At 39.8% G+C, this 144,179-nt stretch overlaps 4 protein-coding genes across 6 annotated transcripts in view; 2 read left to right on the plus strand and 2 right to left on the minus strand.

Annotated features, from left to right (window-relative positions):
• Positions 1-16,515: 16,515 nt before the first annotated feature.
• On the minus strand, positions 16,516-48,231 carry Usp39 (ubiquitin specific protease 39). Of its 3 annotated transcripts, none has more exons than XM_071684394.1 (12): positions 48,147-48,231; positions 36,625-36,762; positions 35,832-35,945; positions 34,178-34,353; positions 33,487-33,675; positions 32,195-32,365; positions 27,920-28,078; positions 24,658-24,786; positions 23,735-23,830; positions 23,193-23,294; positions 19,433-19,519; positions 16,516-18,653 (listed from the first exon to the last, which is right to left on the minus strand). In XM_071684394.1, exons 2-12 carry the CDS (start codon positions 36,713-36,715, stop codon positions 18,597-18,599), a joined length of 1,371 nt encoding a protein of 456 aa, XP_071540495.1. In that variant the 5' UTR covers positions 36,716-36,762; positions 48,147-48,231; the 3' UTR covers positions 16,516-18,596. The 3 variants fall into 3 exon arrangements, with proteins under 3 accessions (XP_071540495.1, XP_071540494.1, XP_071540496.1); XM_071684393.1 differs by lacking the exon at positions 48,147-48,231 and adding an exon at positions 38,636-38,855; XM_071684395.1 differs by lacking the exons at positions 36,625-36,762; positions 48,147-48,231 and adding an exon at positions 38,636-38,857.
• On the plus strand, positions 46,071-79,602 carry LOC139760790 (uncharacterized). The gene is made up of 3 exons (XM_071684392.1): positions 46,071-46,222; positions 58,550-58,707; positions 64,103-79,602. The coding sequence occupies exons 2-3, from the start codon at positions 58,697-58,699 to the stop codon at positions 65,961-65,963; spliced, it is 1,872 nt and encodes a 623-aa protein (XP_071540493.1). The 5' UTR covers positions 46,071-46,222; positions 58,550-58,696; the 3' UTR covers positions 65,964-79,602.
• Positions 79,603-81,750: 2,148 nt separating this feature from the next.
• Positions 81,751-94,191, minus strand: LOC139760792 (carboxypeptidase B-like). The gene is made up of 9 exons (XM_071684396.1): positions 94,059-94,191; positions 93,428-93,876; positions 91,361-91,514; positions 89,772-89,918; positions 89,321-89,455; positions 88,305-88,531; positions 87,077-87,222; positions 84,937-85,052; positions 81,751-82,570 (listed from the first exon to the last, which is right to left on the minus strand). Exons 2-9 carry the CDS (start codon positions 93,719-93,721, stop codon positions 82,404-82,406), a joined length of 1,386 nt encoding a protein of 461 aa, XP_071540497.1. The 5' UTR covers positions 93,722-93,876; positions 94,059-94,191; the 3' UTR covers positions 81,751-82,403.
• Positions 94,192-140,914: 46,723 nt separating this feature from the next.
• LOC139760793 (uncharacterized) overlaps positions 140,915-144,179 on the plus strand; it is a 5,548-nt gene continuing 2,283 nt past the window's right edge. The window contains exons 1-2 of the mRNA XM_071684397.1: positions 140,915-141,077; positions 142,694-142,772. Coding sequence (XP_071540498.1) covers positions 142,708-142,772 — 65 coding nt within the window. The 5' untranslated portion in view covers positions 140,915-141,077; positions 142,694-142,707. The remainder of the gene's footprint in view (positions 141,078-142,693; positions 142,773-144,179) is intronic.

Raw genomic sequence — 144,179 nt, forward strand, 5'->3', positions numbered from 1 at the left:
GCAATAAATGAGAGGAGGTAATGGGACAAATGATAGAGTAATGATAGTGAACTTTGCTATGATAATACCTGATAGAGTAATGTTAGTGAGAAACAGAGCAGGGGTAGTGGGTGTTGGAGCAGTGATCAGTGAATGTGTTGTAGTAGTGGGTTAATGGTGGGTGGTGAGGCAATGGTACATAGTGGAACAGTGGGTGAGGGTGAGTTTGGAGGAAGAAATAGGCTAGTTTGTAAATGATTTTATTAACAAAATAAATGGAGTCCATTTCAGATAACAGGAAGCGACAGTCACTACTACAAGTCTCAAAAGAATCACATGTCACATAACAAAACATTTGTGAAAGCACATCAGAGACAGCCTCCAATCACAAGATAACAAAAAGTGTGGTGAGAGTTTACACAGGATTTTACCATGTTAGTGAGTTATAGTGTCCCATGATGCCAAAGAAAGGTTAGTAGCAAGACATTTACAATATATTAAAAAGGGCAATCTACAGCCTTAACAGACAAGAATGTAATATTGTCAATATGATGTACAGCAATGCATTAAGTTTCAGTACAGTGCAACCAAAATTAAAAGTCACAAGCTATACTCAATGCAACTTTTATAATCAGTTTAGAATCTGGGTATTCTATACATCATTTTTTATTTACGTAAAAGGTGTGCATATGTAGTCACTATGCACAAAGATAAACAATAAGCCATTCTATTGTGAATTTGAATAAAGGTACATAAGAAACTGAGACAGAAGCCATGTAAGGACTATTACTTAATAATATATACCTAGCTTTAAGTCATTTAATTTCTTGTTTGATAAATATAAAGGATATAATCATAAAACCCAAGGCCTCCTTTTTGGAACTCTTGTAGCTTCAAGGTAGTGCTTCAAAAAGGAGATGGGAAATGGCAAACTCCTTTGGAGCTAAAAGACTCTTGATGAGACTAACCCTCTTGTACTTTGATGATGAATAAGTTCACCTGCATGAGGGTTGAGTCTGGTAATTGATGTAATATTTACCCAAATCAAATTTGTCAGTGCTAAATGATTCCTGATCAGAAATGTAACCAAAAATTGAACCTTTCCATAATCCAATGATCATCAATTTACCTTCAGGGAATATCCTCATAAACCTTGGTTCAGTCCACTGATAGCACATCACTCCATGCATACCATAACTGTCCCTTGCTGTATGATTCCTTCTGAGAAATACAAAAAACAGTTGAACCTTTCCATGATCTACTGATCATCATATGCCTTCATATGAAAAGATGAAGAAGAAATCAATGGTCATTCTGCATCTGTCTGTATCAGAAATTACCAATGAAAGAGATTTAATAAAAGGATGAGAAGAGGACATTGAAAGTAAATGATAATGGAAAAGAAGCTTGTGTAAAGAGATACCAGGAGATTGTGTGTAGAATGGCAAAAGGTGAAAGAAAATGAAGCAAGTGGAGTGACTGAGGAGTGAAAGGTATTTAGGAAAGCAATACTGACATGTGCAAGAGAAGTGTGTGACATATGCAAGGTGTGAAGTAAAAGTGAGAAAGGGTAGTGAGTATTGGAATGACAAAGTTAAATTGCCAGTAAAAAATAAAAGAGAAGTGTATGAGTCGTACTTACAGGGATGTAGTGTGAGTGACTGGGAGATGTTCAAGAAGAAGAGGCAGGAAGTCAAGGGATAGGTACAGGGGCCAATAAAGAGGCCAAATGAGAGTTGGGGTGAATGGGTATCACCAAACTTCAGGGAAAATAATGAAATGACTTCAAAGGAGGAGAAAAAAACAAGTCTAAGTGCAACAAGAAAACAAATGGAAACATCAGTGAAGAGCACAAATGGAGCAGTGGTAATGGGCAGAGATGAGGTGAAGAGATGAGATGAGTACTTTGAAATATTGTTGAATGTATTTGTTAAAAGAGTGGCTGATGTGGGGAATTTGGGTTGGAGAGCTATACAAAGTGAAATCTTAAGGCAAGTCATTCAGTGAAGTGAGATAAGGTGGTGAAAGCCTTATGATAAAATGTGGCAAGGCAGCTGGAAAGGAGTCAGTTGTTTGCTGATAACATGGTGCTAGTGGCAGAATCAAGTCACTAACTGCAAAAGCTCATGTCTGAGTTTAGGAAAGTGAGTAATATTAGAAATTTAAGAGTGATTATGAATGAAAGCAAGGATTTTGGGTTTTGCAATGGAGAGCAACAAGTTAATTGGGGTGTGAGTTTGAATTCAAAAAAATTTGAGGAAGTGCAGAGTTTTAGACATCTGGAAGTGGACATGGCAGCAAAATCCACGGAAGCTGGAGAATCGTGGGGTGAAGGTCCTGGGAACATTGAGGAATATTTTGAAAGAAAGATCATTATCTGGGAGAGCAAAGATGAAGATGTTGAAGGTACTGTAGTCCCCACAGTGTTTTCTGGATGTAAGGCATGAGAATGTATGGAAGAGAGTAAATGTGGTGAAAATCAAATGTCTGAAGACAATAAGTGGTATGAGGCAGGTTCATCAAGTAAGAAATGATAGGATGGGAAAGAGTTGTGGTAATAAGAAGAGTATGGTTCACGGAGTTAAAGAAGGTTTGCTGAAATGGTTTGGACATATGGAAAGAATGAGTGAAGAGAGGTTGACAAAGAGGATATTAGTATCTTTCAGAAGTGGAGAGGACAAGGAGAAAGGTGGAGACTGAACTGGAGACAGAAGAATGGAGTGAATTAAGTTTTAAGTACTTAGGGCCTGAGGTTGCAGAAGGATGTAAAGCATGCAAGGGAAATGGAACTCCAAACTTCAGTATAGATGATTTCTCATCCTTAAATCATACTATTTCACACTTAATTAACATCTTTAACCAAAGCAGTGAAAAAGCACATACCACAAAAACATAGGAAGAAATATAACCCAAATTTCTCCACACAAGTTACACTCTTCATTAAACAAAGAAATCAGTCCAGAAAGAACCACTCATCATCAACAGAAATCAGACAAAAAATCCACACTCTAAATAATACCATCACCAACCCAATCACAAAAATACAAGCTACAAGTTGGCACTCTCTTCAATACAGGGAACCACAAGACATACACTGACCAAATCTGGCACACATTAAAGACGATCCACACTTACTAGACTAATCCAGCCCCAGTTTGTGAAGCACTCCTAACTCGTTCCTATGAAATCCCTTCTCTCAAACAGCACACAAATGTACTCATGAGACCTACTCAAAAATCAGCCACAAACCAACCTCACACCTAACAAGCAAAAGTCATGAAAAACCATCACAAAATCCATCTAGAAACAACTGCCACCAACCTTTCACTTTCACTGATACAAGCAATGCAATTAAAACCTCTAAGAACTCTCCTGCAACAAGCCCTGACAGTATATCAAAATTTCACATGAAATAATATGGTCACTCTCCTGAAACAAGCACTGACAGCATATCAAAATTTCACAGGAAATAATAAGGTCATCTTGCAATCCAAGCACTTACAGATATCATCAACTACTCCTGGGTACAAAACAAAATTTCTAACATCTGGAAACATAATACATAATAACAATCCTAAATCCCTGCAAACCATCCAACTTCCCCTCCTCCTACTCCTATATATCACTTTTATCCTCAATATCCAAATTCTGTGAAAAATGATCCACAACAGATTCAAACAAAACATACTACTTGCACCTAAATAGCTTGATATTAGCCCCAAACATTACCACCACACTAAACACTGAGCTCATACAACACATTCTAGATGGATTCAGCCAAGCACATCCCCCTTCTGCACATTATTAATGGCAACAGACATCAACAAAGCACCTGACACTGCACCCTGACACATCCTCACACAAAAAATACTTGACACCACCTTCCACAACAAAGACAAGAAATGGTTGGCCAATTTCATGCTGGCAGCCATGCCTCAGTCACTCACAATGGCCTCACTTCTGAAACACTAAAACTTTACACCAGACTTCCCTAAGAAGTAGGTTTTTCCCAACACTTCTATCTCTTCCAGCACAACTTCCCATTCCTCAGGCAAACCTCAATATGAAGGTCCTCTTGTATGCAGATGACCTCACAAAACATCACTGTTAACATCCTGAACCGTAACATGAAACATGCAGCATTACACCCTACAATGGAACAATGGATCACCCAGAACAAAAGTGTTTGCATCTCCTCAGAAGTCTTCAATCATTCATTTAACCCCAGACACACTAGACTTCAGCTAATACCTTCCAGTCACCTTGAATGGACAGTCTCTCCCAGTGAATAAATCATACCCATCATTCCAGGCATCACGTATGATACACACATGACATTTAGTCCCCACACCAGTAACAATAACATAGAAATAACACACAAACTATATGACCACAAAACTCTAACTGGCACCAGATCTGGACAAAAAAAGAATCCCTCAACATCTTATAGAAAACAATTAATCTACCCCACCTTAAGCTTTGTCTCACCTGCCTGATCTTCCACCCTCTCCAAAGCAAATATAACAAAGCTGGAAACCACACAAAACAGTGCATTCAAAACAATCACTGGCTGCCTAATAACTACAAACACTCAACAGCTTCATAATGGAACAAAGATCCTCCCAGTACAGACCCATCTCAACATGCTCAACATCCAATTCTATGCAACAGCACTAGATCCCTCACACCCAAACCACTCTATAACTAATGAGCAATCCCCAAGTAGAATTAAAAAGCTTAACCTTACCTCACAGCTTAGTAACCTATAATCAGAGATCTCCCCACCCCTAATAAACACAACTACGGCAAAACACATACACACTGAAATAATCTGACAAGCATTAAACAAACGACTTCCTAAATCAGTCTTAACCTCCAACCCACCAGAAATACACCCATCAGAAACCACACTCCCCAGACAAGCATGAGTCATACTCTCACTTATGCTCTGCTCACTATCCATCACTACGACACTACAAACACCATTTCAATATATCCCAAGACCCCTGATGCCCACAATGCAACTACCACAAACGAGACACCACGTACATATTACTCAACTGCCCTACACTCTCTGCACACAGATTCATACACAACTTTACAACTTTATGATGCCATGGTCCCAATTGGTGGACATGGCTAGCTTCCTGAAGGCTGCAGAAGCCTCATAAGGATAGAAGGGACTCCTGGGGCAAGAAATAATTACTAAATATATTATATTTCTATTATTTTTATCATACTTAATCGCTATTTCCTGCGTCAGTGAGGTAGTGCCAGGAAACAGACGAAGAATGGCCCACCCACTCATATACACATATATATACATAAATGCCCAGACACAGACATATACATATATATACATACCAACATATACATACATATACATACCAACATATACATACATATACATACACATATATATACACATGTACATAGTCATACTTGGTTGCCTTCATTCATTCCAGGTGCTACCCTACCTCACAAGAAACAGCAGTGCTACCCCTTGCTTCAGCAAGGTAGTGTCAAGAAAACAGACGGAAAAGACCACATTCGTTCACACGCAGTCTCTAGCTGTCACGTATAATGCACCAAAACCACAGCTCCCTATCCACATCCAGGCCCCATAGACCTTTCCATGGTTTACCCCAGATGTTTCACATGCCCTGGTTCAATCCACTGACAGCATGTCGACCCTGGTACACCACATCGTTCCAATTCACTCTAATCCTTACACACCTCTCACCCTCCAGTATGTTTAGGCCCCAATTGCTCAAAATCTTTTTCAATCCATTCTTCCACCTCCAATTTGGTCTCCCACTTCTCCTTGTTCCTCCACCTCTGACACATATATCCTCTTTGTCAATCTTTCCTCACTCATTCTCTCCATATGTCCAAACCATTTCAACACACTCTCTTCTGCTTTCTCAGCCACACTCTTTTTTATTTCCACACATCTTTCTTATGCGTTCATTACTTACTCAATCAAACCACCTCATTTCATTTCCAACACATCCACCCTCCTCTGTACAACCTTATTTACAGCCCATACCTCACAACCATATAACATTGTTGGAACTGTTATTCCTTTAAACATATCCATTTTTGCTCCCCGAGATAACATTCTCTCCTTCCACACATTCTTCATCATTTCCAGAACTTCACCCACTCGCCCACCCTGTGACTCACTTCTGCGTCCATGGTTTCACTGCTAAGTCCACTCCCAGATACCTAAAACACTTCACTTCCTCCAGTTTTTCTCCATTCAAACTTAAATCCCAATTAACCTGTCCCTCAATCCTACTGAACCTAATAGCCTTGCTGTTATTCACATTTACTTTCAACTTTCTCCTTTCACACACTTTCCCAAACTCAGTCACCAACTTCTGCAGTTTCTCAGTTGAATCAGCCACTAGAGCTGTATTATCGGCAAACAACAACTGACACTTCCCAGGCCCTCTCATCCCCAACATACTGCATACACGCCCCTCACCAAAACTCTTGTATTTACCTCCCTAACCATCCCATCCATAAACAAAATAAACAAACATGGAGACATCACACATCCTGCCGCAGACCAACATTCACTGGGAACCAATCACTTTCCTCTCTTCCTACTCGTATGCAAGCCTTACAACCTTGGTAAAAGCTTTTCACTGCTTCTAGCAACTCAACATCCACACCATATACTCTTAAGACTTTCCATAAAGCATCTTTATCAATCCTATAATATGCCTTCTCCAGATCCATAAATGCCAAATACAATTCCATCTGCTTTTCTAATATTTCTCACACACACTCTTCAAAGCAAACACCTGATCCACACATCCTCTACCACTTCTGAAACCACACTGCTCTTCCTCAGCCTGATGCTCTGTACATGCCTTCACCCTCTCAAATCAGTACCCTCCCATACAATTTCCCAGGAATACTCAACAAACTTATGCCTCTGTAGTTTGAACACTGACCTTTATCCCCTTTGCCTCTGTACAATGGCACTATGCATGCATTCTGCCAATCCTCAGGCACTTCACCATGATCCATACATACACTAAATATCTTTACCAACCAATCAACAACACAGTCACCCCATTTTTCAATAGATTCTACTGCAATACTATCCAAACCCACCACCTTGCTGGATTTCATCTTCTGCAAAGCTTTCACTATCTCTTCTCTCTTAACAAAACCATTCTCCCTGACCCTCTCACTTTGCACACTACTGCAACCAAAACACCCTACATCTGCCACTCTATCATCAAACACTTTCAACAAACTTTCAAAATACTCACTCCATCTCCTTCTCACTTCATCACTACCTGTTATTACTTACCCACTTGCCCCCTTCACTGATGTTCCCATTTGTTCTCTTGTCTTACATATGTTATTTACCTCCTTCCAAAATGTCCTTTTATTCTCCTTAAAGTTAAATGATACTATCTTGCCCCAACTCTTGCACCTTTCTCTTGACCTCCTGCCTCTTTCTTTTATATATCTCCCAGTCATTTGCACTCCTTTCTTGCATGTATCATCAAAATGCCTCTCTTTTCTCTTTCACTAACTTTACTTCATCCCACCACTTACTACCCTTTCTAATCTGCCCACCTCCCACCTTTCTCATGCCACATGCATCTTTTGCACAAGCCATCACTGCCTCCCTTAATACACCCCATTCCTCATCCACTCCCCTCATATCACTTGCTCTCACATTTTGCCATTCAACACTCAATCTCCTGGTACTTCCTCACACAAGTCTCCTTTCGAAGCTCACTTACTCCCACCACTTCTTCTCCCCAACATTCTCTCTTCCTCATCTGTTTCTTTCCTGGTGCTACCTCGATGACCCTGGAAATGGCGATCAAGTATGATAATAAATAATAATAATAATAATAATAATATAATAATAATAATAATAATAAATAAATAAAATAAAAAATAAAAATAATAATAATAATAATAATAATATTCCTTGCCCTCCTTTCACCCTCCTGCAAGTTCAGGCCCCGATCACACAAAATCTTTTTCACTCCATCTTTCCACCTCCAATTTGGTCTCCCTCTTCTCCTCGTTCCCTCCACCTCCGACACATATATCCTCTTGGTCAATCTTTCCTCACTCATTCTCTCCATGTGCCCAAACCATTTTAAAACACCCTCTTCTGCTCTCTCAACCACGCTCTTTTTATTTCCACACATCTCTCTTACCCTTACGTTACTTACTCGATCAAACCACCTCACACCACACATTGTCCTCAAACATCTCATTTCCAGCACATCCATCCTCCTGCGCACAACTCTATCCATAGCCCACGCCTCGCAACCATACAACATTGTTGGAACTACTATTCCTTCAAACATACCCATTTTTGCTTTCCGGGATAATGTTCTCGACTTCCACACATTTTTCAAGGCTCCCAAAATTTTCGCCCCCTCCCCCACCCTATGATCCACTTCCGCTTCCATGGTTCCATCCGCTGACAGATAATAAAATACAATAATAATAATACTCTTTCTTTTTTTCTTTCGTACTATTCGCCATTTCCCGCGATAGCAAGGTAGCGTTAAGAACAGAGGACTGGGCCTTTGAGGGAATATCCTCACTTATCACATACTCCCTGCATGTTGTAAAAGGCAACTAGAAGGGGAGGGTGCAGGTGGGTTGGAAATCGTCCCCTCCAGTTTTCACTTTAACAAAAGAAGGAACATTTCCTGTTTTTCTGTCTTAATTTCCTTTCCCACTTTAGCAAGGTAGTACCAAGAATAAACAAAGGCCTCCATCCAACACACCTAATCTCTAGCTACCATGTATAATATACTGAAACCGGAATCTACCATCCACGACCAAGCCCCGCAGACTAGACAATGGTTAATCTTGACTCCTTCATATGCTCTAGTTCAGCCCACTGATGGCATGTTTCCCCATCATATCACATACCTTCACTTCATTCTCTCAAATTCATGCCTTGCCTCTCTGAATGTTTGAGCCCTGTTACCCAAAAGCCTCCTTCATTCCATCCCTACATCTCCTTTACAATGTCCCACTCCTCCTTATTCCTAACACTTCTGACATGTTGATTCTCTTAGTCAGTCTTTCTCCATTTATCCTCTCTATGTGCCCGAGTCATTTCAGCACAAGGAAATTGGCCCTCTCGATCAGACTGTGCTCATTACCACAGCTCTCTCCATGCTGTCCCCAAGCATTTCATTTCCAACATCTCCATCCTCTTTCTTTTGTATCCAAGGCCCAAGGACTTGCATCTGTACAACACTGTCAGGACTACTATATCTTCAAACATTGCCACCTTTAACCTTACAGAATTTTTCTAACATATAAAATCTGGCTGTATAACAGTTTGATATATTGTTGGTTGGTGAGAATGGTGCCTTCTGATAATTCCAAATGGTTGGCATAGATGGGTCCACATAGCATGACATATGATTGATGTATTATAACTAAACATTATTAGATTTCTTGATTGTATCTCTTATAAACAGCTTATGGCTACTGGTGTCCATCACATCTATGTAATGATGTTTTGTATGAATGGTCAGATATAATAACTTGTCTACCTTTACAAATACAAGAAATGGATTTTGAAACTTCCCATGAGGTGCTATAATGGTTTTCAGATTGGAAGAATGGCTCTACATGTTTCTTTTCTAAATGACTGTGGTATTTTGTGAGCAAAGAGAAAGATGCTAACTTACATTTCATGATGAAAGTGATGTCACCCTTTATCAGATCTCTACACAAATTTCCACAGAAGACATTTCTTTTTTTAGACAACTTGAAGTTAGCTAGTCCAATCCTTTTCATGCAAGCATGATCATCTCTTTAACCATCTGAGCTTATTATGATGAGCAGCACTGCCAACTCTGCCCTGTATTTTGGGCCGAATCTTGGTCATTTTGTAAAAAGTGCATAACCCCATGTGCATTAGCATTATGTAGACTAATACGAAATGAACAAAAAATGTAAGTTTATTAAAATGCTTGAGCATAATTTGCAGTTTATGTGCTCTCAACATACAAACTGGCAGTGGATATTCCACCAATTTGAAGTTCAAGGATCATTGTTATTTTTATCTGGGTATGTTCAAAATGGGCTACTTGATTTTGTAGGTTGTAGAATGTATCATACTACTACCATTAAACAAATAAGTTGCTTCATGCTGATAAAAATGTGCATGTTTGTGTCGTAGTAGATGCCAATTTTATAATGGTCCTCATAATTACAGTATAAGTTGTTAGTTTACTGATGTAACAGTTTCCAAGTCTTGATGTATGGTATAAATGGAGGCTACAGTTGTCACATCATTGCATTATGTCACATTACTGCAGCTATTACTATTAAGTCACAGAATACCACTGCTGTGGTGTTCAGGAAGACTACGGGTGAAGTTTCAAATACATAGATAAATCCTTATGAAACATTTTAGGTGTACTCTTCTGACCATTTTATGTTGTGTCATGGAACTTATCATGTGCTAGATTATGAATCCTTTCCGTCAATTACCATGAATGGGATTCATGAGATCCTTCAGGTGATGTGTCAAGCTAGATAGTATGTCAGGTTGACCATCAGATTTGTAGTGTTGGGAGGAAATTACAGAATAAAGCTTCTTAAAGCCTGGGTGTGGATTAAAGAACAACAAAATTGTTGTCATGGGACACTATGGGTCACTAGATGACCCAAACTCTCCCCACTCCCACTGCTGGGTTATCAACATTGTACTGTAGGCGTACAATCAAATACTCCCTGCATATCAGCCTTTGTTATGGATGATGTTCTAAGTGAGTGAATGAGATGCTTCAGCATCTGTAGGTCTTGGAGAATCCTAATAAGTGAGAATCAACAGGGTGCTTCAGCTGCTGCATTTTTCAACAGATGTGTTTAACTTACTTCTGGAACACCAAGCTGAGTGCACCCTTCCTGATGGCTTTGTGGAATCCTACAATATTTATGTCATTATTAGAATCCCTGCTCTGCAATTTTGTCTTGTATAGGGTTCATCTTTAACATATTTTATAATTCAGGACTTTCCCTGAATATTATGTGCACATTTCAATCTGTGAAAATGAATACTGCAATCTTTGGCCTTTCATATGTTCCAGAATGTAGCTTTATAAAAAACAATATCAAAATGGGTTTTATTCACCCTTTTCTTGTTTTGCGAATGAAAATGTTTTAGGAAAAAACTGCTATATCAGACAAATTTTCTCTGCTTCAAGCACTGTAAGGATACTTCCCACCTTCTGATAACCTATTCTGTGGAATGAGATCATAATTCCAGAAGATAATTGTTACCATTTTAAGTTGCAATAAAGTTTCCTGTTCTGGGTACCTAGAAGAACTGAAGCAGTTATGTATTCAAACTACAGGCAAAATGAGCAATTACCTTGCTTGCTACTTCAAAATTTCTTACCTCAGCAAGTGATACCTAAATTTAGGCTAGTAAGTTGACAACTTGCTCCAGTCAGACCACCTCACAGTGACAATAAGCCTGAAAAGAAAACAGGGTGAGAAAGGGAAGGAATCTTATTGAAGAGAATATAAAATCCTGGAAAAATCAATGATTTACCCCCCTAAAGTTTCCTCCTACCTTAGTGTGGTATCATGTATATTTAAATATATATGTACATATTCATACTTACTTGCCTTCATCCATTCCTGGCACTACCCCACCCCCTCAGAGAACAGCATTGTTACCCCTTGCTTCAGCAAGGTAGCGCCAGGAAAACAGACAAAACAGGCCACATTCGTTCACACTCAGTCTCTAGCTGTCACATGTAATGCACCAAAATCATAGCTCCCTAACCACATCCAGGCCCCACAGACCTTCCCAATTAGTCAAAAACTTTTTCACTCCATCCTTACCATACAATTAGAAAGCAAATGATAAAAACTGTTATGATATTTCATCACAGTCAATTTTGAGACCAAACATTCTACCTTGAATGAAAAAATCAATCAATTTGTTGATTTTAATATATTCTAAACTACAAAATCTATTTTGCAAGTGCACTAATGGAAAAAAAGCTATTAGTAATTTTTATGATATTTCAGACTATGAATAAGAGCAAAGAAATACAGATGAACAAGTAAACTTGAACTCTTGTCAATCATCTTGAGAACAAGAGATCTTCGTTCCTGACTTTATTTTCATTTGGCCTGCCAGTGATAAGCAACTTGATATCCATGCAAATAATCCTATTCTTACTTGGATTTACTTGAAGTGCCTTATGCTTGTGCTTAACTTTCATTCTGCAGAAAATTGTCTTCCCCAATTATGCCCACTGCTGCTGTGGCTGGTGATAAATCAAGCTGGAGGTGGCCCAAAGGTGCAATGTGTTGTGAGACTTAAGGGTTGAAGGAACACTTGTCCAAGCACCTCTTGAAGGGTCAACAGACATACCTATACAGTTCCTGATGAGCTCTGATAGACAGATGAAGAGCTATTGCCTCCAGGAGCATAAACTAGTTCCCTCTAGTATCTACATGTTTTCCTGAGCAGTAGAGGACCTAAGCATGCAGAATCCATCTGATCTAGGGTTCTTGTGGCACTGATTCTTCCCTCCTTTGGCAAGGCTTGATTTGGTATTGAGTTCTTGAGTATGTTCCATGTGTACATATCCATAACCCTACACAACCCTAAATCTTTGCATTTCCGCAGAACACATGGAGAAAATGATGACTGAATAAGCCTCTAGATACAAAGGTTGAAGTACTGTAGCTCAAGTATATAGAATGGATATGGGAGGAGTGATGCTGATATTGTCTTTAAGTTGGGTGAGCAGGAGATATCTGGGAAGCCTGAGGCTTACAAAGATAATCTACTATAATCTTTTCAAAGGATATCTTATTTCATATTAGATCTACTTTTGAAATATAGCCCTTATATATATAACAGGTTAGGCTGGATTTGGGAATGGCACATGTACTTAAAATTTGAATTACCACAAATGTTACAAAGACTATAATCTGCATAAGTATTACGGAACTAATAAATTCAGTAGGTAAAATAGTATGATGGAAACTGCTAGCATCCCTTAAAGATAATTTTGAAGTCCAAACAAGGGTTACCTGGAACAGAGAGGGGGTTAGGAATGTCCTGTTGAGACAATCAAGTAAATCATCCTCTCCCTTGATCATAGTAGGTTTTCTTTTAACACTTTCACTACTTTGGCAATCTCCTTAAGATAAGATAAAAGGTCAATGATATGAAAGGAGTACAATTAGGAAAAGATCTACATAGTTCTCAGCTAGCTTCAGATACTGAAAATTCAAAAAGGAGTAATCAAAACTATGGCATCTTTATCAACTGAAAACATACTAATGGAAACTGAAACATACTACAGAGGTGCTGCAGGGATAAAAATACAATCTATTAAACTTTGTTCCCATTTATATGAAGTAAATCAACTGCATACAGCCTAACAGATCACATATACAAATGTCCTCAATTACGTCCAGTATGTTAAACTGACATAGGCTTTCAAACTGATATAATAACATAATTTTTCTCTTTTCCCATTTAGCTTATTCAATAAGTTTTGAGCCTCCAATCACACATGTCACTATGCACATCAAAAAACTATTCCTCTCATCTTCAGCTTTATATAATACTTCTAATACTATTCAATTCACTCATTGCATTTGTCCAAATTCACTATAGTCTGTCTTTTTTTCCTTGTATCTTCAATTATGCCAATGATATTTTATTTTCAATGTTAGCTAAGATGGCAGAGGCAGCTAAGGCCCTCATCAAGGCCATCCCATTAATGCTATATATCATCTATATTCATTTCATCATACTTGATTGCTGTTTCCCCATATCAATGAGATAGCACCAGGAAACAGACAAAGAATGGCCCACCCACTCACATACACATATAAGTACATAAACGCTCATACACGTACATATACATACATATACATATGAATGTATACACATACACATACATATACACGTTATATTTATCTATTTTGCTTTGTCGCTGTCTCCCGCGTTTGCGAGGTAGCGCAAGGAAACAGATGAAAGAAATGGCCCAACCCACCCCCATACACAATGTATATACATACACGTCCACACATGCAAATATACATACCTATACATCTCAATGTACACATATATATACACACAGAGACACATACATATATACCCATACACACAATTCACACTGTCTGCCTTTATTCATTCCCATCGCCACCTCGCCACACATGGAATACCATCCCCTCATGTGTGTGAGGTAGCACTAGGAAAAGACAACAAAGGCCCCATTCGTTCACACTCAGTCTCTGTCATACAATAATGCCCGAAACCACAGCTCCCTTTCCACATCCAGGCCCCACACAACTTTCCATGGTTTACCCCAGACGCTTCACATTCCCTGATTCAATCCACTGACAGCACATCAACCCCGGTATACCACATCGATCCAATTCACTCTATTCCTTGCCCTCCTTTCACCCTCCTGCATGTTCAGGCCCCGATCGCACAAAATCTTTTTCACTCCATCTTTCCACCTCCAATTTGGTCTCCCACTTCTCGTTTCCTCCACCTCTGACACATATATCCTCTTGGTCAATCTTTCCTCACTCATTCTCTCCATGTGCCCAAACCATTTCAAAACACCCTCTTCTGCTCTCTCAACCATGCTCTTTTTATTTCCACACATCTCTCTTACCCTTACATTACTTACTCAAACCACCTCACACCACACATTGTCCTCAAACATCTCATTTCCAACACATCCACCCTCCTGCGCACAACTCTATCCATAGCCCACGCATACACAGACATATACATATATACACATGTACATATTCATATTTGCCTGCCTTCATCCATACTTGGCGCTACCCCGCCCCACAGAAAACAGCATTGCTACCCACCGATTCAGTGAGGTAGCACTAGAAAAACAAACAAAACAGGCCAGATTCATTTACACTGTCTTTGGGCTGTCATGTTGTAGTGCACCAAAGTCACAGCTCCCTACTTGCATCCAGGCCCCATAGACCTTCCTATGGTTTACCAGAGATGTTTCACATGCCCTGGTTTAGTCCATTGACACTATGTCAACCCCGGTATACCAAATTGTTCCAATTCACTCTATTCCTTGCATGCCTCTCACCCTCCTGTATATTCAGGCCCTGATCACTCAAAATCTTTTAAACTCCATCCGTCCACCTCCAATTTGGTTTCCCCTTTCTCCTTGTTCCCTCCAACTGGCACATATATACTTTTTGTCAACCTCTCCTTGTTCATTCTCTCCATATGTCCAAACCATTTCAACACACCCTTTTCTGTTTTCCTGACACAACCTTGCCAGGTACCCATTTTATTGACCAACCCCTAGGGGTGGAAGAACTGGGTTCACTGTGGGCCGACGGCCACAATCAGAATTTGAAACCATGCATTCAACCCTGGATGGGGAACGCTAACTGCTACACATCGGTCTTATTATTCACTAATCTGAGCCTTGGAAAACTAAGGTCTTATATCCATATACTAGAGGCTGCTCTTATTATTCACTAATCTGAGCCTTAGAAAACTATGGTCTCATATCCATATACTAGATGCTGCTCTCATTGTCCACTAATCTGAGCCATGGAAAACTAAGGTCTCATATCTATATACTGCAATCTCAAAGACTTACATTCTTTCCACTTGCCAAATCTCCCTTGCACCTTTAATAAATTTTTGTTGCCTGACTCTACTTTTCCACCTTCCCACACTACCAATCTTACAGAGCATAAGTGGAAATTCTCACAAAAATCAAATTGTGATAAGTAAAAATGAAACACAGTAAGTTCCCAAGTGCACTTTCATGTAATAATCACATACAAGATACAAGAAAGAAATATAAGTCAGCTGATATACAACAAAGAGATGTTTTAGCTAGGATGCCATTTGGTAAACAAGTGATTGTCGACAATCACTTGTTTACCAAATGGCGTCCAAGGTATGTCTCATCTGCATGTTGTAAAAGGTCTGAATACAGAATTGATATAGGACCTCAATGTTAATTTTATCCATTAGTTATGTAAATGTCATGTGTGTGTCCAATGTGATAACAAGAATGGTCGGGTATTTACTATGTGGTTGACCTCCAAATAACGCATACATTCAATTCGTTCTGTTCCATGAATGTCAAGATCGACATACCCGAAAGCTTTCATTCCATCCTTCCGCCTCCTTGGTCTTCCCCTCTCCCTTGCTTACTCCATTTCTGATACACAGATCCTCTTTATCAGCCTTCCTTCACTCATGCTATCAATATGTCAGAACCATTTCGGCGAAGCCTGGTCAGCTCGCTCAATCAAATTGTGCTTACTGCCATGCCTCTCTCATAAAGTGTCACAACATACAAGATAAATCCACCTTAAACTACATAGTGTCCACAGACATTCATTTCCAACATGTCCACCCCCTTCCTTTCTCTTTCATTCAAGGTTGTTACCAGTGATTATATTTTTCTCTATGGAGATGAATCTTCATGTTTAACCATTGAATGTTTTATAGAAATAAAAAAGAAATTCTCTTTGTATTCAAAATTCTTTATTTCATTTAAATATATTACAAATAATTTTGTATTAATATTGTATTTTGTTGTTTGATTGAACATAATTATATTCTTAAGAAGTTCTTATAATGTTGCAGTAAAAGCAAAATAAAGACAACATTAAAACGAAGATATACCATAAGGAATTTACCATTTGTAAAGAGTAACTTGGGAATTTCTGCAAAACAAAATTCCCATCCCAAACTGCAGAAAACTTAAGCAAGGCAATTTAAGTGTATGGAACTTTCTGTATGTTGCAAAACAAAATTACAATTCTTCACCAAATCTAATCACATAACATGCCATGTTCATAAGCAAAAATTCCCAGGATCTTCTGTGAATAAAAGCGGCTCCAATCAACTACTTTCACAAAGGTCACAAAAGGTATGCAACTTCTGTTCTCACATTTCCTGTTTTGAGTTTTGAGTTTCCAAATTCTGTTTTCTAAATAATCATGTTTTTTCAACAATCTTAAATCAAAGAAAACCTCTCAGTATTACAACCCATATGGTGATGCAATGACTGTGTTCATTAGACAATTCGGCAGTTGTTGAATAGACTGTGTTGCAAGGTGATTGTGTATGTATTAGCACATGGTGGCATTGTTTTGCAAAGGATATATGCTGTTGAGACTGCAAGAGCAGTGTTGTGTAGCTGTACATTTTCTATCTTTTGAAGCTGGGTGAGATTAACCATGTAGAGTTCGGATGTGTTTATGAGACGAATACCTTTAATGTACATGGTGCTCTTGTATTGGGAGACAGCCATAGATATGAACATCCCCAAGAAAAAATCTGGTCCCATATCCTAGATCTGATTGAATTTTGTTTACTTATCATTAGAAAAACCGGAGGAAGTGAAGTGTTTTAGATATCTGGGAGTGGATTTGGCAGCGGATGGAACCATGGAAGCAGAAGTGAATCACAGGGTGGGGGAGGAGGTGAAAATTCTGGGAGCCTTGAAGAATGTGTGGAAGTCGAGAACATTATCTCAGAAAGCAAAAATGGGTATGTTTGAAGGAATAGTGGTTCCAACAATGTTATATGGTTGTGAGACATGAACTATGGATAGAGTTGTGCGGAGGAGGGTGGATGTGCTGGAAATGAGATGTTTGAGGACAATATGTGGTGTGAGGTGGTTTGGTCGAGTGAGTAATGATAGGGTAAGAGAGATGTGTGGTAATAAAAAGAGTGTGGTTGAGAGAGCAGAGGAGGATGTTTTGAAATGGTTTGGTCACATGGAGAGAATGAGTGAGGAAAGATTGACCAAGACGATATATGTGTCAGAGGTAGAGGGAACGAGGAGAAGTGGGAGACCAAATTGGAGGTGGAAAGATGAAGTGAAAAAGATTTTGAGTGATCGGGGCCTGAACATGCAGGAGGGTGAAAGGCATGCAAGGAATAGAGTGAATTCGAACGATGTGGCATACTGGGGTCGATGTGCTGTCAATGGATTGAACCAGGGCATGTGAATCGTCTGGGGTAAACCATGGAAAGTTCTGTGGGGTCTGGATGTGGAACGGGAGCTGTGGTTTCGGTGCATTATTACATGACAGCTAGATACTGAGGGTGAATGAATGTGGCCTTTGTTGTCCTTTCCTAGCGCTACATGAGGGAGGAGGGGGTTGTTATTTCATGTGTGGCGAGGTGGCGATGGGAATGAATAAAGGCAGACAGTATGAATTATGTACATGTGTATATATGTATATGACTGTGTGTGTATATATATGTATACGTTGAGATGTATAGGTATGTATATTTGCATGTGTGGACGTGTATGTATATATATGTGTATGTGGGTGGGTTGGGCCATTCTTTCGTCTGTTTCCTTGCGCTACCTTGCTAACGCAGGAGACAGCGACAAAGCAAAATAATAAAATAATAAAAAAAATAATCATTAGAAAATAAACACAATTTTTGCAATAACTAGAACATGACAATGTTAGTTTTCCAATCAATTTCTGATGCAACCAAATGTTTAGAGTAATGAGAATGTGACTATCACCGTTAAATCATCATTCTGATAAAATGTATAAAAAACTTATCTGAAAATTTCTCAAAAGTTCTTCTTGCCATCTTGTGATCTTACAAAACAGTTCTGCATTTCGAATATCTGTAAAGGGAGAATTTTTCTATTAGTAATCTGTACAAACTAACTAGAAAAACTAAAAAATAAGTGCTGAATATTAATCAAAATATCTACAGAATTCCCAAACTATCAACATATTTCATTATTTCCCTAATATAAAATATTCCCTTAACCTTGAGTTCTTCAGTCCTCAAAAGTGTCCCTAAAACTAACTAAACGATCACAGTTCAATATATCAGCTTCCATTCAGCTAAGCTCATATGAGATTAATATAGAGCAAAATAACAAAGCCGGCTGAAATCTCATAATAACAAAGTTGTATGAGGTGCTGCTGTGATTATGTTCAGTATATAAAGTATATACAAATGTACAGTGATGTCAATGCTCAAAAGAAAATGTAGTAGGTGTACTGTACCAAAACAAAATAAAATAAAGTGATATGAAATGCAGCAAGGACAAGCACTGCACAGAATGAAATACTACACATCACTTAATTATGGTTATAAAATTTATAATTTAAATCCAAAATCAAATACATGCAAATTCTAGCTTTCTAAGAAGAAACTGGTTTCCTATTTCTTTTTTTTTTTCATATTATTCATCATTTCCCGCATTAGCGAGGTAGAATTAAGAACAGAAGACTGAGCCTTTGAAGGAATAACCTCACTTGGCCCCCCTCCTCTATCATCATTAGTCCATTCCCTAGTTCACTGGATGGATCATGTACATACAGCCTATGAACTCACTCATGCACATCCTTATCCTACTTAAGGTAACTCATGAAAAAGCAATACCCTCAGTACCTGCACATATGATTCAGTAAGAGTCAACATCTGTGGCTCTATCTCTTTGACATGCAAATCTTGCAGTTCATACCACTTCCCTGTTCCCTGTAATACAAAATATAAATTTGTTGCACATCTACATGAAATGCTACATATTTTTACAAAGACAGTCCAGTAATGTAAATGTTGAAGAGATTATAAAGTATCACTATCAGAAAATCTATTTACATTCACTACATGGTAACTCTATTATACAAACTGAAACATGCAGAATGTTCTTCACATACCATGAGCACAACTCATCTTAAAGAATATTCAAAATGTATTTCCTTCCCACACTAACTTCCATTTTGTATGTCCCTTATTCTCACTTTTGGTCCTTTTTCATACCTTCTTTATTTTTTCATAGAGCACACAGAACAAAACTAGCAAAAGATGAGCCATTTACGAGTAGTAAAGTTATCTGTTAAAAGTAATAAGCAACTTTTTTCAATTTTTTTAATTGGAAATACTTCAATCTTTTCATGAAAACTTAACTGTTTTGGAATTCATGACATTAATAAGCAGTTTATTCCATCTTTTAGTAAAAAATTCATGTGAAACCTTTATTTTCTACTATCTATTTTGATTTGTCACTGTCTCCCGCGTTAGCGAGGTAGCGCAAGGAAACAGACGAAAGAATGGCCCAACCCACCCACATACACATGTATTTACATACATGTCCACACACGCAAATATACATACCTATACATCTCAATGTATACATATATATACACACACAGACATGTACATATATACACATGTACATAATTCATACTGTCTGCCTTTATTTATTCCCATCGCCACCTCGCCACACATGTAATAACAACCCCCTTCCCCCTCATGTGTGCGTGGTAGCGCTAGGAAAGACAACAAAGGCCACATTTGTTCACACTCAGTCTATAGCTGTCATGTAATAATGCACCGAAACCACAGCTCCCTTTCCACATCCAGGCCCCACAGAACTTTCCATGGTTTACCCCAGACGCTTCACATGCCCTGGTTCAATCCACTGACAGCACGTCGACCCCGGTATACCACATCATTCCAATTCACTCTATTCCTTGCACGCCTTTCACCCTCCTGCATGTTCAGGCCCCGATCACTCAAAATCTTTTTCACTCCATCTTTCCACCTCCAATTTGGTCTCCCACTTCTCCTCGTTCCCTCCATCTCTGACACATATATCCTCTTGGTCAATCTTTCCTCACTCATTCTCTCCATGTGCCCAAACCATTTCAAAACACCCTCTTCTGCTCTCTCAACCACACTCTTTTTATTTCCACACATCTCTCTTATCCTTACATTACTTACTCGATCAAACCACCTCACACCACATATTGTCCTCAAACATCTCATTTCCAGCACATCCACCCTCCTGCGCACAACTCTATCCATAGCCCACGCCTCGCAACCATACAATATTGTTGGAACCACTATTCCTTCAAACATACCCATTTTTGCTTTCAGAGATAATGTTCTCGACTTCCAAAGATTCTTCAAGGCTCCCAGAATTTTTGTCCCCTCCCCCACCCTATGATTCACTTCTGCTTCCGTGTTCCCATCTGCTGCCAGATCCACTCCCAGATATCTAAAACACTTTACTTCCTCCAGTTTTTCTCCATTCAAACTTACCTCCCAATTGACTTGACCCTCAACCCTACTGTACCTAATAACCTTGCTCTTATTCACATTTACTCTCAACTTTCTTCTTTCACACACTTTACCAAACTCAGTCACCAGGTTCTGCAGTTTCTCACATGAATCAGTCACCAGCGCTGTATCATCAGTGAACAACAAACCTTTATCCCCAAATATTTTAATCTACTGTTTCTGGTTCTCAGAGTTTTATCCCCTATATCTTAGCCCACTGTTCCTGGGTATCAGATTAATGTTTATTTCATAAAATAAATCTATACCACAACCTATTTTTTTCCAATATTCAAAAACTTTCATCAAATCATTACACTCTTTCCACTTGTAGAGAAAATTACTTAAATTCTTTTTAAACCTTTCCCCAAATAGCTTATTTCTTGGTCTTGATATCAATCTTGCTGCCCTTTTCTAGACTCTCTCAAGCCAATCTTGGTCCTTAAGATAATTTGGAGAAGAGATACAAACTGCATACTCATGATGTAGTCTTACCAACAAACTACAGAGTAATCACTAAGGTGAATGATGATTTGTGAAGAAAATTTCCTGCAAGGAATCCACAGAGTCTGTTTGTTTTTGAGAAGTATATAAAATTTGTATCGTTGATTTCAAATTGCTACTGGAACATTAGGTAGATACACTAGGTAAAAGTAGTTGGTAGGAACATTAGGTAAGATTAGACTTTGAAAACTCAGTGCTACAGTTGCCCTCTGCCAGTGGCCTGTTGAGGACAAGAAACTAAAGGCTAGTGTGTATATTCAATGTTCCAACCTACTACTTCTACATAATGCTCCCACCTAATGTTCCTACCTACTACTTCTACCTAATGCTCCTCTCCAATGTTCTTACCTACTGCTTCTACATACTGCTCCCACCATTTAGCCAAAAGGTAAGGCTAGTGTATAACACTCACCACAGGAAAGGCTAGAGTAACGAATAACAAGTTGTGCGAGTCAAGCGTTATGTGTGACAAGGAGGGATTGTATTTTTGTGGAAACAATGCCAGCAGTTCACATGTGGAAGTGACAGAAAAAGACACTTACTTGGGTCAAAGAAGTGAAACTTAACAACCACTGAAGTACCGGCACATTACACAGTCATCATTAACCCGATACCCAGAAAGATAGTAATGATAATAAATCTCCCTGTTCTGAGGCTGCTTATCAACTACTACTGATGCCAGTAGTAAGAGCACTTAACCTTTTTGGTGCTGATGCAAGTGTGATTAGGTACCATGCCTTCAATCTAGCTACATATTAACTTATGTTCAAAAACACTGTAAAATCTATTGATTGGACATGACTAGCAACCCAAACAAAAGATGAGTCACTGAAACGGTTATCCCTCACTATTCAGCAAGCAGAAATGGTCACACACCTTTTACTGGGACTCCCATTTGATGTGCACGCACAACACTTGGTGCATCCACATGCTACATCTGCTCACCCTACAGGGAAGACACAGTGTGAAATGGGAATGTACTGTATTTGTAAGAATGAGAAAGATGCATTTGTGAGAATGGAAGGCAGGTCCTATGCAAGACCAGCAAGATCAAAGGTAGGTTCTAAAATGCTTGTGTGGTTAAAAGGCATCTTAACTGAAAAGAAAAAATAATGGTTTTGATATTTTTTGTGTATCTCTTAATGAATCAGAAAAAAGGCATTTTGCTGTATTTTGTGGCACTAAGGGTAAGCTCCCCCCCCCCCCCCCCCTAAAAAACCACACCAAAAATCAATGTCCTCCAAGTTACAAAGGGAGTTCGAAACATATTGAATATGTTAATGCCTTCAGAAACCCAGAAGCAATTGCTAAAACTTGTTCTAGAAGATTCTGCAAGCTGTAGTTATATCTGACACAGTTGCCTATTAGATGCATTGTAAAATGAGTAAAGAATGAATGAAGGTGACCTTATAATAAGCCACTATCTAGAGAGATCATTTGAAATTGTGCAAGAGATCTAGCAAGAAAGGTTATTGATGAAATAACCAATAGTAAGAAAGGCTATTGATATAATAATAGCAATTTATGTACAATTTTCATTATGATTTACCTTCACACATTAGTCTGTAAGTATATCTGACTGTACCTTATGCAGAATGTGGCACCGATATGTGCCGGTACTGGGTTCTCCATCATGCACAATATTGGCAACCAAGTCATATATGGGTTCACTGTGTTTCTGCTTCACCTGCAAAATATGGTACAGTTAATGATGATATAAGTACTCTCCTGTTTATATATCTCACAACTGGAAGAAACAAACTTGGATAAAAAAAATAGATTTTTCAAAACATCATTAAAGTCTTTTCTAAACGTTAGATTGCAAATTAAGTGGTAGTCCAATGAATGCATGATGGAATCCACATCAAAAAGGATATCAAACAGAAATAACACAGAGAAGTTCTCTTGTTCAAAAGTTAAGATGTCCTCCAATGCTTACACCTAAAAACAAATTCACATGAATGAGAAAAACATTTACTTATACAGCATGCAATCTTATTCCATCTCCAACACCTATCCTCCATTATGCTTACACATCCACTTTTTATGGCCCAACCCTGAAAACAATTACAGCTCAACACTTAAAGCACGAACATTTTGCTACTTAATAAAATGATAAACACTTACCTCTTCAGTCAAATACTCTGAAACATCAATATTTTTCACTGGAAAATTAACGATTGTTGGGTTCTTCTCAACGTAGAATGTGTTCTTGGTAAACCTCTGCAACAAACTTTAATCAATAAGCATAAGAACAGAAATGTTAATACTGAGGTATATAACTAAATATCAGAAACCCTTCCCTGCATCAACTAATCATATACTTCAATTCAAACTGGATTTTTTTTTTAAAACTGTAAACCTAGCTACAACCCAAATGAATCATGACTTTAAGCTCTACTTCTCACGTGCTCTCACCTTTCTTCTGAATCTCTTGTGAGCTGCTGGGTAGTAATACTATGGATTTAAGCTCTTTTCCTCAGTCATTATATGATGCATATGCAACGTATTCCAAACCTCTCGTGTGAATTTCATAATTAATAATTTTGAGTTGACACACTTGCAGTCAATTATTTTTAAAATGATTCACTCAACCCTCATTTACACTTTTCTCTTGCGTAACCATCCATATCTTCTTGGAAGCATGATCTATCATCCTTCACTCCACTCAAAGGTCCCATTGTCTCTCAACCATATCCTATACACGCCTGTCTAGTTTGCCTTTTATATAGATGTCTATAATTTCCATCGTCTTACAACCATTTATTCAAACCAAAGAAGATAAATAATTTAAACTGTATTTTGACCAAGACTTTTAAACAAAGCACTCCAGTCTTGAAGTTAGGAATGATACATAAATCTTTTCAGTGTTATAATTCCCATGTCTGCATTTTCATAAAAATAAGATGTATCTCTACCTGTTCAAAGAATAATAAGATTAACTTTTGGTGCACCTTTTACATTCGCTACAGGGCCTTAAAATCTATAACACTTTAGATTGAAAAAGGAAATCACAATATAATTATGTATGTATAAAGTCTGCAACTCACTTTATGGTACAGGATAAGATATGGAGGAAGTCCTGTGAGTTGGAACCTCTTGAGAATATTCTCCTTGTAGGTCTGGTATTCCTTCCCAGTCTTCCCATCAAACTTACTCAGCAGTACATACAAGCTCACCTAAATAGCAATAAATTTGTGCATAACTCAGATGAAAACTTCTTTATCCCTTTTAATAGGCAATATATATTTTCAAGTATAATGCTCTGATGATAACACAAACATGCAAAAAATATGTATACAAAGCATCATTTGTCTACTACACCACATGTGTTGTTTCCTTGATAAACATGGTACTCCCATAGAATCTTGCATTATGTAACTAAATCAGTATACATAAACTTAACAACATACATACATACCAGACACCATAGAAAATTCAAGTCAACTTGTGCTCTGATAATATCATATTCTGTCACTGTCCTTGGACCTCACTTTTGGTCTCTTCCTCTTTCTGATATATGATAAGACTTCTATTAATTCTTCCTGCATAAGTTTCCTTTGCATATTCATACTGCCCAAAAAGAGTAATTTTTCTTTAACACCCTTGATGGCCAAAGAATTATCAGTAAGGAAATGTGTTGCCCTAAAATTTGTTTATCCCATCTCTGATATTTCCCAGGTTTACATAATGTTTAAATATCTCCTTTCTTTATCCCTGGGAATGGGGGAGCAAGAATACTTCCCACGTATTCCCTGCGTGTCGTAGAAGGCAACTAAAAGGGGAGGGAGTGGGGGGCTGGAAATCCTCCCCTCTCGTTTTTTTTTTAATTTTCCAAAAGAAGGAACAGAGAATTGGGCCAGGTGAGGGTAGTCCCTCAAAGGCCCAGTCCTCTGTTCTTGGCGCTACCTCGCTAATGCGGGAAATGGCGAATAGTTTGAAAGAAAAAAGAAGATCTCCTTTCTTGTTTACATATATCCTGGATTCTACTGAGTATTGCTCTGTACCCTATATACCTCTCTACTGGCACATATATACCTATTAAGGATCTATCAGCAACAAACTCCTAATTCTTGGATTTATTGAAATTTTCATTTAGTGATCTTCTTCATAGTGGCATCTGCTCCTTCCACCACAGAGCTCCTGCACTATGAAAGGCTCTCTGTACCTCAGGCAATTATCACATATAATATTCTGAATAAGTACTTATGGGAAACTGGATCTTTCATCCAGGGATTGCACCTCCACATAGGATTTTCTTTGGACATATCAATCTACACATTTACTCTAATAATGTTTCAAGTTTCTAATATAATCCTAAATATAATATGAGGTATATCAAAATAACATCACTACCTCGCAAATGCGGGAGACAGTGACAAAGTAAAAAAAAAAAAAAATCAACATAATATAATTACTCCTTATTTCTTCATGAGCTGTGACTGTAAATGAAAGTACAATTAAAATGCTTTATGAATTACAGCACGCTACAGTTTAACACACTTTATTACACTTTCCTCAAATGGTAATTCCATTCAGTGACACTGTTAATGGTAGTAATACAAGTGCTTCTCTGCTGTATTATATTTTGTGGTGAAAAATCACATTACATTCACCTATCTTTTCATACTAGTCAGATGTGTGTCACTGAATTACAAAAAAATTTGTATTTATGCATCATACCATGTCATTATCACTTTTAATATACTTTGGATTTTGTGTGGACAATAGTAGCTAGTTGTTAGTAGGCAGCCATCAACCAGAAAGGTATATCACCGAGATCCTCCTCAACATACAATGGTGTTACGTTCCAATAAACCCATTGTAACTTGAAAATATCATGTCAAAAATACATCTAATACTATACACCTAAGCTACCAAACATCATAGCTTAGCCTACCCTTCCTCAAATGTTCTCAGAACACTTACATTATCCTACAGTTGGACAAAAATCATCTAACACAAAGCCTATTTAATAATAGTGTTGAATATCTCACCATTGTAAAGTCGAAAAATCATAAGTTGAACCATCATAAGTCAGGGGTCATCCGTACTACCCACCTGGATTTCAGAAGGGTGAGCAATGGCTGCGTAGTGAGCCAACACTTCAGGGACTGTCAAGTTGCACCCTCCTGACCTAGGTGGCTCTCTTTTCTTTCTGCTTCACTCTCACATGGACTGCTGGCATTCTGTTCACAAACATACAATCTTTCCTTCACACTCATCACACTTGAAAACACTTAGCTCACACAACTCATTCTTCATATTTCTAGATTTTCCTCCAATGAACACTATGAACTAACACTGCCTTTGGGCAAAATGGAAGTAACAATAGATAGAAATAGTAAATAAGAAAATTGGGCAGGAGCATTAGGTAAAAACAGTAGGTAGGATCAAGGTGGGGGCTATTCATTTATCTATCTATCTACCTATGCCTCTGACACCTGTCCCCTTTGGGAATTTCCTTAAGGGGTAGCCACGGCAAAAGTCTCCATAAGTAGTGAACTCCAGTGCCGCTTTTAAGCCTTTTAGCACTTCACCCTTAACAGGCCACTGGCAGAGTGCAATCTAACACAATGTTTCCAGAAGCTTCTCCCCACTGCTCTTGCCAACTACTTCTATCTAATATTCCAACCCACAACTTCTAGTTAACGCTCACACCTAAAAGTTCCTACCCACTCCCTCTACCTAACACTTCTGTCTAATGTTCCTGGCTACTACTTCTACCTACTGCTCCTACTATTTTGCCAAAAGGCTGGGCTAGCACAAAGCACTTACCATTGGAAAATCTAGTTATGAAAAATGAGTTGTTTGAGTCAAGTATTGTCAAGTGCTATGCGTGACAAGTAAAGACAGTATGCTTGCGAGCAGAATGCCAGCAGTCCACATGTGGGTAAGGCAAAAAGGAAAGACAGCTACCTGGTTCAGAGGAGTGCAACCTGACAACCACTGAAGTGCTGGCTTACTATGCAGATGTCACTAACCCTCCTGATACCAAAGGCAAGTAGTACCAGTAATATACCTCCCTAGTTGGTGGCTGCCTATGTGGGTGCAATTTCTATAAACTTCTTGCCATCTTTATGAACCTCTATTACCCAACACCAACATTCCATCTGAATATATGTTAGAAAGATGGAAATAAAGGATAATACAATTACTGTTGAATGACAAATCCAGGACATCCACTAAATAACTACTCAAATCAATTGGCATTCTGAAAAAGTTTTCTACAATTAGTCAGATTCTTAAAACACATTAAAAAAATACACATGCTTGCATTCTCACTCATTTTACTGTCACACTCTTGCTTACCTGTGGAATGATATTTTCTTTCTTTTCATCTTTAAATAAAGGGGGCTGTGGCAAGTCACAGGTAAGATACAGAAATGGGCTCTCTTCCATCTTCTCTTGATATTCTTCAGACTTTAACAGTCGATCTCGTTCCTTATCATCTATATCCACAGGCAAGATCTAATGTTAAGAAATAGCATTATTAGGAATAATTATCTCAAAATCCCTTTATGACTGATTCTGCTGAACAAATTGGATAACGGTAACATATATTTCAGTGAATTATAAATGTGAAGTAAATCATGCATGAATATACATTTGTATATTTCGCTACCTCGCAAACGCGAGAGACAGCGACAAAGTATAGAAAAAAAAAAAAATATTCATGTAAGTCTGGTTGTGGATGAGGTCTGTGGTTTTGGTGACTGAACATGAAAAATAGAAAATAGATGAGAGTGAGTGAGGCATTTTCATCTGCTCTTGGTGGTCTTTGCCAAAATGGGATATAGCAAATAAGTATGAAAGAAAGATAATTCAGGCATCAAATACAACATACACACGCACGCCATTCACTCGCCTACACCAATAATGTCAACATAAAATCAACACGCAAACTAAATACCCTCAGAAAAATAAGAGGCAGTTGATGTAGAGAAGGAAAAGAATCCCAAAGCATCCTCTAAAAACAATTCATATGTTCCACTCCAAGCCACATATCAACTAACTGGTCTCACATCCTCTTAAATGCAAGTACAACAAAGCTGCTAACCACACAAAATAGAGCACTCAAGCACTCACGAAATAGGCGGTTGCTTATAAACTATAAATACTCAATACCTACACAATGAACAAAGAGCCTCCCAGTATAATTCCACCAAAACTTCTCCATAACTAACCACCAACCCCCAAAACAAAATAAAAAGCCTACACACCTGCCTCACAATTCTGCAAACTCTACTCACACATCATCTCACCTCCACTAAACAAAACAATCACAAAACACATACTAACTGCTATGACCTAACAAGCACTAAACATCCACCCTCCAACTCAGTCTTAAAAACCAACACAATGGACATACACCCAACTGAAACTACACTTCCTAGACAAACACAACTTACAGTTTTCCATTCATACTCTGGACATCTGGCTGTGAAAATGAGTTATCTAAAGAAAGCATGTGGTATGATGAGATGTAGTGAAGAAAGTGATGAGGTGTATGAGAGGTCTGGTATAGCAGGGAATGCAAAGGGAATGAAGTGTGGAGCGAAATAGCAAGTGAAACATAATACTATGAGATAGTTTGGGCATTAGATTAGTATGGGTTTTCAGAAAAGAGGAGTGAATGTTGGGGTGAAGAAGGTGGTGAGAGTAAGTGAGCTTGGGAAGGAGACCTGTGTGGGGAAGTACCAGGAGAGAATGTGTACAGAATGGAAAAAGGTGAGAACAATGGAAGTAAGGGGAGTGGGGGAGGAATGGGATGTATTTAGGGAATCAGTGATGGATTGCGCAAAAGATGCTTGTGGCATGAGAAGAGTGGGAGGTGGGCTGTTTAGAAAGGGTAGTGAGTGGTGGGATGAAGAAGTAAGAGTATTAGTGAAAGAGAAGAGAGAGGCATTTGGACGATTTTTGCAGGGAAAAAATGCAATTGAGTGGGAGAAGTATAAAAGAAAGAGACAGGAGGTCAAGAGAAAGGTGCAAGAGGTGAAAAAAAGGGCAAATGAGAGTTGGGGTGAGAGACTATCAGTAAATTTTAGGGAGAATAAAAAGATGTTCTGGAAGGAGGTAAATAGGGTGCGTAAGACAAGGGAGCAAATGGGAACTTCAGTGAAGGGCGTAAATGGGGAGGTGATAACAAGTAGTGGTGATGTGAGAAGGAGATGGAATGAGTATTTTGAAGGTTTGTTGAATGTGTCTGATGACAGAGTGGCAGATATAGGGTGTTTTGGTCGAGGTGGTGTGCAAAGTGAGAGGGTTAGGGAAAATGATTTGGTAAACAGAGAAGAGGTAGTAAAAGCTTTGCGGAAGATGAAAGCCGGCAAGGCAGCAGGTTTGGATGGTATTGCAGTGGAATTTATTAAAAAAGGGGGTGACTGTATTGTTGACTGGTTGGTAAGGTTATTTAATGTATGTATGACTCATGGTGAGGTGCCTGAGGATTGGCGGAATGCGTGCATAGTGCCATTGTACAAAGGCAAAGGGGATAAGAGTGAGTGCTCAAATTACAGAGGTATAAGTTTGTTGAGTATTCCTGGTAAATTATATGGGAGGGTATTGATTGAGAGGGTGAAGGCATGTACAGAGCATCAGATTGGGGAAGAGCAGTGCGGTTTCAGAAGTGGTAGAGGATGTGTGGATCAGGTGTTTGCTTTGAAGAATGTATGTGAGAAATACTTAGAAAAGCAAATGGATTTGTATGTAGCATTTATGGATCTGGAGAAGGCATATGATAGAGTTGATAGAGATGCTCTGTGGAAGGTATTAAGAATATATGGTGTGGGAGGCAAGTTGTTAGAAGCAGTGAAAAGTTTTTATCGAGGATGTAAGGCATGTGTACGTGTAGGAAGAGAGGAAAGTGATTGGTTCTCAGTGAATGTAGGTTTGCGGCAGGGGTGTGTGATGTCTCCATGGTTGTTTAATTTGTTTATGGATGGGGTTGTTAGGGAGGTAAATGCAAGAGTCCTGGAAAGAGGGGCAAGTATGAAGTCTGTTGGGGATGAGAGAGATTGGGAAGTGAGTCAGTTGTTGTTCGCTGATGATACAGCGCTGGTGGCTGATTCATGTGAGAAACTGCAGAAGCTGGTGACTGAGTTTGGTAAAGTGTGTGGAAGAAGAAAGTTAAGAGTAAATGTGAATAAGAGCAAGGTTATTAGGTACAGTAGGGTTGAGGGTCAAGTCAATTGGGAGGTGAGTTTGAATGGAGAAAAACTGGAGGAAGTGAAGTGTTTTAGATATCTGGGAGTGGATCTGTCAGCGGATGGAACCATGGAAGCGGAAGTGGATCATAGGGTGGGGGAGGGGGCGAAAATTTTGGGAGCCTTGAAAAATGTGTGGAAGTCGAGAACATTATCTCGGAAAGCAAAAATGGGTATGTTTGAAGGAATAGTGGTTCCAACAATGTTGTATGGTTGCGAGGCGTGGGCTATGGATAGAGTTGTGCGCAGGAGGATGGATGTGCTGGAAATGAGATGTTTGAGGACAATGTGTGGTGTGAGGTGGTTTGATCGAGTAAGTAACGTAAGGGTAAGAGAGATGTGTGGAAATAAAAAGAGCGTGGTTGAGAGAGCAGAAGAGGGTGTTTTGAAATGGTTTGGGCACATGGAGAGAATGAGTGAGGAAAGATTGACCAAGAGGATATATGTGTCGGAGGTGGAGGGAACGAGGAGAAGAGGGAGACCAAATTGGAGGTGGAAAGATGGAGTGAAAAAGATTTTGTATGATCGGGGCCTGAACATGCAGGAGGGTGAAAGGAGGGCAAGGAATAGAGTGAATTGGAGCGATGTGGTATACAGGGGTTGACGTGCTGTCAGTGGATTGAATCAAGGCATGTGAAGCGTCTGGGGTAAACCATGGAAAGCTGTGTAGGTATGTATATTTTGCGTGTGTGGATGTGTGTATGTACATGTGTATGGGGGGGGGGTTGGGCCATTTCTTTCGTCTGTTTCCTTGCGCTACCTCGCAAACGCGGGAGACAGCGACAAAGTATAAAAAAAAAAAAAAAAAAAAAAAGTTTGGGCATGTGGAAAGAATGCAAGATGAGGAGTTTACTACAAGGAAAATGTATGACAGTACGATTAAAGAGGTTGATGTGGGTGGAAGACCAGCTTTGACACAGGGAAAGAGTGGAAGAGCACTGGTGAGATAGAAAGTGTGGAGGAATGCATTGAATGGTGTACACGAGGGAGGCATGTAAAGATAGGGATAAATGGAGACTATCACAATGGCTGCTCCCTTTGATAGGAGTTCCCAGAGGGAATGGATGTCAGAGATATAAATAGATATAAACATCATCCATCCCTAAATTACTGCAAACGCCAATTAAACATATCCCATGACCCTTCATGCTCACAATGCAACAACAACAATGAAGACTTGTTGGTCAAATACTCAACTCTTTCCCCAAATCGATAAACACACATCATTACTGACCAGCATCCTGACTACTGTGGGAGTTTCTTAACGACAGAAAGGATTCTTGGGGCAGAAAGTAAGCATATACATATAAATATATAAGACTAGCCTAAGTACTGCAAAACGTATTTGTAATGACAAACAAAGAAAATAGAAATGTACTACCTTTTCAGAGTAGATATTCATGGTTCCTCGGAAGCAGCGATTGATGATGGTATTTTTCCTTTTTGGTGTCTTCAGTCCTAAATGCATTGCATTTAATATCCATGACAAAAATTGGATGGCATCTCCCTGAACTGTGAACTGGAATTTCTTCTTACTGCATGATACTACTGCCTAAAATAAAGAAAAAATGCAAAAAAAATTTCAACATGGCATCAGTGTTACATATTAAAGAGTCAAAGAAGATTCCTTGAAATACAACAAGGCATATATGTCACATAAGCTATAAACTTTCTCAAGTACAAGTACAATGAAAATGAACATACTACCTTTCTTCAGTCCTACTTATGTGAATTCTTTTGTGCTGATAAATACTGAGCTCAAAGGATGGGACTAAGCTCTTTCTTTCCTGAAAGGTAGTAATGTTAATTTTCAGTAATTCCTATGATGTCTGTCATTTCACCATTTGGATGAACACCCCATAGTTGTAATTACCTTTTTGCTGTTCCTTATCTCTGATTGCAAGAAACCAAAAAACTCTACAACTTCATCTTATCTATATCCATCAATGCCCTGAGCTCACCCATATCTTCTGATGAAGCTTCACTGCATGCTAGCGTATTTCAGTTCTTCCATTCTCATATTCATCATTCTACTATTCTTACCAGTTCTTTTATTAGCATCTTCCACATTTCACTTCATCTCATCTTCTACAAGCTTAAAATAACTGTTCTTTTCTCATACTGGATCACTGTCTCCCACATTAGGAAGGTAGCGCCAGGAACAGCCAAGAAAGGCTCACATCCGCTCCCATCTATTCTCTAACTGTTATGTGTAATACACTGAAACCACAGCATCCTATCCACAACCATGCCTCACAGACTTTTCTATGGTTTACCACAGACACTTCACATGCCCTGGTCCAGTCCACTGACACAACATCAACCCCAGTATACCACATCCTTTTAATTCACTCTATCCCTTACACGATTTCACCCTCCTGAATGTTCAGATTCCAATCGCTCAATCTTTTTCACTCCCTCCCTCCATCTCTAATCTAGTCTTCCTGTTCTCCTTGTTCCATCCACTTCTGCCACTTATATATTCTCTCTGTCAACTTTTCCTCACTCATTTTCTCCATTAATCCAAACAAATTCATAAATCTATATAAACATGTAATCCTTTTCTTCCAAACATTATGCCTCTAAACAGAGATTTTGCCTGAAAATTGATATACATAAATCTTGTAATTCACATGGGTTTAATAACTTGAAAAAAAATCATAGGCTACTAACCTGAAGCATTTCATGAGGTGATACATGAGCCTTGAAATTCCTTGGATTCCATAATTTACGCACTAGTTCTCCAAATCTCGTAATGAGTGGGAACATTGCTAACCCTTGGGTGCCAGGTGCATGGTGAATATGGCTGTAATTGCAGGGGTCCAGGAAATAGTTACGTAATGGAGTGATATTTGACAAAGCCTGGAAAAACAATGGTCAACACAGAAATGTTTTTATAGTCAAGAAAATAAAAGTAGAAATCAAGTTTGAAAGTTTTTAATAACTGGAAATCTTAAGATGCAGCTTGATTTCCTTATCAACCTGGTTTGTAAATATGCTTTGCATGCATGCAAAGCACATATACATGGACATTCACGCACATACAGGCATATGTTTACAGAGACCACAAGAATGAGTTACTTTCTTGAGATTATACATTTCCTATAAGTGGAACAACAATCTTCAGCATTACTTAGTAAATAAGGTACAACTCTACCTTTCCAGCAAAAATTCAGTATCAAGAAGATGAATGTTTTTTTTGTTAATGCTTAGCATACACACCACAAGCACCACAAGCATACAACTGTATTTCATCACCTTGTGACCATTTGAAGCTCTGATTTATGTGGTATATCATATGCAATCAAAAAAGAAATCATTATCTCTCCAAGAAAAAAAAGGATTAAAAAATGCATGGCCATACCTGTAAGACAACATTGCAGTAGTCATTGGCCTTGATATTGTTAAGACCAACTATGCCTGGCAAGTATAATGTCCCATCATAAGCTCTACTCATTTTGCTCTGGTTCACCTTATGGGCGATATAATCTCGTGAGAAGGTTGGATTTACCACAAAGATGATATCATTCAGGGAAGAATCTGGTGAAAGGAAGAAAATTAGATATGAAAGACATGAAACACTTATATAGTTACTGTAACTTAGGAACTGACCATCATTTAGTACTTCACCAGTTAAACATGAATCTTTTACACAACAAACTCTGTGGTGTAGCATTAGCATTGCTGTTTGTGACACATTAGCAGGCTCTCTGTTTCCTGGCACTACCTCACTGCTGTGGGAAAGTGATTGTGAAAAAAAAGATAGATAGCATGAATGAGACAGCCTTGATTAGGGCATTCAGATGAACATACTGTCTCAGCTTATACTTCCCACGTATTCCCTGCGTGTCGTAGAAGGCGACTAAAAGGGGAGGGAGTGGGGGGCTGGAAATCCTCCCCTCTCGTTTTTTTTTTTTTTTTTTTCAATTTTCCAAAAAAAAGGAACAGAGAAGGGGGCCAGGTGAGGAAATTCCCTCAAAGGCCCAGTCCTCTATTCTTAACGCTACCTCGCTAACACGGGAAATGGCGAATAGTTTGAAAAAAAAAAAAAAATAAAAGAGAAATAAAGGTTAAGTACATCTACTATGACAAAAAATTGCAAAATCTTTTTCTTAAAGTTTATGGAGTGTTTAACAGTTAATTTCAAAGTTTTGGCTTGTATCTGCAAAAGAATGTGCAAACTGACTATTTACATGCACTAAAGTCCAGACTCTATGATACATCAGTTGGCATATGAATATCATACCTGGGGCACTAGTTCTATCCAGGTACATGTAAGTAATATGCATTGAACATGCTTCATACATTCTGATAACTTGTGTTTCAGTACATCTCTACCTTTAAACCTCCCTATTCAACTTTATTCTCCATGCCTACACAGCCTCATAAGGATTCAAGAGACTCCTGGGTAAGAAGCAAGTATATATATCCAAATAGTTGCACCAAAGTCTGAGCAAACACTTGCAAATTAAATATTCTGCACTGAAAATACAATTCATGAAAGTGTACTTTTGTTTTCTTAACTTTCCATAAAACACATAAAATGATGGAAAGAGGCATACCAAGTTAAAAGACTGGCTGATCATATGTAAAACACAGGCCATGCACAATGGATTATTCATATTTTTTTATCATCAATAATCAATTGTGATTTTTCATGTTCAGTAGCCAGACTTGTGGACATTCATTAACAAGCTAATGAATGACAGTGGAAAAGGATACCATAAATCTATTCATCAATACATTCACCTGAGTAAAACATGGCATATCCATATAATTTTGGTTTCTTGCCACCAGCTAAATCACACATGGTGCCTTAAGCAAAAAAAAAAAAATTAAAAATTAAAAAACTGTAGTAATGTATCACCAGTTACAATGGGAAGCTGATAATGTAAACCCTACAATGCACTGAAAGCAAAAGAAACTGCAACCACCTGTCGACTTGTGGGATGTTCATATAATGTTATACCTGTGGTAGAGCAATCAAGAAGATTCTGCCAGTAGTACAAAACACTTACCAATAATCTCATAGTTATCAGGGAGACAGTAGAACCTGAGTGTCTGCATATTGAGGTACACATGATGACCATCAGATACACTGTGGGTGTATGCATGGGTATTAGGTCCTCGACCTGCAAAAATATATGTATGAGAAAATGGAGCACATTTTCATCATATGACTATTTCACTGCAAAGCACATAAACAGATATTTTAAACACTAACAACACCCCATACAAAGAACTAGGCATCATGCAAGTGAAGATGTCAGAAAATTTTTCTAAGTGAGATTTCTTTCTGTATCATAATCAGTATGAGCTACAAGAGATATATCATATCCCTGAACTTCAAAGATGAGATTCAGTTTGAAAACTATACACAATGGTAATTCCAAAATTAAGTCAAAGTGACCCAATCATCCATTAAAAACTCTTTAGGATTAATACAACTAAGAACCAACATTCCACTGCATATACAGTTTATAATGACAATACTTCACACCACAATGGTGGTGCAACCATACCAACCTCTGCACAGTATGGCATTCCTAAAGAAGTCATCATCAAGCATATGAAACAGAAGTGGGTGGGAGAACAATTCCACTAGTTCTACCTTTCTTCTGCCACAAAACAGAAAAAAGCTTGACTTACTTAAAACCAATCTTATTTATCAGACACTTTAGACCTGTTAGAAAATGGAAACATACTGCTAGTGCTGATGCTTAAATAACTTTAATCAGGCTTCAAACCTGTGAAAATCTTAAATTCTTCTATGTAAGTGATACAGGGAAAACTACTACTATTTCTTCTCACCTTGAAAGTATTTACCACAAACCAGGCAGGCATAGACATTGATTCTGGAGAGTGATACACTGCATAGTTTTTCAAAGTCAAAATCAAGCATATGACGATTAATGGTGTCCAGATATGGGCAGGAGCGAGACTTTTTTGCTGTGAATAACAAATATAGTATGTTAATAATAAAAAAGCAACCTTTTCTTTTATAAACATGATAAATATCAACTTTACAGGCACAGCAATTTGAATGTATGAATATAAGTGAAAATTTCAATATCTATACCTGCAGAATTGACCCTAAAACTTTGAATAAACATTAAGCCATCAATTACCATAAAAATAAACAGGACACTGAAAATGAAGTGTGGCGCTAAATACTGTCAATGCTCCAAAATCGGAATTTAAAAACTCTATACAAACAAAACAAGGGTGTGTCAACATGAAGACTTGCTGAAGAGCATAACATTGGAAACAACAATTTATAATATCAAAAGGCAACATGTCAAGATCATGAAATTCTGTGCTGACAGAAGGGCATGGCCATGCAGAAATCCTTACACAGCAAGTGGTGTGAATGGATCTCTCTCTAAAAAAATTTTTTGTAAAAAGTAATGTACAAGGGGTGCATATTTCCAGCTCTCTTTTGTATGACATCTTTTGTATCACTAAAATAGTTTCTCCATGCAGATGTATACAGTTTTGAGGAATCTGTACACTTCTTGGCATGAAGGTGTTCAAATTTTTGAGGTCTGACTAAGCTAACAAAGAAACTCGCATTTAAAAATGTATAGAACCTACGAAAACCTTACCTAATTTCCCCTAGGGCCTAACATTTACTTTATTTGTTATCTTACAAATACATAATTGCACCACTATGTTCTACTTTCATCCACTGTCTGTGGCTATGTGTTCACATGGAAAGTGCTTTAATCATTTTCATCTGGGAGCTCATGACATTGTTTAATGATTCCAGAAAATATATATATATATATATATATATATATATATATATATATATATATATATATATAATAACATGTTAAAAGAATACTTACTTGAACTTGTAAGTGAAATTGGTAAAAAAAAGTTTTAAATGTACTAATTTACATTAATATCAGAGAAAATGTATGGTTAATTCATATGAAGGGGGCAAAACAAATAAAAAGTGAAGAAAGAAAACAGCCTGTGATAATCTCACCTTACCTCCCTACCAAATGAGGTTTTACAACTTTCAACTGAAAACTGCCCAAACTGACAATCAGCATCAACAAATTAGTAAAACACCAAGAAGACATTAAATTCACCACCTACACTCCATTCCATACAGGCCCCAGAAGATCTATCTTATGTTAGCACACTTCTAAAGTAAATCTAACTATTAAGCAAGATCGGATTAGGTTTTCATGGGGTTCCTTAATCTTTTAGAAGTGTTTATCACACTTTACCATACTTTCCTTGATGTTCATAACCCTCACCAGTTTACTTATTACACAGCAACAAATGCTAAAAACTGTAAACAGTAAAGAAAATGCACTGGATGGCAGCTAGCATCATCAACCAGACTTACTAATAAGAATTCATTCCACAACATCGCAGCATAGAACATTTATACTAGTAAATTTCAATTAAAACTCTCGACTAGTATGGTTAGTTGTTTTTTACGACGTTTAGCAGATCTCTGGAAGAGTTACGTTACTATGTTAACTATGCTTAATCTTCATGGCCCTCCCTAATAGCACATCGTCTTAGATCGTGCGCTGTAAAATAATGACCCACTCACATCGAGACGAAGTGCTTCCTTATTCACTACAATATGCACAGTCGTTCCATAAGAAAACATTAGATTCCACAAATAATAAGATAGCAGGAATGAACTGTAACTTTACCCAGATCAGGTCTAATATAGGGAGGTATAAATTAGATAGGTATCAAGCAGATTCTTCTACCTCCTTCGACTTTTTCAAAACCTTGCCCGGCATATTGGGATGCAATACAGCAGATAACCTGAAACTTCTGAGATACTCACTGACTCTTCTGTCACCAGGATCATCTTCAAGTTCTCTTTTAACTTTCATCGTAGTATTTGTCGTTGAATTTATATCCGGCGTAATCATTGTAGTTTATCTGTACATACTATTCAACCGAGAATCTAACAACAAACTTTCATATAAATGTCAGACCCCTGACGAAGTAAATAAACATTATAAGCACCCGAATATTCCTTGGAAGGTCTTCTGATGCTTTATAAACTGGTTTAGGTTGTGGATATTATCCTTTTTTGTATTGTAACGAATGAAACGTTGTTGTCTTTTAAGGAGAGTAAGTATAATATCATTATGATAACTTGTCATTTTGTATGTTTAAGTACAAATGATTAGATATCCGAAAGAATGGATATGGTGTTTACCGAGGATCAATTAGAATCTTTGCCTTGAAACTAGCAGGGAAATTAGGCACCACAGATTTTAAGGCGAGCTATGGTTAGTGCACAAGATTTATGAAAAGAAATTTTCCTGTACCGAGACGGCGAACGAAAATATCACAAGAACTTGATGACAAGGTTATTGAATTTCATAGGTTAAGTGTGAAATAACAAAAAGGTTTTTATTATCGGTATATTTTTTAGATCTCTGAGTACTATGATACCGTATATGATATGACAAGTTAGCCTGAGCTAAGGACGTCGACACACTACTGAAAGCACGTTGCAAGGTAAGTTAGCGTACTTTAAGTTGGTGAGCTTCATCTGGTGAAGGCACTGCACAGCTTTTCACTATAATTGATATACATTTTACGTTTCCGTTGTTTACTGACAATAATTGGTAGATATTTTTCATGCCTGAAGCTAAAAGTTAATCCTAGCACATCTCATTATGCACCGATTTCAACCTAACGAAACTATTATCCATGTATACGTCAACCCCCAATTTTTTTGCCTGAAAATTTGGTCTTAAATAGTCGAACTATGCACGAATACACGAGTATATATATATGTATATGTGTACAAAAAACAATATATATATATATATATATATATATATATATATATATATATATATATATATATATTATCTTTTTATTATACTTTGTCGCTGTCTCCCGCGTTAGCGAAGTAGCGCAAGGAAACAGACGAAAGGATGGCCCAACCCACCCACATACACATGAATATACATACACTTCCACACACGCACATATACATACCTATACATTTCAACGTATACATATATATACATACACAGACATATACATATATACACATGTACATAATTCATATTTGCTGCCTTGATTCATTCTCGTCGCCACTCCGCCACACATGAAATGACAACCCCCTCCTCCCGCGTGCTCGCGAGGTAGCGCTAGGAAAAGGCAACAAGGGCCACATTCGTTCACACTCAGTCTCTAGCTGTCATGTATAATGTACCGAAACCACATCTTCCTTTCCACATCCAGGTCCCACAAAACTTTCCATGGTTTACCCCAGACGCTTCACATGCCTGGTTCAATCCATTGACAGCACGTCGATGCCGCTATACCACATCGTTCCAATTCACTCTATTCCTTGCACGCCTTTCACCCTCCTACATGTTCAGGCCCCGATCGCTCAAAATCTTTTTCACTCCATCTTTCCACCTCCAATTTGGTCTCCCACTTCTCCTCGTTCCCTCCACCTCTGACACATATATCCTCTTTGTCAATCTTTCCTCACTCATTCTCTCCATGAGACCAAACCATTTCAAAACAGTCTCTTCTGCTCTCTCAGCCACACTCTTTTTATTACCACACATCTCTCCTACTATATATATATATATATATATATATATATATATATATATATATATATATATAAATGTCCCTGGGGATAGGGGAGAAAGAATACTTCCCACGTATTCCCTGCGTGTCGTAGAAGGCGACTAAAAGGGGACGGAGCAGGGGGCTGGAAATCCTCCCCTTTCGTTTTTTTTTTTTTTTTATTTTCCAAAAGAAGGAACAGAGAAGGGGGCCTGGTGAAGATATTCCCTCAAAGGCCCAGTCCTCTGTTCTTAACGCTACCTTGCTAATGTGTGAAGAAGTATCAGGAGAGACTGTGTACAGAATGGAAAAAGGTGAGAACAATGGAAGTAAGGGGAGTGGGGGAGGAATGGGATGTATTTAGGGAATCAGTGATGGATTGCGCAAAAGATGCTTGTGGCATGAGAAGAGTGGGAGGTGGGCTGTTTAGAAAGGGTAGTGAGTGGTGGGATGAAGAAGTAAGAGTATTAGTGAAAGAGAAGAGAGAGGCATTTGGACGATTTTTGCAGGGAAAAAATGCAATTGAGTGGGAGAAGTATAAAAGAAAGAGACAGGAGGTCAAGAGAAAGGTGCAAGAGGTGAAAAAAAGGGCAAATGAGAGTTGGGGTGAGAGACTATCAGTAAATTTTAGGGAGAATAAAAAGATGTTCTGGAAGGAGGTAAATAGGGTGCGTAAGACAAGGGAGCAAATGGGAACTTCAGTGAAGGGCGTAAATGGGGAGGTGATAACAAGTAGTGGTGATGTGAGAAGGAGATGGAATGAGTATTTTGAAGGTTTGTTGAATGTGTCTGATGACAGAGTGGCAGATATAGGGTGTTTGGGTCGAGGTGGTGTGCAAAGTGAGAGGGTTAGGGAAAATGATTTGGTAAACAGAGAAGAGGTAGTAAAAGCTTTGCGGAAGATGAAAGCCGGCAAGGCAGCAGGTTTGGATGGTATTGCAGTGGAATTTATTAAAAAAGGGGGTGACTGTATTGTTGACTGGTTGGTAAGGTTATTTAATGTATGTATGACTCATGGTGAGGTGCCTGAGGATTGGCGGAATGCTTGCATAGTGCCATTGTACAAAGGCAAAGGGGATAAGAGTGAGTGCTCAAATTACAGAGGTATAAGTTTGTTGAGTATTCCTGGTAAATTATATGGGAGGGTATTGATTGAGAGGGTGAAGGCATGTACAGAGCATCAGATTGGGGAAGAGCAGTGTGGTTTCAGAAGTGGTAGAGGATGTGTGGATCAGGTGTTTGCTTTGAAGAATGTATGTGAGAAATACTTAGAAAAGCAAATGGATTTGTATGTAGCATTTATGGATCTGGAGAAGGCATATGATAGAGTTGATAGAGATGCTCTGTGGAAGGTATTAAGAATATATGGTGTGGGAGGAAAGTTGTTAGAAGCAGTGAAAAGTTTTTATCGAGGATGTAAGGCATGTGTACGTGTAGGAAGAGAGGAAAGTGATTGGTTCTCAGTGAATGTAGGTTTGCGGCAGGGGTGTGTGATGTCTCCATGGTTGTTTAATTTGTTTATGGATGGGGTTGTTAGGGAGGTAAATGCAAGAGTTTTGGAAAGAGGGGCAAGTATGAAGTCTGTTGGGGATGAGAGAGCTTGGGAAGTGAGTCAGTTGTTGTTCGCTGATGATACAGCGCTGGTGGCGGATTCATGTGAGAAACTGCAGAAGCTGGTGACGGAGTTTGGTAAAGTGTGTGGAAGAAGAAAGTTAAGAGTAAATGTCAATAAGAGCAAGGTTATTAGGTACAGTAGGGTTGAGGGTCAAGTCAATTGGGAGGTGAGTTTGAATGGTGAGAGGCTGGAGGAAGTGAAGTGTTTTAGATATCTGGGAGTGGATCTGTCAGCGGATGGAACCATGGAAGCGGAAGTGGATCATAGGGTGGGGGAGGGGGCGAAAATTTTGGGAGCCTTGAAAAATGTGTGGAAGTCGAGAACATTATCCCGGAAAGCAAAAATGGGTATGTTTGAAGGAATAGTGGTTCCAGCAATGTTGTATGGTTGCGAGGCGTGGGCTATGGATAGAGTTGTGCGTAGGAGGATGGATGTGCTGGAAATGAGATGTTTGAGGACAATGTGTGGTGTGAGGTGGTTTGATCGAGTAAGTAACGTAAGGGTAAGAGAGATGTGTGGAAATAAAAAGAGCGTGGTTGAGAGAGCAGAAGAGGGTGTTTTGAAGTGGTTTGGGCACATGGAGAGAATGAGTGAGGAAAGATTGACCAAGAGGATATATGTGTCGGAGGTGGAGGGAACGAGGAGAAGAGGGAGACCAAATTGGAGGTGGAAAGATGGAGTGAAAAGGATTTTGTGTGATCGGGGCCTGAACATGCAGGAGGGTGAAAGGAGGGCAAGGAATAGAGTGAATTGGAGCGATGTGGTATACAGGGGTTGACGTGCTGTCAGTGGATTGAATCAAGGCATGTGAAGCGTCTGGGGTAAACCATGGAAAGCTGTGTAGGTATGTATATTTGCGTGTGTGGACGTGTGTATGTACATGTGTATGGGGGGGGTTGGGCCATTTCTTTCGTCTGTTTCCTTGCGCTACCTCGCAAACGCGGGAGACAGCGACAAAGTATAAAAAAAAAAAAAAAAAAAAAAAAAAAATATATATATATATATATATATATATATATATATATATATATATAAACAAATGGTCACCTATTCCTTACTCCCAGTGATACGAGCAATGTAATCAAAACGTAATAGAACTTCCCTGCAACAGGCCCTGATGAAATGTTAAAAGTTTTAGTGGAACGAAGTATTTTGGCCCAGTTATAATCCAAGCACTTCAACCACTCCTGGTTACACAACAAAATCCTAACATCTGGAAACTTGTGAGCATAATACCACTCTTAAAACCTTCCAAACCACTCGACTCCCCCCCTTCTTCCTACCGCCCGACATCACTCTCTCTTCAGTGTCCAAACTCTGTGAAAATTGATCCACATGGTAGTATCTTGCCACTATGCTTATTTTTGTTTTCTTTTTCCCATGGCAGTTGACCCGAAGGGAGAGGTGTATGGGGAGGTGGTTGCTGCTTATCTAATCTGATTCTACCGTTATATTTAGATCTTTTTACAAGTGACCTCTTTATGGACAATCAAACCTGTTACCTGTCCTTCTCATGTACTCCTCAATGAGCCCAGGACCTTAGCCACCTCACCCACTCTATGACTCACTTTACCTTCCATGGTTCCATCTACTGTTTATACCGATTCTCAAGTAATTGAAACACCACTTCTTCCATTTTTTTCATACTTGTTTGACGTTTTCCATATAGCGAGGTATCATCAGGAACAAATGAAACAGCCTCATTTGTTCACATCTGCTCTGTATCTGTTATGGATATTGCACGGAAACCACAGCCCCATATCCACAACCAGGACCCCCTCAAATTTTCCGTTTCCCCTGACTGCTTCCTAACAGTAAGACTTCGTTTATTTACCACATTTCTCCTGTTTTCAGTATCTCACTCATGCCTCATACCTTCCTGCCCCGATAACTCAAAGCATCCTTCACTCCAACTCACCTTTTCGGTTTCCCCTTCTCGTTCCTTTCCCATGTGTACACCGTTTTAGTCAACCTCACCTCACTCATCATCTCTTCCGTACTTTTTGATCAGGGACTCATGCCTCGCATCCACACAACACCGTCAGTACTACTGTACAGTCAGTCATAACCATCTTTGCTCTTAATGACAGTGATCTCTCCACACACTCTTCAGTGCGCCCAGGACCTGAGACTCTCACCCAACCTACGGCTCACTTCAGCTCCCAGGGTTCCATCCACTATCATGTATGTAAAACACTCCAACTTCTCCAGGTTCTCGAAGTTCAAACTCGCAACCCAACCAGACTGTCTTATTTCACAACTAGACTTAATAGCCTTGCTTTTGTTTACAAATTCTCAACTTTCTCCCTTCATACACTCCCAAATACAAAATCCAGCTTCTACAGTTTATCACAGTTGAATCTGCCACTAGAACTGTGTCATCAGGAAACATCAAGTAACTCGCCTCCCACCCCCAACAGACTGCTAACCTGCCCCTCTGTCTTAGACCCTCGCATTCACCTTCCATACCATCTCACCCATAAACAGATTAAACAGCCACTGAGACATTATATATCCAACCCAATAACCTGCCTTCACTTGAAACATTCTCCCTCCTCTTTTCTTACTCGTACATACGCCTTATTTTCTAGATGAAATTCGTCATTGCTTCTAATAGTTTTCCTCCCACACCATATATTCGAAATATTTTCCATATAGCATCTGTCAGCCTTAACGTGCACTTTCTACAGATCCATAAATGCATCTAGGGACCCTCATTTCAACTCTTTCTTTGCTGATATACTAACAGTTGCAGCTCTCCCATAAGCTCCCCTTCCATTTGCTAATTTAGCTCTCGTATGTTACTCGTGTTTCTGTATCCTCTCTTCCGTTCTCACATTACTGAAGAAATATAGGTTATATTCCCAAAGTCCTTAGAAGAACGAGTGGACTGCTTTAGACGATTCCCAAACACTTGTCGGATACTGTTGTATGAAATCTGCGAACTAGAAAATCCTCATCCTAGACAACTAAGGAACTTGGCAAATAAAGGACGTGGTTTTAACCGATGGAAACATATTCTTGGTGCACAACATCAAGCAACAGATGAGAAAGAACCTGCGTCAGCAAGATGCGAGCAAGGGCAAGAAAGACTGCTGATCATCATAATGCCCCAGCTTGCCATGCTCTCGCTAGTATTTTCCTCTTGCCGAGAAGGTTGACCAGGCCCACATTACAGAACGTAAAGTGGCACCCATATGCTAACCAGGAGGCGGATTAGTAAACACAAAGATAAAACAAAGTTAAAACACAATGGAATGTACGTTATAAACACGTACAAGAACAATTATAATGTCAGAGGGTAGAGGAACAATGATGTAATATAAAGCAATCCAGAGCATCACGTTGTGTGTGTGTGTGTGTGTGTGTGTCTGTGTGCGGTAGGGAGAGGGTGGGTCTAGGGACGTCACTTGATCTCTGGTGTCAGGTGTCCGCTCCGCTACCCTCAACCCTACTGTTCCTGGCTGACATTGTCACCATCATGCTGCACTCTGGGTGACACTGTCATCACCACACTGAATCCTGGCTGACATCACCAACATACAGCTCACCATCATGCTGTACGTCTGAAATTATCGCGTTTATAGGTCACACTCAGCTTATGCTTTGGTGTGCATCGACTTGTGAGCGTTTGTTATGAATTCTTCCTGTGTTGTGCAGGCCACCTCAAAATATTGTGAATATATTACCTTCTCTTGAAATTATCAGTTTCATTAGATAAATAAGTTTCTTCGTTCTGCAGTGAAATAACGTGTGCTTTGTTAATGTTACATACAGAGGGTGATTGTAAAGTATGGAACAAGTTGAAAGACATGGAATATGAATATGACGAAGATTCTACTGGTAAACATGGAACAAAACAGCAATTACCGTTGTTCTAGGTCTGTCATGACATAAAGCAAGGGAGAAAATAGAATAAAACACTGCGAAAATCTTTGAATGAAATCAGTCACAACAAAGGAAAGGAGAGTATGGAAAGTATGAGACTGGGTAGCTTAAACAATACCGCATGCTGCGCTGAAGCAGACACCAGCCTCTGCATAGTCGTCCAAACTCAACGAGCAGAGGTGGTGTTGTCCGTTAACCCAGTGTACCACAGAGCGCGGGGCTGAACTAGGAACCCTTTGTTAACTGCACTCCCCAGTGCCCTCTTCCCCTCCTCTCTTGGGGGTGAGGGGAGAATTCAACGAACATTATAGTTATGGTGAGGTAAGCTGGCGGCATTGTTGATGACTGTGATATAATCGGGATATATTGTTCGTTGTGGTGATGGTGTGCTTTCATTTAATTTTGGACATTATTCATAACTGCATTTGTGCTAGTATTTTTTTTTTTTATCGTTTTTCAATTCTGCTTTCCAAAAAAGTTTTCTTGTTATGCAGAACTTACGTATTGTTTCATTGCCAATGTTTAGAAATTAGTATTACTTAGTTAAATATTACTGACTGATGTTTTAGTTGCTCACGTGATTTGTACGATTTTCATTCTATTTTTTCAAAGATGTTTGAAATAATGAAATTCTATACCAAATTATTTTCCCACTTTTTGTAGTGATTTGCGTTCAGTCTATCCGTGTATATGTAGGTATGTCCATTCTGAGATAAGGCAGGCAAGAATATAACTTAACTGCAGTGCATGCGTGCACACCCTGGCTACAGAAGACTATTGCTTGAAATATTCAAGGCGTAAATCCACCTGCAGGTTTGCCTTCATACTAATGTTCCTAACATTTGTATTTAACTGTGTGTGTGTGAATATATATATATATATATATATATATATATATATATATATATATATATATATATTTTTTTTTTTTTTTCTTTTCTTTCAAACTATTCGCCATTTCCCGCGTTAGCGAGGTAGCGCTAAGAACAGAGAACTGGGCCTTTGAGGGAATATCCTCACCTGGCCCCCTTCTCTGTTCCTTCTTTTGGAAAAAAAAAAAAAAAATGAGAGGGGAGGATTTCCAGCCCCCTGCTCCCTCCCCTTTTAGTCGCCTTCTACGACACGCAGGGAATACGTGGGAAGTATTCTTTCTCCCCTATCCCCAGGGATAATATATATATATATATATATATATATATATATATATATATATATATATATATATATATATATATATATATATCCTAGCTTTTTGTACTGGAGTATTTATGGTCTTTCTGAAGTCGAAGGGCAAGAGGCTATAACATATATTTTCGTAGTAAGATTTTCTTTGCCAGGCGAGATTCACAAAAAGTACGCATAACTCTTTGGTGATGGTTGTTCGGAACCTTGATACAGCATCATTGGGAATACACTGCTTCTGCGGGTCATATATCATTCATTTATTAATCCGCTAGCAAATGGATGTAGGCGGGGGCATAATAAATGCGTCTTGTTTATTACCCACTAAGATGAACTAGCTGAAGGACACTGAGCATGAGTGGTTGGTAGCAGTCGTAAATTAGTCTCCAGATATTATGCTGTTTCTTTTGCTTGCAGCTTGCTTATTTAAAACGTTTAACCTGTGAGAATGTTGATGCTTAGCATTTGTCTTTTGCTTGCATGCGGGGTAGGTAGAATGTTTAACCTGTGAGAATGTAGATGCCTAGCTTTATCTTGCTTGCATCTGGCTTCAGTAGAACATTTAACATTTCAGCGGAATTACCTTGAAAATGTTGTTAAAGAATTGTTTAACAGCGGTATACTAGTCAATTTCCATTGGTTTCACTGTTTTGGATTAACGCCTCGAGCACCCATGGACCAATGACCTGACCCAAGTTAAATGTGACTTTGTAACCTTTAATCTGGTTCAAGTCAATGGTTAATCATGATTCCCGATGGCTGTGACATCGTGATTAAGGGGCTTTTCCGTGTCGCTGTCGTACCTTAGTGATAGGTTGTGTATCGTGTTCCAGTGGTGAAACCAAGGGAATAAAACTATTAAATACTAAATACGGTTGATTTGCCAAACAATTCCACAACATTCTCGAGGTGACAGACGAGTCCCGCGCCTTGGCCTTGATGAAAATGTCATTAAGTTTTATCCCCATCCACATTCTCCATTGTTTAACGCTTCTCTTGGCTTCACCAAAGGTCGTACCGCCGTCGTGCCCAAAATTTGTAACATCGTGCTTCATGGTCTTACCGTCCTTTTGAAGGATTTTAGTGGGTGTAGTAAGCTGCCGGACCTCCCACAACTTGACGAGCTGTGATGTGAGTGGAGAAGGAAGTTCCCAACGTGTGTACCATCGTGGGTGTGTGTACTCGGGCTCAGTGACCTCATTGTTGCTTTGATATCATTAGAAACACTGGCTCATGGTGGTTGTATTTTCTCTGCGCCCAAGTTTCACTCATCCTCTCGTTTAGTTCGTCCCTTGCCTGTTGCTCTTGAATTAGAAACACCAGTAAAATTTTGCTTGAAATTTATCTCTATATGTATGATATTTCCATTCACGATAAAGACTGGAATTAGGAATTGGTGCTCTCACAATCAAAGCATGTAGATATTTATATTATAGAAGAGTTTCATCATAGTTGTTTACTGATATACAGTTTAGATGTGAATAAATCTCTCTCTGAAAGTTGATGGAGAGAGGTGGGTGATTATTGGTGCATATGCACCTGGGCATGAGAAGAAAGATCATGAGAGGCAAGTGTTTTGGGAGCAGCTGAATGAGTGTGTTAGCGGTTTTGATGCACGAGACCGGGTTATAGTGATGGGTGATTTGAATGCAAAGGTGAGTAATGTGGCAGTTGAGGGAATAATTGGTATGCATGGGGTGTTCAGTGTTGTAAATGGAAATGGTGAAGAGCTTGTAGATTTATGTGCTGAAAAAGGACTGATGATTGGGAATACCTGGTTTAAAAAGCGAGATATACATAAGTATACTTATGTAAGCAGGAGAGATGGCCAGAGAGCGTTATTGGATTACGTGTTAATTGACAGGCGTGCGAAAGAGAGACTTTTGGATGTTAATGTGCTGAGAGGTGCAACTGGAGGGATGTCTGATCATTATCTTGTGGAGGCTAAGGTGAAGATTAGTAAGGGTTTTCAGAAAAGAGGAGTGAATGTTGGGGTGAAGAAGGTGGTGAGAGTAAGTGAGCTTGGGAAGGAGACCTGTGTGGGGAAGTACCAGGAGAGACTGTGTACAGAATGGAAAAAGGTGAGAACAGTGGAAGTAAGGGGAGTGGGGGAGGAATGGGATGTATTTAGGGAATCAGTGATGGATTGCGCAAAAGATGCTTGTGGCATGAGAAGAGTGGGAGGTGGGCTGTTTAGAAAGGGTAGTGAGTGGTGGGATGAAGAAGTAAGAGTATTAGTGAAAGAGAAGAGAGAGGCATTTGGACGATTTTTGCAGGGAAAAAATGCAATTGAGTGGGAGAAGTATAAAAGAAAGAGACAGGAGGTCAAGAGAAAGGTGCAAGAGGTGAAAAAAAGGGCAAATGAGAGTTGGGGTGAGAGACTATCAGTAAATTTTAGGGAGAATAAAAAGATGTTCTGGAAGGAGGTAAATAGGGTGCGTAAGACAAGGGAGCAAATGGGAACTTCAGTGAAGGGCGTAAATGGGGAGGTGATAACAAGTAGTGGTGATGTGAGAAGGAGATGGAATGAGTATTTTGAAGGTTTGTTGAATGTGTCTGATGACAGAGTGGCAGATATAGGGTGTTTTGGTCGTGGTGGTGTGCAAAGTGAGAGGGTTAGGGAAAATGATTTGGTAAACAGAGAAGAGGTAGTAAAAGCTTTGCGGAAGATGAAAGCCGGCAAGGCAGCAGGTTTGGATGGTATTGCAGTGGAATTTATTAAAAAAGGGGGTGACTGTATTGTTGACTGGTTGGTAAGGTTATTTAATGTATGTATGACTCATGGTGAGGTGCCTGAGGATTGGCGGAATGCGTGCATAGTGCCATTGTACAAAGGCAAAGGGGATAAGAGTGAGTGCTCAAATTACAGAGGTATAAGTTTGTTGAGTATTCCTGGTAAACTATATGGGAGGGTATTGATTGAGAGGGTGAAGGCATGTACAGAGCATCAGATTGGGGAAGAGCAGTGCGGTTTCAGAAGTGGTAGAGGATGTGTGGATCAGGTGTTTGCTTTGAAGAATGTATGTGAGAAATACTTAGAAAAGCAAATGGATTTGTATGTAGCATTTATGGATCTGGAGAAGGCATATGATAGAGTTGATAGAGATGCTCTGTGGAAGGTATTAAGAATATATGGTGTGGGAGGCAAGTTGTTAGAAGCAGTGAAAAGTTTTTATCGAGGATGTAAGGCATGTGTACGTGTAGGAAGAGAGGAAAGTGATTGGTTCTCAGTGAATGTAGGTTTGCGGCAGGGGTGTGTGATGTCTCCATGGTTGTTTAATTTGTTTATGGATGGGGTTGTTAGGGAGGTAAATGCAAGAGTCCTGGAAAGAGGGGCAAGTATGAAGTCTGTTGGGGATGAGAGAGCTTGGGAAGTGAGTCAGTTGTTGTTCGCTGATGATACAGCGCTGGTGGCTGATTCATGTGAGAAACTGCAGAAGCTGGTGACTGAGTTTGGTAAAGTGTGTGGAAGAAGAAAGTTAAGAGTAAATGTGAATAAGAGCAAGGTTATTAGGTACAGTAGGGTTGAGGGTCAAGTCAATTGGGAGGTGAGTTTGAATGGAGAAAAACTGGAGGAAGTGAAGTGTTTTAGATATCTGGGAGTGGATCTGTCAGCGGATGGAACCATGGAAGCGGAAGTGGATCATAGGGTGGGGGAGGGGGCGAAAATTTTGGGAGCCTTGAAAAATGTGTGGAAGTCGAGAACATTATCTCGGAAAGCAAAAATGGGTATGTTTGAAGGAATAGTGGTTCCAACAATGTTGTATGGTTGCGAGGCGTGGGCTATGGATAGAGTTGTGCGCAGGAGGATGGATGTGCTGGAAATGAGATGTTTGAGGACAATGTGTGGTGTGAGGTGGTTTGATCGAGTAAGTAACGTAAGGGTAAGAGAGATGTGTGGAAATAAAAAGAGCGTGGTTGAGAGAGCAGAAGAGGGTGTTTTGAAATGGTTTGGGCACATGGAGAGAATGAGTGAGGAAAGATTGACCAAGAGGATATATGTGTCGGAGGTGGAGGGAACGAGGAGAAGAGGGAGACCAAATTGGAGGTGGAAAGATGGAGTGAAAAAGATTTTGTGTGATCGGGGCCTGAACATGCAGGAGGGTGAAAGGAGGGCAAGGAATAGAGTGAATTGGAGCGATGTGGTATACAGGGGTTGACGTGCTGTCAGTGGATTGAATCAAGGCATGTGAAGCGTCTGGGGTAAACCATGGAAAGCTGTGTAGGTATGTATATTTGCGTGTGTGGACGTGTGTATGTACGTGTGTATGGGGGTTGGGCCATTTCTTTCGTCTGTTTCCTCGCGCTACCTCGCAAACGCGGGAGACAGCGACAAAGTATAAAAAAAAAAAAAAAAAAAAAAAAAAAAAATCTTTATGTACAGGAAAATGTTGAATAGTGATGTGCATAAGACTTACCGCGATTTAATTGTTTTAACATCAAATCTACCCGTTCGCACCTCATATGACAGTGGCGGGCTTTTTTATATTTTAATCTTGAACGTTTCATGCTTTATATTTTTTTTTTTATCCCTCATCATCTTAGAACTGAATGACTAAGTGGAGTAGTCACAGTGACATGCTTATTGAAGGTCAGATGCCTTTACAGAATTTTCGTTTGATACTAAGTGTACTGATACGCAATTACACTGCTTATTAAAGAGTTTTGAAATTCTTTGAAACGACAAGGGTGCTCTGCAGATCCTGGGAGTGGGAGTAGAGGGGACTGAATGGCAGACGGTGTATACTGGGGTAGGAACCCAGGCTGGCAGATTGTAATGTACCCTGTGGTCAGAAGCCAGGCTGGCAGATGATGTACCATGAGTGAGAAAACTAGGCTGGTAGGTGGAGGTGTACCTTGAGGGAGGAAGCCAGGCTGACAGATAGCGGACATAGTCTTGGTATTTCATACTTAATATGGGAGTGATAGCATGTTAATGTTTAGATACTAAAGTAATAGCCTGCTACTGTTTAATTGGAGGAACGATAGAATGGTAGTTTCATTTTGAGACTGATGTTATGTTAATGTTTAATTTTACGAATGATAGCGTCTTGCGGTTTGATTCTTAGTGATACGTTAGTGTTTAATCATTGGAGCTAATTTTGAGAAAGGAGTTACAAGCTTCACAAGCAGTAGCCTTAATTCAACTCCAGATGTTCCTGACTGTGCTGGACTGTTACGTAAGGAAGTTTCTCTTGCCTAGAATTGTTGCGTACATTGAGGTACCCATACTTTTTGTTGACTAGGTGAGCCAGCTTTAACCTACATGTTTAGACCTCATGGATCCTCAACAGGACGCGAGTGTGGAATACAAAATATGGCCACATTGGAAATACATTCAGACAAGCTGTCTCATCATTCATAGTTTGATAAATTTACCCCATTAAAGAAAGCAACAATACAATAATTCATGTGAGATAATGCCGAACTAAACCTTTGAGGTGTATCTAAACTCAGTAGGGCAACAACCCTTCTTACCAAGATAACTTATCTCTTCCCCAAACATGAACGTCCTGATTAAATCACCATAATCACCATCTCGCAAAAGTCGGTATTAGAGCACCAATAATTAGTTAACATCTTTATGTAAGCTGTCAGTCTAGGAACTTTAGCAGGCACAGCAGTATATATATATATATATATATATATATATATATATATATATATATATATATATATATATATATATATATATATATATATATAACCTGAAGCATCTAGATCAGCGATGGTGTACTTTTTAAGTTCCATACCATTGCCATTGCCAAGGACAGCAAATATTAGGCCAGACTACAGGCTCATGTCTGCTGTACTCCTTAAGGCCCCCAGTTCTGTTAGTAAATATCTTTGTATGAAGAGAATAGGTCTCCATCAATGAATTTACGGAGGTTTTCAGAATGAAATGCATGTAACTGTCATTAGGGAATTAGGATATTGCGTTGGCCTTGCAATCTTTGTAATTGAAAATGCTTTAACTTAGAAAAAATGCGCATTCTGCAATTTCCATATGAGATTCATTTATTTTTTATTTCCCACATTCCCATGGTTTAGTTTCAAGACTTAGGTCTTGTCCTTCGGTAAAAAAAAAAAAAAAGATCGAGAACATTCGTAGGGTGATGCCTCTCAGCACTGATATTAACCCTACATTTCCATGTTTAAAAGTGTCGTACCTAATCTTATCGATCATGCACAGGAATACAGAAAACTGTATTAATCAAATTACGAAAGACTGTAGGCTGGCAACCTGGATAGAGAACCAATCCACTCCCATATTTGGCGAACATTGGCCCTCACAAGAACTCACTGTGTCTCGCTTCCCTAAGTCAAGTAGTGTAACTCGAGCTTGGCACAGCGTCCCGCCCGTCACTCAGGCAGCTGGGGAAGTGCTTCACGGATGCTTTACTTATCTTGCTTACCCAAAGCAAGTACATCAACTGTAGGTGCTGCTCGTACGGAGGAAAATTTCATCAGATAAGTAATGATCCACTAATTCGTAGCTGGTTACAAGGGTAGCAAAAAAAAAAAAAAAAATGTATAGGACTGGAGTCATGGTTTACGATAAATACACCATTTTTCATCGAATATTAAAAAATCCTGTGTTTCTATGGTCCAGAATACGCTGACCAATCGTTCACATGTATTTACCCCCTCCCCCTCTTTACTTACATAGTAAAACGAGCTCAGGCATATGAATAAACGTTATACTGTTTACCCCAAATATGTATGTTCTCAGAACTGAAGATCTCACTCAAGACGTTGGGTTCAGAGGTTGTATTTTGCCCTAACTGTGTCTTTGCACAACGATGAGATGTATAATTATGGATCAATCACAGTTATATATTTCAAAAAAAAGTTTACAATTTCATGAGCACGCTTGTTCATAGGTGTCGGTGTAAGGGTGCGCAACTGTTTTTCCACTTATCTTTGAAACGAGGCGAGAGTGTCAGATATGTTAGTTGCCATTTAGCTAATTTTTCAGCATTCGTACATATCTTAATTCTCAGCTAATTCCATTTTTATATCGCTGTGTTGCTCTAATAGTCTTTTTTCACACAGCTCTTTGTAACTTTGTTTCCCGTCGTACCGTGTGTTTGTTTGTACGTGTGTATGTGTCTGTATGTTTAATTATTGTCTATTGCACTGTACGTAGGATCCTATCTCGTGAATTGCTTTACACCAGGCATTTACAAACATTTATTCTTGCATAATGTCAGCGTTTACAATTTCCTGACAGTTTAATCCATTCACTCAATACTCGCACTATATAAGTACATTTATTTTTACATGTTTAACATATGGCCTCTTAACTTGATAGTGTAACTCAGCTTTCATAATTCTCATTCCGTGTTGCCCCTAGTAAATCTATATATACGTGTTGGCACATGTACATATTACTATGTTTGTGAGTCTATCGTAATGTGTGTATGAGAACTATATTAGGTTTTCATGATAAATGTCATAAGGAATTTTCAGTATTTTCAAGACTTAGATATTTGAATAGATTCTTACTTTATATTAGAAAATGAATTATGTAATTTTACAGAAACCCATTACCATAATTTGTTCCAGCCTTGTATCATCATTATCCTACCACCACGTATTGGTCCTGCTGAGGCTGAGAATCCTCAAACATACCCTCGATATTTACCTTGGGTCTGGGCTGGGCTTGGAAACATAGGTCTAGTCAGGTCAGGGCTGGCTTCCTTTCAGTAGTGTAACGGTACGATAACATTAAGTGCTGAGTGAAAATTTGAGATGAAAAATCTTAGGGAGAGGATGGCTGAGATAGATATCGAAGTACACTTGTAGTCTAGGAAGAGGATTACATACATAACGCAGCTCGATTGCCAGAATCATTTAAAGTAGTTAGATTCATGACAAGTTATCTCACGGCTGCATTGTGTTAGGAATTTGAAATGCGAGTTTAGTTCGCATTATTGCTGGCGATAACATCTAATGCTTACGTGTAGGATTGTAGTTTTTTCTTAAGAAAAGCGGTTTGATTTTGGTCCATTGTGTGTCTTGGTGGTTGATGCCACGCTTTTGAGCCTTTCCAGGAATATACATGATGATCCACATGAGCGAGAAAACAATGCCAATGTTAACAAATGTAGATTTTAGATAGTGCTACGTCTTAAGGGTTTTAGACTATATATTAAGCAGAGTTGACGTAAATTACTCTGAAAAAATATCTAAGTGAATCACGTTTTATTCGGCTCCATTATTTGCGGAAAATCATTATTCAGTTTTAGAAGAGCCCTTGGGAAACTCACACGCCGGAGCCGCTGCCAGTGATCGCTAGAGAGAACAATAGTCGCATATCATTGCTACATCCAAGGCTCGATTGTCATATTAGCAGTTTATTTCTGGTACATTGTAAAGAGCTGTTTTTCCCTGAATTCTTCACCTCCCAAGTTACTACATCTAAGAGTCTAGTGGAAAAGCCTACTTTACAGTAATATTATGTGACTAACTGTTATGGTTAAATCAGTCAATGTCGCGAATTTGGCAATAGCATCACTTTCGGCAGGCACCTTCCTCGTGAGAAGTGTAATAACGGTATGTTTATGTAAAGTGTTCCTTCCGTTGATGCTTGACACTATTGTGAACTATCACTTGTATGGACTACTGAGACAAACCCTATTAACGGTTACATGTGAAAGTTTCATGAGACAGAATATTTGTTATTTATATTTCGTCTGATATAATGATACCACGGAAAGGATTACAGTGAAAATTCGATTATAAACATTTCATTAGTCCTACTTTGTGACATTTTCCAAATAGCTATGCTACGTTACATCAAGGCGTGTCCCCCAACAGCTTCGTGATATTATCTTTACAAAAACTCGCGTCGTATTGTTTGCAATTCGTCCCACTAAAGAGGTCCACAGTCAACAGGGATGTTTTCCTCCGGTGTGTAGTCTGCACGCAGGGTAATTTGTGCGAATTGCAAAGAAACAAGTGCAGCAGAGAAACTGACCATTTGTTCAGGACATTAACGTAATTCTCTGAGAAAGATAAAACAGTGCCCAGAGACAAGTGTTTGTGTGTGTGTGTGTGTGTGAACAGTGCTTGGTTCCTCACCAGAGTAACTCTGTATATTGATGATTACATGCACATTGTAAATTAACAGACGCGTATATGCATATAACAAGTGGCATGAGACTGTTTCTGATCTGAGGAATAGGGAAGCCATTAATAGCCTATTTGAACGGAATCAAGGGGCTCAGTGATGCGAGAGCTTGGTAATGTTCGCTTAGAATCTATGGTAATTACAGATGCAGTGTCACCAATCCACAGCGACATACATTCGTTTGGATAACATGATTCATTCAGGAGGTCTTAGTGTATGACAGCCTAAAACAAATCGGAAGTGATTAAAAGAAACTCAGCCACATCTTTTCTCCCCACGCAAGTTGATTTATCTTGCTGCACATCGTCAGCATCATGCCCAAATCTAGTGCCAGTTAGTGTTCTAAGAACATTTAGTCTGGATGTTGCATTTGTGCTGTTGTGGATCGCGCGATGAGGTAGGCTAAGGAGAACCGGAGTGACGAGAGGCTGGTGCTCAGAGGTCTGATGATCACTCTCCTTGATAATGTTTTGTCCATAGTATTGCTTTTCGTGGGATCCCTGTTTAAGTATTCCCATTTATCAGAGTGTAACACAACTGTTATAGCCTCGCCTTCTCCATCCCTGCCATTGAAAAGATGTGATACGTCCCCATTTCCGTCCGCCGTTGCGTGTTCACTGGACAACTACCTAATTGTGTGACAAATTGCATCTGACAATAGGAACTAGATTTCCTTTCCAATTTTCCAACATAACAGAGCCGAATGCAAACCTCGAGAAAAGTTTGTTGGATGCGAGACTTCTGTATGCTTGAGTACTTTCGTCCAGATGTCCAATAGGATAATTAAACTTAATGATAAATTGACGGTTACATCAAATTCACGTTCATAATCTGGATTTGAATAGCTACTCTTGCCCACAGGTGCGCAAATGGGAATTTTCAAGGTGAGAGGCCAAATTGGGCGCCAGCCGCAGTGCATGGTAGGCTAGCATGTTACGAAGATAAGCACGTCCCTTGCCGGTTAGACATGACCTCTGTAAGCTCATGTTCTAGAAGAAATTTCTCGGAAAAGTTTTCCTTATATCAAGAGCGGTCGTTATTTTGCCGGTTACTGTAGTCGGCACCGGTGGCTTCATATACTGTTTTGCCGACAAGTTTAATCTCTTTATTACTGCCTTATTACTAGATTTATTGATAAACTTTTTCATATTCTGATAATCATACAGTTCCACTGAGCTAAAAGACCAATGCTAAATTCACTGTCATCTGGAGGTGCAAGAGTTCATAACTGTCGACATCTCGAGATCTACTCAAAGTATTGGGTGAAAACAGTCAAACCAGTTAGCTTTACACACTCACCTACTTGGGAAGGGTTGGGGGGGGGGGGGGGTGTCTTCCCCTAGCCTCAGCGTAACCCTTTTTCTGTTTCATTAAGTCCCAACACCGATGTGGACTTTTGTCCATGATTGGAACCCCCAATATGAATAAGAAGTTTTGTAAGGGAAAATGAATTTTCGAATAGAATCTAGAAGGGAAATGACACTGATTTACTGATATCGGCCACTTGGCAAAATACTCACCAAAACGATAAAAGAAACTTAGAACACTAAATCTTATCTTATGTCCATATCAATTTAAATTCATGACCTTAAGAATATATTAATGCAGTTTCGAGAAAGATCAAATATATCAAACTAAAATGAATGTAAATTCTGTGCAAGTTCACGATCGTATAATTTTTTCAGTGCATTAATTACGACTGTAATCTAAAGAATTATAAGCAAGCATCCTTGATCGCGCTCGCATATTGTATACATGTTTGAAATTCCATACGAAAACGAAAGAAATCTCCAGGAATTTAATTAGCATTGCAAGTTTGATATAAGGAAATATTTTTACTTGGGAAAATAGAAAGCTGGGTTTTGATCGGCACTTATTAAGTTATATCTGTATCATTGATCACAATATTAACCTACTGTCAAGTTTGGTGAATCGCTAATCGATATCTGAATATCAGTACAAAGCAGATATTTACCATTGACTATGTTGACTTCCCTTAAGCTATTTTTGTTTTATTATCTCGAGAGGTTACATGGGAAGCCCCAAGTATTGAGCGTGCAAGGTGTTAAGACAAAAATACTGCTAAGTGATTTCAACGAGACGGGGTTTGAGAGTTGCGCTGAGCGGCGTCCTGCCAGGGAGCCCTGAGTCCCTCACAGAGACGCGGTGTTCGTTGCCCCATACCGGTGCCATATCCCACCTGCAAATAGTTTCTTCTCCCTATTCACCAGCGTGGTTTGCTCTGTTTCATGACATGATATGTGTGATTAAACACATTTGGCATAGTTTTCAAAAAAACGTTTGTGGTTATAAGTATGTTGCCGTTTCAGGTATAATTTTCATAAAATATCGTGAGAAGGTGGTGCAAGGCTGGCGCGAACTGGCAATGAGACCCAACACATACAGCAGAGAGCGTGAACTACGGGGAGAGTGAAGATACGCACAACCATACGGGATTAATTTCTACCTTCAGCACCATGAGTTGGAGGTAAGCAATGGAAAGTTTTTTGTGTTGGATTAGATAAATATACACTGTGCATACTGAACTGGTGTAAGCCGAGCAGGGTCATTGAAAGGATGAATAACAAAGGGCGTTGTTGTGGGAAGTAGTGTGCCCGCACGTCTTGTTACCTCCCACCTCCACCTCCCAGGCGTGGGACCCGCATATCGCATGCTACCTTCCAGACTCCCACCAATTCTACACCACTTCTTTTACGTCAGTTTGCTGGGGACGTGGATTCTGAGAGTAGTCGTACTGTTCGGTAATGACTAATGTAGCATGAAGGCCGCGAGACCTGAACGCGTTGGTTCGTAGAAACCTTTCACAACTGTCTTGGTTTATTGGTCAGTTCCTGTCAAAACCCATGACTCGTGAGGTGGTGCGTCTGGTGTTTTTACCAGTTCATGTCACGTATCAAAGGGGTAGACTCTTTTTGTATCCTTTGAATGTCAATTACAATAACACGACTTAATGATTGAAATGTATACGATGCATTTTTTAATCAATATTCGCCGACTGTAAAATGATAGTTGAAATTATAACGTAGATAGAATAATTAGGGACAACAGAATTAATCATAAATTAAGGATATGGATATTATTGGAAAGAAAAATTGGTACAAAGATGTTCAAGTTCACTGTGAAATGAAGAATTAATATATGAGCTTTGGAATCTTCGAAACTTAGTCAAAGTCAGAATTAGAAACTGACATTGGCTATGTACAGGTTTCCGTACATTGTTACTGAAACAGACATCCAAGCACATGTTAGGGTCGAGAAAAAGAATAACATTGATACTTAAACCATTTTGATAGATCTGTTGCTTTGTGCAGTTGTTTCAAGTACTTTTACGTCACTTGACCCAGCAGTTTCGTAGACTTTCACAGTCCTCTTCACTTTGAAGTGCAGAATTTGCTATCGTAGGATATGTAGAAATTATCCCAGACATGCTCCCGTTTTCCTTTTTTCTGCACAATATTTGAATGTGGCAAGAAAATATGTATTAACCTACAGTAAGTGCCAGTTTACTCTGAAATGGACATTACCTTAGACAGGATACTGTGTGTGCAATTGAAATGGTGTATTTAACAGTACTTTGTACTAGGAGGCAAGAAAAGGCAATTGGATTTCGGAAAAAAAAACTTTCTGAGAATATAAGTTGGCTGTTACTTTCAGAATCTCTTCAAGGTGTTAGTATTCCATTATTTAGGTACTTTTATGAGTTTAAATTAACCATATTATTATCATACATTTTTGTGAATGTAAGGGAGCTTTATACTTGTGGGGCCCAAGACTCATAATTTTCATTTTGTAATGTTTTTTAATGGTAGATTCCAAGAGTCCACGATTTTCTTAATGAACAAACTCCTCATCCCATTCCCCCAAGACTCATAATTTTCATGTTGTGATATTTTTTTAATGGTAGATTCCAAGAGTCCACGAGTTTCTTAACGAACAAACTCCTTATCCCATCCCCCCTTACACTTTTCTTGCCCGGCTTTTAAGTTTTCCTCCCCCCATTTTCTTCGGCCGTTTTAGCATAGAAGAACTGTTCTCTGGCCAGTTATGATCTTATATGTAAATTTATGTCACCATATTTTATTTTCTTCAGATGTAGGTAGTTCAAGGACATTTTTTTTCCTTTCTGTGTTGCTTATTCCTTTCAGTACAGCAGTACAGATATCATTCTTGTTGGATTTCTTAGACCCCTTTTACCCATTCTCTTAGGCTCCTTCAGAGACTGTATTTCAATTTAGGCACATGCACATTGTGTAAATCTGTCTAAACTTTTCATTCCATGTATGTGCTGGAAGTTTTGACATTAACCAAAACATAGTTTGCCTTCTTTTGTAAATTTGATTGGTTTTATGTATTCTTGCAAGGACTAATTAATTTCTGACAATACTTGTTCCACCATGTATTCATTCCCAAAACCAGTGTGATAAGGCAGTAACTTGATTTAGAAAAAGGTCAAAAATTTGGATTCCTTGGGATCTGAGCCTTTTTTTTTACAAATTTTCTGAATTTTGTTGTGAAGAAGCAGAAATTATGTTTATGATGTATACATATACAAAAATATGGTAACACAACTACCTAAAATTTCAAATAACAAAGAAATATTGTGTGCAACACATTAATATGGTGAGATTATCAATCACAGGTGATCTAAACTCTAGAATTTCAATTTTTTTTTTAAGAGGTTCCTGAACTTTAGAAATTCCAGTTTTAGAGGTGATTTTGTATCTGCCATGGCAAGCAGCTCCATAGTGTTAAATGTATTTGTCCTCAAATTCTGAAGTTGCCAGAGTACCTGGCTTTGCTTGGATTGAAATCAGTATTTGAATTATTCTGATATCTGTCTTTTTTAAAATGGATTTTTTTAATTGAATTTGAAAAAAATTCATGTTCAGATGCACACCCATGGAGTCCTAGTATGAATACAAAGTTTCAAGATTCTACCTGCCATTGTCATGCATCTATGATGATGACAAACACATCCATACCAAATATAGAAAAAATTCATACCCAGGTGCACACCCTTGGGGTACCATGGTATGCATACAGGGTTACATTTCTGAGTCATTATATGCAGTCATTGCACTGACAGACATACACAAAGCAAATTTAAATGAAAATTCATACCCATTTTAATCCCATTGTGGTCCCTGTATTATCCACACAGTTTCAAATCTATCTGTCATCATGCAAATGACACTGACAAATACATGCACAGTTTAGAAAATCATACTGGGATGCACACCCTTGGGATCCCCTTAGTATGTATACAAAGGTTCAAGTTTCTCATTATGATGGAGGAATGGCACTGACAAACACACTCACCAAATTTGAACAAAACTTCAACCCAGGTGCACACCTGTTGTATTCATGCAGATTTTCAGGTTTCTCATTTTCATCTTTATGGAGCTGTGGCAATGACAAATAATGATTGAAACTAGGATGGGAAGTCTATTTTATTACTAATAACACCACTGCTGTTCTTTGCATGGTGAATATCTCGTACCATTTTCTTTCTCTTCATGAGAAAACCAGCCTCATTCTTTAAAACTCTTGAAGAATCAGTCTGGATTATCCAGGTGTCTGTCAAGCACTGAGCTTGCAACATGTAGGCAGATTCCTTGTTGAGGTCAAGGACTTTGTTGTCAGAAATGGCTGTGAGATTAGCTCACAGGTGGGTTCTTCCTGTATTCAGGGATGAGTCAACAGGTGGATATCTATGTCATAAATGCTAACACTTCAAAATTTACCAGACTAGCCAGGCTGTGTTGGTTACATGGGCCTGCAGGCCACGACCCCCATCAACTTGGCTGTCCAGTAATGCATAGTAAACTTACCAGGTTGTGATGGTTATGTTTGCTGTGGCACCATAAGTTAAATAAGCTTCTTTAATCCTTGAATCATGGCAGGATGGTAAGTTGATGGGAGAGGGCTCTGGTTGGCAGCATGAATGTTTGTTATTTATGTAAATATTCCATGACTAGAATTATCAAGGTGATTTCATTGTACTTGATACTAAAGACATTACACTCTATTGTTTTACCATGCATGATTTTAAACATCTCATACTTTTATATTTTTGCCTATGCATAGTGTTATGTACTGTATTTTATGCATTATTTTACATATTTACTTATCATCACACTTAATATTGTTACACGAATAAATGAAAACTGTTTTCATCAAAAATATTTACAGCACAACAGGTGATTTCATTTTTTATATGCTTCACAATGATGGTGAGCACATAAATCTTGCACTCACTATATCATTCTTACACTGATAAACCCATACGCTTCCTTTGGGTATGACCAAAGGTCAAGGTTGTGGTGTTGTGTGTGATTGTGTAAGGTTAGTAAATTTTCCATGTTCCCAGTTTGGAAGCTGCCTCCTGGGCACAAGAGGCCTCTTGATATGCTGAATAGTATTTGCAATATCATGCAGATGGGCAGTGTCCAGAGTGTGGATGAAAGTGAAACAACCATATATCGTGGGAGTGCAGTTTTGAATGGATCTGTTTCTGGTGAGAGAGTATATATTATGTATATATATTTATGAATGTGAGAGAATGCAGCCCTTCTTCATCTGTTCCTAGCTCTTTGTCAGTAAATTGGGAAATGGAGGACAAGTATGAAAAAATTATTATGTGTGTGTATATATATATATAAAAAAAAATATATATATATATATATATATATATATATATTTTTTTTTTTTTTATACTTTGTCGCTGTCTCCCGCGTTTGCGAGGTAGCGCAAGGAAACAGACGAAAGAAATGGCCCAACCCCCCCCCATACACATGTATATACATACGTCCACACACGCAAATATACATACCTACACAGCTTTCCATGGTTTACCCCAGACGCTTCACATGCCTTGATTCAATCCACTGACAGCACGTCAGCCCCGGTATACCACATCGCTCCAATTCACTCTGTTCCTTGCCCTCCTTTCACCCTCCTGCATGTTCAGGCCCCGATCACACAAAATCTTTTTCACTCCATCTTTCCACCTCCAATTTGGTCTCCCTCTTCTCCTTGTTCCCTCCACCTCCGACACATATATCCTCTTGGTCAATCTTTCCTCACTCATTCTCTCCATGTGCCCAAACCACTTCAAAACACCCTCTTCTGCTCTCTCAACCACGCTCTTTTTATTTCCACACATCTCTCTTACCCTTACGTTACTCACTCGATCAAACCACCTCACACCACACATTGTCCTCAAACATCTCATTTCCAGCACATCCATCCTCCTGCGCACAACTCTATCCATAGCCCACGCCTCGCAACCATACAACATTGTTGGAACCACTATTCCTTCAAACATACCCATTTTTGCTTTCTGAGATAATGTTCTCGACTTCCACACATTCTTCAAGGCCCCCAGAATTTTCGCCCCCTCCCCCACCCTATGATCCACTTCCGCTTCCATGGTTCCATCCGCTGACAGATCCACTCCCAGATATCTAAAACACTTCACTTCCTCCAGTTTTTCTCCATTCAAACTCACCTCCCAATTGACTTGTCCCTCAACCCTACTGTACCTAATAACCTTTGCTCTTATTCACATTTACTCTCAGCTTTCTTTCACACACGTTTACCAAACTCAGTCACCAGCTTCTGCAGTTTCTCACCTGAATCAGCCACCAGCGCTGTATCATCAGTGAACAACAACTGACTCACTTCCCAAGCACTCTCATCCACAACAGACTGCATTATTATCATTTTTATTATTGTTATTATTAGTATGATTATTATTATAGTTGTTTTTGTTATTAGTATTATGAAAGCATTTTTTGTTTTTAGAATGTAGCTATAATGTTCTGTGATTGAATGTTTGACATTTTCCTATTTATTCACAGGAGGAAGGACCCCTTGGAGGTGTGTGGGGAAAAGCACATGAATGCCACACTGGAATATCATGAATGTGTTTGCCAGTTTGATTATAGACGTCAGAAATATAACCGACAAGCTCTGAAGTTTAAACATTGTCTGCTGGCTGATGAAATGAGAAGAATTGATAATTTTGAATTATATGTGATAATTGCTGTTGTTGTTGGTGTAGTGCTAATATTTGGTGTTGCTGCATTTTGTTCTTGTAAATGGTACCTGAAGACAAATGATAATCCTTGTGGATGTTTATCATGTTTTTCATGCAAAAAGAAGAAAAAGAAAAAGGAAGTTAATGAACTGGGAATAGATGGCGAGACCTCATGCAACCTTGGCCTTCAAAATGGTAGTCAAGCTTGGACTCCAATACGTTTAGTACCAAATAAGGATGCTATGGACAGTTGCTTAGAACCTACACATGAAAATGTTGAAACAAGTGATGATAGTAGGTCAGGAATATGTATGAATTTCTGTTTAAGTGACCCAGTTCAGGATTGTTGTGAATTCTTTGATTGTGACATTATGTGGCGTAAAAAAAGTATATACACCATACCAGTATTTGGTCGACGCAAGCCACCTCCCATGCAGCGAAGGCCAACACGTCCAGCCCCTCCCCCCCCTAAGCCATCAGCTCCCCCAGTAGTGAAGCATCCAGAGCCTCTGCATATTGGCTTTGATGTTGATGTAGAGTGTGAACCTGTGCCAGAAGCCCCTCCTTCACCAGAGCCTGTGCGAGTTGACCAACCAAGGGCCATGTATGTTGATCCTTTGGTATTCTTACAGAGACCATTTCTGAAGTCTACCAAAGAGAAAGCCACTGAAGAGGAACCAGAGGCCCTCTACAATAAAGTTAAAGGCTTTGTTTTTGGAAGAGCTAAGAAGAGCTCAAGCATAGCTTCTCTTAATAAACTGGGGATAAGTACCAGCCCAGATGCAGTTAGCAATTCATCAAGTAAGAAGAGCAAATATAGCAGGACTGGTAGTCTTGCCTCACTGCATAATCTTAGTGATGAACAACTAGACAACAGCTATCATAGTAAACGGTCCATGAGCCTAGCTTCTTTACATTTAGTTGAGGAGGAATCACCAAGGAGGTTGATACCAAAGGGTCTAGTGAGTAAACTACAAATGACTAGAAGCAGGGGATCTCTTCACAGTATTTGTGAAGATGATGTACCACCTTCGTTAAGAAGTGATGAATACATTGACTTAGAAGAGATGTCTAAGCGCATGGAAGCAAAAATGTTAGCTGCACAGGATGATGCTAAGGGAGAAAGCATTCCTGTGGTGACTAGAACCCCAGTACTTGGTGTTGGCAGTGCCTCAGATTCTACTAGTGATCCTAGTAATCCAGGCTCAGGTTCATGGACACCAAATTTTATTCCTGCATCTGCATATGCTAAACCACCAAAGACTGATGAAAGTTTATCATATCAAGAAAATCCACACCAATTTCCATCACAGGACCCACAATATGGGGCTCCAACAGGTCATGGATCCTTATTTGGGCCAGCAGCGCAATATGACTTTAATGTAAACCTTGGTGTAATTAGTGGTGGAGAGGCTACAGACCAGAAGTACCTCCCTGCCATTCCTGCAACAACAGATAGACCAGCTGTGCCAGCAAGGTTAGCTGTTGGTCCACCTGGTGTCAGTAGCGGTACCCTTGGTAGACCTAAACCTGCAGTTCCTCCTAGACCTGGTAGTGGCAGTAATTCTCCCAAACCTCGTGCACCACAACCACCTACTCTTGGGAGACCAAGTCACGTTGTGAAACCCTCAGCTCCACCACCACCTCCACCAGTTACCACTCCAATTGAGTCTTCTCTTTGAAAGTTTAGAAGTCTGGTGGGTATATTAGGGCTGAGTGTGATGGACATGAATTTTATTTTGCTAGATATATTCATGGTGACAGACTGCTCAAAGAATATTTTATGCCAAAATAACCATGTAAATGAAGAGTATTCACGAACCACATACATGTCTTTCATAACTCATGTTCTGTTTGAAACATGGCAGTGCTTGTGGTTTTGTAGTGTGTATATCATGTGTTTGGTCATTTTGCATGTTCACCGGGGATGATAGCCTTATAACAGTACTGTAATGTTTGAAATCAGCACCTGACTTGCTTGTTATCTAAACCAAAGTGTAGGATATAGGTAGTGATATTACAGTTTTTCCAATCATATTAATTTTAACCAAATTGAAAATATAATTAACTAATAATTTGATATGAAATTATAAAACCTGCTTTATAATGCATTCTGGTTAAAACAAGAAGCAGTAAAATTATGAGAAGAAAAAGGCGTTCATTTCTGTTTTTCCCTGCTATCATAATTTTGTAATTATGTGCATTTACATTCATGAAACTTTAGTTATATGCTGGGGCCTTGAAGAAAGATTATTACTTTGCTATGGCATACTTCTAGCCTTGTATTTGAGCTACAGCAAAAACCCTTCCTTCTAAAGAGAATGCCAAACCAGTAATAGGTTAGGAATCATGGTAAACAATGTCAGTTAAGGTTTTGCATGTATGTTGATATGTTTCTTAGAAATAAGTTATTGAAAGAGAAATATGATTATCCATTTACTTTTTGCATCATAGTTTAATGGTATGATGAGGGTAGACAGGAAATGCCTATGATATGGAAGGTTATGGACACAGAAAATATTTTATTTTTCAGTGGGTTAAGTATAGGCAAGTCTTTGTACTGTTACAGATCTTGGAGCAAGTGAGACAAGCTTTTGATGATGATGTATGTATATATATATATATATATATATATATATATATATATATATATATATATATATTTTTTTTTTTTTTTTTTTATACTTTGTCGCTGTCTCCCGCGTTTGCGAGGTAGCGCAAGGAAACAGACAAAAGAAATGGCCCAACCCCCCCCATACACATGTATATACATACATCCACACACGCAAATATACATACCTACACAGCTTTCCATGGTTTACCCCAGACGCTTCACATGCCCTGATTCAATCCACTGACAGCACGTCAACCCTAGTATACCACATTGATCCAATTCACTCTATTCCTTGCCCTCCTTTCACCCTCCTGCATGTTCAGGCCCCGATCACACAAAATCTTTTTCACTCCATCTTTCCACCTCCACTTTGGTCTCCCACTTCTCCTCGTTCCCTCCACCTCCGACACATATATCCTCTTGGTCAATCTTTCCTCACTCATTCTCCCCATGTGCCCAAACCATTTCAAAACACCCTCTTCTGCTCTCTCAACCACGCTCTTTTTATTTCCACACATCTCTCTTACCCTTACGTTACTTACTCGATCAAACCACGTCACACCACGCATTGTCCTTAAACATCTCATTTCCAGCACATCCATCTTCCTGCGCACAACTCTATCCATAGCCCACGCCTCGCAACCATACAACATTGTTGGAACCACTATTCCTTCAAACATACCCATTTTTGCTTTCCGAGGTAATGTTCTCGACTTCCACACATTCTTCAAGGCTCCCAGGATTTTCGCCCCCTCCCCCACCCTATGATCCATATGATATATATATATATATATTTATATATATATATATATATATATTTTATTTTTTATACTTTGTCGCTGTCTCCCGCGTTAGCGAGGTAGTGCAAGGAAACAGATGAAAGAATGGCCCAACCCACCCACATACACATGTATATACATACACGTCCACACATGCACATATACATACCTATACATCTCAACATATACATATATATACACACACAGACACATACATATATACACATGTATATAATTCATACCGTATACATATATATACACACACAGACACATACATATATACACATGTACATAATTCATACCGTCTGCCCCCATTCACCCCCATCGCCACCCAGCCACACACGAAATGACAACCCCCCCTGCATGTGCGCGAGGTAGCGCTAGGAAAAGACAACAAAGACCACATTTGTTCACACCTAGTCTCCAGCTGTCATGTATAATGCACCGAAACCACAGCTCCCTTTCCACATATATTTATATATATATATATATACATACTTTGTATATACATACTTTGTCGCTGTCTCCCATGTTAGCGAGGTAGCACAAGGAAACAGATGAAAGAATGGCCCAACCCACCCACATACACATATATGTACATAAGCGTCCACACACACACATACATACCTATACATTTCAACAAATACATATACATATATACACATGCACATGTTCATACATGCTGCCTTCATTCATTCCTGCCACCACCCCACCACACATGAAATGACTCCCCCCTCCCCCCATGTGCGTGCGAGGTAGTGCTAGGAATGGACAACAAAGGCCACATTTGTCCACACTCAGACTCTAGCTGTCATTTGTAATGCATCAAAACCACAGTTTCCTATCCACATCCAGGCCCTACAGACCTTTCCATGGTTTACCCCAGATATTTCACATGCCCTGGTTCAGTCCATTGACAACACATTGGCCCCAGTATACCACATCATTCCAATTCACTCTATTGTGTGTGTATGTTTGGATTGTCAAAAATGTCTGCAGATTGGTAACTTATATGAACAGAAAGCATAAACTAACTAAGGTATATTGAGAGCAATTTTCATGACTGCACCTCTTCAGATAGTTGCTCCATGCCCTTGACTTGAACAGCACTTTTATTTTTTATTTTTACTGCTAACATGTACATGCATGCTGTTGAAATTTTTTATCTTCTTTGACCATAATTCTTTTTTTCAATTTTATTCTATTATTGACAATCTTTGTGGATTCGGTATCTCATAAGGTATCTTATTTTTTTCTTTTATTGTTTAGTTTCCCATGTCAGTAAGGTAGTGCCAGGAGAACCCACTCTCCAGCTGCCCATTAAAATGTACCTAAACCAGAGCCCCCTATCCACAGCCAAGCCCCATAGATCTTTCAGTGGTTTCCCCAGACTTCCTTATATGCCCTTATTTAGTCTTAATTAGTCTCTTTATGTAGACCTTTATATCATTTTGAAGAATATCCTTAATACTTGGGAGTCATGCTGTTTACTTACCATTCATATCCAAGGCTGAGTAACATTGCCACTAGTGGCTCAGCCATTTTGCTATGCATTTTCTACCTTGCATTTGTGTTACCCAGATCTTTTCTCTTTCTTTCAATAATGATTGGTTTTATGAGTATTACATAACTGCCTGAACTCAGTTAGATATTGATACCAAGAGAATTTAAGATTTTTTTGTGAAAATGTCCGTAAACAGCTTTGAAACATTTCCAAACTTTTGTCTTCCTTTCTCTCTTTCCAAGTCTCATGATGAAATCTCATTTTAATGAGTACTCTTTCATTCTTTGGCTGATTGATATGAAATTTTTGTCACAGCTCTGCGTGATTACCCTAGGACCAATTTTTGAGAGAGTTATGATGTTACCCAGGATCTCCAGAGGCTCCTACACTTGAGCCTGCACCAGTTTCAGTAATTTGGAGTGAGAAGTTCTTTGACCAGACTGTACTCCCAGTGTTACATGTCCCTTGCAAAGTTGACTTTTTACTTGCAATGTAACCACGAGCAGGTAGAGTCTTGTACCACCTTGTGTTTACAGTATATAAATATCTTTATGATTAAAGTATTTGCTCAAATATTCTGGTCTTAGTTTTTCAATTCCAGTTTTTGTAGTGAGATTATAGTATTGGAATTAAGATTAAGATACCCCCCCCCTCCCTTTTAGTCGCCTTCTACGACATGCAGGGAATACGTGGGAAGTATTCTTTCTCCCCTATCCCCAGGGATAAAGCCTAAGTGTCAAGTAAGTTTCTGCAGCATTTTTTTCCAGCATATATTGAAAAATCTTTTACTGACTGATGATTTAATTTACATGGTAAATCTTTTCTAGTTATAATCTGACTCCTTGACAAATTTTTCATAACACTATAAAAGTTTGTGAAATTACCAGCCGCTGTACATTCAATTGTAATTGGATCTCCCCTGCTTGAGGTTATGGTAAGTGAAAAGTCAACTTTAGCAAGGCAGCATCTTCATCACTTGATGAAATAGAGTATGGTCTTATCAAAGAACTTGCTTCTAGGGAGTCCATCTGTCCTTGCTATAGAATATACTGACTGAAGCTACAGTTCCAGGTTATTAATACATCTGTCCATTTATTGTTATGGTTTTTCAGAAGTAAGTGATTGTTTTTCTGTTTTGGTTTGTTAAACTTTAAAAAGACATGATGTTCTCAGTCATTGTTTCTTTTTTAAAAGGTGAAGGTGAAAGGTGCATCTGTGATGTTTATTGTTGTGTGCCAGACATGGTTCTAATCTTTCATGAAAACCATGGGTTCTAGGAATAAGTTATGTTCTAATGAATTTTACTCCTGGTAACCAAAATTGTGATCCTCATTCATAGATTGCAAGTAAGCTAGGTACAGTTATTGACTTATAGGAATTATCTCTGTATCCTGAATTACTAAAACTTTTCAAATCTGAATTAACCCCTTTGCTGAGGTGGTGTGCAACACAAATTTTACATCGCCACATTGGGCATTTACTTGCAGTTTTGTGCAAAGTTCTTGCTTTCAATTGATGCTACATGTGTCACTGAGAAGGGGTTTTGAATATTTCTTGATAAGGTTATGTGTATGTGGGTGGGTTGGGCCATTCTTTTGTCTGTTACCTTGCGCTACCTCGCTAACGCGGGAGACAGCAACAAAGTATGATAGATACATAAATGATATATGTATTTATTTAAAGCAGTGATGGCTTGTGCAAAAGATGCTTGTGGCATGAGAAAGGTGGGAGATGGGCAGATTAGAAAGGTAGTGAGTGGTGAGATGAAGAAGTAAGATTAATAGTGAAAGAGAAGAGAGAGACATTAGGACGATTTTTGCAGGGAAGTAGTGCAAATGACTGTGAGATGTATAAAAGAAAGAGGCAAGAGATCAAGACAAAAGGTGCAAGAGGTGAAAAAGAGGGTTAATGAGAGTTGGAGTGAGAGAATATCATTAAAGTTTAGGGAGAGTAAAGAGATGTTTTGGAAGGAGATAAATAAAGTGCGTAAGACAAGAGAGCAAATGGGAACATCAGTGAAGGGGGCTAATGGGGAGGTAATAGCAAGTAGTGGAGATTTGAGGAGATGGAGTGAGTATTTTGAAGGTTTGTTGAATGTGTTAGATGATAGAGTGGTTGATGTAGTGTGTTTTGGTCGAGGTGGTGTGCGAAGTGAAAGGGTCAGGGAGAATGGTTTGGTAAACAGAGAAGAGGTAGTGAAAGCTTTGCAGAAGATGAAAGCCAGCAAGGTGGTGGGTTTGGATGGTTTTGCAGTGGAATTTATTAAAAAAGGGAGTGACTGTGTTGTTGACGGTTGGTGAGGATATTCAATGTATGTATGGCTTATGGTGAAATACCTGAGGATTGGCGGAGTGCATGCATAGTGCCATAGTACAAAGGCAAAGGGGATAAAGGTCAGTGTTCAAATTACAGAGGTATAAGTTTGTTGAGTATTCCTAGGAAATTATATGAGAGGGTGAAGGCATGTACAGAGCATCAGATCGAGGAAGAGCAGTATGGTTTCAGAAGTGGTAGAGGATGTGTAGATCAGGTGTTTGCTTTGAAGAATGTATGTGAGAAGTACTTAGAAAAACAAATGGATTTGTATGTAGCATTAATTGATCTGGAGTAGGCATATAATGGAGTTGATAGAGATGCTTTGTGAAAGGTATTAAGAGTATATGGTGTGGGAGGCAAGTTGCTAGAGGCAGTGAAATGTTTTTATCAAGGATGTAAGGCATGTGTACGAGTAGGAAGAGAGGAAAGTGATTGGTTCCCAGTGAATGTTGGTTTGTGGCAGGGGTGCGTGATGTCTCCTTGATTGTTTAATTTGTTTATTGACAGGGTTGTTAGGGAGGTGAATGCAAGAGTTTTGGAGAGAGGGGCAAGTATGCAGTCTGTTGTGGATGAGAGGGCCTGGGAAGTGAGTCAGTTGTTGTTCACTGATGATACAGCGCATGTGGCTGATTCAGGTGAGAAACTGCAGAAACTGGTGACTGAGTTTGGTAAAGTGTGTGAAAGAAGAAAGCTGAGTGTAAATGTGAATAAGAGCAAGGTTATTGGGTACAGTAGGGTTGAGGGACAAGTCAGTTAGGAGGTAAGTTTGATTGGAGAAAAACTGGAGGAAGTGAAGTGTTTTAGATATCTAGGAGTGGATTTGGCAGCGGATGGAACCATGGAAACAGAAGTGAGTCACATGGTGGGGGAGGGGGCAAAGGTTCTGGGAGCATTGAAGAATGTGTGGAAGGCGAGAACGTTATCTTGGAAAGCAAAAATGGGTATGTTTGAAGGAATAGTGGTTCCAACAATGTTATATGGTTGTGAGGTATGGGCTATAGATAGGGTTGTGCAGAGGAAGGTGGATGTGTTGGAAATGAGATGTTTGAGGACAATATTTGGTGTGAGATGGTTTGATCGAGTAAGTAATGAAAGGGTAAGAGAGATGTGTGGTAATAAAAAGAGTGTGGTTGAGAGAGCAGAAGAGGGTGTATTGAAATGGTTTGGTCACATGGAGAGAATGAGTGAGGAAAGATTGACAAAGAGGATATATGTGTCACAGGTGGAGCGAATTGAAGTGGGAGACTAAATTGGAGGTGGAAGGATGGAGTGAAAAAGATTTTGAGTGATCAGGGCCTGAACATGCAGGAGGGTGAAAGGCGTGCAAGGAATAGAGTGAATTGGAACAATATGGTATACCAGGGTCGATGTTCTGTCAATGGATTGAACCAGGGCATGTGAAGTGTCTGGGGTAAACCTTGGAAAGTTGTATGGGGCTTCGATGTGGAAAGGGAGCTGTGATTTTGGTGCATTACACATGGCAGGTAGAGATAGAGTGTGAATGAATGTGGCCTTTTGTCCTTTCCGAGCACTACCTCTTAGGGGGAGGGGTGATGCTATTTCATGTGTGGCGGGGTGGCGACGGGAATGAATAAGGCAGCTAGAATGAATTATGTTCATGTGCATATACATAAATGTCTGTGTATGTATATATATGTATATGTTAGAATGTATAGTTATGTATATGTGCGTGTGTTGACATGTATGTATATACATGTGTATGTGGATGGGTTGGGCCATTCTTTTGTCTGTTTCCTTGCACTTCCTCACTGAGGCGGGAGACAGCAACAAGTATAATAAATAGAAAATAAAAATATTTATTTTGTATTTATTATACTTTGACGCTGTCTCCCACATTAGCAAGGTAGCACAAGGAAACAGGCGAAAGAATGGCCCAACCCACCCACATACACATGTATATACACATGATACTGTGCTGGTAAATTGGACTTGCTTGTGTTAATTTCAATACTTGTTTCGTGTAAAGGATTTTGTTCATGTTCTTTCTGAATGTGTACCTCATATGCCTGGCAATGGAAGAGCTAAGGTAAAGCATGCTTAGCACACCTGAACAATGTTTCATTGAGTTGTATATCGTTTTATTTTAAAAATTTTGTTCTAGTTAATCGTAGCAACACTTAGAGATTATTTTTAGAAAATAATTTCTTCTGCTCACAAAATGTACAGTTGATTTTAGGATTGCCACAGTCAGAGGGTTAATTTGCTTTTTATTTCTGTAAGTATTTTTGTAGTCTTTGGAGTATTTCATAACTATTTGAGATTTTTATTTTCAATTTTTAGTTCATCATGATGGTGTCTGAATGGGACTTATTGTCAACAGGTTCAGTTGAAGGAGTTTCTCATCTCAGTGCGTTATGGTAAGATTAAGTTTTCTTTTAGAACTTAGTCTTTGTTTTGATCTCTGTTTTTTAGGACAAGTCTTCTGATCTGTAATTCTGTTCTCATGTAGGTTATCTATGACAAATTATCCATGTAAACTGTCTGCTCATTATCTTAATTATTTGAACTGAGCATTATTGTATTTTAAAATCCCCTCCAAATGTTTCCTTCCTCAGGCCAAAACCCTTTTTGTATTGACTCATAACTATATATACACTATGCAGTATTGATTAAAGCTGTGTCATTCATACAGAAGAAAGTGAACAGAAGTTCAGAAGTGTTGAGTACACCAGTACACCAGCTTGGACTTGCAGCATTTCAGACTTACAACTTTTCAGAATTAGGGTATGTTATATTAACTCATGATGCTATGTTATGACTTAACTGGAAAAAGTGAGAATTTTATTTATAGGTTTCTTAATGTCTAAACATGTCTTCTTTTATAAATAAAGCATATCATCATTTGAGATATTTATGTACTTATCATGCATAGTTTAATGATGTAATGGTAAAATGCCATTTGAAATGCATGTCATCATCTGGAAAAATACTTTTGTTTACGTTCATTTTTACCCATTTACAACATACACTGTAAGTGTAAGCATTTCAGTTAGTCCTGCTGTCTTCCACTTGAACAACTGTTGGATCGGGTGATTCAGTAGGTGATATACATGAGCCTTTGACCTTCCCTCTCCCTTCCAGTAACCCTCAATCCTTTCTACCACCACTTGAAGTCCTTATCACAAAATATTTTGGATTATTTGTAAAATATTGTCTGCTTTACTTGTGATCAGGCAGCAGTTGTTGAATCAGATAATTCAAGGGTGATGTAAATAATCCTAGTGCCCCTCAGTCAGCCTCAGTCCACCCCATTGTGCTCTAGCACAGTACCTCTATCAGTGAGTTTTTAGAAAATGTCATTTAAATCTCATAATGAGTTTATAGTACCGTATATTAGTGGTAAGCTAATTTGTTTCAGTTACATTAGACTTGGAAAATTTTGGGCCTGGAACATAACACCTTTTATAATATTGTCTTGAATAGCTCAAGCTATTATGATTCAGAGATGAGACCGTTGTCAAGAACATAAACCTGCTATAACCTGAGGCTCTGGTATATTTACATATTGTACTCTGCTATGTTAGGATTCCTTGGTGAGTTGATTTATTTGCTTTTGCCTCCATCTCCATGGCACATTCTCCAAAAACACAAAATTATTTCATACATCCCCAGCCTCCAGTCCCTTAAATGACTCCGATTTTTTTTCTTTCAAGATTCTCCCCCACTTCAACAAATACTGTTAATGATAAAATTGACATATCACAAACTTGTTTCACTGTAACAAAATAAATCCTCATGTTTGCTAGTCCTGAAAGATGCTCAACTTTTTTTTGTATAATGGCTTCACTTGCTGTAAGATTAGCCCTTTTACAGCAGTATGAACATGACCTTTTATCTAGTATTACATGATGTCATCAGTGCAACATGCTAGGTAAGAGTGAATTCAGAGAAAGCTCTAATAATGCAAAGATATTAGTTAATGGAAATGTATTTTTAGTTATTGTTATTACTTTCTTAGAAAGAGAACTGGCTGTGGATTTTTACTTTCTTTAAGTTTCACAGTATAGTATTCAAATATGGTAATAATTCATTATCTAGATAGGCTGTAATTGTCTGTATTTGCCAAGAATTTTGAATGTTTGGTGATGTTATGGACAGGTAAATATTTGATATTGTGGCTACTAAGTTAAATATGAGTCCCACCCTCTTATACTTTAGAAGGTGCACCCCAGATTTATATAGCATTAAATTGGTTTCCATCCTGATAATCTGGAGACTTGACACAGTTAGACAGTTTCAGCTGTATCTCTCCAACATTTTCAAGAGGGTAATAGAATGGTTGTTTTGAGCACACCAGCCCATTCCTTTATCTTGGTATGGGGCTTGTGATATTAGAATGGAAATTGATGAATTCTTCATGTTAATATCATAGTCTGCTATTGTTATTGTTCAAGAGAAAAATAAGAAGATAGTCTCATTGCACATATAGCAGATATTTCTGGAAATTATTGTCATCATCAGATTTATAAACATTGATAGGAAAAAATTAGTGTAAATGTATACATGTAAAAAGAATTGTATATATCATTTGTCATTTTCTCCAAAAGATGCTTGTGATTGTCGTATATGTTCTGTTAATGACAACTGTAAGTATCTCTCATAATCATGTATTCATATATGCCATATGTTGCATTATGCTTTTCCTCCCTTTTTCACATATTGCATAGTTCATGCTTTCTTTATGACTGTTCATGCATAAATGTATTCATTGTTTCATTTCTTCATTTGTTGATTCATTTTTGTGATTAATTAAACAAGCTTGCATAAGATGGCCACATTCTGTAGTCTAGAAATTTCAGAAATTTATAGGTAGATATAGAATTTTGGAAGCAAATCCATCCCCTTGTTTTATGTGTAAATCTATTTGAGGACAGTATTTCATTATTGAGTTCAAAAAATATTTACTTCAGATTTTGTTTAATTTGTCTTGCAGTTCAAAATGGATCCTCACCTTCATTAACTACATATGGAAAACAGTGATAGTGGGTTTTGTTTGCTGTTTCATTGGAGATTTTTGACAAAAGATTCTGTTTGCAAGAAGAAATTATGATATTTGAAAAGCATAGCATAAAAGTAATTGAGGGCATTCTTTGTTTATGTAACACTTAGCAGTAAGTAATCAATAGACATACACATATATAGAGCTGTTATTGTGTAAGATGTGTTCTCATATACATTTTGCTTAATTGAGTTATTACATGGAACTATCCGTCTCAATCTTTGATGCCTGTTCCCATTTGGTACTCCCTCAAGTTGGTGGCCACGGCAGCAGAGTCTCATTAACTAGTGAACTCCAGTGCCACTTATCCTTTAGCGCCTTATCCTTAACAGGCCACTGGCAGAGGGCAACTCTAGTGCAGTATTTGCAGAGGCTCCTACCTAATGTTCCTACTGACAGCTACTACCTTATTCTGAATAGAACTACTGAAGCCTAATACATAGGCTCTGCTTACAGTATCTGTTTTTAGGGACATATTACCTCTTTATCAATTTAGCTGTTACTAAAGAGCATCATGGTGCACTGACTAGGGTATTTTAATGGGACAGTCTTATTACAAGGATGGATTGGTTGTCTTTGGAAGCATTGGGAGCACAGTCAAATGAGAGATATTCTTTCTCTTGGTAATGTTTCATAAACTTCATCTTTCAGTCTCCTTGACATTATATATACAAGACCCCATTTTAGCATTTATAAGATTTTGATTTTTTCTCTTCTATTTTTTTATAATTTTCTTCAAATTCTTTCTTCTCAGTATCTTCAGTTTTACTTTGCGTGTTTTTATAGACATCTGTCATTCATGTCCATTCACAGTACAGGTATGAGCAAGTGTCAACTGTTTCATTAATGTAATAGCAGTAAGTAAATCATAATTTGAGCTAGAAAGCTGCTGCTCTTATGTTGATTGTATGAATTGCATTTTCCACATCAAATGGGAAGGATCTTCCTTGAAAGTTATTTGCAGTTCGTAAGGCACTGAGAGTTAGTCTCAGACTGCACTGGGTTGTTTATTAGATACATTGTTTGAATCTTTGCTTTCTTATATGTGATTTATGGGAGGATGTTTGTTTGTCAGTTTTTGCAAACACAATTGCTTCTGCTTCCTTAGTGAGTTGGCATCAAGAACAGATAAACAGCCACATTTTCTCACATCCACTCTCAAGCTGTCAGTTATAACATAACTAAACCAGAGACCTGTCATCCACAGCTAAGACATACAAACTATTCCCTGGTTTAGCTTGAGTGCTTTTTGTGCCCAGGTTCATCCCAGTGACAGCATGTTAACCCCTATATACCACTTCAGTGTAATTCACTGTGTCCTGTGCTCCAGAATGTCTCTCACCTTCCATACTTCCATGTGTTTTGCGGTATCCTTTCCCTTCCCTTTGCCTAGCTTCTGACACACAGATTCTAAGTCCCTGTTTGCCTTTCTTGAATTATCCTCTTCATACGATATGTTAAGATCTTTTTAGCACAATCTTGTCTGCTTTTTCAGGCAGACTCCACTCTCTACCTTGCTTATTTCTTGCTCTTATCATTCCATACATGATTGACTTGCCGTCGGGCAAGTTAATTATATCATCAGGCATTTCAATTCCAACACATCCACCATTTTCCAAGGTTTTGTTTTATAATTATGAAATGGTATTGTCAGGGATTTTCTCATGGTGAAATTCATAAATTTTGAAATATCTAATCCTTAGATAAGTTCTGAGAATATGATCTTGACTAGGTCTGAGGAAGGAATACACATGGCTGAGTTGTTTTTTGGTAGGTAATAATTGGTAGGCAGCCATCAACCAGGGAATTATGTTACCAGTACTACCAGCCTGAGTATCGGGAGAGTTAGTGACTACTGCATAGTAAGCCAGCATTTGAGTGGTTGTCAAGTTGCACTCTTCTGACCCAGGTAGCTTTCTTTTCTTTGTACCTTACCCACACTTGAACTACTGGCATTTTGTCCACAAACATAAATAGTCTCTCCTTATCATACGTAACACTTGACAAGACTGAACTTGCACCGCTCATTCTACAGAACTAGATTTTCCTGTGGTGAGTGCCTTGTGCTCTGCCTTTTAGCAAAAAGGTAGGAGCATTAGATTGTAGTCATAGGAAGGAACATGTAGGTGAGAGCATTAGGTAGAAATAGTAGCTAGGAACATTAGGAAGATGCATTAGGTAGTAGTAGTCTGTAGGAACATTAGGTAGGAGCCTCTGCAAACTGCTCTAGAGATGTACTCTGCCAGTGGCCTGTAAATGCTGAGGCACTAAAGGCTAAGAAGAGGCACTGAAGCTTCACTAGTCATGGAGATACTTTTGCCATGGTCACCCCCTTGAGGGAGATCCTGTTAGGAACAGGCAACAGAGATATAGATAGAGCTATTTTCAATCTAAAATGAAAATTTTTTAATTGAGATTTTTTCATTCATCATACAATGTCTTGCCTTTAATACTGAACATTGAAATCTAACTTTTGGTTGTAATACCTCCTCAAATAGTTTCTTTTGCTGTCTTTAGTAGCCATTGTAATATTTTAGATACTATTTGATGTATTCCAAAGCAGACAGAACCTTCAGTCTTCAGCTCGGTTGATTTTTGATCCATCAAAATATATTTAGCATTTAGCTTCTCTCATGTTTGCCATTACCCATTGTTACCATTCACTCTCATTTTCATGATCAGTTGTGATATTAAAGTCAGTTTATGAGAGCTGTTCACATTTTTCATACCACGTAAAATGCTGCTGATTTACAGCAGTATTCATAGTTTTGTATAGTGTAAATAATTTTTATATTTGTAGCAGATGATGGCCAGTTTAGCCATATGTTAGGTGATCTGGCAATGGTAGACTTAAAACTCTGGTACAACATGGAAACTCCAGTTATTATATAGTAGTAAGAATGTAATTGAATGTACTTCTCTGTAGTGAAGTGGATAAAAGTTATCTTTACTGAGACGATGTGTGTTTAGTAACATTTTGAATATAGCTTATTTGATATTTTATGACAGCTTACTTGCAAAAGACCAGATGTCAACAAATGACATTTTCAAAACATTCTGCAACTGAGTAATAAATGTTAAGACTGATTGCTATGTTTTATTCATGACATATTTTCATACTTGATGGCTGTTTCCTGCATTAGAAAGGTAGCGCCAGGAGCAGATGAAGAAAAGCCAAATCTGCTCATATCCATTCTTTAGCTAGCATGTGTAATGCACCGAAACCACAGCTACCTATCCACAACCATGCCCCACAGACCTTTCCATGGTTTTCCCTAGATGCTTCACATACCTTGGTTCAGTCTGTTGACAGCATGACAACCCTGGTATATCACATCTTTCATGGTAATGCAGAAAATATATCAATATTTGCTCTTGATTTCAAACACCCGTACACCAGGTTTAAAAGTTTGGAGACAGGGCCCAGTAAACGTAGAATTCTGTCCCATACTTTTCAAGTAGGTAACTACAAATAGGTAATTACACACATCAAGTGAGGGAACCCCTCAAGTGTAAAACTTCCTTACACAGTACAAATAGGTAATTACACACATACGCATATAGGGCACCTTGCTTTGGTTTCCCTAGATTTGGTCGCCCATGTTGTTGACTGTATTTGGACCAGTAGATTCCTTTGAGTTATGAAGATATCTCCTGCTTGAATAAAAGTGTCATCTGGTGAATTGATAAGTGAGCTATTATACAAGGATTATACTGAAACCCCTTGAACTACATTTGCTAATGCACATTGCAATATAGGTTAAAGAAGCTGAAAATTATTGTTCATACTTGCACATGTTATGTATATTAATAAAGCATTAGTGGTAAAATTACTTTAAGGTCTTGCATGCTGTGTGGTGAAGTGTGAGAGGGGATCTGTATTCGGATCATGTATTAAGTGTATTACTGGTTGTATGAATTTGACGCATAATGTAGGTTTTCTGATAAGGTAATTCACTGGGAGCTGTATGTCTACTTTCCAGAGGGTTTACTTTCACAATTTTGAAATGGCCTTTTTATTCCAGTGAATATTGAGATGAAAGGCTTCATTGTGATTCCCAAAGACACTGACGAAAATATTTATACTTAGGAGACAAGATACTGGTTGCTTTTATATACAGATTTTCATAGCACTAGCATAGCTAAGTATGGGTTCTAGAATGCTTAGCGTTACATGATATTGTTAAATTAATCTAGGTAGGAACATTTATGCAGGATTATCATATAGAAACATTAGTTCGGAGCATTGGATAGAAGCCTCTGCAAACACTGCACTAGATTTGCTGTCTGCCATTGGCCTGTTAAGGGTGAGTCACTGAGGCTAAGAAGTGGCACTGGAGTTCTTTAGTTATGGAGATTGTTGCCATGGCCACCTCTTTGAGGGAACTCCAATTGGAACAGGCATCAGAGATATAGATAGAAACAAATCTATATTACTGGTCAGGAATTCAGTGAATTTTAACTCTTGATATGTAAGTTTTTAGTTAGAACCTTTTTTTAACAAAAGGTTCAAGTCAGGACCGTAAATATTATATGTTAGTCATTAGCAAGATTTTTTTTTCCAAATAAGTGTAAGCTATATATTAATGAAGAAAATTTTGAAACAAGATACTCTGCAGACCAAAGATGTGTTGGGGTGCATAACTTAGTGTCATTGCATTTCACAGTACTGTTTTTGAAATTTAAAGTAGGATATGATTGATGCATTGATGTATTGGTTACAGATTAAAGTAGAATACAGAAACCAGTTCTGATGGATTATGATCTTGCATATTGTTGAAAAATTGATACTGTAGCCATACTTGTGTGTATAGTTTATTTTTTTCATACATATTTGCCATTTCCTGCATGAGCAAGGTAGCATTAAGAACAGAGGACTGAACCTTAGAGGGAATATCCTCAGTTGGCCCCCTTTGTTCCTTCTTTTGGAAAAATGAAAATGGGAGGGTAGGATTTCCAGCCCCCAGCTTCCATATAGTTGATGTGTATGTAATAAAGATTTAGATTTCGAGTATGGATATCTTTTTGCCATAATTTCATGTTTATGTACATTGTTTCTCATTTTTTATATCTGTTTTGGTAAATTGAAATTATATGATATACAAATGGCTTTATTTTAGATTCATAGTAAAAATCCATTGATCTCATTACATCATATATGGGAATAAATAAATTATGCATAAATAGTTAATAAATTCTAAGTGTATAAGATTTACTGTAGTGATGTGACATTTCATTAGATATGTCAAAGTATACATAAATATTGAAGATTATTTTTTTTATAAGTAGAAGTTACATTTAAGTAGATTGAATTTTATAGGAATATCAAAATGATATATATGACTTAATACAAAATTCGTAGAATATAGTAACAGAGATGTTAGGGTACACACAATACTACTGGCTTAATAGAAACTTTTTTCTTCTTTTGAGGACACAGAGGTAGTATTCTGATTTGGTATGAGGAAGTAGAAAATTGTTTGACAAGTAATGGGATAATTGTATTAAAACTGTTGATACACAGTGTGTCTGATTTGTGATTGGATAATTTTTTTTAATTAGTCTGGTTTTTATTAATGCCCAAGGGAAGATTTCTGTGTGTGTAATAAGATGTAAGGTGGAAGATGTTAACTGTGTAAACCAAGAAGGCTTGAGAGACAGTGATCAACTAGTTTGTGTAAAGAGGATGATGATAAGACTTAGATATAGGAATAATATGGATAATTTTTCAAAGAAAGGCATGTAATGGTTTTACTGGATGCTGATACTTGGTAATGATGAATAGTTGAATAGTTACAATGCCCAGGTAGCAAAGACCTTTGCTGTATCAATGATGTTTTGCACTTCAGTGTCAGAATGGAGAGGGTCTGAGGCACTGTGGTAAAACACTTAAGAGGCTTGTTCTCTGACATATTGGCCTGCTTCTTTTGCTTCTTGAGTGTATTGGGATGGGAAAAGCTTGCCATAGACGGTTCGGGCCATGACTTTAATCCCCTGGTAAGTTTCTATTCCAGTAGGCTCAATTTGTTCCCTTGGTAGGATGAATCCATATTTTCCTATGAGACAGATAAAGATTAGAATACTGTTTCAAGATTGGTCTATCTTGTTTTATAATTTGAAGGTTTGAATTAGTCAAGAACCTCAAAATATTAGTGTGAGCAGCATACTATTGAGTTATTTACAGATTTGTCATAATGCCACGTTGTTTGATATTGCTAAAGAATTATGTTGATATTATGTAATGTATGGTTCAATAAACTTATATAGTTGCATAAAGTGACTGATGTTTAAAGAATTATGAACCATGTATAACACACACATTCAACACATGCGTAATAAAACAAAAATACTTCCTGTGCGAACTCACTTCAATATGCTTGACGTCTAGTTCTTTGCAACAGTACTATACCCCTGCCACTCAAAGCACACCATAAACAACCACCTTTTCTTAAGTTAAAACAAAATCTTTTCTTTGCTTCACTCGCTAACATCCTGTAATGCAGGGCTCCCACAGCACACAGGAAGCCAGTCATGACCACCAGGCATGACTACGTCATAAAGTGTAGTGATATATGTGTCTGTAGGGCGAGTGGATGAGTATGGGGCAATGAGCAGTAAGTGTTAAGTGTCCTCACTAGGGTAGTTGCATTGTGGACATGATGGGACTTGAGATATTTTGAATGAGTGTTTGTAGTATCATAGGGATGGATGATGTCCAGTGTCGATTTGTACTTATTTAGGGAGTGTGGTTACAGATGGGTGTATGACTGGTGGATTGGTGTTCAAGACTGAGTTATGGTGGCTTTTCTTTAGTGCTTGCTGAGATGTTTCGTTATCTATATGTTTTGTCAGTGTTTGTTGGTGGAGGATAGTATGCTAAGGCGTGAAGTGGGAACAAGCTTTTTATCTCCACTTGGTGTCAGTGGTTAGTAATGGAGTGGTTTAGACAGGAAGTGTCTATGTTGTTGCATACAATCAAGTGCCAAGCATATTGAAATAGGACTGTACTTAGAGGAAATTCTGTTTTTGTTGTGCAGATGTTGGATACAGGTGGTTAGGCATATAACCCCAGAATCCCATATCCAAGGCTTTGCAGCTCTTTGCTTCTGGGATGGGAGGGACTCTTTTGAAGAGAGAAGTTTTATGACAACACTGTACTCCATTTTGTCAACTGATCAGAGGTGATTTTTCACTTGTCGTGAACCTTAACCTGAGTCCAATATCACTTTTTTTTTCATACATTCCACTACATCCACATTCTGGCTGTCATGAAAAATGCACTGAAACTAGAGCCCCCAATATTGCCACAACCAGACCCCACAGACCTTTCCATGATGTCCTTTATACTGTTTCATATCCCCTAGTTCAGTCCACTGACACCATTCTTCCCCTGTGAACTACATCACTCCAGTTCACTCTGTCTCTTGTACACCTCGCACTCCTACATGTTCGGAACCCAAACCTTCAAAGGATCTTTCACTCCATCCTTCCACCTCTTTGGTTTCTCCCTTTTCCTTTTTTCCCAAACTTTCGATATTTATACCCTCTTGGTCATCCTACCCATATGTCAAAACTCAACACACCCTTTTCAGCCCCCTCATACATACACCTCTTACAACCACAATTCTTACATGACGTCCATTGCTGTCAGTAAATGAGTTTGAAAAAGGGGAAGCAGTTATTTAGGATACCACACTCAAGATGATTATTTACAAGATAGAGAAGAGTGGCAATATATAATGAGGTAGCAAGTCTCCCTGAGGGAAATGGGCATCTCAGTCTTTTATGAGCCTTACAACTGCAAAATTAATCTCTATTCAAGATGCATGCCTGTTTTCACCTGATCTAGAGAATAAATTAGAAGAATTCAGATTTCTCCCTCTGTTTTTACTTTCTCTCAGCTGCCTTCATGCCATTTTAGGAAAATAATTTGAGGTTTAGATCAGAAGATTTGGAGATGAGCATGTCATGAATGCTGTTACAAGATGTCCTTTCTGTTCCATTATGTCAGTTTTATATGCTGTTAAACACTTTACCTCAGTTCATAGGCTTTTGGGAAAAATACAAATGAAATTTTCCAGCAAAGGTGTGCATTATTAGGCTATACCAAAACATGAATTTTAGATGGACATTTTCAGTAACTGCTCTTTTGTCTGGGGTTTGACATTGTAAGGATTCTTATCTTTCAAAGCTTTACATTTCTCCCTTATATAGACAGGTGTGATTCTTATTGATCATATCACTTGAAAAGGAAAACTAATAATTTTGAATGCATGAGAGCAAAATTTTTGGTTAAGCTGGTTTTTGTGTTCCTGGTGGAGTAACCATTTAAATATCCGAGTTTCTAGTCGTGATTTTACTGAATACTTGCTGTAAAACTACAGGTCATATCTAGAAAGAATGGATGATTATTAACACTCACCTGAATCACGAAGTTCAAGGGTGTAAGCGTAACGAATCCCAGCAACACCTTTTGCAAAATCCCCAGAAGAACCAGATGCGACATACAGAACATCTGGAATACTTCCTATTGAGTACCTGGGGAAGAAATGATTGTTAAGGGACACTGCTGTGTCAATAATCATATGACATTCCATGTATTGTTATCTTTTAAAAGAGGTTAGAGTATATGTAGATAATTTTGATTTTGTAGATATCTTTTCTGTGAAAAAAAATGAATAACTATTATGTTCTACTGTTTACAATTCCTGTACCACAATTACTGATACATGCTTGTGCAGCTTTTAGTAAGGAATTGTTAGGTAATGTACCTACAGTACATATGTTCCAGTAGATAGATTAATTTTTCCATACTTTCAACCCGTGTGCTGATGTTAGTAGATTAAAGATATTCTCTTCCTTTACAGTTTTTTCATGGTAGCAGAACTTATGTTTTCAGTAAATAGGTTTTTCATTCAATTTTCACGAAGAATAGTTACAGAAGTCATTTGGAAAAATGTCAAAAATGAAATAACAGTTTTCAGATAATAATGATAACACGGTAATTTGACAAAGTAGGTATTTACTGCACTGAATATCTTTCTGTGGTGAAAACCTGTATATTCTGTATACATAAGGTATTCAAGCTTACAGCCATTAGATATGCATTCTGGAGTGATATTAATATATATATTAATCTATCTCACTCATGCTCATTCCCTTTAGGACTCCCTCAAGGGGCAAAAGAGTCTCCATAACTGGTGAACTTCAGTGCCACTTCTAAGCCTTTAGTGCCTAACCCTTAATAGGCCACTGGTAGGGGGTGAATCCAGCACAGAGTTTTGAGAGGCTCCTACCTGATGTTCCAAATGACTTCTTATACCTAAAGCTCCTGTGTAGTGTTTCTAATATTTTGAAATAATGGCTTGTGTTACAGTGGTAAATTATATAACCCTAGGACCTCATTACATGGGTCTCTACTGCTTTAAGGTTGTGCTCAGTGCAGAAGCAAGTTAATGTGAGTTGGTTTTGGTCAAGAAGAATCTTGATACCATCCAGTTTTCTTATGCTGAAGTTGAATTCCAATTTTCAGGCAGAGCCCACTAAGACCAATATGATGTATGCATAAGTTGCACTAATAGTTGATAGGTAACCACTGACCAGGGAGGTAGATTACTGGGACTACCAGTCTTGGTATTAGGAGGGTTAGTTAGCCAGAACTGCAGTGGTTGTCAGGTTGCACTCCACTGACCCATGTAGCACTTGACAGCACTTAACACACTCAACTCTTCTTCATAATTATATTTTCCTGTGATGAGCACTGTGTTAGCCCTGCCTTTTGGCAAAATGGTAGAAGCAATAGATAAAAGTAGTAGGTAGGAACATTAGATAGGGGTGTTAGTAGGAACATGTAGATGTGAGCACTAGGTAGAGGTAGTAGGTTCGAACATTAGGTAGAAAGAGTCAGTAAGAACATAAGGTAGAAACCTCTGGAAACATTGCACTAGAATTGCCCTCCGCCAGTTACCCGTTAAGGGTGTCACTAAAAGCAGCATTGGAGATCACTGGTTAAGGAGACTCTTTTACTGTGACCAACCCCCTGAGGGAGTTTCTAAAGGGAACAGGTATCGGAGATGGATAGATAGATGGTGCAGTAAAGTCAAAGTGATGCATGTGATATGTTATTTGCTGATAATCACAAGAAAAAATGAAACACGATAAGTCCTGAGTGCACTTCTAATTACATTACAACTTAAGGGGAGGCTTAGAAATGAGGCAGAAGTAATTTACATGAACTTGTGCTTGGGTCTTACCTTGCGTCATTTTTTCTTATGGTTATCATCAAATATTAATATAGATGTATGTATATATTAGAATATAGACAGACCATAAACACTTGATGTGCCAAGAACTGGCATTAAAATATCTTTCTCACATTATCATGATTGACTTAAACTTCAGCTTGTTGTTATTTATGATTACCATTACTAGCACATTTCAGGAATATTGACATCGTCTGATGTCCACCACTGAAATCAGTTAATTTTGACAAGTTTACCTTTTGTCATTGGATGGTAAGTGTTTCATTGTGCTATTGCATCTTAATGATTTAGGTCACTTACTTTGTACTGCTGACATTCTTGATGGCTTGAATGGCAATCTTTCCAACATCGTACAAGTCTTGATAATCAGATAGGTGCTCTTTTTTGTGTCCCCAGGGTAGCAGCCACATTTGAGCATAGGCATGAAGGCTTAAGTATACCTTCAGCTGCAATAGTCATATCACATTCAGTGTGTTTATATTGTTTATAAGCAAGGCTTGTCATTCCAGTGTACAAATTGATAAAATATACCTTTGGAAAGATGTTTTGAAAATTTGAAATGTGTGTAGTTCCCTTCTGAACATTTGTTCAGAATGTAGAAGGTTGAAACCTCCACAGGTATAAATACATAAGGAGTTAGCATTCCTAGAAAAAACTGCTGTGTGAAAGTAAATAGATGATAATGTCGGTTTGGGTTAGTGATTAGACATTTATGAAAGGGAAATATTGAAGGAATACAGATAATACATTGAGAGGCAAATGATGCCAACATTTAGAGGTAGAAGAAATATATCTCACAGTAGTAGGCTTTCTAATAAATTTTTGTAGTGTAAGGTGATAATTAGAATGGCATGAAACCATTAAGCATAATGCAGAAAGCATGGCATGGAAACTAAAGCATAATGCAGTTACAGTAATTTTTAACTTCTAAAGGATAATGTGAAGTTACTATTTTCTTTTAACATCAAAAAGATGTGTAAAGTTGCAGTATTCTGTAAACTCTAAAGAAAATTGTAGTTAGAGTATTCTTTTATGTCTAATGGATAATGTAGAACATTCTTTGATATATCAGTTTGAATGCTTTTGCTAGAACCTAGATTTTTAGTGTAGTACGTTGTTATAATTAATCCTTCTTATTGAGGTCCCTGGGTCTTGCTTCTTGGAGAATTCTAGATTAAGCCTTTTATGTACGTAATATATGTGCAAAGAACATTCCTCAATAGGAAGTATTTGCATAACTTTTATGCTGGATAAGTTTGTTTTATACTTAATATATTGTGGATAGATTATTGCTGATGTCTCAAAAGTAGTCAAGGAAACCATACCATGCTTGGATTGGGTCATACATGTTGTTATACTCTGCACATGCTTTGCCAGTAGAGTGTAAAGAAGAATAGATTCATGGAATGACTAAATTTCATTTTTCATTGAATGCAAAGAAAAGTAGTTTGAAATCTTTTGACATCTGACAATTTTGTTAAAGAGCATGGGACATATTATTTAAAACTAAAAAGGATTGTTGTCATACCTCTTTTCTGTGCTTCATGAGGAAATCTCGGATAGCTCTGGTCTCTGGTTCTGAGAAAGGGTGCTCGCCAGCATAGATTAAGCTGCAAGGGTCATCAGAAGAGCCACCAGTAAACCACTCGTGGCCAAAGTTCCTGTTAGCATCTGTCCCCAGACATTTGGGTTGCTTAGAGTTGGTGGAGCGAGTCTTACGCCAGAGGCGATCATTATGGCGGGAATATTCATAACCTGGAAAAATTGATATAAGAATGATAATCAACTAAGCTATTATTTTGGTAGTAAATGTATTTTTTTTAGAAATAAGCTTAGTATTAAATGATACTGTACTTTAGAGTGAAAAGAGAGTTTGATGTTTTCTGCTACAATTAACCCTTTGATTTACCTTAATGAAATTATAAATATCATATGCCAAGAAGGGGAACAGAGTGTGGACTACACCTTGTTTTAAGTTAGGCTGAAGAACACAGTATCTAGCATCTCAAGTTATGCGTGAAATTATTTGTATGTAGTCTCCCAGTATAATTTAGTTGAATTTAGTCTCCATGGAAGCAATAGTGCATAACATAAAAGTACTGTAAACTTTTCTCTCGGTGTTTACTGCTTTGGATGCACTTACAGTGTGGTGCCATGTATATGTCTGCATATTCTTTGACCTTAGAAAAAGTTCCATTTTTCTTCTTAATTGTTTCTCCCAAATTTCCAATTCCTTTATTGTTTCTCTTAGATTTTGTGTAAACTGGGTGCAACAGTTCAACCTTTTCATATGATGTAGCAAGTGGCATAAGGCCCTGCTCATCTGTTTTAATACTAGTAATTTAGTTTCTGCAGGAAATGTTTTGCAAAGGATACAGTTACATGTTCAGCTAAAAAGGATGTGATATACTTAGTTAACTGATAAGTTAAGGAAGATTCTGTAAGTGCCATTTTGCTCTAAGTGTAGGTAAGGGGGAATAATTCTGGTAGGTGGATGTATCAGTATCATTGCAGATGATTAAAGTTGATTGTACTACTACTTACCATCAGGGTTGACCAAGGGCATGATATACCAGTTAAATTGCTTGATAAGATCTGGGTCCTCCCAGCTGAATTCAACCAGGCGATGGAGGATGTACATTGCAGTAGCAGGAGCAATCCACTCCCGAGCATGAATCCCTGCACAATTGGAAAAAAAATGAATATATATATATTTCATAAATGAACCATTAACTAGGTTTTTTAGAATCAATGGTTTTTGCAGTAAGTTGGTTATTAGATATATCTTTGAAAGAGATTGACAAACAGACACTACAAAAAGTGTTATTAATTAACTTCATCCAACAAGTAATCACCACACCATATGCAATGACTGTCAGCATTAATGTATTGTTGATATAATTGTAACATATTTTGCAGTGGGGCTTATCAGAATATTCCATCCCAAAGTATTTTTTCAGACGTTTGACTCGGTGAAAAAATACTTCTAATTTACCTGCATCAATCCAGATTGCTGGTTTGTCTGGTCCACTGGACACCTTGACCACATGTAGGGTGCGATTCTCAAAGGATTGGCCAATGTCCAAGACGGTAACCAAGTTGGGATACTGGCCCTGCAAGTACTCTAGGTACTGGTTCATGTCTTGCCAGAAGAGGAACAAAAAGTTGTGTTACTGAGGGGGTTGTAACCCTGAAGGCTTAAAAGTGTATGTTCATTTAATGCTATCACCTAATGTAACAAAAGGGGCTTGGAATTGACATCTTTTGATAATGAAACAGCAAACATTGCTTGTCAATAAGATGAGGATTGTATTTTGCTCTTTTTTCTATTTACTCCATTAATGTTTATGCTGAGTATGAAGTTCCCAGAATCACAATTGTCATTACCTTAGACAGTGTTTATCTTCTGTTCTCTTACACACAGTATCAGTCTGCGACACTGAGGAAGAGTGGGTGTGGAGAGCTTAGGAAACAATGGAAAGGGTGTTATGCTATATAGGGTATTTAGTTGATTTATGTTAGTGATGGGGAAGGATGCCATGATAATGATATGAATTGCTCACCATGTCAGTGAAGAGTAAACCAATGTGATTCAAAATTCTGTGGAAAAGTGAGGAAAAAGTGATTTAAGGATATTAAAGGAAAAGTCTTTAGGAATACCTTAGAAAACCTGCATGGATGGCCTAAATAAGGAAAGTTCCCCATTTGGGGAAGGGGCCTGTAGGACTATTGTATACTGAAAAACAGTACATTAAATTTTGGTGGGAGCGCAAAGATAAGGAATGATTCTTGTAAGGGTCTAAGGGATGGATGGGCCTGTAGAAAAGATAGAAGGGAATGGGAACAAATAGTCAATGAAGATGGAAAAGTGAATGGATGATTTAGTAAAGGGAAAGGGGAGTAGGAAAGATATATGAATGATTAAGATATATCGGAATGAAATATACCATGGAACACACTTGCTACATGGTATATGTTGGAATGGGGAAGGCAAGGGTTTCAGTACAACTCTAATAATAACAAAACAGATGTAAGTCTGATACACTTAACAAAAGCAAAGGAATAAGGGGAAATTTATGTTTCTTGAATACAGAATCAAGTTGATATGGGGAAGCATGAGTATTGTACTTAACCCAGGTACAGAGGGTGGAGATAATCCCCCTTCTAAGGAACGTTAGGGAAAAATGTAGAGAATATATACAAAAGAGAGGAGCACTGATAGCAAATATGATGAATAATATGGAATTAATATTGGGTGAAGGTATGAAATGATGATAACTGGAAGGTTAGGGAGAAACATAGAGAATATATGCAAAAGAGAGCAGCACTGATAGCAAATATGATGAATAATAAGGATACTGGGTGAAGGTATGAAATGATGATAAACTTTGTACAGAGAGGTATTTTGTCTGAGGATCCCCTAAAGTTCTAAAGTTCCCAATCAGTTGTCTGTTATGGTTAGATTACATCTGTTTCATGCTTGCATGATACAGGAAAGCACCACTGCTGCATTGAAAATTGAGCTGATAACATAAATCATCCGATCTTTGAAGGAATTCATAGACGGAAGGATGGTAGGCTTACCGTCGACGGAATGGTACTTCTCCCAGGTCATTGGGTGCATGGGACGGTTCCAGGCAAATAATTCATCGTCCTTTTGTTCCATGTCGATGGCACTTTGCAGGTCACCGATCACTTCCTGATACTTCAAGTTGTGGTCTGTAAACACTTGCCGTACCTGTATGTAAGTGGGAAACAAAGGATCTTTTAGAGAAATACCTATTGGTAAAGGTAGTGGAAGCATTTTCAGAGCACCTTTTAATCTGTAATTAGGAACAGTTGCATGCTGTCTGTCATGGTGAAGGAAGGGTATAAACAGTGCTTCTGGATCAGAGAAACGAAAGGAAATTCTAAGGATGTTTTGATTTTCAGTAGTCAAAATATTTGTTGCTGAGAGACGGTACGTAAGTATACATCATTTAGTTCTTGGTAAAAGCGGTAGGAAAATGAAGTTGACAAAGGATACTGAAGGGTATATGACGGATCTCTAGATCTCTTGATATCATTCTACTGACTTGTTCAATATTGTTCAATATTTTGAAGATTCAGGAAAGCATTTTAAAAGCCAGATGGTAAATCATAGATATGAGTGATGTTACCTTGGATCAGGGATCCCTATCGACGTTATGGTGATTTGCCAACTTTTGCGTCAACAAATGATGAATATTACATGTACTGTCAATGTCTCTAGCTGGAAGACTAATGTGAGTAGTTGATGAGTTGTTGGTAAGTACTCCCTCAACACGGGAAGTTTCTGTTTGGGGTTCATATGTGTGGATATAATGGGACAACTTATCTGGACACAAAGGGTTCCCAATAGATCATTTGAAAGTTTTCTATGCTGTCGGTGTTCACACTTGAACGTGTGGTGAAACTTGTGTGTACCAATGTGTATCTTTCCTCGCATGTGGACCAGTGCATCTTGAGTGTTCTTGGAATTCCAGCTACGTTCTTTAGTAGGTGGCTGTGAAAGCGCTCAGGTAATAATAGTAAATATAATCCACCAATGAAAAATTTTGAGGCATCTTTACGAGTCCACTTGCTTCCCTTCATCCATTTCCAGTGCCACCCCACCTCATGAAACAGCATCGCCACCTCCTGCGTTAGCAAGGTAGCGCCAGGAAACATGAAAAAAGGCCACATCCACTCATTCTTTAGCTGTTATATGTAATGCACCGAAATCTCAGCTCCCTATTCACATCCAGACCCCACAGACCTTACCATGATTTACCCAGGATGCTTCATATTCCCTGGTTCAGTCCATTGACAGCACGCCGACCCCAGTATACTACTTCGTTCCAATTCACTTTATTCTTTGCACGCCTGTCACGCTACTGCTTGTTCTGGCGTCGATCGCTCAAAGTCTTTTTCACTCCATCCTTCCACCTCCAATTTGGTCTCCCGTTTCTCCTTGTTCCCTCCACCTCTGACAGAAATATCCTCTTCGTCAACATTTCCTCATTCTCTCCATATGTCCAGAGTTCTCATCTCGGTCACGTCAGGAGTACTTGACTTAACAAATTATTAGTGCTTAATAACTAATAGCCCAATTGCCGAACTAGTAATATGGCACTTTGCCAACCGTTTGTCCAAATGCATACTTTGCAGTGATATTCTGCCGACTCTTCGTCGAAATACATACTTTGCAAATGAATTTTGCTGATCAACGTTACAGATATATGCTTTGTCATGGTTTCTGCTGCCATTCTAAGGAGATATGTCCCCATGCCGTGTTGTCACATCCCATAGATATCCATTGTATCAAAGAAAAATTTTTGTCTCATTGTTACCCACCTGATTGACCACCTACCCTCAACTTTCGCATTCTGTTGCCAACTTTACTAAACTGACTCGCATGTTTCGAACGTAACACACCTGCTTTTAACCTTGTCCTCGCATCTTTCCCACTAAACCTATGACTTGCTCTCAGCTTTGCACATTTGTTAGCAACTGTACCCACACTTATTTCCCATTTCCCAACCACTTACCCTCACGTCTGGCCTCTCTTTTTACCCATCAGCTGTCCTCACCTTAATCCTCTTTTGTTACTCACTTCATTATCCTTCTGCCTGCCCTCAGCTGTAACCTCACCTTCTGCTCTGCGGCGGGTGGAGTCAGGACGTCGATCTGGTACTGGAAGTTCTTTTCGTTCTTGCGTAGAGACCAAACGTCGACACCCTCTGAGGTATCCAGAGAGTCGACGACTGGCAGCTCCTCCAGGTCCACGTCGGTACGGAAAAGCTTGTAACCCGAATAGGACACGGGCTTGACGTTCTGTAAGTCAAGACTGGCACCCTCATACAACTCGTAGGGTAGCCCACAAGTCCACCCCAAGAGCGCCAACAACACCAGCGCACTCGGTGCAGCAGCCCACAGCTTGGTCATTCTTTTTGTGTGCTTGATTTAGTTACGCAATGATAGGTTATTTTTGAAGGTTTTCTTTCTTCACAAGTAGGTTTTGACAGGAATGCTCCTGCAAGAGTTGCCTTCGTGTATCTTACACAAGGCGTCGTCACAGACCTTCCCGCTGCTTTCTTAAACTGGGCGAGAATAATAGCTTTACGTTAGAATTTTTGAGAGCGACTTTGTCAAACTCAAATATCTTACCAAAGGAATTCTTTGTATTTTTGCAGATATTATTTCAATAAAAAATATAAAGATATCACGATAGATTTTACGAGCGAAAAAATATCTCGATCCTACATGACCAGGAGACCGGTACCTGTAAAGCTGAAACCAGTGGATGCAACAGGTGCTGTCTGTACCTGTGGCACTGATTGAATGCTGTCCTGAGGCACCGACAAGTCTATATATATGTACCGCCCTGGGGGATGGGTACCCCGCGGGCTTTCCGGAAGCATAGGGGGCAAGGTCGCGGGAATGACCCTGTACTAAGAGAGTCAGGGCTGCACGGCGTGACCTGCGACCACCTCCGGCTGGTCGACTAGCGACCATGACCGACCCTTCCATGCGCCGGACGCCACACCTATACCGTCCGTTCAGTCGGCACTCCTCACCTTGTGCGTGTACTCACCACCTACCCTGTACTGTGTGTACATGTAATGATTTATTTGTATTACACGAGAAAGGAATTTTACTCTCGCGGGGCCCCGTCTCCTGAACATGCTTCACTATCATATACGATCTTAAAATTCATGTATGCTCTCTGCTTTAACCATGTCCTCAGTCAATTGTGTTCCATTTATCCACCATTCTTGTATCATAAAAATATTTGCATCTTTTTGTGAAAGTTTCTGATGTAATTTCATGTTATGTCCTGTGGTTATTGTGCCCCTACATCTGTCAAAGAACTTTTCACTGTCCGCGTCTTCGATCTGTTTTACTGACGTGACTGTTGTGATGGCAGTGAATTATGTAAGCTTCAGTTAAGGATTTCTCCTGCGGGATTTGTTTTATTCCAACAGTGTACACCAGTACTTTGAGATGAGCCGTCCACTTCTGAAGTAGTTTATGATGGTATTCCTTCCCAGCCATGAGCAGAAGGAATCTCCAAAGGAAATCGAAGGGTATGGATATCTCCAGTCACGTGCCTCAGTTTCTGGCATGATGACACTTGGTATGCCCGGTAAGGCTAGAATCGGCTCCACTCAGCTCCTGCTGTATTTATGTAAGTACTGTAATCTTATTTTCTGAATTATATTTTGTATTAACAGATTTTTTGTAGTATTACATTATTTTTTTTTTTTTTCTTTTTTTTTACTAAGATTGCCTCTGGTATTCGGACGTGATTCAGACTAAGATGGGTCGTATAACTGGTAGTACAATGTTACAGAAAACCAAAGATACCTCATATCAAGCGTCTTTATCAACAACAACTTAACGAGTTTTTGTTACTAACGATTTTCTGGATGTTGAAACTTATTTTAGATCTACAGGAGTCTACGTAGATAGAGAAAGCAAAGAGGAAATAGCGAAGCTATAGTTTCAACTGTATTGTTTTATATATAATTATTTCCCCTACGTTGTGATGTATAAAACACATTCACATAAAGTTCATTTATAATACCTTGTTAGAATGATTGATGCAGATTCTAAGATATTGATAGAGTAACACATTTCTAAAGTGTCACGAAGGCAGGTAAGATGTCCTGCGATGAAAATTAATGCAAAACGTAAAATTTATTTCTCTAGTTTTGATCCATATAATGTCGGTGTTGACAGCTGCTGAAACAATGGCTACGATGGCCGTAGAGTTCACAGTGCAGATGGCTTTGAAATGATCAAGTCTACAAGAAACTGAGGTCAATGCTTAGGCTTTAACATAAAGGTTATCTGATCTAACTGAGTGAACACCAACATTTTGGATGAGCCAATATTCGAATTGTGGTGTATTTTTGCATGTTTGTTGTTGCCGGGTAAATATCTGGGTGTTTTTACAGTAGATGTTGGAAGGTCATTTAAGAAGGGACTTAGAAGGGTTGAACAAATAACTCCCATGTGGAACTCGAGAGGGTATCGTGGTTAGTTGAATCTAACCAGGATGTGTAAAGGTCCGTGTAGAGTAGTGGAGTTGATACCGTCATAAGCCGAGCTGTGTTGGTGAGAGAGGGACATCTTGTTTGATTCTGTAGTCGTCCATTTTTTTTTATGACTGTATATATATATATATATATATATATATATATATATATATATATATATATATATATATATATATATATATATATATATATCCCTGGGATAGGGGAGAAAGAATACTTCCCACGTATTCCCGGCTTGTCGTAGAAGGCGACTAAAAGGGGAGGGAGCGGGGGGCTGGAAATCCTCCCCTCTCGTTTTTTTTTTTTTTTTTTTTCAAATTTTCCAAAAGAGGGAACAGAGAACGAGGCCAGGTGAGGATATTCCCTGAGAGGCCCAGTCCTCTGTTCTTAACGCTACCTTGCTAACGCGGGAAATGGCGTATAGTATGAAAGAAAGAAATATATATATATATATATATATATATATATATATATATATATATATATATATATATATATATATATATATATATATATCATTACTTTTCTCGTCATAGCGAGGCAGCATCAGAAACGAATAACATTTGCAAACCTTTATTATCTGAGTTACCAGAGCCTTCCATTCATAACCAAGCTTCACAGACTAACTCTATTGTTTAGCTTGACCGCTTCATGGTTCTGCCCAATGACAGCACGTCGTCCTCGATATACGACATCGGTCCAGGTCATTCTCTCCAACACTTGCCATGTTCAGACCCTAATACCTCAAGGCCTTCTTCAATCCATTCCTCCATCTTTTCTGTCTCCCCTTCCCCTTTGTTCACTTTGCTTCTGACGCGTAAGTCCTCTTCAGCTTTCTTGGCCCATCCTCTCTAAGTACGCCAATCATTTCAGCACACCCTTGTCGGCAGTCTTGGTCAGACTGCGCTCACATCCACACCTCTCACACGATCAACCCGCCTCACGCCACAAAGCGCCAACAAACATTTCATCTCCAGAACATCCTTTCACTTGGTGTCTATTTCTGAGAAGCCAATGATCTTATCCATGAAGCATTGTCTGGACTACCTACTTACTAAACCTTCATCCATGCGCATCTTTGTCATAACAAGTGCCGATGTCTCCTTATGCTCCTTGTACTCAGGACCATAGTCTCCTGTTCCATTCTCTGCCATGTCCATTCGTAGGTACGTACTACATTCCACATCCTCCAGACCTTCCCCATTGAAACTTAAGACTTTCCCGCCTCACCGCCTGTTTCACCTTATCACTTTACCTGTTTACATATTCTCTCAACTTTCGAATATTCTTCCAAACTGGCAGCCACCAGCTTCCTTTCTAGAGCCTGCCACTGGTGTCATGTCATCTCTGTATCATCACACTCGTTAGTATTTCAACATAATCTTTTTTACTTCTTCGGTTCGAATTCTGGCTGCGGCAGTCGGTCCATATTCAACCCAGCTGATCACCCACCCCTCAGGGTTGATCGAAAAAATCGGTACCTGGCTAAAGCTAGGATATATACATATATATATATATATATATATATATATATATATATATATATATATATATATATATATATATATATATATATATCTTTAATGAGATAGCCTTGATTAGGGCTTCAGTAGTTCGTGCCGTCTTAGTTAACGCGATGAATATCTTTGGCGTCAATATAAAGAATACTTGGTTGAGTGGCTTTGGACATTGGTATGATCCCTGTACTTCCTGCTGAGGTTCATCCCTTCACAGCAACGTGCGCCTCCTTCTCAAGAGCAATATAAACGTTGGTGGCGGGGTGCGTGATCACGTGATCACGCCGTGCTAGCCAGTGATGCTCTTGTTGCTCTTGTTGGAAGGTGAAACCCCCCAGATCATCTTGTGTTTATCTGTTGACTAATTTTAGAATGATTCTAGTGGATGACTGTGTGATTCTCTCTCTCTCTCTCTCTCTCTCTCTCTCTCTCTCTCTCTCTCTCTCTCTCTCTCTCTCTCTCTCTCTCTCTCTCTCTCTCTCTCTTTTGTTACGTTTATGAAATCATTTATTGATTTTCATCGTAGTTTCGTTTGTTTGTCGCATCTAGTTCGTTCGTTCGTTTGTTCGTAAGACCACAGACATAGAGTAATTCATTCATTACTCGTAGTTAGTCATGTTCCCTTGTTTGTTTGTTGACTGCTTTTACCAACGTTCAGGAATATGTTTACTTACTGTTGTTGTCATTATATTTGATTACATTTGCTTATTCATGACCCTGTCTCTGATGCCGCTTCAAGCAACGTGATGTTTATAATTGCACTCATTCATATATTTGTTACATTTCCTTCTTTTTTGAGAGTTACATTCACTTGACTTTCATAGATTTCTAACGGTCTTCTTTTTTCTCATATTGTCCTACTTAATGCGTTTGTCTTGTCTTTAGCTCTTGCTCGTTGTATCGTGTTATCTGTCCTACCACATCTTCAACTTCTTATATTTCCTTTTGTCTGTCTATGTCATCTTGTTATTTTTGTTATTCTTTTTAGCTGCTTTTTTCCTTCGTAACATTTTTTCCGTGTGCTCTGAATTAATTGTCTTTTTCTTTTATATATATAAATATATATATATATATATATATATATATATATATATATATATATATATATATATATATATATATATTATAAATCTTGCCATGTTTCCGATTTCCTCAATGAAGTGTTATTGTGCTCCATTTATTTTCGCCTATATCATCACTTTCGCATTATTTAAGCTTCATAACTTTAGTTTTCCTTCTCATTGGTTCTTATTTCTGTTGTACTCGTCTTTGCTTGCGTATAGGGATAGATTGGGGTAGAGTACTTTATGGGGTTTGTATGGCCTTAGTGTATCTGTAATTACTTATTTCCTATTTGTACAGTGCGGGGAGGGAGCTCTACACTCGTGGGCTCCCATATCTTGAACTTTCTTTACCATGAAGTAGCTTTTACCTTTGAAAACTACCGACATTCCTTTTTCCCTATTTAGTCTGTTCCAACCATCCACTAACCTTACGCTAAAATAATACATCTTTTCGAAGGAGTTTCCTGCCCAGCTTCTTATCATGGCCTCTAGTTACTCTACTACTGCATCTCAAGGAAGTGTCAGCGTCGTGTAAAAACTTTTAAGACGTTAATCGCGTCAATCTTCTCATTTCTCTCCTCCATCGTAGACAAATTTGTAGTCCCGATCCTCTCTAGCAGTATCTCTGTTCTCTTAATTCAGGGGTTACTCTCCTCTCGATCCTTTCATTTAGATCTTTGTGCTTTTTTAATGCGTTGGCCAGACTTGAGAGGCTTAATCTAACTTTGATATAAGTTGCTAGTAACTAACTAGACATTTCCTTATCTGTAACATAATTGCGAGTCTAACATTTGCCTTTCACAGTTCTGATCCGTACCTCTGGTGACACGTTAAACATAAACTGTCGACTCCCGGGTCCCTTTCAACACATCTATTCCTGTTGCTCGTTTCCCCTCTTGTTAATAATTTCTGCGAAGTCTTTTATTATTTTTCTATGTACCTTCTTTATTACCTTGCACTTCCTCGACATTAGATTTCACCAAACAATTATGAAAACAACACTGGGTTATGTCCAGATCCCCCTGTAAGCTTGTATCGACTTTGTAATTCTTTTTCCTCGCAAAAAATCCAGTGCATCAAGCAAGTCATTTACATCTTTCAAGAATACAGAGGGCCAAGAGGGAGCCCTGCGGCACACCACTGGTGACCCAGGTTGTCAGTGCGTCTGTGTGGCTTTCATTTTGTCTGTGCGGCTTCCCCTGTATCTATGTGGCCTTCATTGTGTCTGTGAGCTCATGCGAGCCCCTGCATGCAAGCACATGCATTAAGTGCAGATTTTTCAAGTAGTTTTAATCACTACATTATCATCCTCTTATGGTTTTCTAATGCATATACTGATAGCACACACGCGGGGCAAGCACATGTCCAGCCCATGTGTGTGGCGTAGGTCAGCAGTGTAACTAATATAACATCTATGTTCATATAGCTGTTGCTCACTGGCAACTTCTTAAAGACTTTCTTTCATATATATATATATATATATATATATATATATATATATATATATATATATATATATATATATATATATAATCATATTTGATCGTTGATTCCCGGGTATGCGAGGTAGCGCCAGGATGGGCCGTTTTTCGTGTTTCCTGACGCTACCTCGCTGACGCGGGAAACGGCGATCAAGTGTAATGATTAGGTAAATGAGTATATATATATATATATATATATATATATATATATATATATATATATATATATATATATATTTTTTTTTTTTTTTTTCTTTTTTTTTTTTCAAACTATTCGCCATTTCCCGCGTTAGCGAGGTAGCGTTAAGAACAGAGAACTGGGCCACTGAGGGAATATCCTCACCTGGCCCCCTTCTCTGTTCCTTCTTTTGGAAAATTAAAAAAAAATTGACAGGGGAGGATTTCCAGCCCCCCGCTCCCTCCCCTTTTAGTCGCCTTCTACGACACGCAGGGAATACGTGGGAAGTATTCTTTCTCCCCTATCCCCAGGGATAATATATATATATATATATATATATATATATATATATATATATATATATATATATATATATATATATAGATATATATAGAGAGAGAGAGAGAGAGAGAGAGAGAGAGAGAGAGAGAGAGAGAGATTCAAAGAAAAACTACCGTAATACAAAGTATCTTCGAATCTTTTCAAGTAAGTTTGTTCGGGTTATGAAAGGTTCTTTCTTATCTAGAATAAAACCAATCTATGAAGGGGTCCACTAGGGCTACACGAGTCTAGCAAGAATGACTACACGTAGAGTCGCTGGTGTTTCTCTCGTACAAACAACACGGGAGTTATTAAACATAACGACCCATCTTAAATTGCAGGAAAATTATATTACTCAAACGTTACGATACAGACGTTAAACTATGTAAATACAAAAGTTGCTTTATATATATATATATATATATATATATATATATATATATATATATATATATATATATATATATATATATATAGATGAATAGAACAAGTGCTGCAATTATAGCCATCTCAGTTTGAAAAAAGTGTAAAAATATATATAGCATAAGGTATTTGTAAACCTAAAGGTGGAAATATTTTTAGGAACGAAGGAAGAAACTGATAGAGCTTCACTGTTTTAGGAATGAAGAATATATGATAGTGGTCTGTCCTCGTGCGGCTGCCCTCACAAAGAAACTGGGAAGTAATCGTTACCCGGCAGCCGTATACCACGTAGACAGCTATAAGCAAACTAATACCTATAGAACAGAAGGAAGGCAACAGGATAACAGTGAACGGAAAAGGCTGTTTGGAGAGATATGATGACAGGAGAAATAATGAAGTGGATGGCTTATGATTTGACGCTGGTGGAAGAAAATATGGAATAACTGCTCAGAAAAGAGGGAACCGTTTCAACACCTGTTCTTGCAAAGCTGGTTTTATGATATTCATTATGTAGGATGACTTGGATACATTACACGATATAGTTATGCCTCATGCATTTATGATACTGGAAGGTCGTGGTGTCTTGAAATTCAATAAGAAAATGAATGAGATTTATAAAGGGACTTTGTAGAGATTGCTGTTTTGCAAAATCGTGTTCAGATCGGAACCGACAAAGGAACAAAGTTGGTCAGCGCCAGAAAAAAAGTGAAAAAAAAAAAGAAATTGGAAGCAAAAAGGAAAGGAAAGTGAGATGAGCTATGCACGCTGAAATTATGGTCGTAATAGTAAATAACTGGGTTTGCAGGTGAAAGATCATTTATGGAGAGAAGGTTAACAGCAACTGGGCAAAACCCTGAGGAACACCATAGTTTATAGGTCGACTGACATGATAGGGTAATTGAAACGAAGCTGCGTAAAACAAAGAAAAACACAATAACCAAAGGAAGTTTAGAAATCACAGCTTTATGCCACATATTGTAAAATGCCTTGGAGATGCCGAGGGTTATGGAGAAACATTCGCCAATATCCATCGGAGAGGTGAACTAAGGCAGTCAGAAAGGAGATGAACAGTGGACTCGCTTTAGTAATACGTATTGGTGATGTGAGAAAACAGAATAAAGATTCTAATCGTTTAAGAAAGTGAGTTTCAAAGACATTGGAGACAGAAGTGAGATCGACGGTGCCATACGTAAATGGGAGAGACGGTCTTTATTTAGTATTACAATAATTCACAAGAAAAAAAATACAATTAGCTGCATGACGCTAAACTTAGTTTACCTTGTTGTGGGTAAGCTATGATAATGCTAACCTCTTGAGCAGCTTAGCACTTGACGCAGCCTAGCCATAAATATTTTTCTCTGAGACGAACAAAGTAAAAGACTCCCGGATGAAGGCTAATCATCGGCGGCGTGAGGCCGTGTATCCAGGCGGGCTGGCGCCACAAGCCCTCCCCAGCTAAACTAACCTACGTGACGTTATGCGTAGCATTCCTCACTATCCCCTATTTCTTTGTAGATTAGTCCATGACTGTTCTTCTTCCTTCTCCCCCTTGTGTTTTATACGTTACCCTTTGTACATCATACTAAAAATGAGGAAAGAGAGTCGACTATGATCATATGATTAGAAACAACCATGGGCTTTGTTATGACCTACGATGGCCATGTGCTGTATCACCAGGGAAGACGACCTGACAGTTATGTGAAAAATGATACGGAAGGACAACTTTATAGCGAGAAATATTGTCTGTAAACAGTTCGTCTCCGCCAAGTTGAAATAGTACAAGGCCGAGCCCACACATTCTGTTGCTGCGTGTCCTTGGTTAAGTATATTGTTAGAACATAACGGTCTTATGATCCTACTGGCCATATTGTTTTGGTGTACTCATTAGTCCAGATAAGGAAATATCAAAGTGGTTTCCTCGTATCACCCATCACGACCGTTACGCTGGAACATTTCCGACTTTCTTGCAGCACACCATCAGTAAATGACTACCAATCACATAGTAACAATTTCAACTAATTATTTCAAAAGGCTAGATAAAACACGTGCGTGTTTTATAATTACTTATATACTTAGTTGTAATCCAACATTTAAGAACAGTTTCTTGGATCACGGCGTGCGGGGCTCGTAGACTGGTTGTTGATCATCGGCCTGCTAACCTTGGACATCTAAACATCACACTTGTCCCAACAGCGAAAAATAATAAAATATTTAGTCATTTGAGGTAGTGTACCGTTGTGGGTACAAGCCCCTGACAGTTTGAACAAGGAGCTCCCTAAACTAGAAGACGGATCCCGTGTGTTGCGGCGGCGTTATTACACTGCTCAAATGCAGGCGTCAAAACAAGCCGCATGACGTCACGAATTGAGTTTAATTGGGCTGTGGGGAGTGGCCAAGTCTGGTGGCTGCTGTAATGATCATGGTAAGTGGCTTCCGTGTGGTTATTTTCTTGCCATCATGTTACCAAGTGACGTCTAGCTTGGTCTGGTTGTCACTTTGTGCGTGAAGCGCTGTATAATGGATTATACCGTGGAGCTGCATATTCATGTGAATGGCTAAAACATGTGTCCATATCCATTGGTAACTTTCGCCTATTCAAGAACATGCGAGATGCTAAAAATATGTATTAAAAAGTAGGCTTTGCGGATAACCTACAACCTGAACTTGTTTCCACGCTGTATTTACAAGCATGAAATATGGAACAATTCAGTGTTTGCTACGATCAATTCTAATCGTGTTAGATAGGTAAATCTAACATTCTAGCTGTGGTAATTTATATAAGATGGTACAATGCAAATATTGATGATAATAATGGTAACATAGTATGTTTATTTCCTAAGTGAATGTTTCTTGTGATATCTTCATGTCTTAGCTGAATATATATTCTTTAAACAAACTGTGAAAATATTTACCAGTATCCGCTCGTAAAATGTTGTATGGTCGTTTGTCAGCTGTTTTAATGAAGGTTATACGCCATTCTGAAATATGCTTTGGTGACACCAATATACATACAATTAGACTAACAAATAATGGCTATCAATATTGCCGTGTCTGTGGGAACACTAGCTTTATTGACTGTATTGTTATTATATGAAATTTGTTTCGCATTATATTCTCCAGAAAAATCTTCATAGAAAAGTACAAAACACTTTTGTTACTCACTGTCTGTCAAGATTTCCACGTATCTTTTAAGAGGCAAGTGTTAACCTAGTACCCCTGAAATGTTTTCAAATCATTTGATCTTACTGAAATGACCGATTTGTATCTGGCATGACTATTTGATAGTTTTTTTTTTTAATAACTTGATAGTACAGACAGCAACAGATTATGTTAAGAACAGACAAAGGCATTGGCTTGTCCATATAAAGTGGACATGACTTACCGTTTGATGAAATTCTTGTAAAAGTTTACAAACGCCAGTAAGTACACAGCAAGAACATATCTCGGCTACCTTTTGCTAATGATAGTCAACTTATCCTTTTCTCTGCCTTGATTGAAATGCAGTAAGATTTATTGCACAGTGGGATATATATCGTCCATGACAGCCGAACTGAGGCTCTAACGCTAGCCGTGAAACCGAAAACAGAGGGAAACTTGTATTACGCGTCCAACGGTCGTTATAAAACGAGTCATTGTTTACAATGTGGCTCTGAAGAATAACTGTGTGTTAACTTGTATATTTTCTATGATTGCGAGGAATATGGATAGCTTTCCACACAGAAATCATGTCTGAAACTGGTGGTCTTATCGTAATTCAGTGTGAAAGTATGATGCCCAGAATACAGTACTCCATCACGGAAAGAAGACCCTGAGGTGAAGCAGGATGAAGGCATTAGTGTAGGTATTGTAACCACAATTAGCATACGTATATTGTTCGTATTGTAACCACAATAAGCATACGTATATTGTTCAGATTTGATTATGTTTTACGTAGTTCATTGTGTAAACATGGTAACCTATTCAATATCAAACATGAATTCATCTCAGCGAAGCATATTCACCTTGAATAATAATTCTCTTCTCGAGCACCGAATTTTTAATTTTTTCTCGAGTTCGCGATGACGCACCACTTAATGAAACAGTTGTACATCTTTAACTTACTCCCATTGCAATTGTAAAGAATTTGTTAAATAAATAACTTCTTTTCAGTGTTGGTGCTGTAATGATTTTTATTGTTTAGTAAATGTTTGAAAACCACCATTGTGACATCTTTATATGGGAGGTTTCTGTTATTTTCTTTGGAATTGACAAAGTTGTTCACGTCTGTTCATAAGCTAACTTTTTTTTTAACTTCACTCACGATTTTGTTAATGACCATCTTTTTTTCCATAAATGTATCTTACGGTATTTTAGCAGCTTTACTTGTCAACATTCTTATCCAATACCGTCATAGATTCATCATTACTCCGACTCATGTATGCACTGATATAGAAACACGTGTGAATGGTACATAAATGCGCAGAAATACATATTTACAGTTAAGTACAACATCCACTGGGTAGTTGAATGGAATAGTAGTTATACGATACAATGAACGAATAGAGATAATTGGCATTTATAGCGTCCGGGATGTGAAGGACCCGGAAAAGTGTACGAATACGGGTGACTTGCGTGGACCATGAACAGAGGCTGGCTGTTATGCTACAGAGATTCTTAATACAGAGGTAAACCGATTACTTTTTAATGTGCATGTTTTCACTCATGGTCGAAACGTGACTTAATGATCTTTTAATAGTTTACTTTCTTTAGATTAAACTAAATATCAGTTCAAGGATTGCGAATACTGCACATTTTATATTGTGACAAGGTATCTATGCAAAATCAATGTGTGCGGAATTTTTGTAGCTATAGATTTATAAACCAGTATTGTAAAAAAAAGATTTGGTTTATTGAAAAAAAGAGCGAGGTATGATCTTGCGTTGTAAATATTTTCTTGAACGAGACGATGAAGGCTTGTCTACATTAAACTTAAGAATGGTTACGTAGTACACACACCAGAGGACAGAGTATTATACAGTATATAATGTAGTGAGGGGTCGTTGCAAAGCTAAGCCTCCCGACACTCACAACAACAATGGCGGCCTCTCGCGCGCCCTAGTGATATGAATGCCATCCCTATGGTGCCGCAACGTGACGCCCACTGCCCATCCCAGCGCACTTGTGTTGACTGGCGGAATGAAGACCTTTCTTCCTTTTTTATTTCAGTTTCATCTTGGTGTAGGTTATATGAATTATAAAGAGAGCACGGATGATGTAAATACTTAAACAAAAATACGCTAAGAAGGATAACAGTAATTAGGGTATTGATATTAATGATAGATACTATCATGATGACGGTATGTAAACAGAAGTAAAGAACTGGAAGAAGCGGTGGAGCTTTACGTAACGGGTGTGTAGTAGGCTGCACGTGTGGGGTAGGCTGAGAGAGGAGAGGCTCTTGGCGCCATATCTCTTAGATAGGTGGCCTCGTACGGCGCGCCGGCTGTTGGGCTCCATATTAGAGTAGGCATCCTACTTTGTTTGCATACGAGGAAAAGAAACATGAACTGACCTTCAAAAGCGTAATAAAAACCATAACAATATATTGTATATTATAGCACTTAAGATAGGGCTAGTCTGTTGCCGTTTGAGTTTTCAGTATAACGAGTTTATCCATGACATGAATATATATATATATATATATATATATATATATATATATATATATATATATATATATATATATATATATATATATATATATATTCGTGTTTCTGTGTAATATTCTGTTCCTTAGTGAATCGAATTGATTTCTTTCTGATATTGCCAACGGTTGGGTATACGCCGACGGACACGCCAAAGATTCGAACCCATGTGAGTCCGAACACGGGCTGACCCGTGCTGACTCAAGGTCAGTAATGCTAATCACGGTACCACGGAGGCCCGTGTGTGTGTGTGAAATTCTTCTCATAATCAACACGCACACACACACACACACACACACACACACACACACACACACACAGGGTTTGGAGTCCTTCCTGAACATGTTTATAAAGGTTATCAGGGAAGTGAGAGATGAGGAGGATTGTTGCATCAACTTAGAAAGGGACTTAAAGTTCAGACACCAAAGTTGGTGTGACATGGTTGTTTACGTTCAGTCCGAGTGAATGCAATAAAGATGGGTCATATTGAGAGAAGGCCTCGACATGAATATTATCAAACAGGAAATAAGCCACAGGGATCTCTGGGGTGGACATCGTCCTTAACCTGTCGCCAGAGTCCCACTTTAGGGGAATGATTAGGATGACCGACTGTATGCTGGAAAATATTACATTACATGTAGAAAATGTGGATAAGGAAATATTCAACAAGCTGCTTACATTCTAAATAGGCCAAAACTAGAATATGCTTCTTATGTTTGGTCAACGCAACTAATGAAAGTTCAGAACAGGGCAGTAAAGATAGTACCTGAGTTAAAAAAAAAAACAAACAAACTCGGAAAGGGCTTACAGGCCTTAGAATGTGCACTTCATGGAAAAAGAAAGAGGAGAGGGGCGCCCTTATCACAACCCAAAGTTTTTAAACTACGTTGATGACGTAAACAGCGAACAGTTTTTCGAAAGACAGAGATAGACCAATTGGAGGCCATAGCACGAAATAAGGCAAGAAACTTGCTTCAAATGCTGTAAAGAAGAACATTTATAGTATAAGATGGGTGAATGAATGAGCAGAATGAGAACAGTGAATGCGGACAACACAGGACTTTGAGATTGCGTGATAAGAGACTGTCAAGTGATCTGGCCACACGATTGAAAAACTCCTCCCCATGAAGTACCTGACAGGGAATTATGTATGTGATGCTGAAGGCTCTAGACTTGGGGGGTGGGGGGGGGGGGAGTCCTCATCGAAGACAGGCATTAAGAGCAATGGAGAAAAGAATTCAATATTTGAGGATAGTATAACCTGCTTTTTGTTACGGGAAATTTCGTAGCACCCTAGAAGAGGAAAAGTTTATTTAAGCCGAGAATAAGGAGGGGAGGGGAAAATAATGTGAAGATAGGATAGGTGCTGTTTGATGCATGATTGAAGTAAAGTCCAGCCTGGTAGCTTAGGTTTAATAAGACCTGCAAATGGTGAGACAGTTGGTATGAAATGGCACCTCGGCACCACATAAACTTTTGATGTCGGGAGTTAGGTTATGCTACGTCTTTGATGCATTCATCGGTGACATTACAACAGCTGCTGAGATTTGTCGTTTTCTGAGAACTGATGTAGCTAATTATCCGGTGTTGCCATCAAGAAAAACATTCAAGGAAGGGCGGCAGATGTTGCTGCCTGATTCCCAGGTGAACTGTACAGTGAAGCAGGCTTCCTTAGTCTGCTTGAGATGAATCAGGTGTTCTTCGTTATAGAACACCAGGATGCCTTCCTTCCCTATTGTGGCAGGAGTTGGTAAACAGAGGGAATAAAGAATCTTGGAGAGTTTTAGTTTATGAAGATGATACACGTTGAAATAAGCTTGTGTGTTCAAAGGTGTTGGCCATAGCTACACCTTCCTGCTGGAGGAACAAAGAGCTCTCAACGCAGGTTGAACAGTTCAGGCTGGCAGAAGCTCCTCTGGGATGGTGCAGGGTTGGGGTAAGGGTGTTGAGAGCTGGAGGCTCGGGATGGTTACAGACTGAGTCGCACATCTTGATTGTGTGGGTTCAGTAGGTACACGGGCGGTGGGGTCCTGCACGTGTTATGATCTACTCCCGTGGAATGTACGATCTGGAGAGAGAGAGAGAGAGAGAGAGAGAGAGAGAGAGAGAGAGAGAGAGAGAGAGAGAGAGAGAGAGAGAGAGAGAGTCATATCTTAGACTACGCGATGATATTAACTTGATATGTATTTAGTAATGATATTGGTGAGATGCTTTGTTTTGATATGTGTAGAGGTGGTAAATGAGGGAGTGTTGAGGTGGGAGAATCTTTACCATATATGTAGCCAGTAGTGTGGTGACGTGTCGAGTAAGACGTCCTCCTTGAACCGCGTTGGCTGTAAGTAAAGAGTTCGTGTAGCGCTTAACGTTCCTGACCGTGAAGCATTCATGGGCCTCCCAGGGGCGAGCGCATAGGTTCGAATCCTAGTGGCATTAGTCGGTCCACAGTCACCCCAACTGTTCATCCACCCTTGGGGGTTGGTCGATGAATTAGATAACTGGCTCAGCGTTAATAGGATGGCCTTGATTAAGTCCTCAGTTGCCCGTGCCATCTCAGCTCACATAAAAAGAAATTGCAGTGGGTGTTAGTAGGTGTAGGAGCGCGAGTGATTATCTTCATTTGTGTAGGCAAACTCACCTTTCTTGTTGCTTCAGCTGACGAATGATAAAGTCTTGCCTGAGGCGTGATTTCCCCATGTCTCTCCCGGGGGAAGGATCTTATTGCTTGGTGCCCTGAGAACACAGTAGGTCTTATGAATCAAGAAAGGTGGTTATGATGCTGCCGTAGGGCATTAATGACTTGCGATAATGACTGATGATGCCAGGACCGAAGCCAGGATTCAGTAGTAGATTTTCTCTTTGTTAACGTAATCAGTCGGAAGTGAGAGAGTTCAAGTTACTTTGGAAGTGCACTGTGTGTGTGGGAGGGGGAAGGGGGCTGAAGGTAGGGCAGCGTGTGGCGGACTTAGCGTTCCTGGTTGGGCGTGCACCCTGTCACCCTGGCCAGCCGGGGTGCTGAGTGCGTTCCACTCGAAGCTGAAATTGCACCGAGACACAACAGCCATTCTTCAAGAGCGACTGGAGGCTCATGTAAGGCGGGGAGCCACTTAAAACCCCGCTGCCCTCGCCATGTCTCGATAGCGATGGCGGGAGTCAATACATAGATAATGGCACGGGAAATTTACCTCCCTCAGTGTTCTGGACCACACCATCATCTGATGGTGGTGAGGATCACATGCCGGGCGCGGCCTGGTCCTGCCAGGCCTCAGGATACTGATCTCAAATGCATCACCTGTGCTGGACGTATCTCCCGTGATGGTGACGCAGGACATGATAAACAGATTACAGTAGAGAAGCAGCACTAGTCCTCCTTCCTACGGCATCATTTATCCAAATGAAAAACTCTCGAAGTCTTCTTAACTGAGGGTGGAATATTTACAACGTGAGCCTCCTGCCTCGCGTCTAGCTGTGGTTATCTCATGTTACCTCTCGTCTCCTGGACAGGTCAGGTCGCGCGAGTTCGAAGGTCATAACCCTGGAAGGGTAAAATAAACCTGTACATTAGGTAAACAGGGGGATGGTTTGTCATAATATCAAGCTGCATTATTCCTCAAGATCAGTCATTAGATATGACGAGCACTGTTTTGAATACAAGGAAAATAATGGCATCAGTGTGATGTAGGGGAAAGGACTATCAAGTTCCTCCCACAAGCAGAGCTCACGCTACGGCACCATGACATCTTAACCTCCACCTAACACTGTACGTGAGGGTGTGTTGTGATGCTTCGTAGGGTTACTGATGCCTGACACTGGCTGGATGGAGGGGGACTGTGTGTGTGTGTGTGTGTATCATACCGGCAAGAAAGTGGTACATGAGCGTAAGGTGGGCGTCCAGTGAGGCCCCTGGCCCAGTCTGCTGTTCACGGTCATGCGTCATGAGGTGGACGTGTATGTTGTCAGGCAGGCATGGCGGACCCAGTGACCACCAGTCCTGGGCACCTGGAATAACCTCTTCTGCTGCTCTTGCCTGGTCAGGATGTTGTCAACCCCCTCGCTCGTGGGCCAACATTTTCCTTACATAATTCTAGGTCTGGGTTTTCTCCCCCAACACAAGTGACGTTCCTCAGTCCAATCAGGTTGTCCTGAAGTTTTCATATGATCATTTATTCATTCGAGCTTCAAGCGACGGTCTCCCATAACTCTTGCTTCTGGTGTGTTTTTGATCGTCAAGGAAAAGTTCTTCAAAATTTCTGGCGTCCGGTTGACTGGCCAAGTAGAATCATTCGTGTAACCCATTTTCTAATACGTTTTTTTCCGGTGTGGAGACAGTGTTGTTGTTTGTTGATGATGGTGTTATGTATTCGTTATTGTACTCCATGATCTAGTGTCCTTCACTGCATAGGTTGTGACACTCATCACTCAGTTGAGCTGTCGTATTAAACCAGCACATACATAGGTAGAGACGCCCCTGTCGCTCAGCACATGCAATGTACAAGTCACTGCTAATTTACATGTCGATTGATTTTGTGAAATTTGTATAGAGGCAGAGCCTAATCTTTATTCAGTGCTTTTTAGCAGGAAAAGGATGTCGTAAAACTATTAACATAGGAATTATGTAATTTGTCTTCTTTTGATATATACCAAAAAACTTAAAACTATGTATATATAATCATATAGTTAGGCCTCCGTTAAAACTCCCAGATCAAAACATATGCTCTTACGAATTCGATGTCGAGAGTTATTTCATTTGTTATTCTAATGGATATTATTTTTTCTGCTTTCAGCCAAACGTCTCGCCCCAGCCTCAGCCAGGGTGTGGGCAGGGGGAGGAGAGGAACCCCGGGTGGGAGCGAGTATAGCCGCAGGACAACCCACACTTCCACCGACTGTAAGTATTCATGAACGTTCACATCAGAGTGGGCGAGTAGCGCTGCCCAGTCATTCATTAAATGTTTACTGTTGTGAATGGTAGGGACGTTTTATCTCTAGCATGGTGTTTCTGTAGCCATCAGAACGTAGAAATGTGCACGTCTCTTCACGTATGTTTTTACACTCAGTATGTTTGTCAGACTGGTGGGAGGCCCCTGTCCAGCACCCTTCTGAGCACGACCAGACCACACATATTTTCTTGTACTTTAGGCTACCTCCAAATTTCATGTGTCGTCCTTTACAGAAATTCTGGCTTCGCTGTTGTCGCTGAACTGTCCATGGCTGGTTTCCTCGTTGTATCCAACAGATGTATGCATTTTCTTATCAGATTGATGATAATATCTTTAGTTTCTGCGGCAGTTTATTGATGCATTTACTGGCTCATAAGGTCCGATTTTTTCACCCTTTTTTGTCAGAGAATTTTGTGTCACGGGCTGGGTGTGTAGCTTGAACACAGCTCAGGTATATGGAGCAGAACATCTTTAGTCAGAGCGCCTTGTCGTGACATGCCTGTGCTATCTTGGAGGTAAAGCCTTCATCAGTAAGTCAGTCGAGCTGTGTATTACCCGTTGAAAAATATACTTCTTTTAAACACACGTCAGAAGCAGACTCATCTTGGTGCAGCTCCTCATATACACTGTATGTGGTCTTTAGATAAACATGAGTGATTTTTATGTACTAGTACACTTAATGACATAAGAACATACAAACCTCCTCTGCATGTTTACATGCTGCGGAAGAGGCGGTGTGTTTTGGGGTTAAGGTTCAGGCGTTCATCACGGAACCTAGTTAAGCCTCCTGGGAGCCTCTTCATCCCCTGCTAGAACGCACCGTCACAGATGATGACGTCGTCAGGGTACCTGTGGATGCTCCACCAGTGAGGCCCTCCAGGATCCTCTCCATCAGATTCTCAAAAGTGGGAGTGGCTTTGCAGTCCAGATGGCATGACGTAGGACTACTACACTCTGTGGCCTCGCGAGAACACATCTTCTACTTGTCCTCATTCTTCCCAACTTGGTGATATATCGACATCAGATCCACCTTTGAAACCCATGACGCGCTTGTCAGACCCTGCACCGCGCCACCCATCCAGAGCATCGAACACGAATCCTTGGTGTCTCTCCCGTTCAGAGCCGGGCAGTCCACGCAGCCATCTGGTAGACCTATTCTTTTTCTCTACTTAGACTGTTGTGTCGATGACCGTTTGCAGCGGTAACTTTACCACCATACCCTGGCACACACACATCTTCATCACGTCCTCCATCTCCTTGGGCTGAGCTGGGAGCATCCCGCTAGGTAAGGCGGTCACCTCCGTTGTTTAAGTGGTGTCCTGCCCGAGGTAGTGCCTCGGTTTTGAGACATGTACGTACAGCCCTCGGCAACTCCACGAACCGAGCCGCAACGTCTCAGGTCATGTCTGTCCTCGTACTCCCCGATGAGGTGTTGTAGGTGAACAGGATCTACTAGGCTTGGTCGCTGGTCATTAGGTCCAGTTAAGCAAACAAACAGCAGTGAGAACTGGTTCTGTCCTACTGTCAGGTCCAGTCAGTTCCTCGGCGATTTCATCTGCTCTTCCCTCGACCAGGTCTAGCCAGGGCCACAGCAGCAGAAGGTCGCGGCGCTTTGCAGTATACAAACTTCTCGGACAGTGTGGGATAACGAAGCTTTGCTATCCGCCTCTGCCAGGATGATCCTTGACCACCCGAGCGGGATACCTCACTTGTTGCTGCCACACAATCACGACGCTTCCTGTAGCCCTACTGACCGCGGTGCCAGCACCTGCCCTTGGACCTGCGAGGCTACTACGTCTTGCCTTCCGATCCGGAAGAAGGTTGTCTTTTCCCTCACTAGAACTGTTGGACGCTCTCGGTAACCATAACCAGGACTTAGATGCTCACCTTCCTTTCTGTGGGAACTGACGTGCCTCAAGTGGTCGTCTCACGTTAGTACGACTGCATGATGAACTCTTGGCCACATGTAGTTCCCCCCGGCAACAGCTCAAAGGGAGCCAAATGCGATACCCAGGAAATCATTTGATTCATTCCTGTGGCTTGTGGAATACAAGGGTCCTTTCTGCGTTTCCAGGTGTAACTGGTCTCTGAGTAAGGTTGTCGGGTATTTGCTTCTGCAACTGTTATGTCAACACTCGTGTGCTGCTGTTGCGGAGTCGGTTTTCGGACATCTGCTGTAGCATCACCTCCGCCATGCTCCACCCGAGCGATCAGGTCGCGGCTTCTGGTACGTGCTCCTGACGTTCACACGTCTTTTAAAGAACGAATCCAACGTTTCTGATGACAGTTGGTGCGTTGCTTTGTCACTTTGGGTTGTGGGTTCTCGTTGAAATGTAAATTGGTTGAAAGTCAGGGTGGACAGGCAAAGGTTGTTCCATACACATCACTCAGTAAAACAATAATAGCCTTTGTTGGGTACGATGAACAGTGGCTGTGAAGGGTCACGGTTCAATAAGGTATACGTAGATTTGATTTGTGCCGATATTACCGGCACGTTCATTTTGTAGTACCTCTTGCTCATCCTGTGACACCAGCTACTGCCTTCTGGGTTACAGTGACTGCTTGTGACACGACACTGGGTACTCAGGGAACCTATCGTACTGTGAATCAAGAAGTAGATCTCTCCTCGACACACTCGTCACAGCACCTCGGATGCAACAGTAGACCTAGACCTGGTCACACTACCCAACGAATTCATTACGAGTGCACCATCACTACTTAGGTAGCGTTCCCATGCTGCCCGCCCTTTGCATGACCCCGTTGTGAAAGGTTATGTGTTGCCTTTACTGGCGTCTGTTATGCTTGGCAACAAGGGAATGCTTAGCAACAAGGCTAGGCTTAGCAACAAGGGAGTGGGTGTCGTCGTGGCTCGTACCTCCGTGGGCGGGCGTACGACCATGTTATATTGCGGAAAAGAATGTTTTGGAAATGTATAGGAATAAGGAGGGACCATGGAAGTATACATTAGGATATAGGGCTCATGCAGAATGCTTTGCTCTTTAAAGAGTCAGGGGTATCACGAATCTTAGCAGTACATTGGATTACGTGTTAATATAGTTACATAGGTACTTCAGTGTGGTCTGTTTCACTCGTGTGTATTTGATGAGTGGAGTTTACTTAATGTAAAGCCAGTTACAGTGTCTTGCAGGTGTTTGATAACTTTAGAATGGTTAGGAACAACATTTGTGGATTTAGTAATGTGGTAAGTGGTCCATGGAGTTTAGATATGATTTTTTACGTTTGTTGTGTTAATGATTCTCCGAGGTAATGCTTAGCACGAGCCCTCGTCTTCAGACAAGTCTGTCCCTCCTTATCTCAATATATACCAACATCCGAGTCTCTAGAAGCAAGAAGCATCAGGATGAATGTTTGTATGTTAATGGAGTGTTGTTCCCAGTGTTCGTATGATGTATTTCCATGTGATAACAGTTGATATAGCATAGCATCCTAAACAACGGTGAGTAGACTTGAGTGGAAAACATGTTTCACTTAAAAAAGTGAGTGTATTCTATAAGTGTATGAACAAGTGTGGCTTATAGGAAGTCGCTCGAACGGCACGTGTTTGTGTGTGGAGTGAGTACAATGCATTGCATTGTGGTTACTGGCACAGTTTACAGATCATTGCTGGGGTGTACGTACACTGATTGTTTAGCGTGGCTGAGGTTCATTCCTTGTGGTGGCGAGTAGGTTGTATTGGTAGGTTAGTCTCCTTATAAGTGGTTTAGAGTAAGTGTAGAGAGGCTTTGAGTGCAGTGTTTGTTTTGTTTTTAGTGATTTATTACGCGCAAGGAGCGACAGCCCTAGTAGTAATGTTCTTACGTGTTGAGATAGGTTTTGAAGGTGTTGAGTATAATGGGGCGAAGAACCAGAGAATGATTATAATTCCATTGTATTTTGAGGCATTGAAGTAAGAAATTATGCTACAACAGCGTATTTTGAGGGGATGTAATAGAAAATAATAATTGTAATTTCAGTTGTATTTTGAGGCAAAAGAACTAGGTACTAGGATATAATTGTACTTTCCAGCGTATTTTGAAGCGATGATTTTGGTAATCATTGTAATTATCAGCGAGGCAAGATGATGCTATGGATGATAGAAGTATTTCTGGGCGTGGTGTGCCGCGGGGGCTGGTAGTGGCTGGGGAGGGGGTTGCTTAGAGGCGTGTTGTGGTGCGGACGTCAGTTGGCAGACATGGCGGCGCCCAAGCCCGCCCGGTAACAGCACCACCAACTCTCAAGGGTCGCAGAGGAGACCCGCCACCCACTTTTGCTTTCATTGCCTGCTGGACATATGATATGCTTGCTTGATTCGCGGCCACCGAGGAGAAGGATCTCTCCTGATGTTGATTTCACACTTAGTTCAGAACTAACGGTCCTTTCAGCATGTTTCTTGCGTGAGAGGCAGGGAAGGCGACAACATTCATGCTATGGTTCGTTTTTGTTAACATTAGCGGTTTCTCGGTGATGTAATTATGATGAATTTATACTTAATTTTGTGTTTCGAGAGTGTGTTGGTATCCCGTTCTCTCGCTGTTCGTGCTAGATCTCTAGCATAAATAGGTTTACATGAACCCACCCATATATATATATATATATATATATATATATATATATATATATATATATATATATATATATATATATTAGAATTTATTTTTCCTTATGAAGAGAATACGTGCAGAATTTCTTGTAAGGTGTTGGTACAGTAACGCCGTGAAGATTGCTGCCCAGACTTATAATACAATATTGGAATTTATTATTCTCTTGGTAGGTCAGTTCTCAGTTGCTATCCGCCTCTTCCATGATCTAAGTGGATTGGTGGGAGTAGAGTGGGTATGTATATCTTAATATTGCACTCTCGCGTTCGAAATATCTCAAAATGTTTCTTTGGCATTCTTTTGTCCTCTCGATAACGCGAACAGTGGCATAATGTTGTATAAAGAATTCGTCCATGTATACCGTCTATCGCCTGTTGCTTGGGAGGAGAATGTCCTTGACACGTGAAACGAGACGAGATCAGAAGTACCAGAGAATTCCTTTCTCACATTTGATGACATGATGACCAAAGTATACAATATACTGCTTGCATCATCAACTACTATCGCATACTTCGAGTATTAACAGAGAAAAGTTCCCGTTTTCTTTAGTCCCGAGACCTTAAGAAAATCCAGGGTTCGGGGAACTGCTCTGGTGGAAGACCATGACGTCATACTTTCTTCAGAGCTCTTGCTAAGTGCTGACGTATCTTTGTTTTGTACATTGTGTATAATTGTGACCACTTTAACAATTATCACCCATACTGGATGGTTGTGGTAGTCTTTTGACTATGCTTGTGCACCTTGTTGAGCATGAGCTGATATGATGTTGTACCATGTAAATGATCTGACACTGTTTCTGTCCAATAAACTTTGAGAATAATGATAATTGCCAGTAATATATGCTGTGACGTGGTGTGACTTTACGGTTGCTTTTATCTAGACAAATTAGTCATTTTGTCACAGATATTGTGTGGAGTGTACAAATCGTGTAGTGCGTGTCTCGAGGGAAGCGCCTGGGCTAGCTAGGCATCCGCATGAAAGTGAATGAATACAAGATCCGAAACAGCTTCAGTACACAGTGTGATGAGGCTTGTTTAAATGCAGTATCTTACTTATAAGTAAGGAAGTTTTTTGACTGATAATGTGGGCTGTTAATAAAGGATTCACTTGAAAAAGCTCTGCCACCGACACCATCAGTGCATGAAAACCCACATTCACTCGTGTTTTCGGAAAATAGACGACACGAAATCAAAGGAAGATAGGATGTCCCTCCACTTCCGACATGTACACCCTATTAGTTATCCCGTCATCATTCATCCTCTCCATATGTTTAAACCATTTCAGCACCCTCTTCATACACGCTGCTTCTACCGTACCTCTCTCTTATCCTATCATCTTTTGTTCAGTCATCTCTCCTGCACCACATACTTCCCTCAAGCATTTCATTTCCATTTCATCCGCCTCTTACCTCACTTGTTTGTCTAGTGTCCACGCCTCGCATCCATGCAACACTGTTGGAACTTCTAGACTATCAAAACATACCCATCTTTGCCCTCTCAGATAGTAGCTTCTTCCACAAGCTTCCTCCTCAATACCCCAGGGACTGTTGTACTTCTACCTGCCTTGTGACCCACTTCAGCTTCCATGGTTCCATTAGCTACCATGTGCACTCCCTGGTTTCTAGAATACACTACCACCTCAAAGTTCTCGCCACTGGAAGTCGCTCTCCAACTAGTTTGTCTCTTTCCACTGCTGAACCTAATAATCTTGCATTGTTTCACGTTTACCCTCGTATCTCCTTTTACATGCTTTCGCAGAAGCAAGCACCAATTTCCGCTGTCTCGCAGGAATCTGCCACCAGAGCCGTGTCATGAGTAAATTTCGTGTAATTAGGAACTTATTGTTTCATTTTCCTGTGGTGTCGTGCATATACTAGATCACTCGCGTCTCTGTGACCTCTTGCATCACACACACACACACACACACACACACACACACACACACACACACACACACAGACACACACACGTACTCATTTTTTCAGTTCTTGCATCACTACAGATAGTGTGATAAGGATTACACAAGGATGAAACGAGTTTCAGACGTGATGACCCGAACATTCGTTGAGACAAGATGTTGATGACCCGGGAATGAGTGGGGTTAGGACGTGCAGGAGTCGGCAGCATGTATTTGCAAAGTTATTATTTTATGGTAGTTGAGACAACACAGGGAAGTAGATGATGTTTTCTGATCAAGGCCATCCAAGGAAGGATGAACAGCTGGGTGGATCACGGTCCGATTGCCGCCACCAGGATTCGAGCCATTGCGGAGTGGACCTTGGGTGGGCCGTGACTGCGTTATGGGCAGTAACGCTAAACGGTACACCATCGAGGTATATATTTGATAGCATCTTCCTCCCAACGCTTCGAATACTAATCTTATTTTTTTTGTCTTAGTCATTTGTATGTGATGTGAAATGGTTGCAGTGAACATGATTCAGAAGGAAATCCAGATGTAACAGTATTTGAATTCAGACACAAATATACTCAGGCTATGGAAGTCCCCAGGACAAGAGTCAGGACACGTGAAGCTTCTTAGCAGAGTACGAGTCAATGCTGAGGTGTGGATGGGTTGTGGACTGACCGCCCAGCATCGGGAGGTTATAAACCACAGCAAGAGTCAAAGCATTATCGTCCCGAGCGCTCACCTATTACCATGCTGCTGGCCGAAGCTTCGGGAGTCAGCAGGATCTGGTGGTAGAAGTTCATACCTCAAAAGGGTAGGTGGCGCCATGGCAGAGGGAGCGGCAGAAGGGTCCATTATGATCAGCGGCGGGGGTCATGCCACTCAACGGCCGCGATCCTGCCCCGGCACCCTGGCGGACGGGCATGATTTTTCTCTTCGTTAAACCAGAGAAATATGAACCTCTACCGGTCGAGGTCATACGTTTATACTGCTTGTATCTCCCTTGTGAGTACGTACGGTGTAGGAACCGTTCATCCTGGCGCTGTCCTGCCGGGATGGGTCTTGCTCTTCACTAGAATGGAAAGTCCAAGTGAGGGAATGTATGAATTGTGAAGGGGTGGAAAACTGTAAAGTATATATATATATATATATATATATATATATATATATATATATATATATATATATATATATATATATATAACGAGTTCTCTTAGAGATTTATGGTCTCGGAATGTATATGAATTCTCTTTGTGCATTTATTTCCCGTGTTGAGTCCGTTTTACAGAGGGTAATCACCTCCAGAACAAGTGCGGGGGATGATTGTATCTCACACTCTCTCAGATACTGTGTTAGGAGGGAAGTGGGGAAATTCGTAGTGTTCTGGGGATTAACAGGGGCGGCCATAAAGCTGGCGTCCAGGCGAAAGCAACAGTTCTAAGAAGCCAAATGACGCACGGGCGGCCTTCGCTGCGGCAACAGGCGCGGTCCAAGGGTAGAGGTGAGGGTTATTTTAACTGGTGATGGACGCCTCTATGTACGAGGGTTGAGGTGAGGGTGTTACTGCATTTGTTCTGCCAGCCAGACCTGATGAGACGTTATATCAGACGATAAGACCGTAGGGGAATCAGACACCTGTATGGTGTTGGATGGAACCGTTATAATAGATGTAGGTCGACCAATCATTCACAATCCCCAACATCAACGTATAGTGTGTAGAGATTAGTAATCCCAATGTTGAGCTGTTGTAGATTCGCCAAATCTCGTTCGTTCGTTTATTGTATGAGCTTTAGGCCAGTCGACTGCCAGTCGATACATACTTTGAAATATGTATCCCATTAATGTGTTACAGTAATTTGTAGACCAAATGATTATACTATGCGTATTTACTCCTCTTCGCGTTCGGTGTATCTATTTCCTGAGGACTTGTATAGATAGATAGATACTTGGTATGTATAGAACGCTCAGAGAAATTGTATACTATATGTGGTGATGCAGTAACTGTGACTATCCTCTGTGACTTGTATATAGTCTATCACTTGCCAACAGTGATGTCTTATCTATTACTCCTGCCTCCCTCTCTTATAATTGGATCAGAAGTTTCCTTCATCGGTTCTTTGATCCAGGTAGCTGTTGACATATGCACCTCTTCAACCTTGGATATACCTTTGTTAGGATGTCTTTAGTTTACACACATTCCATCACATGCTGGACGAGGAGAAAGGAGGGACATAGAGGACGGGAGACCGAGAAGGAACGAAAAATAAAAAACATGGAAAGTTGAAATCTGTTATAGTAAAGGAGTTCACAGAGTTACATACGTTTGAATAAACACAAACGGAAGAGTCGTCGCTGGCCGTGTTCTGCTACCGGATGTAAGACAGGGTCAGAGATCAGGGTGGCACTTAGCCTTGCCAGCCGGGTCTTGTGGCAAGAGCAGTGCTTGGTGGAGTGTGTAATGCTCTCATATTGTCAAGGTCTACCTTGGGGGGGAGGGGGATTTACATAGTATTAGAGCATCTCTTATTACTGTGAGTGAATGTAACACCACCATTACTTACGTTCGCTGTACTTCCTCATACTTATAACTTCTACAACTGTAACTACTAATATGATTATCGCTTACGACTGGTTGGTATCACCACTGGTGCCTCTACATTTGCTCCTGGTTGTATTACTACCACCGCTGTTATTAATGAATAGTGCTGTAATTATTAGCATTTGCAACTAACTCTACTGTCACAACCACAATTACTATAACTACAGCTACCACTCTACCAGTCTTCATCTCTCCTGTAGCAGTGGCCACTACCCTTCTCACTATGTGACCCTCCGTGTGCGGTGGTGTATATATATTTATTTTGTCTCCCTATGTGTGAGATTCTTTTTCCCTTTTTTACAATCAACACCCAATCCCCTTACACTGGTGTCGAGTGTAGTGAAGATGTGCGTTTGACCTGATTCGTAAGGTTAAGGTCAAAGGTCGTTGGTGTCGAGGGTGTAATGGATGCGTTTGTCGGGGGTGTAGAGATGTATTAGTCACGGGTGAAGGGAAGTGTAGGATTATGTATGATGTGGTGAAGTTAGCTTTGGTGGGGTTGCCCCTCCGTAGCGAGCATGATGGTTATCATGACTGCTGCTACAACTTCAGTAACCCCTGTATCACTGCCAGTGTATGATTATCATTGTCACCCCCATACCTTAATGGAAGTGAGGTGAGGTCCGAGAGATGGTTGAGATCTTCACAAAATCCTTCTACTGGGAATTTTCTCCGTTCGGGTCACGTACATTATATCTTGCCAGCAGTTCCAGCTAACTTAGTATTTTGCGGACGAACCAAAATACTAAGTTGTGTTGTTTTTGTTTCATCCTTCCCTCTCCCTTACCACATCTGAGTCTGGTTTCTCAGTTGGGATATTGAGAATCAGAATCCTCCAAGCCAAACGATCGAGCTTTTATCAATTAGCATTTATAACCAAGATATTGTGCTCACCTTGGAACTGTTTACGATACATAACTTGGCTTCATTACCCACTTCATCCACCAGAGATCGACTTCACCATTTGTATCGTCCAGGTAACCTGGTTCTCCCATTTATCACCGAGTTCTTCCTGATAGCGTGTCCCTGACTTTTCAGAAATGCATAGTAAATCCGCGATATTTTGTCATCCACTAAGCTGTAATTTACAGAGCAATATATATTTTGGAAATGATCAAGAAAAACAACAGAATTGATCTTCAAAATATTCAAACCATACTAGAAGCCAGGAAAACTAAATAAGGATAATGATATAACAGACATTAACGATTATTGTGTATGTATGCTAGGCCTCTGTAGTCGAGTCTTAAAGGAAAGGGCCAGGTTAGTGAACTGGTCTCCTGAAGAAGTTAGGTTGACTGAGCCAGGTTACCAGAAATATGCCAGAAGTAGATACGTTTTCGTTAATTTTGCTACGAATTATTATTACGTGTCTCCAGGCACGATACAACGATCGAGCTTTACTGGGAATCCTGAAGGCATGTTATAGGCAGTCCCTTCTGCAGGAAGTAACCCAGCAGGGGACAAGCGGAGACATGTCAAGGATCCGAGCAGCTAATGTGTATCCTGTGTGGCAGGGATCATAGTTTGTTGCACCACTCAACCATTGGAAGGCACGCGTGGGGCCGGCCTGTGTTGCTGTTGCTGGCGAGGAGGGTATCCACCCTGTGGCATTGACACATTTTTTTTTTCATGTTCCGGGTTGGCAGAAAAGGAGAGCAAGGCAGAGAGGAAGACAGGATATATATATATATATATATATATATATATATATATATATATATATATATATATATATATATATATATATATTTTTTTTTTTTTTTTTTTTTTTTTTTTTTTTTTATACTTTGTCGCTGTCTCCCGCGTTTGCGAGGTAGCGCAAGGAAACAGACGAAACAAATGGCCCAACCCCCCCCCCCCATACACATGTACATACACACGTCCACACACGCAAATATACATACCTACACAGCTTTCCATGGTTTACCCCAGACGCTTCACATGCCTTGATTCAATCCACTGACAGCACGTCAACCCCTGTATACCACATGACTCCAATTCACTCTATTCCTTGCCCTCCTTTCACCCTCCTGCATGTTCAGGCCCCGATCACACAAAATCTTTTTCACTCCATCTTTCCACCTCCAATTTGGTCTCCCTCTTCTCCTCGTTCCCTCCACCTCCGACACATATATCCTCTTGGTCAATCTCTCCTCACTCATTCTCTCCATGTGCCCAAACCATTTCAAAACACCCTCTTCTGCTCTCTCAACCACGCTCTTTTTATTTCCACACATCTCTCTTACCCTTACGTTACTTACTCGATCAAACCACCTCACACCACACATTGTCCTCAAACATCTCATTTCCAGCACATCCATCCTCCTGCGCACATCTCTATCCATAGCCCACGCCTCGCAACCATACAACATTGTTGGAACCACTATTCCCTCAAACATACCCATTTTTGCTTTCCGAGATAATGTTCTCGACTTCCACACATTTTTCAAGGCTCCCAAAATTTTCGCCCCCTCCCCCACCCTATGATCCACTTCCGCTTCCATGGTTCCATCCGCTGACAGATCCACTCCCAGATATCTAAAACACTTCACTTCCTCCAGTTTTTCTCCATTCAAACTCACCTCCCAATTGACTTGACCCTCACCCCTACTGTACCTAATAACCTTGCTCTTATTCACATTTACTCTCAACTTTCTTCTTCCACACACTTTACCAAACTCAGTCACCAGCTTCTGCAGTTTCTCACATGAATCAGCCACCAGCGCTGTATCATCAGCGAACAACAACTGACTCACTTCCCAAGCTCTCTCATCCCCAACAGACTTCATACTTGCCCCTCTTTCCAGGACTCTTGCATTTACCTCCCTTACAACCCCATCCATAAACAAATTAAACAACCATGGAGACATCACACACCCCTGCCGCAAACCTACATTCACTGAGAACCAATCACTTTCCTCTCTTCCTACACGTACACATGCCTTACATCCTCGATAAAAACTTTTCACTGCTTCTAACAACTTGCCTCCAACACCATATATTCTTAATACCTTCCACAGAGCATCTCTATCAACTCTATCATATGCCTTCTCCAGATCCATAAATGCTACATACAAATCCATTTGCTTTTCTAAGTATTTCTCACATACATTCTTCAAAGCAAACACCTGATCCACACATCCTCTACCACTTCTGAAACCGCACTGCTCTTCCCCAATCTGATGCTCTGTACATGCCTTCACCCTCTCAATCAATACCCTCCCATATAATTTACCAGGAATACTCAACAAACTTATACCTCTGTAATTTGAGCACTCACTCTTATCCCCTTTGCCTTTGTACAATGGCACTATGCCATATATGTATATATATAGTCTTTCGTACTTGTTCGTCGTTTGCCGCGTTAGTCTAGTAGCCATAAGAAGAAAGGCCTTATTCGCCGTCATCCATTCTGTCGCTGTCATGTGTAATGCACCGAAACCACAGCCCCCATCCACAACCAGGCATCACAGACCTTTCTGTGGTTTCCCCCGGCTGTTTCATATGCCATGGTTCAATCCATTGACAGCACGTCGCCTCGTATATACCACATCGCTCCACTTCATTCTATCCCATGCACACCTTTCACCTTCATGTATATTCTCTCCCCTTAAGCACCCAAAATCTAACAATTCTGATTTGGTTTTCCCTTCTCTTTGTCTCCTCCACTTCTGAAACGTTATATACCCTTTGTCAACCTCTCCTCACTCATTATTTCCATATGTCCAAACCGTTTCAGCACACCCTCTTCGGCTCTTCTTATTACCACACCTCTCTTATCCTATAATTATTTACTCGTTGATATATATATATATATATATATATATATATATATATATATATATCATCTCTGGGAATAGGGTAGAAAGAATGCTTCCCAAGTATTCTCTGCGTGTCGTAAAAGACGACTAAAAGGGGAAGGAGCGGGGATTGGAAATACTCCCTTCCAGTTTTTACTTTTTCGAAAGAAGGAACAGAGAAGGGGGCCAAGTGAGGATTTTCCCTTTTAGGCTCAGTCCTTTGTTGTTAACGCTCCTCACTTACGCGGGAAATGGCGATATATATATATATATATATATATATATATATATATATATATATATATATATATATATATATATATATATATATATATATATATATGTGTGTGTGTGTGTGTGTGTGTGTGTGTGTGTGTGTGTGTGTTCAAGGAGAGGAAGATGACAAGAGGAAAGGAGGAAGGAGGTTAAGATGACGTGGGCGCGCCTCGCATGAGTGATGTCTCTTTGTGTACCAGCGTTACCTCTGGTTGTCTAAACCCGGTAGAGAATAACATGGCCTCAGTTCGACTGTGGGGTCTCGCAGTTCAATAACGGTAAAGCTTAAAACGTATTGGGTTATTTTGACTTGATATCACATATCAATGTTTTTTCATAGCCGAGTTTTTGAAGACCTTTGGGAGGTAAGGGATTGATTCATCGCATCGCTCGCTGCTCGATGACGAATAACTTCTAGAAATTACAGAACAAAAGTTGGGAAACTTTGAAACCTAAATCAGTCAGTTTTGGTGAGTTATTGACGTAACTACGCCCGCCTTGCAAAAAAACACACAAAAACTGCGTTCCAAGTTAGTGGCTATCTGATGTTGTCTGTGGAATACATGCATCAAGAACGTTAAGACACGAGGCTACGCTTGTCTAAATCTCTGTCCCCGTACCACACCCTCACACTGTAGGGTACTACGTACATGCACCGTAAATGTGAATATGAATTCCCGGCAACATGGCTGGTTATATCTCCGCTGATGGTGGTAGGAGAGGCGGTGAGTCTTTGTGCAGACGCTCGAAGTTATCTGGCAGCTGCCCAGCGGTGAGGTTAAGAAATCAGCGGAGAAGAAACGCTTGCTGTCCCGAGAACCACAGTGACGTCATGATAGCCCCGAGGGCAGCGTGTTGCCTAGCGGGACGGCCATAGCTTTCTTGTAGCCTAAATCATTTCAAAAGAGAATAACGGTTGTGATGAGTCAGTTTGGGTTAATTCACAAACTATCACTTGACATTTGAATTTCTTTTTTTCGCAAAGTGACGAAAACTGTCGTTGTTGTCATCGGTGATGGCGTCCGTGCATGGCGTTCGCCCAGCGAGGATGCCTGAGCTCATGGCGGGGTCGGCCGTGAGTGACAAGCTGCCACTACGTGACTCCGCCCGGGTCCTCCACCAGCACCTACTCGGCGCCCGCCAGCCTTCATCCTATTCTGAGCATAAACATTAGTGCCGTTAGACGGGCCCAGAGTTGCATGATGTTAGCGGTATTATACATTGTGTTGTCTGTGTGAAAAAAAGGGCGTTTTCTGCTTCCCTAGATGATTCAGGACCGCTGGTCGGCTGCTAAGGCTACACTGGTTATCCTTTGGCGGAGGCTGGGGTAGCAACATACGGGTTCTGTCATTGGGATATATTGCATGGCTGCCACGTTTGACCAACTCGTCTGGAAATAAAGTTTTGAATGTTTAGCTGACCGCTGTAGTTTTTTCTCTTTTTTGTGAAAATGATGCAGATCTAGTTTTGTGTCATCCGAGAACATAACTTTGATAATAAAACTATGAATAAGATAAATCTTAGGTCCACATCTTGACAAGCCGCTTGAGGGATGGAAGGTGGTAGGGACTGATGAATTTGGGAGGAGGGTCTGGGGTGGTTCTTGGAAGCGGGGTGATCAGTACGGTAGGCTGGGTTACGTTAGGTTAGGTTAGCGAAGCTAGGCTAGGTTAGGTTAGGCTAGGCAGAAAAAAAACGAGGAAAGACTATTTCATGTGCAAAACGTGTACTGCTGTGGAAATTTTATAGGAAAGTTTGAACAGAAAAATGTTCTTACTGCAAGCAGAAACTACCCAACTGTGATTTGATTCTGAAAGATGAAAAGCAAAGGGTGCATTAATTCATCTTGAAGTACGAATACGTATTGGTAACAGGTATCTTTTGATAATTTGTTTAGCTTTGATTTAAAGATTTTTAAATCACACTGAATCAAAGGCAATATTCCTTTGTCTGTACTGTCTTTCAACTTCGTATTATCGGCAGATTTTGAAATCCTACTGGCAGTTTCTGTCTGCAAGTCGGTAATGCAGACTGTGAAAAGCATGGTTCCTCGAACTGAGCCAGGTGGCACCCCCAAGTGTCACGTGACACCAGTCGGACGCTTCCCTGTTCACGACCGTTCATTGTTTCCTGTCTTTGAGCCAGTGCGCCGTCCAAATGCGCACTCAGTGGCCTTTGCTGTGAACTTTTTATTTTACATATAACTAAAGAATTTTATGAGATTCTGTAAACATGGTCTTTTATTTCGAAATTGATGTTGATGGTCGGTTGTTAGTGTATCATTTTGTAACAATCTGATGATTTTTGTGTCTAGTCATTCATTGTTCCTGGCAGTGTTGCTTAAGGGCAAAAGTTTGAAATGCATTTGCCTTTTGTTTCCTAGCTGGTGTTGTATTAGCAGACGTCCAGTCTTTTGGCAGTTGTTATTCTTGTGGTGATATGATGAGTATTTTGACATCTGGAAAAAATAAGTGTCGGCTTGCTTCCTCTGTGTTTAGAACCAATTGACTTGTTCACCTGTAATTCATCTAAATATTTGATTACTTTGTGGCATTCTCTCTCTCTCTCTCTCTCTCTCTCTCTCTCTCTCTCTCTCTCTCTCTCTCTCTCTCTCTCTCTATATATATATATATATATATATATATATATATATATATATATATATATATATATACATATAAATCAGTTAATCGTTTTCAGTACTGATGTCCAGATATACGTTTTAAGCATGTGGTATTTTTGAAGGATTTTTGATGGTAAATATCAAATCGAAGTACTTGTGAAGGGTTTCTATTTTGTTTATTGTCGGTAGTTAAGGCGCCATTTTCCTTGGGAAGTAGACCAATATTATATTCGACTTATTTTCTTGATACTAAGTTATTTAGGGAAATTCTAAGGTTAAAGTTTCTCCTCACGTTGTGAGATTGTGTAAGACGTGTATGGGAGTGCAAGGCGGGCGGCCACTACCAGCATGGAGCCCATCACCTCCATTCATAGGCATTATTGGTCACATAATCCTCTTGAGGGAGAACCATGCAGTTTGATCCTTGCCTCTGCCCCCGCACTACTCCTCTTACTACCTCGGTCCTGGGCCTGGCAGTACCAACACGTGCACTTGTTAGTACCTTGTGATGCATCTAGTACCGACACGTGTACTGCCTCGAGGTGTACATCCATTTCTTACATGTGTACTTGTTCCTGCTTAGACTTACATGTGTGGTACCTACAAGTGTACTTGGTAGTGCCTAGACTCTTACAAGTAGGACCTACACGTGTACTTTTCTACACGTAGGCTTGTATATCTAAGTACCTATGTGTGCTATTATCTGTAACCGTGTACAAGACTTGAAAGATTCTGTGTAGCAATAACAGCCTTCTATATATATGTACCTAACAGTAGATGTACAACAATAAGAAGCCTATGTGGCTGACAGTGTACAGTTTAACAATGACCACATCTTGCAGTCCCTGGCTGTGAGCGTACCTTATAACAACAACGATGAAATCTAGAACAAGTAACCATACACATCAAGAAGAGTGTGTACCCGTATGTACAGCCATGTACAACATCAAGAATAATCTAATGCTGTGGAGGCCTGGGCCACACGTAATGTTGGGTTAATCTGTCTCTTACATGTTTATGACACACACACACACACACACACACACACACACACATACACACACAAAAGAGATCGGGTCTCAAAGCGTACAACTTGGGCCAAATGATTCAGTAGTGATACACGAGGGACGCTCGTCGTGGCTCCCTATCCTTCTATAGGATGGAAAGTGTGGAGGCAAGATGAGAGAATAGGTAGAGTACCTCACGTAAGAGTGAGAAGCAGTTGGTCGGTTGTTTGGTTGTCCCGTCGACTACCAGGGTCACGAAGGTCGTCAGCGTCAGGCTTATTAAACAACGAATCACGAACACTTTTGTCGAGTGTTACAGATCGTTCTAAGACCATACACTCCCTCCCTGCCTGTATGTTGTTTGTTCAGAACCACTGAACACGGAAAGGTGAATGAGACCTGAAACCGCCAGCCAACCCCAGACTTCAGGACAACAGTCCATGCAATGTCCTGGAGCCCGGGAAGCTGGCTCACTGATGGAGACAGCCAGGGAAAGGTGGGACATCATGGTAGAGGGGAAACACCAGACTGATTGTATAAAAAAGGAGTTATGGAAAGTATGGATCATCAAACACAGAGCGAGTGATCAAGGAATTATTGTGGCTTTCCTAGAAACAAGACTCAATGGACGAGAGGAAAGCAGCGCTAGAATTGTCAGTATCGAGGCTACGTGGCTGTGAGTTGGTAGACATGATGCGGGAGTAATAGAGGAACAGCCGGTGATGTACCTACCAGATTCATTGGCACTGATAACCCCCCCGCAGGTGATCCAGACGTTATGAGTCGTCGGTTAGGAATTGAACACTCATGGTGCCCTGCCTGAGAAAAGTGACTGTGCTCTGCTTGAGATCGAGTACACTTTGAGTGAGGAGCTGCCTAAGGAAGAAAAAGAACGGAAACCCTTTAACAGATAGGATTGAGAGAGTTATGACTTCAACAGCTCTCGTAGAAGCTGAGTGGGAGTCTCGACTCCTAAAACTGAGCAAGATGTCTTAACAATAGATTTCGCAGAATCTGCAGTGGAGTCGAGGACCAGCATTAGGGTGTTAGGAGAGTAGGTCAATGGAGTAAAATGATTTGTTCAGTTTAAAATTCTTTGCTACTGAGATGGAAAAACAAAATAATACCTTTCTATAGTATAGGTGACATTAAGATAGCCTTGAAGTACAGACCTGTATCAATATTTTATGATAACACCTGAATACGTTGAAGTATCGCTTATGTAGATAGCTTATAAGATTCATCCCAAACAGATGTAGAAAAATAAAGGTGAAGATTAATTGACCTCACCTCCGATTACGTATGAGGAAACAAGTTGTAACATCAGTCTGTGTAAGGGACGCAAAACTTAAGTTCAATCTTTTTTCAGGAAAAAGTCCCAGTGGCTGATGGCAGAGTGGCTTGATAGTTGCTGCCATATCTCCAGAACTGTACAAGGAATCCTCAAGACGGTCCAGCTGATTTTGAATGCACATAATGTGTGAGATAGGTTTGGACTACCCGTGGCAGCTTTTGGATATCGCTCCGTTGTTCTTCAGCAAACACCGTTACCCACGAGATCCATCGCACATCATCACCCTCCCCAAGCCCCCAACCCACACACGCACACCATCTCGGCAACCAGGACGAGAAACAACCACTGGGTAAGGCACGTGCGACAATCAGACTGTGGCATGCATCACGCGCTTACACAGCCTGGCCTGCTGCGGATGCGAGTGTGACAGGTCCTCGTGGCCTGGGCTGGGAAGGGCCATCCCGGGCTGGATGGCTCGCTTCCTGACACCCGCTGGCAACAAGACACTCACGCCAATAAGTTTTTTTTTTTTGTGGCGAGTCTGAACACGCGTCGTACATCTGGTGTCTTCCCAGTCTGTCGTAGATGAATGCTTCGCATGCGTCTTCTTTCATAAAGAAAGTTCGGCTTACTTTCATCGCTGAATGAATATATTCTCAGAAATGAACAGTAGTAGTTTTGCTGAAACGTGATGTATTTCAGTGTGATAGGATAAAATACACGAAAAAAAGACTTTCCCTAACCTTCCATTGTTCAAGAGATGTTACTCGTTGTTTTGATAGTTTTCATTTGAAATACTTGTATTACAAAGATATTCTCTTCATATCTGGTTGGTATAATACATTCTTGGAAATGTAATATTTTTGCTGAGGTGGCGTACGTAGTACTATGGAAAGTGGGATAAAATCATGACGAAAACAACCGACTCGCTTTCTTTCGTTGTTAAAAGATGTTACCGTAATCGCTTTTCGAATGATTTTTCGTTAAAAAACTTGTATTACGATATTTCTCCTAATTGACTTGATTAGATGCTTGAATGGAAATATACAATATTTTTGTTGAAACTACCCGCGCTTCAGTGTAAAGTGCCGTAATGAATAATGGTTAACAATTTGCCCTCGGCGCTCGTTGATTCAGGCTCGGCGAACCTCAGTTTATTGGACGTAGAGTGTTTTTTCGTGAGGATTTTCTAGAATGAGTTATATGACATAAGATTAGTTACTTTATTACCCTAGTATGTTGCTCCATTACCTTCAAATACTTGGGTCGAACCTATACACGAGGCATATAGTAAATGATTTCTTGGACAAAAATCAAGGTTCGATCTATACACGAGGTAGACTTACAGACGAGTTTATAAGGTACACTATACATAGTCACTTGTTTCTGAAACCTTTTTTGTAGGTACTCTAGCCTTATAAATTTCTGTATTTGAATTCAACCTTGTTTGTAGGTACATAAAATGAAAAGCGCGCACACACCACACCCTTAAGTACGAAACCTCATACACAAGTACGAAGAAATGAAAAACACACGCAACGGTAAGTGTTTTTGGAATCGTTTTCAGTTAAATGTGACGAGAAGGTAGGAGGTCTATCCCGTCTGCAGCTGTATGTATGACTTGTGATTATAATTGTGGTCATTGTGCCGCTTCCCTACCCAACGTTCCACCTCACTTGCGCTCTAACTATGATAAACACTGTCTTAGTGCCGTAGATTGTTAGGTCATCCCTTCAGCTTCACTTTCCCCCTGCCTCTCTCCCTCTCTCCTCCTCTTCTAGGCATCCATCATCCGTCCCTGGTCCAGACTGTGGCAGGGGCGGGGTCGCCGCCTAACAACACGACCACAAACAGACCTTTCGTGGTGACGTAGCATTCCCAGAACAGTGTTGTTGGGATTGCTTTGTCGGACTTTCCATCCTCGGTCGTGAAAGAGACACGTTATGTCACTCCTTCACCTGCGGACTGTCACTGGTGGCTGTCAACCATATGGCTTTCGGACTTATTACTTGCTAGCTCGTTTTTTTGTCGACACTTGTAAACCTAACGAAACTTAGGGAAAACCTGACCTAACCACTATGGTGAGAAAGCGTCTGATGAGGAGACACTCACGGATGCCCACAGTGTTTCATATAGTTGGATACTTAAGCCTCGTGGATGCTTAGCAACCCGGCCCCGGCCATCCTGGGATGTACAGGAAGATAAAAAAAAAAGAAAAGTGTGAGTGATGGTCAAGTGTGACGGCTCCAAGGAAGAGAGGGTTTGATTGTCAAACTGAGAGAGTTCTGTTCTTTTGAAAGAGGTTCGATTCTTGTTATGTGAAGATTTAGTTGTACTGCAGTTGTCTTAGTGCTGCTCATTTTTGCACAAATGGTTCATTCATACAACTGAAGTTTTAGTCGGAACATTGATGGGCTTCACTTACTCCACTGTAGGGGTCATTTGACTTAATGATTGGATTCAGTTGTACTGTAAATGTTCATTTGTAGTGATGAAGATTCACTTGTCCTACTTGAGGAGATCGCATTGATGAAGTTTAGATATACTGAAGGGATTCATTTATACCAGAAGTGTTCACTTGTACAAATAAGCAGATATAGATATACTGAAGGTGTTCAGTTGTCCTGCAGTGGTGTTCCAGTTGCAGTTACCATGCTTGAACCACTGCTCGTGATATTACACAGTGGCGTCGTCTGCAGGACTGGCTGGCTCATATCAGCGGAGACTTCATCTATTTACCATCTTCTGTCTCCATACCGAAGAAAATTGAAAACATGAATCGAGAAGAATTAAAGGATACATTACGCCCTCTTACCCACCCTCGGGTCCAGTAACCCACAATCGCCACGCTGCTATCTGTCAAGCGCGCTGATCTTGTGGGAAAGGTACGTGTGCTCGTCATGGTCACCATCCCTGGCCATCTGCTCACCTGGTCCAGGGTACCTCCATGTACGATCTTCTCGTTCCGTGATAGTGAGATGTCCTAAGAAACAGCTTTTCCAGCCTGTTGGGTTCGGCCCTTTTCGGTCGCTCATTAGATTCGCCGACATTCCTTACCTCCTGTGTAGGTTGTTCTGCTACATTGTATTCCGCTCCAGAAAATGATGTAGGGTTTGTGTAAAGTCATACTGCCTCCGTGTAACCTCCCTAGACACAGATTTTTACTTACCTGTTTATGTATCTCCTCCAGCCGCCCCTTCGTTAATGCTGGTTTATTTCCCTGCGTTCCCGCCTCCCTTGACAGTCGTGGGTCCAGGATATCAAGCGTGTGGCAGTCGCAGCTCGTGCATGGTAATATCTTGGCGGTCGCAGCCTGCGGACTCGTGGGCCGCTCTACCACTGCCGAGACTAGTGACTACAAGGTCTACCTGGACTGTCTCTCGGGACAGAACTTGACCAGCTCATGTTGAGAGAGAGAGAGAGAGAGAGAGAGAGAGAGAGAGAGAGAGAGAGAGAGAGAGAGAGAGAGAGAGGTGGTTGTAGTAGGAGAACGTACGAGAAAGCTGAAGAGGGTGTGCTGAAATGGTTTTGACATATGGAAAGGATGATTACACATGATGGATGTGGACTGAACTGGGAGGGAGTGGAAGGATGGAGAGGTCTTGAGTGTTGTGAGCCTGAACATACAGGAGGGTGTGAGGTGTGTAAGGGAGAGAGCGAATTAGATTGATGTAGTGGATTACAAGGGACGATGTGTTGTCAATGGGCTGAACCAGGGCATATGAAACGGCCAGGGGAAACCACGGAAAGGTCTGTGGTTCCTGGTTGTGGATAGGGGGCTCTGGTGTTGATGCATTATACATAACAGCTAGAGGGTGGATGTGAGCAAATGAGACTTTTTTTTCCGTCTGCTTTTAGCGCTAACTCGCTATCGCGGGAAACGATAAACATGTATGAAAACATGAGTGTCGTTCAGTGTATAATTATTAGTAAGGAAGAGATGGAAATAGAAGAAAGTTTCTCTCCAGAATATCTCTAAATGTTATACTATTTATTTTTTTTGTTTTATCTTACATGTGTCTGGCCACTTAGCCTCGTACAGTGTTGCTACGGTCAGCGGGGGTAATGGTGTTGTGTGAAGCCCTCTCAAGCTTTCAGTTTTCGTAATTTACTCTACCAAAAGTTCTCCTTCGATACCTAGAATAACAAGGTACACTCATATCTCATATTACCATGGTAAACCTTCAGTAGAATACCGTGGAAACTGTAAACCGTCAACCCTCGAGAACTGGTGGCTTCGAGAGGCTTCGCATTGCCCCTGACACTCGTGCAAGTCACTCGTTTAGAATTACGAGCTTGGTGTAATAGGATATATGACGTCATTCACATATTATTCACGTTGACTTCTACAATCTTAAGACGTAGAGTATAACGTGCAGGTTATGGAAACTACGTTTGTCCAAGGTAGAGAGGCTGGAGGGCTAATCAGCGGGCTAGCAACAAGGGCCACCGAGCGAGCGTAAGGGTTGAGGTTCGTACCCGGTATAAACATGGTGAAGGTAAACGTTCTCAATGTATGTTTATAGTCTCTTTTGCTCTGCCATTATTAACGTCATTTGTTTCTGATGCGTCGGTAGGACGAGGACATGATCAGGCAACTCACAAATATTTTTTTTCTATGTACATTTATAGCGGAAAGTTCTTTTAAATGGAATTAAGCTTAACTATCAGTGGAATTCTTTTCCCCAATTTCTTTAATTTCTAGCACAGTACAGAGTGAAAACAGGCATGCCTTACCGTCTAGCATCCATATTCTTTCCTCAGCAGTTTGAGGATACCTTGTGATGGTACGTTGTTCAAACACCATCGTATTATCATATCGCAAAAGTATGGCTTCTTTCATTTAGTTGAATGTAAGTAGACATAAGATCCATCCTGAAGTTGGAACGTTATTAGTGAAATATTGATGAACATTTTATTTTCATACAAAACGGCGGCGGGGGAGGGGGGGGGGGGTGGAGTAACTTTAAAATCTGATCTAACCTTAGTTCAGACTTCACTATTTACATGCGACTTCCAGTGATCAAACCAGTGGCGTGTTTAGCCTCCAGAACAGTAGGGAAAATAAAATAAAAATCGTTAAAATCATGTACGATGATTTTTATAAGTTGATTACTTAGTGTAATATTTATATTATTTATTGTACATGTGCTGTAAAGTCCCCGAACATAATAACTTAGTGGCAAACCACGATGCTTTGGCATAAATTCGTGGGATATAATTATTTTCAAAAGTTTAACTTATATTGTGTAAAGGGATGTTCAGCATAAAAACATTCACAAATTGTCAGAAACAAGAAAGTTTGGCTTTAAAGCCTTGCAGACAGTAATGACTTTCCTCAATCAGTTTAAGTGACATACAAAAAAAAAGAAGGATGTCAGAACGTAGATTAGATAAGTCAGAACGTAGATTAAAGTTCTCTAAAGATGTGTCTGAAGTGTGGTAACATACTTGCATTATATTTTCGTCGGGAGAGCGTCGAAGCAGTGCATTAATTTTTTGCGGCGCGTGTTAGTACAGTTACTTTCAAACAGATGTTACCATCATGATAAATCCTTATATATATATATATATATATATATATATATATATATATATATATATATATATATATATATATATATTATCCCTGGGGATAGGGGAGAAAGAATACTTCCCACGTATTCCCTGCGTGTCGTAGAAGGCGACTAAAAGGGGAGGGAGCGGGTGGCTGGAAATCCTCCCCTTTCTTGTTTTTTTTTTTCAATTTTCCAAAAGAAGGAACAGAGAAGGGGGTCAGGTGAGGATATTCCCTCTAAGGCCCAGTTCTCTGTTCTTAACGCTACCTCGCTAACGCGGGAAATGGCAAATAGTATGAAAAAAAAAAAAAATATATATATATATATATATATATATATATATATATATATATATATATATATATATATATATATAAGAAATTTGTACAACTCTTTCCCCAAGTAGCATTGCTTCGGTTGACTTTCATTCTAGCATTTTTGAAGCGATTATACATCTGCTCAGCTTACATATGGCTGGAGAGAGTGAACTACCCTCATAGGGTGACGTCAGCGTGTGACGTAACCGGGGAAAGCCAATCACGGCGTGAAATTTGAACCCATATGGTCATTTGCTTAGGTTCCCGAGAGCTGTTACCAGGAGAGGAAGAATGAGGGTGGGGTCGGGGGTAATTAAGTATATTCACGTAGAATATAAAAGGCTCATGTAACCAGAGAAATGAAAAACAAGTGTGTGTTATATTACTCCGAAGGTTAAACTTAGGATAAAGCATCCGTGAAGGTCCGTTATGTGAAGCTGACTGTGGGTATGACTGCCACCCTGCTGTCTCTAAGAAATGCACACACACACACACACACACACACACACACACACTGCATATATATATGGGATCATACAATAGATATAGATATAATAGGAAAAGCTATTGTAAAACTGTGCTTCTTTGTGTTCCGAAGTTGGACGAAGAGATGTGTCTTGTATATGATGTATGAGGGTTGAGTATGGTGGTGGAGACTTTAGTTAGCATACAGGACTGTTGATCGTGGGTGGAGACAGAAAAGACATCGACATGTGTACAAAACTTTACCGTCAAATAAGGATTTTTGGAAAAGAGATAATCGTGAATGAAAAGTGTAAGTTGTGTTTTTGAAGTAAAATGGTAAAGTGAACCAAATAGGTGGTAAGAGCCTGAGCAGTTAGGTGAAAAAGAGTTCTAAGAAGTGAAAGAGGTATTCATAGAACACACGAATGACCGGGTATAGTGGGGCTGGGAGCTGGGAGATTCAACAAAGGCATTACCAGAACTATGAGGGAAGTGGTATTGTGACGGAAAACTAGAAGTGATATTGTTTTGAAAATAATGAACATAGCTCGGGCAAAACCTGGCCAACTCATTACCATTTTGGGTTACAAGAAAATAGAAATGCAAGAGAAAACAATGAAGAATTTACTTACGACTCTGGAGTCTCGCTTATGTTTGTGGACCTGGCAGAGAGGCTGTAGGAAGAGAATTCCACTGCTTCGCTGGTCGAGGAAAGGCCGTATATACGGGTCAGCCATCGCGTGGCTCCACACACACACTTATGTCCTGTATGGATGGGTGTTCATAGATGGGGGAAAATTTAATGATACATATGATGAATGGAATATGTAATACGAGGGTGGAAGAGTAGTCGGTGTTCTGAATGGTTTCGTGAAGTGATTGTTCCGTTGGGTGAGGGTAAAACCTGCGGCAAATAGATAAAGAAATAATTTTTATCATAGACGCCAAAATAGTACAGCAGCGGTATGGTACTGGTCGTGGATACGGTGATGGAACGGAAGGGGTCTCTGCTGTTGTTGCCTGGGGACGATGCTGCCCCTCTATACGTTGAATCTGAGGAGTTGATGGACAGATTGGTGGGTCGCTTATGTGACAAAAATAGGAGGAGGATACTGAGAGAAAATGCGAAAGTTTTCCGTTTTTGAATGGGAAGACCTTCCTTACGATTCCGTCAGTATCACTGCAGTTGAGGTGAAACTTGAGAAGAGTAAGGTATTGTGGAGTGGTGATGGATGAGGGAGGGTATTAATAAAGCATAAGAGCACCTGAATGTCTAGAAGGAGAGCCTGAAGTGGTATGAGAGCCGTGGAGATCTGGAGGAGGTGTGGTTTGTGTACCAGAACACTACATGTTGGATGACTCGTCCCACCTCTCCTGGGCGTATGTAGCAACCTTCGTTTCCTTATGAGGAATAAGTAAACCGGAGGTCAGTAGAAACGGGCATAATATGTAGGATAGTAGCATTCACGAGTGAACAGTGAATGAAGACGCAAGAAATGTGGGCAGTATTAAGATATGGTAAATGCACGTGGATGATAGGGATAAGATCTTGGGTGCTCTAAGGAGCATGTATGAGGGGGAGAAGTGAGTTACCGTTATGGCAGTAATAAGTGGGTTGGAAGATCGAGTAATCACGACTGTTATCTTGATGAGAGACTTGGGCTGTGAGGGCAAATTAGAGAAGGAGGAACGAGGTGTTGGGAATGAAATGCCTGAGGACGATTTTTGGTGTGATGTGGGCTAATTTTGTAAGGAACGACAGTATAAGAAGTAGGAGTGGTAGGAAGAGCATTTAGGTTGAGAGGGCTGATAAGGGTGTTCTAAAATTGTCCCTGTATATAGATAGGATAAATGAAGGTGGACAAACTAAAAGTATCTCTGTATCAAAGGTAGAGGAAGCAAGGGGGTGGGGAAACCCTAGAAAGGAGATGGAAGGATGGAATGTGAAGGAGGCTTTGGGCGTATCTGGGCCTTGACATTCAGGTGGGCGAGAGGCGTGCATGGGATACACTTAAACTGAATTAATGTGATATAGAAGGGGCGACGTACTGACAGTGGACTGACCCAGGGAATATCACGCAGTCAAGCTAAGCCGCGGAGTGATCGTGGAGACCTGGCGGATGATGATAAGTTTTGTTTCCGCGACAACATACGTGACAGCTACAGACTGAGAGTGTGCCTGACGCTACCTTGCTAAGGCGGTGGGGACACTTGTGGTTAATGATGATGATAATAATGAAAAAATATAGATAATATATAAACTTTATTTAATAAGTATGAGGCAAAGGTTGAATATTTAAGGAAAATGACATGACTGGGGTAGAGGATCAGGCACGTAGTCTACAAACAAATTGGAAGGTAATGTTAGCTGGTTGTCAACAGATGATTGATGATGGTCTCAGTGGCTGGGCTGGGGCTGCTTCCGTAGTGATCTGCACCAGCTGGTTGCAAACCCATGCTGTGCGTTTTCGCGTGTATACCTACAACGTGTCTGTAAGTGTGTATGAGTCATTTCCTGTGCTCCAGAGTGTTGTATACTGTGGAGAGGAACATACCTCCCTCAGTTGTTTATTTTGACAAGCATCATCTCTCGGTGTCATATATAGAAACGGTCCTGTAGGAGATACCGTTTGTCCGTTCATCATGAAATCCTGTTTCACCAGTTTTGTTGACTGTTGATAATGGACCGTATGTAATTATGACACAACGATGACGGTGAATATTGCTAGCGAAACTTAAACGTTGTGTCTGGATGAGCCACCTCGCTGTATCGTCCGCCTGGTTATATTGGGATGGGTGGGGGTGGTGGTGATCCAGGCGAGATGGCACGGATGAACGAATCTGTTCCTCGGAAATGATTCATCTGATGTGACGGTGCAGTGACGTAGCCCTTTGTATGTGGACCATTGTACTTTACAGTGTGAGGCATCCTGTTGTTCAGGATATTCACTTTTTCAGAAAGTAATCTGACTGACGGATACGAACACGCACGGATCATACCTGTGTGAGAGGAAGGCGTAAACGCGCGTCTTGACCAGTGATGAAACTAGGTTTATGTCAGAACATCTGTTGAAAAGTCTAGAGAAAATTACATATGTCAAAGTATCAAGAAGTATCTGTAGATCCTTATTACAGTGACCAGAGGGTTGTAGATCACTATCACATTGACCAGAAGGTTGTAGATCACTATCACATTGACCAGAAGGTTGTAGATCACTATCACATTGACCAGAAGGTTGTAGATCACTGTCACATTGACCAGAAGGTTGTAGATCACTGTCACATTGACCAGAAGGTTGTAGATCACTGTCACATTGACCAGAAGGTTGTAGATCACTGTCACATTGACCAGAAGGTTGTAGATGACTATCATTGTGACCAGAAAGGTTGGAGATGTTTCTCACCCAGAAGCATTCGGACCACACGTACTGTTGTCAGAGAAGTTGGTTACGACATGCGGCGTTCCTCCCAAGACCAGTAGTCCCAGAGAACTGGTAATCATCCACCAACCTGCGGCAGACTTGCTACACGTCTTGTTTATGTTCAGACGAGGGGGGGGGGGGGTTGTCCCAGTGTCACACCCCCTTAGTGTTGGTGTCCAGGCTCACGACGACACATCCTAAGGTCGTTATCGACGGATAAGTAGTTGCTGTGTGGTAGTGGGTAGGTTAGCCATTACTGGGTCTGTTCATGTCTCGGTTGATCAACACGGGGTTGGTTAGGGATGAGGTGGTTATAGGGGTTGGTTGCAGGTGGGTTGGCCAACGGTTGGTTTCTCTCGTGAGTGGGGTTGGTCCTATTGGGGAAGGTCGAAAGTGGTTGGTCGTGATTGGGTTCTTGTCACTGGGTTAGTTATGGTGAGGTTTGACGTCATTGAGTACAGACAGCAATCCACGCCTTTTTTTTTTTTTAAGTCTCCCACTTGTTAGGTGTCAAGTACAGTGATTATCATCACGGAACTTATATTTCTATATTTTCTTATTGTTATTTTCTGTAGCACATCATCATCATCATCATCATCATCATCATCATCATTTGCGAAATAATAATAATGATAATAACAATGATAATGATAATGATAATAATGATAATAATAACGATGATAATAATGATTATATTAATAATGATAATAATGATAATAATAGTTTTTCTCTACATATTAGTTATGTCGACACAACGTCGTTTGAGACTTCTAATAAGAAATTGATTTTGCACACACACACACACACACACACACACACACACACACACACACACACACTAGCCTATGCAAGGAACCCATTTTAGCGATGAACAGCTGCCTGGACTGTGGACCGGCTGCCGCGACCAGGACTCGAACGTACGTGAGTTTGATCCCAGTCACACGTATATTGAGGTATTTCCGTGCGTGTCGTAGAAGGACCGCGGGCTGGTATTGTTTGGACCAGGAGGTGTTGATGTCATGGGGACTGTAGGTAGGAGAGGCCACCTCACAACACACTAGAGAAAGTACCTTTAACAACCCGACCAGCCACACGGGACAGCACCACAAGATGTTCAAGTGAAGAACCCCCATAGTACGGTGGTTAGCAGTGGAACCCACCCATGAAACAGGTTCGCGTCCCGGACGTGTCAGCTGTCTCACAGCTAATCCAGCTGTACATCCATCCCTTTGGCGAAGCTGCTCGATGAATGGGTACCTGGCGTAAGCTGGGGGTGTGTATATTTGTAAACAGTAGGTTAAGACGTGGTATATACGAGATGTTTGTGTGTATACACAAGGTTAAGAGACGGGGCAACACGAGAGTAAAATATTCCATAATACACAGATGGTAATGAGAGTGGGGGTGGCGAGGCTGGCTGGGCCTGCCCCTCCCACTGACCTTGCCCCTGAAGTAAGAGATGCCCGGTACAGCAGAGTGGCAGCCAATGGCACCCCACAGGAAAACGTTCCAGAGAGTGCCAGCGACGGGCATGGTCGCTAAGGCGTGATCAGCCGCTGTCCACGTGGACACGCTGTATATAATATAGTCGGAGCTCCACCTGAACCTCAGTAAGGCGCTTGTGGTTGTGCGAGCGTGTTGGAAGGGCTTCTCCCACCGTGGTTTGCATTAGACCATCTCTAAACAACCACTAACTGCCCTCACCGCCCGCACCTCCAACCACAAGACTCAAGTTTCCACAACACTAAAACCAGACCTACTTCACAAGTAAGTCAGCATTATGTCACACTCTATCTAAACTTATTAATTCCTGACCCGGGATAAGTTTCTTGGTAATTCGCACGTTTTCCGGTTGGTTGAACCCATTCATCAAATAGGAAAGAAATGGATTTTGTCCCCATACTGGAAGTTACTAAATCACTTCATTCCAAAATTTTCTCCACATTGTCACATCACCCAATTATTTAAACCAGAAGAATTTCAGTCGAGTTCCTATGAAGTATCTGAAATTTTCCCATTATTTATGTATAATTAACATTCTATGAACTTAAAACCAGTAATATAGTTCCACCTCTGTGTATGACACTAAACACGACAACGAAAGGTACAACGTAAGGTTTATATATAATTTTTTCATATATATGTAAATGGTACTTTACAGATCGAGTTATAGATTAGCATTAAGGTTAAACGTCGCCTTTAAAGGTAGCAGTTCCGTATCGGGACAGTTGTGGAGTTCATGTGGCAGGAGGGCAATTTACGTGTTCAGCAGGCGAAGGTCCACATTTATGTGTTCTTAGAATCAAATGATAAACACTTGAAGGTGTTCATACATGATAAACACTTGAAGGTGTTCATACATTTCATTGTCGTTGGATGAATGTTATTGTTAACGGCCTTAATGATCCTGGTAGTAGACAGGCTTCGAGTCCCAACACCTAATCAACCCAGGCCATGCAAAATTGTTGGGATGTTTGTGCACTTAACCGTTACTTTTAATATCTGAGGACATTAATTTGTTTTTTCGGATGGAGGTCATAATTTGCCTTTGACGTCCATAACGACTCAAGCAGTTCGTAGGCACAGATCGCAAACAACCAACCTTGTCACGCCATAACGGAACCCCGTGTACAACAGTACGCACATTCATCAAAAATCTCCTTCACGCTCAGACACACGAGCCGAGCAGCGATAATGACGGAGCCTCAAGAACGTACGTGCATCCGTTACCAGATTATAATGACACAGCCGAGAACAGGCTGTCCCTCACACGAGAGCGAGCTTAGGCTTGTCCTGGCGATTCTTCACTCAGTGTTAGTGTGAGGGAGTACGTGCTCCTTAACTTACCTTACAACACAAGAAGATTTTACGAAGGGTGGTGGGCTATAGGCCCAAGTAACTAACGAATCCCGTCTCACCAGCTAAGTAGCAGTTTACTTTCCCAAAATCATATATATAGACACGCTATATATAATATATATATATATATATATATATATATATATATATATATATATATATATATATATATATATATATATATATATATATATAATCTGGGGATAGGGAAAAAATAATATTGCCCGCGCATTTTGTGCCTGTCGATAGCGACTAAGAGGGGTGGGAACGTTGGCTGAAAATCCCTCCCTCTTGTATTACTCTCCACAAGAAGGAACAGAGCAAGAAGGAACAGAGCAAGAAGCAACGTGAGGAAGTTTCTTAAGGCTCAGTCATCTGTTCTTGACGCTACTTCGTTCACGCGGGAAATGACATGCATGTATGAAAAATATATATATAAATGTACATTGGTGATATGCAGTTTTAGTGTTATATTTGTTCAGAATAAATGGAAATGAGAGAATTATTTCCTTTCTTATCGATAGCCAACGTCAGCAAGATGAGAACTACAAGAACAGCCATCACCTTCTTCGTCGCTTCCTGCTGCCTTGCTCTTCTTATCCAGTAAGTGGCTGGCAACACCCGTGGATGGCGGTAGCTTAATCTCTCTATACTTCCTGCCTCACAACTGCTCACGTCTTCTGATGTACCACTGCTCACCTACTGATCATGACATAGACTTACTGACCGGCATTCCTCTTCCTTCTCTTGTTATTGACTGCTTGGGTATTTGTGCTACGTCCCTTGTTATTTACTGCTTGGTAACTCATTATGACTCATGAAGCTTATTTGATACGTCTCTCTTAACTACTTAGCAACTGCATTACCACACCTATCATGTAAAGCTTGACGACTCTAGGTCTTAACCTTTTATTGTTTAGCGAGTCATTCTTACTGCTGCATCTTAGTCCTGGATGATATCACTCACTGTTTGTTACTGCATGGGAACATTCTCTGCCCGATCGTTATTAATGAGGATTTTGAAATTTAGTTTCGTTTTCTTTAGTGGACATTATTCACTTTCCTTTTCCGAAGATATGAAGTACATATTTACTTACATGCAGTTTCAGCTCACCATTCATCAGTAACATAAGTTCGTCTCCAACTACACCACAGGCCGTCTCACCGGCCATCTCGCAGTAATAATGGTGTACATGTAACCAGACAACTCGCACAACATCGCTCATGCTCATCTCCCTCCCTCCCCACCACCCGCGACACTCGCCACCACCTTTTAACACACTTTCTCCCCTGGCTCAAGCATGTCACCATATCGTCATCCATATACCTCATCAACACTAGCTAACTCTTAATCCACCTTCATCACTAATACTCACCTTATCATCCATTTCATTTATCAAGACTTCCACATTATCACCTTCATGATCCGCCTCCTTATCCACCTCCCATAGCATTATCCACGTAAGCTTTTCTCTTTTTCATGATCATTGTTTACCGTACTATTTTCCATTCCTGAGGCTGCCCATTGCACATCCATTAACACTAACCACTTCCATTACGTGTACAGTCCGCTTTTTTTTCTATCAAAACTATCAATTTCAACTTTCATCATCCATCAATAACATTATGTAACATTGGCATCCATCGTGAAATCTGCCTTCCTCAACATCATTTGTCCACCACAGTATCCGCGTACTTCATAATTATTCAGTACGCTGTCCACTTCAGCATGAGTATTCGCCAGTGTATCCACTTCCAGCATAATTATCTATCACAATATCACTTGTATCAAGACATACACCATTTACCTTCTTTGATCTCTGAGTTTAGAATTATATGAACGCCATGATACTTAGTATTGTTACGTTCATTAAAAAAAGTTATAATTGTGTTATATAATTTTGATCGAGATCATATTTCAAAATTTTACCAGTTTATCGAAAACAGGTTTGCCACCTGTAAGAATCAATGTTTTGTATGACATTGCTCAGTAACCATTTATATGGTTTT

This window comes from Panulirus ornatus, chromosome 38 (assembly GCF_036320965.1).
Source record: "Panulirus ornatus isolate Po-2019 chromosome 38, ASM3632096v1, whole genome shotgun sequence".
Classification (NCBI taxonomy): domain Eukaryota; kingdom Metazoa; phylum Arthropoda; class Malacostraca; order Decapoda; family Palinuridae; genus Panulirus; species Panulirus ornatus.

Excerpts from the sequence above, each read along its gene's own strand:
- Usp39 (XM_071684393.1), bottom strand. The coding sequence starts at position 38,723 with ATGATTACGCCGGATATAAATTCAACGACAAATACTACGATGAAAGTT. Across the intron at positions 28,079-32,194 it reads TGAATATCTACTCTGAAAAG|ATCTTGCCTGTGGATATAGA; the intron begins GTAGTACATTTC and ends TCTTAACATTAG. Across the intron at positions 23,295-23,734 it reads CAGAGTATTTGACTGAAGAG|GTGAAGCAGAAACACAGTGA; the intron begins GTAAGTGTTTAT and ends CATATTTTGCAG.
- LOC139760792 (XM_071684396.1), bottom strand. The coding sequence starts at position 93,721 with ATGACCAAGCTGTGGGCTGCTGCACCGAGTGCGCTGGTGTTGTTGGCG. Across the intron at positions 89,456-89,771 it reads AGCAATCTGGATTGATGCAG|GGATTCATGCTCGGGAGTGG; the intron begins GTAAATTAGAAG and ends CCAATTGTGCAG. Across the intron at positions 82,571-84,936 it reads CCTTGAACTTCGTGATTCAG|GAAAATATGGATTCATCCTA; the intron begins GTGAGTGTTAAT and ends TCTGTCTCATAG.